Here is a 144,179-nt window from a genome sequence, read left to right on the forward strand (position 1 = left end):
ATTTGATGCTATAACACTCCTAGCATCAAATAACTACAGATAACTCTTAGGTGTTACCTGAAATATTATTGTTAGAAAATCTAAATCAAAACTGTATTAATGAATTTATTAGAAAACTTTATAAAAAACTTTATTAAAAATACGTTTAAAATCAATTGTGTTAAAATATTCCAAATTAATGTTTGTTATTTTGCATATTGTTTGATTTAACACTAAAAAAATGTATATTTGGTCAAAACTAACAGCATGTGATAAAAATTTCTGTGTTTCGGGCTCTATGACATCAGAAAAATCTTTTAGTATTTTTTAAGCAGCGCTTTCGATAAAATTTGTGAAATTAACAATAAAATATAATTTTATAATATGTGATAATTTTTTTTTTAAAATTAGTAACTTATTTTGATACCTTTGAGCATTGTATAAAAAAAATTTTAGTTATATATACTTTTGAGTTTAGAATTTTTAGCTAAATGTTTAGCAACAAGATCTGTAATTTTTAAGACCACTGCTTCCGATAAAACGTTACAGACTAATCACGAAAATTACAAAATTAATAATTTAAATATCTTGTATGTTTATATTTAGGCTTCGTTAGTAATTTTTTTACTCCAAAATTTTCATTAACATGCGGTACAGTAATTTAACAAGACTTTTGTCTCCGTCCAGTTGTTGGTAATTATACGATAGGAATTATTTTATATATTTAACGCTCCTCATATCTGAGTTTAAAATTGATTTCATAGCCTGAAGTATTTTAGTTCTATTTAATTGGTCTATACACTATTGTACATATACACAAATATTTTTAGAGTAGTAATTGACATTCTCTAAAGTAATAACTTACATTTGTTTATCTATGTAAATAAATATCAGTAATTACGGTTTCCTGAATTGACGAATGCTTTCTGCTTAAATTTAGCTTTATTAACCTCAAAATAATTTTACATTAAAACCTTGTTTTAAAAATAACATTTTCTACAGCTAAGCAACAACCAGTTATTTTATAAGATTTAATTAAAAACTAAAGTTTATAATACATTAAAATTTTTACTCTAATTGCTTTTTAAAATACGCTGTTTAGATATCTGAATTGTCTTTATTATCAACTAACATCAAATTTAGTTATAAATTTCTAATTAGAGAAAATTGTATCAAATAGCTGAAAAATTAATAAGACATTTTTCAAGCTAAAATTTTTGATTTTAATTTTTTGTTTCACTGCTGTTAGTTTAGCAGAAATGAAATTAAAGTAAATAATTATAAATGTGTTTTTTTTCCTGCTTTGCATATCTGTACTTTTATTTATAACTCAAACAGAATGAACTTTTTGAGTGATTTCAAGAAAAAATCACTCTTAGTAATAAAGCAAGAAATGAGTTTTGCAAGAAAACTTTCAATTTTAAGTTTTATATTAAGCGATAAAGAAACAAAATGAAGACCTAGAAAATTAAGGATTCTTTTTCCAATCCAATAAAACTGAAATAACTATGAGAAAAAGTTAAATTTGAACCCTGAAAGCGAGAAAAGCATGTCAAACGTCGTTAGACCCCCTCAAAAAAATTTAAAATCAACTGTATATAATAGCTTTAGGGTTTTGTACTTTTTTCAACATTTCAAATATATTGTAGTTGTAAAAGTGAAAAATATTTTCCTCCAGAGGAAAAATTGAAATGAAATCAGACGCTCGTCAACTTCATAACATGTTTTCAAATCTCAGTAAAAACTCTCGAATTCAGAGCTTTACTTTTTTATATACAAATGTAATTTTTTGCAGATATTGCTGTTGTTCGCTGTAAACTATCGACAAGTTGGAAATGAAATGAAGAATGATATTAGAATAGAAAATTTGCCTGCTTCTCGGAAACTGTCATCCGTAAAAAGGAAAGCAATAAAACTCTAGAAAAATATTCTATAGCTTTTTAAACTGCGTAAACAAATATGTAGAAATTTTAAAAGAAATTTGAAGAAAAGAAGAATTGTTTCAGTCTTAAAAAATGTCTCACGTTTTGAAATGTTTCTATTTTTCTGGGATTCAAGAGACTTAGGAAAATTTTATATAGATTTTTATGTATAGAATTTTTTAATAATCACCTCGATTTCTTATTATAAATATTGAATTTAATTTCTCAAATGATTTCCTGGAAAGTCCGTTAAATTTTAATACAGTTAAATTTATTCGATCTGAAACCTTCAAGCGAAATTTATGTTTTGCAAATTAAAGTAGTTGCCATTCCGTAAATGAATATGGTTAAAAATGAGATATTTTTTTCGTATTTTCTTAAATTTTCATTACAAGTCTTTTTCATTTTCAAACAAAGAACAAAAAATGGAAAGAATGAAGAAAACCAATTTTTGGTTACAAGAATTGTTATAACAGTTAATTGTAGAGTAAGCATACAATAGCAGATTTATATGTGTATTATTTTTCATTTTCATTTGGTGTAATTCTATTTTTTAACTGGCGCTGAACAGCTGACCCAATTCAGAGCATACGACTACCAATGTTAAAATCCGTAGTCTTGTTATGTAATTTTGAGCTATACCCGGAAGACAATTTAGCTCCTGGATAAAACATTCGGACAAACTAGCCAATATTTAAGTATTTTTAAGTGAACGAAGAGGCATATGGATTTCATGAAGCTGAAAACCTCTGAAACCTCCCATGTTTAGGCGACAGCAAAGGGATTTCAATCCTTTGACATGATCCGTCTACCACAGAGGATGCTTTACGTTAACCTTGCGATCAGTGCAAGACGGATGCAGAATTTGATTCACGCAGTCATCGCTTGGACTTGAACCTCAGTCTCCTCATTGGGAGGGGAAGGATCTATTGCCTAAGCCACATCGGCTCAGTAAAAGACATTTTTATTTACCTATAGCATTTATAAACATGTTATTTAAATAAAAATTTTAATCAATAATTGTTAAATTTATGAAAATGAATAATAGCTAATTAAAAAATTCATATTTTAAAAATAAGTCATTTGTTAATAAGATGGCAGCTTTATAAAGTAGGTGGGGATCCAAACATAGCTTTAGTTTCTTATTGTTTTGAAATATTACTATATATATATATATATTTCCAATGAACACCTGGATAATGAATTTGGTCATACAGTCACCTGAAGGGCGGATTTGATGGCCACTCTTTCGGGGGCACCATATTAGGTGGGCCATCGTTGCTACCACAGTAAGGACAAATAGTACAGAGAAGAAAAGAACATCCATGCCTTGCCCGGGATTCGAACCCAGAACCTTTCTAATTCAAGGGCAGTTCCCTAACCCCTGCTCAGACCGGTCGGTCATATATATATATATATATATATATATATATATATATATATATATATATATATATATATATATATATATATATATATATATATATATATATATATATATATATATATATATATATATATATATATATATATATATATATATATATATATATATATATATATATATATATATATATATATATATATATATATATATATATATATATATAATAAATAAATAAATACAAGAAAACACTAAGAAAGTTAAGAAAAACAATAAGTAACATTTATTGCGCTTAAGCTGCAAGTAAACAGCACTCATTAGATAAGTTCAAAATGAAGAATAAAACAAAGAAAAATTATAGACATATGAAAAAAAGGGGGGTGGGAAATAATAAGTAAAAAAAACCACAAACAACATTTTATTAAAAAAAAATAAAATAAAATAAAAATTAAATGTTAATTAAAAAACCGGAAAAAAAGCCGAAAAAAAAAAAAAAAAGATATAATCTTTTCTTCAGCCCACACGATTATATCCGCAAAACAGAGTGCTTTCTGATATTGTATCAATAAAGCCAAAGCAAAATATATTAATACAATAGTGTGAGGAGCACTCAAAAAATTTTTTTTATAAAATAACACAAAAAATAGATCATAAAAAGTAAATATAACATGTAAAAACAGATAATAAAATAGAATAAAAAGAAAAAAGAAAATAAAAAGAAAAAACCTTAAAAAGGGGGGTCTAAATGTGTTAAAATGTGTATACTAAAGACCCCCCTTTTTAATGTTTTTTCTTTTTATTTTATTTTTTCTTTTTATTCTATTTTATTATCTGTTTTTACATGTTATATTTACTTTTTATGATCTATTTTTTGTGTTATTTTATAAAAAAAAATTTTTGAGTGCTCCTCACACTATTGTATTAATATATTTTGCTTTGGCTTTATTGATACAATATCAGAAAGCACTCTGTTTTGCGGATATAATCGTGTGGGCTGAAGAAAAGATTATATCTTTTTTTTTTTCGGCTTTTTTTCCGGTTTTTTAATTAACATTTAATTTTTATTTTATTTTATTTTTTTTTAATAAAATGTTGTTTGTGGTTTTTTTTACTTATTATTTCCCACCCCCCTTTTTTTCATATGTCTATAATTTTTCTTTGTTTTATTCTTCATTTTGAACTTATATATATATATATATATATATATATAGTGCAAAAGTGTTATCGTCCAGCCACCACTGGGATTGGAACCTCGGCCACATCATTGTGCTCTATTATCTGAGCCATCGCGACTCTTCATCTGGTTTTTATAAACATCGTTGAACATCCGACGCATAAAATTAAAAGACTAATTTTAATAAGAATGGCCTTGTAATATGTAGATTTATATTTCTTATGAAATGACATGCAATAATAATGCATAACTGAAATTTCATTAAATAAATTTCTTTTCTTCTAAAACAAAAAAAAATGATTGAAAGAGAAAAGTAACTACGATTGCAAAAAGTTGAACACGTCAAACGTCGTTATATTCTAAAGGGAAAAAATAAATTTCAACTCTGCATAATAGCCTTAGGGTTGCATATTTTTTTTTATCCTTTAGTAAAAATCAAAAATATTATTCACCTGGGAGAAAAATTTAAATTTAACTAAGCGTTCATCCACTTCTTAAAATGTTTTCATCAAAGTAAAAATGCTTGAATTCAGTGTTTAATTTTTCACATATATGTAATTTATTGCAAGAGTTGTCATTTGCTGTAATTTATTGACATGCTTAAAATTACATGAAAAATGATACTAAAAGGGAAATTTTTTCTCAAAGCTACCTTTTCAAAAAGAAAGACATTGAAATTACTGAAAATAAATTATTTTAAAAAATATTATAGCGAAGATTTTATCGCTTTTTTCATTTTTCTTTTTACCTTTATATTCTGTTTGTTTTTCGTTACTTTTTTGTAAATTCTATGCTCTCTTAAAATGAAAGAGTGATTTCCCCTACTCAAAAAAGAGTTAATTTTTTTTTACTCTATTTGAGTGAAATACACTCTTATTTGAGCGAAATTCTTGCTTTGCGCTTACTCAAACTTGAGTAGTATTTATTTAAGCAATATTTGAGTGCTTTTAGCTCAAACTTGAGTGATTTATTTATTATTTAATTGTGTGCGAGCTATAAGCTGGAATTTCTATCGTTTTATTTTAAAAAGCAAAAGATAATAAATCTAAATAAAATTGTTATGTTCTGTGATCAGGTCTTTTTCTTGTTTCTCCTTGAATTTATATCCTTTTGCAGTTATCGAAATATATTTTTAAAAGGAAGTCTCTGTTGTTTCAATCATATGTATGATATGATTTAACCGTAATGGTAATCCTTCGGTCATGAAATATTTTCTTTTTATGTATAGTCAAAATAACTATTTAGATCACAGAACATAACAATTTTATTTAGATTTATTATCCACTTCGGGCTCCACTTCGAGAAGACATTTTATAAAGTGGTAAAGAATTAAAAATTAAGACCTGCATGATAATTTGCTGACATGAAAATTACATATTTTCAATAATTATCATTGATGACTTAATGTGATTTTTAGAGTTGTGTTACAAATTAAAATTATCAGTAACAGTAGTTAGTTATTGAGAATCGAGTTAAGCAATTCTAAATCTATTTACAATTATTTTTTGCAAACATTTTACATTTTAGTTTAAGTGAAATGTTCCCATCCTCATATTCATTATTTATTTTTTTATACAGAAAGTCTAATATTTGCCATTATAAATAAAATAATCAAATTTTTCTGATGAAAAATTAAATGATATCGATAAAATATGGTATTGATTTTAGTTGTAATTTACCTGGAAGAGTTGGGGAATTTTTTTCTGAAATTGAGTGGGTACCCTGTTAAAAAGACGTTATACTTTTACCAATATGTAAAAATATTTTTCTAAGTACATTTTAGCAAACTTTTTATAAATAAAGTAATAAGTAGAAAAATTCCTATCCAAATAAAATGGAATGTAGAAGAATTATCAAAATTATGTTCTCAAGAACTAGGAAGGAAATGGTCAAGTACGATTTTACATACTAATGAAGTCACTTTAACTACTATTTGAATACCTAAATAAAATGAAAAATTATGTAAACTCTTAATAAAAAATTTGTTTCATTGCAGAAAGTTTAAAATCCTTAAAATTTTGTACTGAAGTCTGCCACAAAGATTTCGATCTCTAAAGAGTATTATCTTGCAATTATATTCTGCATATTGTTAAATATAGATGGATTAATAAGCTTTCACTTTTTTTATCAACTATCACTGTTTAGTTTTAAAATATAAAAGAAACTTATTAATTACCGAACAAACCATGAATGAAATTTAAAAGAAATGAACGCTGATAAATTATTTCTATCACACATACTAAAAATATTTTTCTTTTCAACTTATTTATGATAAACATTAAAAGATTCAACGAATAGTCGAAAAAAGAACAATTTAATTCAAATGTGATGTAAATGAAATTCAAGTCAAAAGAATAAATAATGATAGTATTGTGGCGTATCTACCACTACGAAAAATAAACATCAATTCACTGGTATATAAGTTATGCTAACTTGATTCAATCACGATTCAATCTATAACCAAGCTCTGCGCTATCATGGCAAACCATCGTTCCGGCCGCGGAGGGAAGACCTTCCGTACTCAACGTGAACCAGAACTGGATTTCGCTGAGATTAGAAGGAAACAGAGGAGTTGTGCCTTTTTATTGAATTATGGGACTTCTTTCGATGAAGACTTCGAGCACGCACAAAGACAAGCGACCAACATTGATGCCGAGATTGCTAAAGGTTACGAACAAGAGTACTCGACCATTCACATCGAACGCCTTTACGAGAAGAAGTTCTTAGCCGAAGAGATGCTAATATTGAAAAGTATTAGAGACTCCCCAGCTATTCAGACGATGGTGGAAGCCGCAGCTGCAAAGACTGATACAGCCATTGAGACACCTGAACCTGAAATGACTACAGTTCAAACTGAAACAGTACCAGAGCAGCCCAAGCAGACACCTGAAATCAGTGCTGAAATTTCCACGGAACAACCGGAATCCGAGCCCCCAAAGAAAAAGAAGAGAAAGAAAACGAGAAAGAATTTGGACATCCCAACTACTAACAACATCTCGAAACCTGTAGCCACATCCCCAGATGAGACAACAGATCAGATTCAGATTGAAATTCCTCAAAAGAATTGCAGAAAACTCAAATTCCTAGTTAAAGGACTCCCAATAGACTCTAAGATTCCCATCTTGGAAGAACTCACATCTAGCGGTCATCGGCCAATCAGAATAGAGCAGTTCAAGAAGAGGCGTGGCGAAGAATATAAGCTCCTCCCCCTTTTCCTGATCCTACTTCCAGACAGCCCTGAGAATAGAGAATGCATCAACATCAAGCAGCTTCTTTCTACTACCGTGCAGATAGAGCGATTTAGAGGAGGTCGCTTTGAAGTCCAATGTTATCGGTGCCAAAAGTTTGGCCATACCCAAAAGAACTGTCCAAATGAAGCTGCATGTATGAAGTGTGCGGTAGCCCATTTTACATTTCAATGCACCAAGCCCAAAAGCCTTCCTGCTACCTGCATCAACTGCGATGGAGATCACCCTGTCTGTTTTTCAGGCTGCGGTGCCAGGCCAAGGAGAAAACCACAGCAGAAGCAGAGACAGCCCAAGAGTGCCAGCGAAACTGCAAACAGATTCCTGCTGATCTTCCGGGAGCTGCAAGAACTACTACAGAACGAGGAGTTAGTCCAATTACTCCGATCTCTACTTCCCGAAAACAAGACATAGTGATCCTCACTACTCCATGACGCCGACAACTCAGCCAAGCCACCATCTTATTTCTACTTAGAATCATCATCCCACTATCCACCTTAAGGAACTACCTCATTGAACCGAACACAAGATGAAGGGGTAAAGGGCCGTTCCGGCCTCAGGCACCCCGAACAACCTAAAAGAACGAACGAACGATCAATCACGAGGTGCCTCTGGATAGATAAAAGTTGGCATTGTCTAATTGGTCTCCCCCCATATTGGTGATTACGTACGTGAACGCCCACTTCGATCTAGTTACGCCTACTTTGATAGATAGATCACATTGAACAGTTGACTTATGAATGCGACATTCAGCACTCAAACAACTACGACCGTATACTTAATACACCTCTCACTTTCAGCATTCAAACAAAAGAAGAAAAAAACCCGATGACTCACTCTCCCGGTATTTCACAAGTGATATCCGTTCATCGAATTCTATTCCTGATAAAATTCTGGTAGGGGAGTATTGTGGCGTAACTACCACTACGAAAAAACATCCATTCACTGGTATATAAGACATGCTAACTTGATTCAATCACGATTTACCTTTTGATAGAAGAAGGTTGGCATTGCCTAAATGGTCTCCCCCCCCCCTCCAGTATGATTAAAATATATCCACTTAAATTATGCTAATTATGAATAAAAAATTATTGAAATTCACACAAATTCAAGTTAAAAGGACCCAATCAAGTGATACATATAATCACTCAAACTCGAGTGAAAATCACTAAAGTTTGAGCGAAATTTTTTTCTCTCAAACTTGAGCTATTTTCAATAACTCTTTCATTTGAGTGATTTTAACTCAAGATGAGAAGGTCGCTTTTTTCTAGATGAAAGGGTTAAATAGCACTCAAGTTGAGTTATTTTCACTCGTTTATTTTAAGTGAGTGGTTTTGTTTAACATTTTTAGAATATGTTAATAACTTTTTTAAAATCTTTCTTTGATATATTTCTTTTTTTCAGATATTGTTTTTCCAACAGATATTGAGTATTTAACTTATTTAAAAAATAAAACACAAAACCCAGATTAATTTAAACATATGCATTTTGAAAAGTATTTTTTTGCAAGCTACACCCACGCAAATTAAACAAAACAGCACATTTTGTAGTGTTTTGTAGTGTGAATTTTCTTAGACTATGTTTTATTCTTTTCCGTGAATTGTAAAAAATTTTCAATCTATAATTAACGACAGTGATACTTAATTCTGGTCATGGGAACTTCTGACGTCATAAGTACAAAATACAAATTGCTGGGGATAGGTATAAAATGCTGTTGTAATAGTTTCTTTTCGAAAAGTCGAAAAGTGTGTTCAATAACACAACCAATGTCTATAAGATTTTTTTAATTTGAGATAGTGCGCACATTACTAATGTCGTATTCAATGCCATAAATTTTATAATAATTTATAATAAAATTTATATAATCTTGAATTAATCGAAATCTGGAGCATTATTAGTCGGATTATGTCGGATTATTTTGTATAATGGTTGACAAGTTTTTGAAACAAATTTAAAGAAAATACATATAAGAAATATAGACAAAGTTAATAGTAATAATGCTCTTATTTTTTTAACACATTGGATAAAAATTGGAACAGCTTACAGTGCGAAATTAGAAAGAAAAATAAGACTCAGTTTGAAATGGAGACAACATTTAATTCCTTTTTCGAAACTTTTTTTATCAATTTGAAAAGTGTAATTTCTTAAAGTAAAAAGCTAATGAATCAAATAAGTTCATATTGCGAACATTTCTATAATGTTGTCCATTTGCAAAAACCACTTCGTACAATTTATTTAATTTGTCTTTCTTTGGAAGAGCTTTTAAAGGAAGCAATTGCTTTTACCAGTTTGATGGGAGTCCTACAAATTTAAACTTATTTTAGTGATAGTAAATATACGTTTTAAAATTTAGAGTTTTTATCTCTCTTTATCATTTTGAATACATAGACATCGTTTGAAACGTCATACCTGTAATACATCTTGCAATCCCTATCAAGAAGTTCTGTTTTTAAAAGTTAATTTAAAAATAATCAATGACTTAAAAATGCTTTTATTATATTTTTTTGAGTATTTTAAACAAAATATTTTAGACGATAATGCAACTAGCAGAAAGTTTTCAGAAATATCTGAAAAAATATCTGTATAAAATACATAAGAATTAAAAAAAAGTATCTTAAAATATAAGCTAGTTCAAAAAAATATGAAACATTTTGAATACTTATAGAACCAGCCTTATTGTAATTGTCTGTGCTGATATTTAAATACGCAAAAAGAGAGATGATAAATAAAAATTCACTAAAATTCTCAATTATGTTTCGTTTTATTTTATTCTTAAATTAAAAACTGCATGATTGCAAAAAACAGTTATTTTTAAAATGGTCTGGTTACGAGAAACAGTCTGGTTACGAGAAAACTTAAAGACTGGATGAAATAGAGATCTTCTAAAATGAAAATGATAGTTTAAAAGCACTTTATTTCTAAAATGAAACTGATCTTTTCCTGTATAAAACATCTTAACTTTTAACTCCAGCAAAAAAAGTCTGATCAACTTTTACTGAATATAAATTTTGATGCTTCAAGAAATTTACTAATAATATTTAATTTAGTTAATATTTATTTGAATAAGTAATTTTATCAATATTAAAGTTTACACTTAGAATTACTTAGAATAACTGGTAGATCATTCGAATCGCATCTGGAAAGTTTTGCTTTATAAACCTTTTCTTTATTACATTTTGAATTATTTTTAATAAGCTAATAAATAATGGACTATTTATTTCACGAAACTAAAAGAAAAACAAATGAAGGGAATAAATTTCAATTTATGAAAGTTTTGAATTTTTCACCTGCCAATAATCTAATTTTATTCGCGCTAACGTAATTTTCTTTGTTTTAATCTATTTCTGTATTGTAAAAACTTTGAATTTTAACGGATTCAGACCTGCATATTTAGAGATCTACGTATTATGCCATCGATGCCGTTGTTTGAAAAAATTAACGAATGAAATCCCGAATGGTTTTAAGCCTTTTTTATGATGATTCCATATTCAAAAGTCACCAAAAAATGAGAAAAAAAGAATAAGATATCAAATATCTATTCATGCGATTTAAGCCTTGCTAAATCTTACTGCAAGAATTGAAATAAGTATGAGCGCACAGACATATATTCCAGTTTTATTTTTATTTCGGTGGTTGTGTCTTCTTTGTACACTTTATCTGGTTGGTCCTGAGGGAAAACATGCAAATATAGTTATCAGAAAGCTAAGCAATAGTTGCAAACCAGAAGGCTTAAGCTAAAATCTTAACGAAATTTGAAAAGGTAATTTATAATAAAACACCATATATATTAACAAATTTCTTACATATTTCTTACTTTTTTACACTCGAGCTTTTTTTTTCCTTATATTTGCCTTCACTTGCCATAAGAGTTTTGGTTGCGGAGAAATATATTTTAAAATTTCGAAAATACATTTTAACAATTTCCATTAACTCTTGAATTGGAACATGAAAATTATTTTTATATTAAATTGCTTTGTATTTAATATAGTTAGAAAGAGAAAAACGTTAACAGTGATTAAAATAATTAGCAGTTATTATACATTTATAAAAATTATAAGTCCTGGAGAATTGTTTCAAAATAAAAACCTTATTCAAAAGCAATAGCTTTCTTTTTACTAATTTCCTAATTTTAAGAAATTTGTGTTTTTCATTAGTGAACACCTGTTTATGGTAATTTAGTGGTTGACGATAATTACGAAATCCTGACATTTTGTACTTCAACTTCCTTCTGTTTTCCAATTTCTAACATATGTATATTGTATGATATGTGTACTCATTTCAAATTACACAACAGCAGAAATCAGCTAAATTACACCAAGATAAGCGACTACCCAATTTAGGTGGGTAGATAAAAAGTTACACTCATAAAAATATGAGGAAATAAAAAGGTAATTAAAGCACGGAATTGTCATAGGAATCGAAAAAAAATCATACTCCTAAAAACAAAATTCTGATTATATAGTGCAAAGATGGTTTCACTTTTTAAATGAAGTTTCAGATATAGTGGTAATTATGGAACGTATTGGAGAAAACCCATTGTGAACAAAGAATATTATTTTTCTGAGATAAAGTTAAGAATAGTTAAGAACATTTGAGAACTGTCACACAAACAAAGCTAGAAATTTGCTAAAAAAAACATAAGGTGTTTAAACTGCAATCAATAGAATAAGTTGGTCTATTATAGTAGATCATGTATTAACCGTCACGAATTTTGAAATTTCCTGATACAGGATTATTTCAATTTGATTTCAGCACAGTGTAAGAAGTAATTTACTCACTAACTGAATACGGCTTAACTCTGTCAACCCTAGATAAACTTACATTAATGTTAACAAATATTAGATAAGACATATTTCTATGAGTGTCGTGCGATTAATTTTTTGAGTTAGCAAACATACGAATTAAAATCATAAATACTGCTGAGGTCAAAATTAACAGTACATTCCTTATTTTGACAGTGCATTCTATGTCAGAGCACGATTGCTGAGTTTTATATTTATCAAGCACTAGATTGCTCACTGCATTAGAAAACAGAAATACCCACTTAAATTTAAGATCATACCAATTTTCATAAATCCAAATTTGTTATAAGGATACTTATCTCCTACAAAACACAATATTGAAGAGATTAAATTTAAAAACTGGTATCATTACCTCCTTTTTGAATCAAAAATTACTTCAATTTAGTTTTAAATAACTATTCAAATCCCAAAACACTTGTTAACCAACACGATGAATCTTTCTGAAAATATTACACAAGTTAAATTAAAAAAAATGCCGACCGGCCTGTGTAGGGGGTAGGGAACTGTCCTTGCATCAATGCCTTGCCCGGGCAAGGCATGGATGTTTCTTTCTCTTTCTGTGTGTTCTATGTCCTTTCTCCTTTGTGTGTGAATGTGACCCGCCCTGTAAACAGGTTGTGGTTGCGTGAAATGCGTGGCAGAAGTCGAATTCCTGACCATAGATGGCGCCACTGAAAAACAGGAACAATCGCAAGCCCATTGCCTAAACAGGCACACGACAAAAAAAATTAAAAACAATAAAAAAATAGTAAGTTTCGGAATCATATCATTTCCCAGAAATTATTTTAACAAATTCCACCATAAAATCTCAGAATTTAAAAATCAGAAAATAAAATAATCCTCTATTAAATTTATGAACCCGGGAGGACGCGCGCCTCCAGAACGAACGTTTGGACATATGGGATGGAATGGCTGCAAAGGAATGACTTCATGGTATGTACCCAAATGACCCCATGGTATGAAATTCATTGATGCATCATTTTTGAGTTTTAGACGTTGAATATTTATATCTTAACTACTTGATGTTTTTTATTATTGTTTTTGTTACAAAATGTAATAAAGCAGGATAATATTTACTTTCTTTGATAATTCGAATATAAATTATATGCTATACTCGGTTTGATTGTTTCAATGCAGAAGTGGAAGTATATAGTAATATTTATTTAGATTTCGTTTTCTCAGACGCAATAGTTACGCACAGGAATTATATGTTGTTATATAAAAATTGGGCGCACATCGGTAGTTCCAGTAGTTCTCAATTTCTCGGGCTAAAGTTCCATTTCCGGATATATTTAAGTTTCAATTAGGTGATTCCTGGCAAAAACACTTATAAACAATAGTTGAACTTCTAGTTCATGATTTAAATGCGAATTACCTGTACGTTTTCTGACGTTTACTTCTAGGCTTATTTTATGTGATATTCGCATGTTTAAACTAGATGTTGAATATATTAATCATCATTTTCAAAATAATTACAAATAAAACCATGTAAAAAGACTAATAGCCAATTCAATTCATGCAGTAAACGATTCCCTTGCATACGTGATCTTAGGTTGTATCTGCAGCCGAGTTATTCTGTAGCCGAGAAGTTCCCCTTTTCCCCAAATCTCTGAAGTACGGAAATCATGATTTTTTCATCGGGGAACTTCAGGACACTTCCAGCTCTATTCTCACGCTGAGATAGTGGAGTTGTTTATTCATTGTAACACCTACTTATATGAGACTATTTTGCTGATTTTTCAAAATAAGCTTCCTTGTCAAAGTGAGGAACAAAACAGGTCATCACAAATACATCCAGAGTTACGGTGTAATTTAAACCCATTATACTCAGTACTCCTAAGTTACAAAACGTTTTATGCAAGCTGTGAGAGCCCTCAACCATAGTGGATTTAAATTACGCCATTACCCAGTATCTATCTTTGTTTCGCCCTTCTGTCACTTGTTCTAACCGTTCTGATAATCGTTTTGACTGAGCAGCCTCACCACTCACTAAGTATTCTGTATCACAAATTTAGCAGGTTTTATTTCCTCTGTAAACCTGGCTTTATCTTCGTGAATATTATTTTCGAAATCGGGCCATCTGTTCGTCTACTTCAGAAGGACTTATAAGCCGTACTTAACATTACTCACACATGCTTGCGCATGCATGTGCCTTAATAAATGAGAAAATTTAATACTCACAATTGGTAAGATTTTATTTGCCATTATTTGTACTGAACTCACTTGAAGCATACCCATCTTCAGACAGATGTGTACCAGCCTCCCTGGTAAGTAAAGACATCTAGTGCGCAACGTTGACCACATTGTAACATTGTTTCATGGTTGGCCATGAAATTATAAAGCCTTTAACTCCATGAGCCCCTGGAAAACAACGAGCTGTTGCATGGTAGCTGTTGTAGGAATTTCTGTGATCTAGAATTTTCAATCCGCACCAAAGATCTACTTGGCTTTTAAAGGTATCAAGTTATATTTTTAACGTACTCATTGGATACTATTCTCTGCTATATGTTGCAATTAAAATTGATTACAAAATACAGAATATATATAGATAACAAAATATGATTACAGAAACGCAAATAGAGTTAGAAGCATAGAGGGCTATTTTATGCCGTGTTCATACTGCAGTACTGAAGTTGCATTTAATTTGTTAGTTACCTTGGATTGACCAAAAAAGGGAAGTGCGCAAGGTAATAATATTATACTGGATAATTTAAAATTTATAATAAATAAAGTTGACGTTTAGTTTTACAATTTTAATGATTTTAAAAAATTAGCATTTATTTAACAGAAGAGACAGTGAGAAACAAGATTTGCCCGTTTTGCACAGATTTTTAGCCACGCATTTGCCCAAAATGGATTGACACATGGGGGAATTATAAATTAACAAAGAATTAGATTTGAATTTATTAATAATAACATGAAATCTAACTCAATTATTTTACATAGAACTTAATTACATTAGTTGAGTATCCCTTGTTTTTTATCAAATTTGGAAAGATTTAGTATATTTGTTTTTTTGGATACATAAACATTACTTCATATTCTTTTAATTCTATTCTTAAATACCATTATTTAAAAAATGATATTTAAGAAATAGTTTTTAGAAACATTAGAATTCTAAGTAATTAGTTTATTTATGTCAAAATTGAAAAAATTTATTTTATTTATTTTATATATATAAATATATATATATATATATATATATATATATATATATATATATATATATATATATATATATATATATATATATATATATATATATATATATATATATATATATATATATATATATATATATATATTATTTCCGCCATAGTTCGTTTAATTCTAGAATGGTTGTACTTTTTAGATTGTCTAAACCATATCTCATGTCTTTGATTTGCTTTTCTCTTAGTTTTGTTATGGATCATGACGTAAGTAGATTGCACAAGCCTTTTAGGGAATTTTTAAGGGAAATATAGTTAAGAAGCATTCCAATTTTCTTTTTCTTTATTTCTTTCTCTTTTTTATGTTCACATTAGTCTACATTGAACTCATTGGAAGTATTGATTATGTCTGGGAGACAATCTTAATGGAACCATCCTTAAAATTACAACAATACATTTCAGTGGAAAAATAAGTACATGAAAATACAAAAAATGTTAAATTGATTTCAGATATTATATTTATCAAAATCAATTTAATATAACTATATTGTTTTCTATCAGTAAAATAAAGCATTTTTAATCTTGGAACAATATCCATCACCTGTACAGTTGTCAGTCTCAGAAGAGTAAATCATCGAATTTTCATTTGAATGGAAAAGCATTCATTAATTTTATTCAAATAAAATTTTACGGATATTGAACAGAATATTTTTTCATTAAAGGGGACAGGCTATGACGTTTTAAAAATGCTTTCAAACTCAAAACTTTTTATTTACTAAACCATGAACAATTGTTTCTATTTTTTGAAATTTGTGAATATGTGGTTGCCTACACGCAGCTTTACAGGACAAAGTTGATTGCTATAATTCGATAGTTCTATAGTAAGGTAATTTCATATTCGGGACTTTTCCCTTGTGGACAGTCTGGTACCTTATATATATATATATATATATATATATATATATATATATATATATATATATATATATATATATATATATATATATATATATATATATATATATATATATATATATATATATATATATATATATATGTATATATATATATATATATATATATATATATATATATAAATATATATATATATATATATATATATATATATATATATATATATATATATATATATATATATATATATATATATATATATATATATATATATATATATATATATATATATATATATATATATATATATATATATATATATATATATATATATATATATATATATATATATATATATATATACACTGGTGTGCAAAACTTAAGCAACAAGTGGTTTTTCCCCCCAACAAAGTATAAGATAGCCATGAAATTGCAGTATAATATGCACGTAATTCAGTAGAAAGATTATTTGTATGCAAATTTTAGAAATAAAGTCGTAGGTGATGTAAGTCGTAGGTGATGTAGTCGTAGGTGATGTAAGTGTGCTTGAACCTTGTGGGTCGGCGCGCGCAGGTCAAAGCTGTGATAAAAGGATGAAGATCACCGTAGTTAAAGACATTCGCTGCAAGTGCAAGTGATTTCTTTTGTAAAACAAGTCTTTAAGAAATCATTTAGACGACTTTACTCGAGGAAGAATGATTGGGAAGCTTGAGGAGGGGCGTAGTGTGACCAGTGTCGCCGAAGAGTTTGGGATCAACAAAAGTGTTGTTTCTCGTGCTTGGAATTTAAAACTACTGGTACAGCTGTTCGGAAGGTTAGTGGTGAACAACACCAAGAGATGACCGTTACATTGTCCTCCAGGCAAAAAGAAACCGCTTTCAGTCAGCGAGCGCCATATCTCAGCAACTGCGCACAGCCACAGGACGACAAGTAAAAATTTACAGTGGCCAGATGCCTCCACAAAGGTGGCTTATTTGCTAGATGTCCTGAACGCTCCATACCTTTAAAAGTTAGCCATCGGTGGCACCGTTTAGAGTGGTGCAGAGAACACGAAACCTGGACACCTCATCAATGGAGTCGCGTCCTTTTCACAGATGAGAGTCGCTTTAGTGCTACAAGCGATTCTCAACGTCAGTTGATCTGGAGAGAGGTTGGAGCTCGATTTCATCCCAATAACATTGCGGAAAGAGATCGTTACGGTGGTCCTGGAGTTGTCTACTGGGGTGGCATTATGTTGAACGGGAGGACTGAGCTTCAGATTCTCGACCGAGGTTCTGTAACTGGAGACCGCTACTGCAATGAGGTAATCCTACCCCATGTGCGTCTGTTACGAGGGGCCATTGGACCAGACTTCATTTTTATGGATGACAATGCCCGGCCACACCGTACTGCTGATGTTCAAGAGCTACTGGAAACTGAAGATATCACACGAATGGATTGGCCAGCTTACTCTCCAGATCTAAATCCCATAGAGCATGTGTGGGATGCATTAGGGAGACATCTTGCGACACGACAGTATCCTCCTGGTAACACCCATCAGCTGAAAGATGCGTTAAAGGAGAATAGGAGACGTTTACCCCAAGATCTCCTGGATAATCTGGTGCTTAGCATGGAGAGACGATGCCAAGCAACAGTTACAGTAAGGGGAGGGCATATCCTATACTAGGGAACCTCTGCGAGTTGTACTTACGCTTCTTCAGGCAATCATGTGTAATGCCACTATATGTCAAATAAAGCTTTTTTTGGTTCCATACCCTACTTTAAGCTTTATATTCACTTCTGCGCCATTATTCTTTTACCATCGTTTAAGTACAAAATAATGTACATCATATTCAAATTTCATGTCAATCGGATGATTTCTTGTAGAGTTATGACAAAAAACGCACTTGTTGCTTAAGTTTTGCACACATACATATATATATATACAGTCGAACCCCGCTATAGTGAACTGTCTGCGGACTCAGTAATGTGTCCACTATAACCGATGGTTCACTATATCCAAATTTTTTGAAGAATATTTTTTGCATAAGACAGTTGAATGATTGAAAATTGGCTTTGCAATTTTGCATAAGTTATTTAAAAAATTATTAACTAATTAACAGATAATAAAGCAAAAATTGATGGAAAAAGTAATTACGTCGCTAAATATTAGTTTTATTTTCACTTTTTATGAAAAAAATTTGTGATTTTTGATTGAACACAATTTGATTTTAAATTGAGTTCATAAATTTTCTTATCTACAATGTGCAAAGAATGCAAGATTTTTACATATTGAACAAGATTTCGAACCATCTTAACAAAGCATCTCCTACGTTTTCTCTTTGAGCTCCACGCAGTTTTTTCGATGAAACCATGTTTTTGTCGTATGCCGCAAGAATTGCACTTCGATTTTTCCAAATGTTTGAAACTGTAGATTTTGACAAGCAAAATTCCTTACACAGTGTCGATTGATTGGTTCCATGATCAATACGCTTTACAATTTTAACTTAAACCTCTATCGAAAACGCTGTTCTCTTTAGAGAATTTGCCATTTTCACTGCTTTTGAAATAAAAATCTTGTCTCAAATAGATAATGTAAGAATATGAAGAGAGCATCTGTAGAATGAGTTAAATTGTTCCCCTTCTTGATTGTCAAGGGGTGATTTGTAAAGAATATGGTTTGAACAGATAAGAAAATTCCAAAAATTCAGCAGGTGGCCAAGTTAACTAGTTGTAGAGCAAGCTTGGGGAAAAGAGATATAGCGAGGCTTGTCAGGGAGGGGGGAGTATAAGATAAATGATCTGTTTGACATTTATTACAGTATAGTTAGAAGTGATAAGCATAAAGGAGAGTAATATGACACATTTTATAGGAATGTATTCATTTTCAGTACCAACACCTACAAGTTTAAAGATGGAGGACTGAAAAAGATACTTAAAGAAATGAAATTTGAGTCCACTATAACCGAGTTTCCAAGTTCTAAGCTGTTCACTATAAGCGTAAAAAATAACATTATTTAAATAGGAATACGGACGGGACCGCTAAAAAAGTTCACTACATCCGAGTGTTCACTGTATCCCAGGTTCACTATAGCGGGGTTCGACTGTATATATATATATATATATATATATATATATATATATATATATATATATATATATATATATATATATATATATATATATATATATATATATATATATATATATATATATATATATATATATATATATATATATATATATATATATATATATATATATATATATATATATATATATATATATATATATATATATATATATATATATATATATATATATATATATATATATATATATATATATATATATATAAAATAAACTCATGAGACCAATTTGTCATATTTTTTGCTTATTACTGTGGAAAAAGTGTACGAATGCTTCAAATCATTTACAAGCTAAATCTCCATCATTCGTAGCAATGATTAAAGAGGAACTTAAGGTACAGTACTGTATTTTAAAGGGAATGGGGTTCGATCATTCTTAATTTATTGCAGCCAAACCAGATTTTGATCGATGTGTAACTATTTGCTTCAGAAATAATTAACACTATAATAACCGACATTTTTACCTACCTATAACAAATTTTTACCTACCTATAAAATGAGCAAAAATAGTTGACAATTTTTTATCACACTTCAGGAAAGGTCAGAAAAGTTTATTTTTAATAACTCTCTCTCTAACACTATGCAGTAAATTTAATATTGTTATTTCAAATATATCAAAAATTACCTATTTTCAGAAAATATATTATCATAAAACAGTCGCATAACATTGAACATAATAACACATACGTTGAAATAAAAGTTATTAACGAATATTTCTTAGAATTTTTAACTAATAAGTTTTAGGATCATAAGTTGAAGAACATTTTTGTTTTGTGCCTTCAAAAACAACACTGACGGCGTTTATTACTTGTCGTTTCCGAAAAGTCAAGAGTAGGTAAACGCGTAGTTTCTTTGTAGCAGTCTTACATCGTTGACAAAGCTCAAAATAAAGGACCAACGAGAAGCTTGTAAAGGGTTACAGACTTTAAAAAAAACAAGACAATTAGCAAATTTGGAAAAATTAAAGTTTGATGAAATACGATAAAAACTTCACAAATAGAGAAATTTTTCTTTTTCAGGGAGATTATTAGGATTATGAACTTTGTTAAAACTTCCCAAATTACGTATTTATACGCAGACATTTTTTTCAGTTTATATTGATATGTTATAATAGCTTTTTAATCATAAAATATTTTACACAAAAAATTCAAGGTAGTTAAAGGTTTGATAATTGACGGGATTTCTCTATAATTTAGTCCTATTGCAACAACAATTGAAATTTCTTTTGCCCATAAATTGTAAACAAGCTTTTCGGATGCAAAGAAAATTCCTTTGGGACATTTTTTTCCTACAAAGGAATGTAACGGCATGTTCAGCTAACTATTTATGTCGTTGTTTCCTCCGAGACATTCAAATTTCTTAGTATTTTTCCCGCTTGTACTGAATAAATATTGAAAGTACATAATTTTTCAAGGCCTAGAGGATTTTATTGAATTTTATTAGCATTTCCTGATATAAAATACAATTTAGAATTTTTCACAAAAATTTACCCTTTTTCGGTTGATTGGATAAATTATTCATTTCTAAGCCATTTGCAAGCTTATATCTCTTAGTTGTCTGAATCAAAACAACTGACAATTGTGTAAAGAATTATGATGGAATGGAGAGCAGCAGCGAACAGGAAGGGAATTATTTGTGAAAAATATCCGTACAGTGTCGATCTAGTCAGGTTCGTTCTCGAATAAAATAAAGATAAGCAATTTGAGAAGAAACAGTGTACTATATCTAAGTAATGCACTCAAATCTCTATAGCGGTCATTTTGATCACAAGTGATCGTTTTAGGTAAATCTTCATTTTATGTGCTTATTATGTATTCTAATAAACTTCTACATTAATGTTTTTGAAAATCTTAAAGAGTAAGGAAAAGGCACGTAAGTCAAGTAAATTGGTATAATAATTCGAGGACTTAAAGTCTCGATCTAAAGGTTGCAACATGATTTTTTTTCATTTTATTTATTTATTTTTCTCTACAGAATACTTTTATTTTTAAGCAAGATTAATTTAATACCTTGATTAAGGTGTAGTAAACAATGCATCTTATTACAATAAAAGGTATAAAAATTATGGTTCATTATTCTGAGAACATAATATTACAGTACTTTTAATAAAACGAGGAAATAGTTTAAAAAATTTCTTATAACTTTAATTTCTTAAAATTTTCTTATATTTGATTTGAAATATATCTTAGACAAATTAGCTAAAACACAGAATATCTTTTCTAAAAAAAATCGAAAGGAAATGCATCCATGTATAATAGAGATTATTCAATCGATTTCAGATACGATATAGTATTTAATACAATTTACTCGCTACCAATAGCAAGCAAAACTTTCACGCCTGTGTATCAGAACAGGGCAACATCAGGTTTGTACATGAGCAACTAGATTATTAAGCAAATCGATGAATAAGAAATTCATTATATGCAGAAAATAATCGATTTCAACTCCAATGAATACATTGGATTTCAAACCCTCTTCTTCTCAACGACTTTGCGAACGCATCGAAATCTTCCGGTCATTACTTCGCGTCTGGTTTGAGTAAATTCTCAGAAAAGCAAATTACGCGTTAAAACCAATAGAAAGAAAAATGGAAGATAATGATGCTAGATTAAAAGAAAAAAAAATTGATAAAATTTTCACATTAATCAATAACAGTCTAGGCTTCCTATTATGGGAAAGAAGGCCGCAAATGCTGCTTTGCCTTTGGCTAAAAAGAAAGTTTAGCGGGGGTTGAGGGGTGATAATGAATAGACATAGGAGAAAGTTTCTCCAAAAGGTGGCATTAATTAGAGGAATGGTAAACTATGAGAAAGACTCGAGAATAGAATATCAGTGTGAAGTCTGAATGCTTTTAATTTAAAAAAGAAAGAGTTTTTCTTTTTAGTTTCTTTCAAGTTGTGAAAATTTTAATTGAATTTAGCTGCTTTTTTTGCACACAGAAACTCTATTTGTTAAGAAAAGGAGTAAGTTAGATTTAGGCTCACTCTCCTTAAAAATAATGCGTTAAGATGGAAAATTAAATTAATTTTTCATATAAAGAAACTATTAAAGTAATTTAAATTTTTAAATCAAAAACAATATTTATTAAATAAAAACAAATAGTGTTATTAGATATTAGGGAATTGCAAGTTCTATCAGAACTATTTAAGATTTTTTAGAAGTTGGTAATTTTGTTGGAAAGTATCTAATGTCAGTTAATTGTTGACTGTTACGAGATTTAAGTATTTTTTTTCTAAGGTTCAGTGTTGATGCAGTTCATTGATACAAAAATGTTTCTGCTGAAGTTAATAACTATCCAATATAAAAAATTTGTAGTTTCCAAACTCCAAAAAATAAATAAACATATAAAGAAATAATATATAAATTAATAAATCTTTACATGGTTCTTTTGTAAACGCTCATTTAAATGTCGAAACATTCAGAAATTTTCACCGACAATGCACAAAATATCTCATTTATTTTTTGGAAACGTTTTTAATTTTATTGATAGACAGTTAAAATAACTTCCAATCTTTTCATAGAATTTTGTTTTCTTTTCTTTTTCACACATTAATTTTAGCTCCAATAAACATATAATTGTGGAATTTTATCGATATTAATGAATAGTTTGGAGAAAAATTTTTAACAGAACCAAGTTAAGAAATTCGTATCGTATTTCCTGTCTGGTTCAGAGTTAAGTTTTTAGAATATAAATGGAAAGTTTCTACGTTTTCAGAAAAGTGAAAAAAACAATATATATATTGAAAAGTAATTTAATTCCGCGAAAAGTGATTTAGTAATGTAATTAGTCTTATATGATCATCAGACACATTTCACTTTTTTAAATTAACATTCACTTTCATTTATATGGGTTACTAATAAATATTACTAATAGTAATAGTTTTTATTTTCCTTTTTAATATCAATTTACAACTTCTAGTGTTTCTTAATTTCTTTTTATTGAAAAGTGTTAAAAATATGCATGCATTAAGAGAAACTGAGATATAAATTCTATTAAGGGAAAGTAGATTCCATAGCTTTGTTGCAATGAGACAGTAAAATAAAATCCCCTAGTATTGTTAACTAATTTGTATATTTCATTTCCCTAAATCGGAATTTCCTTATATCCGAAATCCGAAGCTTCCAACTGTAACTGAAGCTCCAATAGCAATCTTCGCATGTTGTCACGTTTACAGATTAATTTCAAGCAGTTGCTACAAATTAACTCAAATATTTACTGTTCCCAATTGAATGAGTTTCTGTTCCTATTCTTATCACTTCAGCAAATTTCGTGTTGATCTGTATCAGATATTCAGACAAAAAAATCTTTTTTTTTCCTTTTCCTTCATTGTCAAAGTTAAATAGAATAGATTTATTTCAACTAGTGCTTTTCTTTTGGCAAATCTATTTTTTTTCTCTTCTACCCATTATTTGCTCGTGTGTCCTCAATTTATTTTCTAGATTTCGCAGCAAAAGAATTTTAATCACTTTTCCTTTAAAAATTTTAATGCCATGCTTCTTGTGATAATCGTTGTAGAAAGTTTATATTAAAAATATTTACTTGACTTTTTCTGGAGTGATTTTCTTTTAACAAAAGAAATTTTAAGTTCAATTATAAAGCAATTTTTTTAATGAAAATTGTTATGCATGAATATGATTTAGAGAAAGCATTATTTTTGTGATAGTAACGAAATCTAAAATTTAAATACTGATTTGCTTTTAACTTTGAGCTGAATTTATTTGCATTGATAAATTGTTAGATAGCAAAAACCTTTTCATTTAAAATTTTAGGAAAATAATAACAAATGCTATCATTATTTTGGTATAAATAATCAAAACATTTCTTAGGAGGTGTTTGTTATTCGAAGAATGGTTATTTCAGAGTTGTAATCAAAATAATTTTCAGAGGGTACCTGTTTTTCGATGGGTATTTTTTTGGGTTGTAATCAAAATATTTCTCAGAATAAATAATCAAAATATTTATTTGAAGCATGACTTTTCAATTTGATGATGAACTAGAAAACAATTAGGATGGAAAATAACTTTCTCGTCCAATGCTCAGTCATTATAATTTTCAAAGCCACATTATACTCAGTAAGTTTTGTTTGTTTCCATTTAGATTGTATATATTTTCTTCTGGAAATTTCCTTTTTGATATATTTTAAAATTTAATGATTATTTTGTGTTTAATAAAAGCAAATAAATATTAAAGTTGGTAGATCACAGAATTTCAGTTCATGTTTAAAAATAGCCTCATCAAAGTTTTCAAAAGCTGCGCAAGCAGTTTTTTAAAATTAAATTTTGAAATAAAAACTTGAGAGTAAATTTTGTATGTTGAAAAATTACTTATTATAACTTTTAGTACATATGCGTACTGAAACTATAATGTATTTTTAAATTTGTATTGTTATGAAAAATGTAAACTTTTAAATTAAGTTAATTTGAAAACTTAATTGAGCTTTATTTTCACAGTAATATTTTGAAATATCAATTTTTATCAATACTCAATTTTCGTATTTCAGAACAATTTGTGTTTAAGTAATATGATTAAAGTTTTGTAACAATGTCCATATTAGATAATAAAAAATTAATTGCGTTTCGTTAAAAGTTTCCGTCATGCTTCATCAAAAGTTTAAAATTTAATTAAAATTTAGGTAAATTTAGTTTAAAAGCTAGGTTTTAAATTTAGGTTAAATAAGTCATTTTAGGTTAATAATGTTTTTTTGTTTTCTTGACTCTTTTTATATTTTATATCAAAAAGTAGGGGGGAAAAAGTATTAATAGCTTAATTGTCCCTAAATGCACACAGTTTATCATTTCAATACATTAACTAGAAACAAATAAAAGTAGAATTTATCGTGAGTGTTAGCGTAATTGATTTCTGAATAAATTTGCCATATCTTCTCTTTTATCACATCTTTTGACAAAGCCTTTACAGTTAATATATACCTCAAACGAAAAAAAAAAATAAATAAAATGTCAATGCATTCTTTTATGATTTCAAAAATAAATAAATAAATAAGATAAACTATATTAACTACTATGCAAGCTATATAATTTTTTTGCTGTAAAGCAACAAAATATTTTTAAAAAATAAAAAAATGGATATATATAAAACAATTGAAATAACCTTCTTGAAAAACGTAGTTATTAATGCTTATCAATACAAATTTCAAGGATCTCATATAATTTTCTCATTTTACTTCCAGATAAAGCATTAAAAAACACTCTTAATATGCATTTTTTAGAATGAAAATTAAAAACAGAAATATATACACTGGGAAGTACAAAAAAAAATTAAGTTGGCAAAAAGCAAAAACCTTATCGAAAACCTTGTCTGTATTTCACACTTCAACTGATGTCTACTGACATCAGTGAGGTACTTGTATCAATAGACGTTGATCAGTTAGGTATTCCATCAATATATCTATCAATATTTATTCAATATATTAATATTCTTTATATTAATCAATATTCTATAAATTCACTGATATCTATATATCATGACCAGTCCATTGTAGTGATCTACTCTACTGATATCAGTGTTCCATTTCATTTCCCCATACAGATCAATATAGTTTTTTATTGATTTCTATTGATCATTTTTTTCAGAGTAGTACAAGATGACAGGAGTTATAAGGAACAAGACAGGTTTTATTGTGGGAGGTGAGAGAAATGAGTTGAAAGACGATTATTCAAAACAATATTTAGTCCATAATTAAACTGTTTCGATGTTAATTACATTCGTTTTCCACTGAGATAATTTTTCTACATTTAAAAGTGTGTTTTTAAACATTTTATTTTTCTATCATTAATTCTTTTTCTCAAAAAGGATACTAAAAATACAGATAAAGATTTTCTATACAGAAAACCCTGTGTACAATTCATAACACTCGAAAATTGAACTGCCTTTCGTGCAAAAAACCTTACAACTATTATTCGCTATAAAAAAAAAATCAAATGCTATTGCACAGTTGCTGCGATTATTTTATTAATAAAAAATATACAACGCATTTAATGATTTTACTTTATAATTAAATAAATTTCAACTTTTACGTTCTCGTAAGGCGAAGCTGCTGAAATTTACAAAATTTCATCTTCTGGTTTTTAATATCCCTATTTTCCATATAAACAGATAGCTTGAACGCCTCTACTCCCATTCTATCCAACATTATTTACTACTTAAATGGTTAAAATAGTTCAAATGATTCAAATAATTCACACTATCTCAAAATGTTTATCTGGCATTAATGGAATGAACGCTTCAGATTAACTTGTTTCAGTACATATATTAACGATGGCCATCCATTACGTGTTAGCTACTCTAAATGCACTTCCCATGCCATCACATGCGAGTCAAAGTGATTTTAGGTGTAAATATCAGCTAGTAACAACTATCTAATTAAAATCAGAGCGTATTTCTGACCTACGGCAATTTGCATCAAATTGTCTAAATATAATTTCTAGCAGCATTAAATAATGCAACATCTCAACGACTAAACCTAAAGATTTTTTAAATCAATTTATAAAGATAAAACATTAAAATAAATAAAATTATTAAAAATTTAATTTTATTAGCAGAATGTAAGAAATAGCTATATACTTCAATACTACTATAAATCATTTATAATTAAATGTGAAATAAAGTGCACTGTAAAACAAAATGCCATTTTAAATAAAGTAACTACTTATGCTTGCTTTAAATTGCACTGAGTGTTCTGCAAGGAACTCCCTTAATATAATGTTTCAAAATCCAATAAAGGAGGGAAAAAAGCACATGTAGAAAGATAACAGTACGGCAATGAAAAAAAAGAAAACATAAAAAAATACCATTAGATTCCAACGAATTTAAATAGGGTTAAACAAGACTGAAATGTCAAATTTTGAAGGAATTTAAAGATGAAAATTAGAAACTTTTCATCCGGCAGTCAAACTGTACTTGACTCTTTTCTTTACCATTCACTCAATTCCAACACCTCTAGTAATTTTGCCAATTTCTGAATTGTTTTTGAATTTTTCTTGCTTAATTTAATTTTCCACCTTCAATAAGTGCACTTTTTTCTTAATTTTTGACAACGATTCAACGATTTTGACTGTGTTTCAACGGTGATCATTAGGATATAAATTTTAGGATATTGGAAAATGTTGTTTTTGAGTTTTTGTAATTTTAAACTGAATTGGTAATAGACATTTTCACAACACTTCAAGCAAAAAGAAACTCAAATGCATGACTGAAACTAAAAAAATAATTGTTTGTTAGAAAAATGAATATTTATGTTGTTAAACGAATGAAAAGTTGTGTAAAATAAAGGAAAAAATTGTTTCTAAATTTTTGAAAACTTCAACCATCACATGTCAAAACTAATTTTATTGGAGGTCTGATTTAAAAACTCTATTCTTTGGGATATTTTCTTTCATTTATTTTTCATTCTTAAAACCTTTTAAACTTTATAAATGAATTGGGTTTGAGTAAGAGTTCTTACTGCCTCTGATTCAATCAAGCCCCACTAAGTTGTGTCGAAATTTCTCATAAATATCTGCATAATATTTCTTTACATCACTTGTTAGAGAAGTGGGGGGAAATGATGAACATTCTTATCTTTCAGAAGCTTTCAACAAAGCAACGTAAGTAACGCAAATTGTAAGTGACAGAGGCACGCAGTTCTATCCTAATGAATATAAATAGCTTTTGAATGGGTTCGCAGCGCGTCAAAAGGCTTTTGGCATCTGCTTTGTTGACGCCGCCTTTGAAGCTGCGAAGATTCAATGGGATATAATGGTTATTTAATGGGATATTTTGAGTCCACTTTTGTCCACTGAATTGTTGTGAGTTTTGGCGTTTAATTGTTTCACGACTTCGGAAGAACGTTATTGAAATCACATTGACATTTTCGAAATTAATGAAAGGGTGACGGCTATATTTATTACATTAACTCCTGCTTCAGTTTAGAATACCAAGTTTAATATTTTCAGTATTTTAAAAGTGTATTGAAAGCTATAAGCACATATTTTGATACATATTAAAACTTCGAATATTAAGTGACAATTTAGTTTAAATAAATGAGCATATGTGACGTCTTAAATGAAATTTATTCGATCAATAAAAGTTTTTGACGTGCTATAAATTTATCATGATTAAATACCACTCTAAATATTTCAGTTATTCTTAAGGCATTAAAATGTAATATTTTAAATGTTGTTAAAGTCTGAAATAAATAATTTTGATACATCATAAAACTTGAAAAACAACTTAAAAATTAGAATACAAAAAGAGAAATAAATTTGTAAAATAGAGGAATTTTGCACTTTCATATTTTAATCCGTACGGTCCCGTACATGAGGTTTGAAGTAATTCAGAATGTGCACTCAAAGTGCGCATGCGTCAATTCTGGTGAATTACGCATGCACCTTTGAAAAATTATCAAATTAATGTGGAGGGAAATAAGAGATTTTCCAAAAACTTGTAAGTTAACAGCACTAACGTAGTAGACTTCTTCACACTGAATTGTATAAATAAAGTAAATATATACCGAAACTTTAAAAAACAAGAAGAAAATATTTTGTTTCTCGTGAACCTATTGAAATTAGACAATCTAATTTTAGTTCATAGCAAATGAAGTTTATAAATTGTTTTAACAATAATTGTTGGTTAAATTGCAATAATTGTTTTTTTATTTTGTATGAATAATCCATCTTCATTTTGTATTGGCGTTCTTGCTGATCTATCATTAATATGCCCAAGCTGTTAAATCAAAGGTTGGCTTAAATAGAAAACAACATTAAACAGCTATGGACAACATGCTTGTAGCTTTGTAAAACCACGCCGACAAAACGAAAAAAATGAGTAGGGGATCTTATAAAAATTAAATTAAAAAAAAGAAATGGAAATTTTAAAAAAAAAATTACATAAAAAACGCTAGCATGCAAGTTAAATATCATTTCATTTCTTACCATATTTTAAGAGTGTTCTTTGAAGCTCTTTCAGCAAAGAGTGTTTAAAAAAACCACGTTTTGAGTGCCCTCAACTCGGACAATAAATAAAAATAGTGAAGCCCCTTTGAATTTTTTTTTGAAAAACTGGTATTTTTAATTCAATAGTGCACTTACGAAAAAACTAAAATTAAGCATTTTCTGAATGCAAAATAAAGGGAAAAAATTATAAATCTTCGGAAAACCTTAGAATATTTTGTTTGAAGGAAGCAGAGTACCTTTAGGAAAGAATAGGTCACTCTTGAACTAATGAATAAACATTTATTTCAAGCTAGCCTTATTTAAATTTACACAGCAAAATTTTTATAGCATATTTAAAAATATTAACTGTAAAAAACAATCAAATTTATAGCTATTTATAATAATTTAAACTAAATTTGAGGCACTCAAATCGATGTGCTTCCCTTCTTGTACTTGAGTTAGATAATTTTCTCAAATCTCCTTATTTTTTCAAGCAATCGAGTTCTAGTACAATAACAATTAAAATAAAATTATTTATATTATTTATACATTTCTCTAACAATACTTATCTTTCTTCATCTTGTTTTTCTCTAATTACGGGTTTAACAGGCACAGAAAATAAATAATCGCCATCTCTTTTTGAAATTCTTTAATTTTTGATTCATTATAAATTTCTGTGCTCACTTTCATGTAGAATTAAACTATTGTTCCGCTACTGTAAAACTTAATCTATATATTCATACACATTTGTGGCCTCATATCAGTTCTTTTGAGCAAAACATTAATTTCCAGGTGCAGTGTTCTTATGACAATTGACTGATTAATGAATACGTCATTCTATAATTAATTTATGCAAGTTTTACACTAAACACATTTTAGAAAGCCATGGAATGCCAAAGTATGTTTTTAAGCGAATTGAAACATGCTGTTCAAAATAAACAAATCACTTGTCTATAACACCCTCCTTTTTTAATATGCAATTCATATTGCACCAAAACTATCTACCGTTGCACGGAGTACTCATTGCAGTAGCTAAGAAAATAGTGAATTTAAGAAGCTGGAAATTTACATCATATAGAATCTAATTCAATATATGGCATCTAGTTCAAGATGGAATACACCCATTGAAAGTACTTCCTCTCTGTAAGGTGGGTTGTGTTTGAATGTTTTGTCTCTAGACTAGCATCTATGTTGATAAGATTACATGTCACGTTAATAATTATGGATATATCTGACTGCTGCAGAAGCATGCAGCTGCAAGTACCGTGATTACCGTAACTGAAACACCTGGAAATTTGGTGAGAACATTCACTATCTTCATCACTATCTGAACCTAGGTTTTCGGAGATTTCAGGATGCCGTTGAGGCAGGTGTTGACTCCTTACATTGTCTTGATATATGACCTGAAGGACGCGTTGAAACACAGCTGTCCGTACTCATCGATGCACTTTTTCACCACCTTTGGATATTCACCAAACTTATAGTTTCCAAGTAAATTTTCTGCAGTTCATTTAAAAGCCTTTAATGCATTTTTTAGTAAGTCTTGCCAGTAATACCTAAATTGCGTGTGATTTTATGAAAATGCTCTTTTTTTCATTTTCGCTCAATTCAATTCTGGAAACTTGTTGCACAGAATTGAACCACTACCGAGAAACCACTGAGTCTTTGCTTGTCTTCACAAAATTCATGAAAACATATATAAGACCTTACTTGATATGACATGAAGCATTGCAATTTTGTCACGGTCATTTAATGACACATAAAGGGCATTTTTATTTCCTGGATGTATTATGGCTCTGATTGTCCAATTTATGGTCATAAATTCTATCTCTACTGCCCCACTCTTAAATAAAATGGCTCTCTGCACTCCCATAAGAATGATAATAGCTACCGCAAAACTAAATTTATTATTGTCATGGAGCATTTAAGAAATAGCTAGAAAATTTTAAATTTCTCTTCCATGTGATTAGAATATCCAACCGGTAATGATGTTTATTTGTTGCGAATGTCTAATGATTTCAAGCCATGTTCATGTTTAATGAATGCTCATGTCTCATTTCATGTTTAATGGTTAAACTGAGTCGATGATCAATAGCTATACTTCAAGGTTATATTCCACCTTGAGACATGTCATTAGGCCTTTGACGTACAATAGCAAAATTATGTCACTCATTGTATTGGATATAAATTTCTTTTGTTTGTGACAAAAAAGTGTAGTTATTGCACCCAGTGCCAAAAAAAATATTTTCTTAAGGTAGGAATAGACCATAGCTAGACCTTCTGTTTTGCACGCTTGATTTCTCTACATTAAATGAATATATTCTACAGATTTGTAATCGGGGCTGATATGTTGCGGGAAAATGAATGGGACTTTATTTCTCCTGTGCTTCTTCAACATCATTTAGTTTTGTAAGTGCTACTTTTATTGGACAAGTGACGAGATCTTTTGGAATTGGTTTAAAACTGTTGGGAAGCCTAAATACATTAAAAGATGCATACGTTTTGTAAGAGTTGTAAGTAATTGTCACCAGCATTTTGCCTAGACTGTTTCAAGAGAGGACGAAAATATTAAATAAAAAATAATTGTTATAAAAAATGATAAAGGAAGTGGTAGTAAAAATTATTGATGAACGGTGCTCCATGTAAATTAGCCTTTGTTAATATCTAAAACTTGACATGTTAAATCAAAATGTTTTTGATATTTGATATTAACGTCACAAACTGCATTATAAATGGTGAATATTATGTAATCAGTGTTGTTCAATCAAGACTTTTCAAATTTTGGAGAAGATTTGTTAGAAGTTGTACCCTGAAAAATGAGTAATTTTACTACCCATAACCAGTGTGCTTACTTTAAGCCCTTTTTAACCCGGTAAATTAATAATGTAAAATTTGCTCTATATGCAATATGCGCGTCAGTTGTTTACTAAACATGAATGTTATATGTCATACAGGTACTTTACATTCCATAACAACTTTAAGTCTACCCTTCTCACATCTTCTTCTATTTCTTCGAGTGTCTTTTCTTTTTACATGAATTCGAGCTATCTTTTTTTACCTACAATAACAAAAATATAATTTTTGAAAAAATAGCTGAAAATTATTCTTAAACTTAAATTTACGTTAATTTATTAGTCTATCTTTAGTTAATTTGAAAACAACTAATTTGCTTAAAAATTTGTTATTTAAAGAAATAACATTTTCTTGCTCATTGTCTACGTGTAATTTCATTTAAAAATCATATTTTTTTTATATTTCGGCAAAATCCGATGTATTTGCTTCGTATTTATAGAGGTTCAATGCACCCAGTTTCTTTTCAAAATTGCCCGATCACATTCATTTTATTTTAACCAAGATAAACACTGTTTCTGATATTTAATAAAGTGAGCACAAAAATTAAAAATTGATTTTATTTAAATATTCATCAAGCGAAACTAATTACCTTAAACAAAACTAATTACATAATCAATTAGCGTCAATGGGTATTAATGAAAATAATATCTAAAAATCGTAACAATTATACGTCTTTCCGTTTGCAGTTAAGGAAACTAATGGAAGAATAATACATACTGTTTCTTGCAGACGATTTCCTTCTACAGCGAAACGAAAGTAAAATTTCTTTACGTGACATTTGATTTCTTAAGGGTCTGTCAGTATAATACGAACCATTTTTGCAATAAAATCCAATGATCTTGCAACGTCATATAGTTGTTCCTTTTTCAAGGACGAATGTTCTCCTTATATATAGAAATAAGTCGCCAAGTCAAGAATTTCAGTAAGATTACGAAACTGTAACCTTTTTTTTAATTATTCAATGCTATATGTCGTCAGAGATAGTATAAGTTAAATTGCCCAATGACGTGTTTAATTTTTAAAAGTGTATATATTGCTTTGAAAGCATATTTGTATAATTTCATAACAAAATAAAACGGAACTAGTATATGCAATCGTGAATGATTACTGAAATCCTATACCGCAATGGTGTTTTCTTAAGTTGCAATAGTGTATATAAATAGGATAAAAAAGTTAGCTTAGAATATTACTAAAGTAGTTTACAAATAAGTTGTAAGTTTATAACTTCATTTTCATAATTTTAGATTTAAGGGTCGAAAACAATAACCTGCTCGCATTTCATCATTCAAAGAAGTGGCTAAACCTTACTAAAATTATTTATTTCAATGAGCAATTATCTGCCCTCAACTGCATCAAAACAATATTCAAGTAATATTTAAGATGTTCAAAAGTGTACTTAAATAATGTCTCGTTAAAAATAATCCATTAGGCTTTGAAAAAGCATTTAAATCTTTAAAAAGTCACCAATTTGACGATATTTTTCTCCCTTGATGAAAATTATAGGAATTAGAGAGCAATTATTAATTATTCTTAATATTTCAATATTTTAAACCCAAACAACACAGCTGTGGGAGCGGAGTTATCGACAATACCAACCTTCATCTATCAAAAGGTACCTCGTGATTGAATCAAGTTAGCATGTCTTATATACCAGTGAATTGATGCTTAATTTTCGTAGTGGTAGTTGCACCACAATACTCTCCCTCCTGAATTTTCTCGGTGATAGAATTTGATGAACGGATACCACTAGTTGCCGTACCGAAAGACCGGGAGAGCTGGAACTAAGGTCACCGGGATTTTTAGTGATGAATGTGAGGGGTGTATTAATTTCACAGTCGTAGTCATTCATGTGTTGTGTTACAGTCGAGTGTATTCAGGCAGACGTTGTGTTTAATCGAGACGAGACTGAGTAGCAACAGCGTGTGGAGGTGAATAATGTTGCAGTCACAAGTAGCAAGTCAAATTTTCAATGTGGACCATCCATTTAAGTAGGCGTTACCAGATCGAGGTGGGCGTTACTGTCAAGATTTACGTGTTCAAATCACGTCCGGGTCACTAATGTGGGGGTGGAGTAATCGACAATGCCAGTCTTCATCTAACAAAAGGTATCTCTTGATTAAATCAAGTTAGCATGCCTTATATACCAGTGAATTGATGTTTAATTTTCGTAGTGGTAGTTACGCCACACAACCTTAGAGCAACATAGCAAATATTGAAAATTTATTTAAAAACTTATTTTTAATTTAACAAAAATGTTTTTTTTTGCACTATTTCGATTATTAGCAGGAAAAGCGATTTCCTTAAAAACTCATCTTAACATTGAAAATAAACTGTTATAAATTTATAACAATTAAAAAAATAATGATTGGAAAAAAAATATTTTATTCTTGTGAAGAAAGAGCATTCGAAGAGCAGATATAAAATAGGAATTTCAATTAATGCTATCCCTTAAATAATCTATACATACTCAAATTACAGTACTATATTTAATTGATTACAGAATTAATTAGATGTAAACATTATAAGAATTTTTTTAATATTTTATTATTATTTTAGAGATACTTAAACACGTATAGATTTTAAACGGTAAATATGTTATCTTGTTATATTTGTTATATAATTGAATTTTTTTTGAAAAATAATCTACTAAGAATAAATACACAGATAAAAGTCATTTCAATACTACGCAAATAGTTTGCAAGAAAACGTTATAAGAGCAATTTCAATTTTTTAATTAAAAAATAAACTTGTGTATTGAAAAATAAAAATGAGTAATAACATTTTTAAAAGTGTATCCTATGTGCATTTTTATCCTGTGAATATCTTGTATATATGATATGAAACTTTATTATGCTCATCTTTTTCAAGAAAAATGTTCTTGTATTTTCGTTTAGGACTTAAAAATGTCAAAATAAGATTTCAAAAATAATAAAAGGCATACTCTTAATTATTACCATTTAAAACAAAATATATTAATATAAGAAAATTATAAAACTTTTATTGCTATTTAAAAGCAGAACTTTCTATTTGAAAAATCACGAGCATTTGAGAAAAAATTATCAGCTTAGTCTTTCCGGAAAAGCACTATTTAATGTATCTACACTAGAGTTTAGTAAAATTCTAACTAACTAAGATAGCAGTTTAAGAGAAGAAGAAGAAAGAAGTTAAAATGCATAACACAAAATATTCAATACCTTGTTTTGTAGGAGTAAAAAAGAAACATAGGAACTTAATCCACATTTTCTGATAAATTTAAAAACTTTCTTCTCATCCGCAAATGTTAAAAAAGTTTCTAGTTTTAACCCTGTAAACTATTTTGTAAAGTTTTATTACAAATAAAAATAAGTGTATTAAAGAAAAAGGAATATTTAAGCACAAACTTGCTTCTTGTGAAGTTCAGCAATGTGATTCGTTTAATTTCTAAAAATTTGAAATTCTCAGTTCCTTTGTTTAGTTAATCTCATAACCCAATAATTAAGTACTCTATTACTTCAAAAGATAATCTTGAATAATCAATCATTACAAGCATTGGTTGTTAAAAAGGGTAAATATATAATTTTGGAACAATAGAAAAGTTCACATTTGAGATTTTAATAACTAGGCTCAGATAAAAACATTTCAAGTACGAAACGACTTTAACTCTCTTTTTTTCAGTTTTCTTAAAATGTAGTAGTGTATTGTATATTGTGTATAGTGTATTGTATAATGTGTCTAGTGTACTGTATATAATAGATTGTATTGTATAGTGTATTGTATATTCAATATAAAAGTTATGATTGAAATCAGGTAACTGAATATTTCTCTCTCTCACTCTCTCTCTCTATCTCTTTCTCTCTCTCTATCTCTCTCCCTATCTCTCTCTCTCTTTCTATCTCTCTATCTCTCTACATAGTTACTACTTGAAACAAAGAATTAAAAAAAGATTAAAAGCATGAAGGAAGCATTTTAAAATTGCTCTAATTTACGAAAAAAAATTTAATTTCCTAAAGAACTTTTGATTAGTTAATAAATGAAAATTGTCCTTTCTTCACGTCTAATTGCAATTTCAAAGTTGTGTTTCATCGTACTACAGAGAGACACAACGGATGGTTTTACTATAAATTTAACACCTAATTACTCTATAACTAGTTATTGAATGTTTCTAATAATTTTATTCCGGTGTACACATTTCTCAATTTTTTTTCAAATTCCTGAGTAATTTTAACCTTCTATATCATATATCTTTTGCGTAGAAAAACAGACTGTAATATAAATTGAACACCACAAACCACCGTTAATGAATGTATACTTTAATTAATTGTTATAATAATTATCTACCATGACTATGGATTCTCAATTTTAATATTAATTCCAAATTTAAATACAGAATAAGAGAATTCAGAATTACACATTTCTTGACAAACCATATACTCTTTCAAACTACAAAAAAATTTGAAATTATGTTTCAGGATTTGCCATTTTTTATATTAAATAATGCCACATATCTGCTTCTTGCTTTGTTCCATTTCTTTGAAATATTTTAAAATAAACACTTAAGTCGAAAACTAGAAGAAATACTGAATATTAAAAATACAATAAAGCTTATTGCTGATATTCAAAAATAAAATTAACGTAAAAGGAATTAAATTAAGGAAAATTTTAACCATTATGAACTTTATTCAGATACTCATTATTCATTCCCTTGTTAAATTTACTTAAGATTTTTCTTTATTTCAAGCAAAATAAAACTTTTATTATCTTACGCTGTAGCTAATTATACAAGCTGTTCAACAATCAATAATGTTAACGATTTACATTTTCTAATTTATTAAATCACTTAGAAATACCTAAGGGGTGTGACTCATTGAATGTTATAAAATAATAAAAAAACTACTTATTAAAGTAATACCTGGTAATTTATTACTGTAATTATAGTTTTTATTTTCAAAATTTGTTGAAGCAAAGCTATTCTTACAATAAGGATAAAACTAAAAACTTCTCTCAAAATAGAGAGAGCTATTTATGGGCATAGTAATAAAATTGAAAATTAAATAAAAATTTAAGGTGCTAAACTAAATAATAATTAGAATAAAAATGTTATATAAAAATTAATTTTTGGTATTTGGTGTTATGAAAATATATTTATGAATAAGCAAATTCATTCAATAAAAGTTTTATTAATGATGTTTGGTAAATAAAAAAATAGTTTACTTATACTTCTTACATTCTCGTTTGACGTTGTGTAATTAATAACATTTTCTTAATAATTAATAAATAAGTCGAAACTCGCTTATAGACTTACTGCATTAAAAGTGAAAGAGAAAACATACATAATCTTCAATAATGAAAGTTAAAAAAAATTCATTAACACATGTTTATGACTTCGACCTACAATTACAACGCATACATTGTGTATGTGTAAACCACAAAGTTAGAACGCAAATTGTGTTGTAACATTCTTAAAACTTTTCGATAAAATTATACTAATTTGCTTATAACATGCCATAATTTCATAAAATTTCATCCATACCGATAGTTTGAAGCTGTTTTCACGGCATTAATCTTTTCGAGATATTAAGTTGTTTGAAGTTGAACCACAAGTGGATACCTTAATTTGCTCTAGTACATGTTTGAAATTTTAATAATTTCAGTGATTTTATGAACTTAAAATTTTTTTAAAGTTTATTTGAAATGTCTAAATTGTACCCACTGCGGGATCTGAAATTATAATATTAGTTTAATTCATTTAATCAATTTAGTTAGTTACACAAAATCTACACCATTTTCATGCGATTGCAAAGCATTGAAATCATACAACATTTTCAATTGCTCACATAATGAAATGAAAGTCTGCCTACCTGATGACGTGGCAAAAATGGTTTTAAAATATACATATAAGTACACATTTAAATTTGTACTTGTACGTGTGCGTCCCCCCCATAGAAAAAATCAAAATGTATACTCTATCTAGAATCACAAAATCAATACCTTATCCATTACTCATTTACAAAATTAATTATTTTGTCTTAATTACTTTTAATAAAATGATAACTTTAGTAACTTGAATCTGCTTTTTAAGTCAAGAAAGTCTATTAAGATCTCCAAAATCATCTCGACTTATTATAAGCAGTTACATACATAAAATTAGAAACAATATAAATTGCAATACAAAATTAGCATTGCAACATTAAAATGCAATTTATTCCTTGAATTCTCGCAGGACTCTTTCTTATTTAAAACCATTTATTTTAAAATTAAAAAAATGTCGTGCAATGCAGTTTTCGTCAATAGTTTTTTGAACTTTTTCTAAGCAAGGTACATGCAAAATATTCCAAAAATACTTAATGTCTTTAAATTAGTTTGCATTTAGACTTTATCCTGTAAAAAGTTTAAACATTTGTAATGATTGTTAAAATTATGTATTTATACTTAAAATTTAGAGAAAAAAAAAGAAGGAAATCGACATTTTTTTTAGGTTTTAAGCTTTAATAATGATACTACGGAGATTTGTAAGTATATTATTGTAAGTCTAAAGATTTGTCTATTTCGTCAAAAGTTAAAATGATCAGAACGAATAATATTTCTTTTTTAACAAATTGAGTATATTTAATTTTCTTTAATTCTTATTAAATGTAACAAAATAATTCTTCTGTTCCTACCAATCAATTCTGAATTTTGTATATCAAAAGTAATTAAAACGTAATAAAATTTTAAATTCACCTATATATTTTAATAAAACTTAAAAATTCTATATAAAAAGAAGTTTAACCTTGCGGAATGTTATAAATTTTCTTTCAGTTTAATGTAAAAATTTAAAATTGAGTTTCTGTTTCAAAATGTATTTCACTTAGATTCTTTAAATAAATCTACCATTTTCAAAAAAGAGCATCATAAAAACTATTTCAGGACGGGGGGAATAATCATATTGTGATTTAAACCAAAGCTTCCGCTATCAATTTTAATAAATCGGAAAACTTTTGATCCATCCAAAATACCGAAACAAATAATACATTTTATCCGGTACAAAACAAGTAAGCTTTTTTTTATGGAACTACTATGCCAATGCATTCATGAATAAATTCCACTGAATTTCAAAATACCATCTTCCATAAAAAGATTTATTTTATCTTTTTTAGTAAACATGAATCGAGAGAGCAGAATTTCACAGTTTAAAGATATTTGAAAATTCAAACAGTAGCATGAAATAGTTTCTATCTACCTTAGTGTAAAATGTTTTAATATTTTTGGAAGCATTTGGATATTTTTTATTTTAGTCTATCGGATTTAAAAAAGAGACTGAGTCTATGGTATTGAATTAACTGAAGATTGTATAAATATTAAACATGTTTTTCATACTCAATAAAAAACAAATTCCATTTAACCAATAAGTCGAAATGTTTGAAATTGAAAATTACTTTCTGACAATGTAGCAAAAAAAAAAAATTTTTTTTACACAAAAATTTTGATTCTAATTAGTGTTATTTCTAACAAACCTATGCGGAGTCTTAAAGATTTATTTCAATGATTACTCAATTTTTCGGGTGCAGCTTACAGCTGTGGAGATGACTTTCAATTATTGTGTCAAAGCGAGTGCCAATTCTGATGTGACTGATAGCCGATATTATGTTCAGCGATTGGATGGATGATGAAAACATGGTGACTGAAGGTCAGTTACTGTTGCTCAATCATTAGGGTGATTAGGTGAAAAGCAATTTTTTTAGGCTTTTTTTTATATTACTATGTCCTGTACCATCAATGGCAAAAAAATGGAACTAGGCTGAACGAAGATTGTAACATTAAGGACAGACTTAGAAAAATATTAATGCTCTCCTCATGCATTAATTAACTTTTGTAACTTGTTTCATCACTTTTGTCACCACCTTATTTTTTGCGAAAATTGCTTAAAAATCACGCATTTTTTTAAAATGCTTTATTTTTATAGAACTCTTTATCGATTCATTCCTCCACTATGGAAAATATGTAAGAAAACAAAAAGAGCAGAAATGCGAAATCCAAAAATGATACGTCCAAATAAACTTTTGAATAAACACTTAAAGAATGTCTGAAATTTGCGTCTAAAATTGAAAAAATCTGAAAAAATATCTGAAATTGAAAAAATTTATGTAATAAGCATTTATAAACTGAATGTTATCCACATTTTGATAAAAATATCGATTCAAGATTTCACTTCTTTATATATTTAAATTGGGGAAATATGAATCTCAATGTGTTTTTTTAAAATCACGCGAACATTAATCCCGACATTTAATTTTAAAATCGCATGAATACGACTATCTTGGATGATTAATTTTAAAATCGCTGTAATTTAAATTTTGATGCTAGTTTTAAAAATTGATTTTTGATTTTGAAATTACTTGAATACGAATCTCGATATGTAATTTCAATTTCGCGTGAATACGATTCTTACGTTTGATTTTAAAATCACGTGAATACGAATTCCGATAGATAATTTTTAAGTCACTTGAGCCCAAATCACAAGTGTGGCTCTGTGTGAATACAAAACGCAATATTTTATTAAAGAAACTCAGTAAAATATAAAACATGATTATCGATCTTAAATCGCGTAAATAGAAATCGTGATGTGTGATTTTAAATCACGTGAATGTAATTTTAAATTGCGTTTGCAGAAAAGTGCAGAAATGAATATTTTTTCTCGGGTATTCGAAAAAGATGCACTTTCTTCGAAGAAGTTGATCTTTTTTCTTTTTCAAGTATTAAATATAATATTAACAACAGCAAAATTTAATATAATTTACAAAAATTCGATACTCAATGGCGAGAAGAGCAAGTTGTAAATTTTTTCTTCTTTTTTTTTCTTACTGTGCACCAATTGAAGAGAATAATTAAAGTGTATTAAATTTATTTTAAATGAACTAATGTTTTCTGAGAGTCGATAAATTAAATTTTGACATGGTCAACAGAACAAATGAGCATTGATTTTTTAAGGAAAACATAATATTAGAGAAAGTTAATACAATTGCAAGTGTAAAACGGCATTAGGCTAACAAACTTTAAAGATTTTTTTTTCATACCGATAAAAATATTTGCAATACCAACACAACTGCAAATATCAGCACTAAAGGTGAAAACTGTATAATGTCTTTTTTTTCTTTTGCAGATAATCTAAGTAAATAAATTTAAAAACATAATACGTATATAACATCTTTGAATCAAAAATTCAGTTTGAAGGAAACTTTATAAACCAAATAAGATATCTTCAATACCGGCAAAGACACAGATTTCCATTTTACTTTTAAACTATAAAGAAAAAAGAAAAGAACATTTAATCAATTAAATACTTGTTAAAATAATGTTAAATAGACTTTGTTGAATTTATTTAAATAATTTTAGCTACATTAATGTTACTGAGGCTTGTTGTAAAAAAAACGATCTATTTAAAATCTTTTCAAGTAGATTACGATCAGCTAAGTAATTGTGATACTAAAATTCAGTCATAAATTATATCCTAGACTATGTACAGTAATTCGTTTCTTTGGCGTGTTGCATTGTTATCCGAGTTTTACTTACATGGATTTACAACACTAAAACAAGTTTGTAGGTTTGAGCTCACCGCGAAAGTCACAAAAAATCATTTTCAGCCGCGATGGCTCTGGGGGTAGAGCGTTCGCCTTCCAATGAGGTGAACCGGGGATCGATCCCGGCGATGGCTGGTCAATACGAATTGCACATCCGGCTTACACCGACCACAGTGCTGAAGTGAAATATCCTCAGTAGTAGATGGATCATGGGTTAAAGTTCCCTTACCTTCAAGCTAACCGTGGGAGGTACGCGTGGTCTTCCTCTCTATGTAACGCAACTGCGGGTTAGTTCCATCAAAAATTCCTCCACGATGGCAAATTTCTCCCAATACTTGATCCAGAAGCTCCCTTGTCTTCTGGATTGGGTTCAAAATTACTAGACTACGGAGTTGCACGTTCGTAGTCATAAACTTTTTACTTTAATAACGTTTATGTAACGTTTTTAATTTAACGAAACAAAACCCGCAAGCATTTTGGCCGACTGAAAAAGTTGCGTAGAATTTTGAGAAGTTGCGTCTATCGTAAATATATTTCATGAAGGATATCAAATAAAGAGTTAAAATAAATGAAAAAGGAACATAATTAAAGTGATCATAATACTTGTTAATTGGTGATTAAAAAATGTTATTTCTAAAAATGTACAGTCCATTAAAAATAGTTTAAGTCTTTATGGCATAATTATCTTCATAAGTATAATTTTCTCCTTTTCTTTTGTGAAATATATATATATTTTTTTTATAATTTCTTGTATGTCGATTAATATATCATAAAGCTGCAGGTAAGCATTTATTTTATAAATTTTTTTAACGACAAATGAAAATCGATTTCAGTGTTCAACCTATTTTAGATAGGTCATTAAGCATGCTAAATAGTGTTTATTTATTCCAATAATTTTGTTACAAGAATTATTGAAATGAATTTAGTATATTATAATACATTTAACAACTTATAGTACGGATTATATATATAGTTACATTAGTGGGTTCCAATTTTCTTAAGTTTTATTTCAACTCAGTAAAAATTGTTATTTTTAACTATTCAAAATTGTTGTTGTGATTATTCTATTCATTTTGATTTACATGCTTATAGACGTGAGTTAATTATATCTATAATAATTAAATATGTACGAATAAGTAAGTAAAATGCAATTTAAACACACTTTTAACACCGTTTTTTGCGTCAAACAAAGGTTGGCATACAATTTGACATCTTTTTCCACACTCAATAGCAGAATATAAGACAATGGCTAAAACTCTTGTACAAGAATAATTTCCTTATTTTAATGAGCATGAATTAAAATTAAATTAAACATCGATATTTTCAAAGAACAAGCAAATCAATGGAAAACTCAAAAAAACTAAAAATTAATATTTATGACTTAATATCTAAAGTAAAGAGTTAAAATTTTTTTCTTCCTGAAACGGAAAATAAATTTTAGTATTTTAATATCTCTTTACCCTTAAATGTCTTTTCATGCAATTTTATAACAAATATTTGATACTGATTTCATTAAAATAATTTGTTTTGGATTCTAATATAAACATATTCTTTCCATAAGATAATTCAAACAATGTCGTAGTCCATTTAACAAGAAAGTTAGCTTATTTTACTTCATATAATGTAACCACATTTATTTGAAAGTCATAAATAAAATAATTAATATGGTAGAACCAATCTTAAAATAACAGCTGTCACCATTTAATTGTGGAAGTAAATAAATTGCAGCAAAGGTAATGAGCAACATTTTAAACAATGAATATTTTAAAAGAAAAAAATTAAAATTTAATATCACAACTAATATAAAGAGATTACAGATTATTTTTTTAAACTTGTAATAGAAAATAAATTGACAAATTTTAAAATTCTCTTACATTTAAATATCTGTTCATCTTTATACCGATAACGCCAATTTGATGCTAATTTAATTTAAAATACTTCTTTCTTGTCAAAAATGATAAAATTCATCCGTTAAGCTCATTTTACTCTTAAAACAATGTATTAGTCACTTAAGTAAAACTTACTTATAAAAATATTCTATTCTCTGTGGGAACTAATAATCTATACTACGTAGTGGAGTTTAAAATTCTTCACGTCTCACAGCTGTTTAATAATTCATCTTAAATTTTGCATAAGCGGATAGAGGGTTTGGCATGATGCAAGCGATCAATTACGATATCTTTCGTTGCTGACATTAATTAAGTAGATTTGTGATTTACGATTAAAGTTATTAGGTTATACATTGACTATCTTAACTACTTACTAAAATTGGACAAAGAAATAAACCTCCCGTAATGTAAGAATAGTGTTTTGAACAGACTAGTAGTTGCATATTTTTAGTAGTATTATTTTTTTTAGATTTAGAGTAGAACGTTTTTTTTAAAAATAGGTCAATCAGTGAAACTCAATAAAAATATGATCATAAGTGTAAATCAGGAAAAATATCTATCAATTCATATACGGGACATATTTTAGTTGCTCTTATTAAGGCTTAAAACGTATTAATATAATATATATATATATATATATATATATATATATATATATATATATATATATATATATATATATATATATATATATATATATATATATATATATATATATATATATATATATATATATATATATATATATATATATATATATATATATATATATATATATATATATATATATATATATATATATATATATATATATATAATTAAGCAAATTAGAGAAAATCTATCAAGCAATTTCCTGTAACTAGTCCAAATAATAATGATATTGATATGCATGAAAACAAATATACGAAAACTAATGTATCTTTGTATAAACTAACTTAATTTTGCAGTTTTTCAGATATCTTGATATACATACGGCCCACTGATTAAATGTTACCTAGTTTATATGTTTTGAACCTTGGCTAAGGGAAGAATGTCTTGGCATAGGCTTGTTGAGAAGGCCAAGGCCCATCCTGGGCTGTCGTGCCAATGAGAAGAAGAAGTTTATATGTTTTACTATGTACTAAACTCAAGAAATACCATTATATTAGATATTAAATATCTATAAGATGAGAAATTTTAAATTTATGTGCTCAAATAGTTTGCCAAAATGTTTGCTGCTAAATTATCACCTGAGAACACAGCTTGAATTTTTTGTAATTACAATTAAATGTAACGTAAGCGATAAAGCTAATTCATTATTGGAAAATAAATGCTAGCATTGAAATCATTATTATAAAAATGATAGCTATTTCTAATGATTGAATTCAATTAAATAATGATACACATTTTCGAATCGAAATCTCGCTTAACATTTGAGAGACACTTAAAAACTCTGTCATTCTCAACTTGATTTTTTCAAGTTCCTATTCAATACATCTGTGGTTATTTTCTCAAGATCTTATTCACTTCTCAAATTCTCTAAAATGGTTCTATTTATTAATGATACAAATTTCGGAATCGAAATTGCATTTAACAGAGACACTTAGAACCTCAATCATTCACTACTTGATTTTACGTTCATCGTCAATGCCAAATCTATGGTAATTTTCTCAAGATTTTATTCACTTTATAAATAATCTAAAATGGTTAAATTTATTAAATTTCGAACCTTTTTACCTTTAAAAAACCTTACAAAAAATTAGTCATTTTCTTATTGACTCTGCATACTTATTCAATACCACATTTATTACTATTTGCTCGAAATTTTATTCATTGTCATAAATACTCTAAAATGTCACACACTATTCTCTCAGATTTCAAATGCGCCAAATCTCCTGCACTAGGCCAAGCATAAGAGCACAGCGACTTTTGTAGCCTGAAGGAAAGTCATTTTCAGAGAGATGATTATCCCAGGTAGTGTAAGTCACTTCTCTGGTGCGCGCATTAATTACATTAATGCGACGAGTAGAGCACACCTCTCGCCACCTGCACTTGTGATATCTGCGAATGGGAAAATGGGATATGGGATAGAGAGAGATACTTTATCAAGTTGCGCTTTCGGTTCAGGAAATTTGATTCATTTATGAAGTTTAAATGATGGCAAACCATTGCAGGATGATTACAAGGGAGTTCGCGCTTAATCATCGTATCATGTTCCCTATGCTAAATGCGTGTTTAACACTTCAGAATTTTATGAGAGGGAAACTAATTTAAGGGCGCTAAAATCCATTTCTAGAAAATGAATATGTTTTGAAATGAGGGCTCTGTTTAAATATTCAAATCAAGGTAAGATGTGTAGATATTTTTAAAGGTAACTCTGGTTTAATTGCGTTATACAAAACGTTGGTAGATTTCGATTTGTGATCTTGACCGAATTGAATTCAAATTATGAAATATTTACTACTTTATGAGATGAAATTATAAGTGTTATCGGCTCATTCATAACTTTACTATTATGCTTAAATTTGTTAAAAAGGTAAATAAATTACACGTAAGTTTAAGAGGCAGTATACAATATACTACTACATTTTAACATCAGCTCTGCATGTCTACATTGCATCTCGCGTAAGTATACTTTACAGTTTACTATTACATTCTGATATGATTAGGAAAGCTAGTTTAAAAATCTGTCTCAAGCTCAGGTTCCTGTCGTGGAGGGTTAAATGATATCCTGTTTTTTTTCCTTCCCTCTAACTATAGCTTCTCTCTTCTTTTCTAGCCATAGTGTTGACAGTAAGCACCTCCAGTAGTTGAGATGTTGTAGCAATACAGCTTTTCTAAAATGAATGGTATCTCTTATTAATATTTCTCACATATGGCACTCTGTACAGTGAAGTATTATCAATTAATATTTAGAATCCCTTTAGACACTGTAGCAGACTGTAACATTAACATCATTCTCCGTTATTGTTATTAAATACATACATCTTTTTGTTGAAACTTATGCAACTCACTCATCTTATGTAGAATAACGAAATACGGATTTACGAGTCATTGAATGAATAACTGCACACACCGAGATTATAGTATTTAAAATTGCCACCTATGGCTTTTGAATTAATGAAACTCAAGTAAAAATTTTGTTTTCTTTCAGTATCTTCATCTAATGAAGATAAGACATTTCTCAACATACATTGGCGTACATATTCATATCATACCAAGGTTACCTGCGAACGTGTAGTACCGACTTGTTGGTTCAGATAAAGCATCACTCAGTCTCAAAAAACTAAATTGCGCTATGGAAATATGGCGCTACAAAATCATAAGTTAATCCCGTTACATACTTGCTAACTGTATGAGTTTTTCGTATTTTCTTCTCCACATGCAACGCTTACAAAAAACATCTTATTATTTTGTAAGAGATAACCCTTATAAAATAATAAGATGTTTTTTGTGCTTGTTTTGAGATTGACGGGTGTAAAAAAAGGTAGAAAATGATGTTATGTTTTGAACCAAAAGTAATCTTTTTAATAAACTTCATTCTCAAACTTATTAACACTGTATGAAATCAACCTCATATATAGCTGATCAATACTTTTAGTTGAAATCGATTAAATTAATCACAACTCAAATATATTTATTTGCTTGAAGTGTAGAGAAAATGACTAAAAAAAACCTCTTTAAGGTGATTTCTCTAAGGTAGATTTCTATTAACCTCAAAATAGGTGTGAATAAAACAACTTCATACAACTTAATTTTAATCTTGATGAGGTTTTATTTTTAAGGTTGTTTTAGAAGTAAACTCCAAACGAACCTTAAATCAGCCTTAACACCTCAATAAACCTCAAAACACTTTACATTTTTGTAAGGGATTACTAATGAATGGGCGGCATTAATGTTATGTAATCTTAGGATATAATGTATTTTAGGATAATTCTCTAAAATGTATGGATTTGACCTTACGTGCATGTGAATAGATAGCCCCTTACAAAAAAAATAATGTGTGTTTGAGATGATTTCAAGGTTTACAGTAGTAAAAAGCACGCCTGAGGTAGAAAATGAGGTTATGTTTTGCCCCAAAAGTAACCTTATTAGTGTGACATTAGGTCACAGCCTAATTTATAAATATCCTTTTTTTTAATCAATAATACTAATTCTTTTAATTTTGTAATACATTCGTTTTATTTCATCATCTTTCTTTAGCCCCTTAAGCGGTAGCGCATTTTGGACATTCTCCCCCTAAAATTCCTTACAGCTCCTTAAAAGAGCCCCTTTCCTTCGAAAAGTTTCCACCCTTTTTTTTCTGAGAATTCCACTGGTCGTCGGCACCTTTTCATCTCCGCGTGTTTGTTGTGTTTCTCAACCGTAACTTTTAACGCATAATCATTTTTTCATCTCAACTCGTGATTTTTAGGTAATTTAACTTTAACTTGCACAACATGCACTACAACTTCAATTTTAAGTTTTTGTATCTTATAAAAAGGAAGAGCGCGAAAGACGAAACAGCTTTCGATAATTTGATGTCATATAAGTTGCTGCACTCCGCTTAACGGAGTTTTTTTACATTTTTTGCTCCCACCTCCCTAAGGTGGAGAAGCTTTTTTTCGAAGGATGGCCTCTCTGCGCCATCTTCTTTTGATGCTGGGATTCGTTCGCTGGAAATAACTCACCGATAGCCATGCTGTCCTTTTTTTCATTACCTCTGATGAATTGCTTACTAAAGAATTTTCCTTTTCCTGACAAATTGGATTAATGTTTCACAAAGAATTTTCCTGACAAAATTGGATTAATGTTTCATAAAGAATTTTCCTGACAAATTGGATTAATGTTTCATAAAGAATTTTCCTGACAAATTGGATTAATGTTTCATAAAGAATTTTCCTGACAAATTGGATTAATGTTTCATAAAGAATTTTCCTGACAAATTGGATTAATGTTTCATAAAGAATTTTCCTGACAAATTGGATTAATGTTTCATAAAGAATTTTCCTGACAAATTGGATTAATGTTTCATAAAGAATTTTCCTGACAAATTGGATTAATGTTTCATAAAGAATTTTCCTGACAAATTGGATTAATGCTTCATAAAGAATTTTCCTGATAAATCGGTTTTAAATGCTTACTAAAGAACTCTCCAGATAAAATCTCCAGTTTTTTTTGAAGGATGATCCGCTGACCAACTACCGTCCGGGATGGAAATCCCCCACAGTCCGTTTGAACTCCTGTTTTTCCAGTCATCACTAATTCCACATCCTTGGCATGAGCCATTCCTAAAATGATGTAGTGCCTCAACCTAATGATTTGTCTAGTTTGTTTTTTTCCTCCAATAAAACAATAGTGCTTTTTTCAAAAAAGAACTGGACTGATTTTCTTTTTCCCTAGCCAAAAAGTTTTTGGTTGTTTCGTCCTAAACTCATCTCCGATCCAGGACTGGATATCTTTTTATGGATAAAAAAAGGTACGTGCTTTAAATATACTTGGTATCTTCTAGAACTGTTGTTGAAGAAGAAGAATTACTATTCTTCTGGGTTAGCCAAACTTCGTAAGATGTACAACTAACTATGTTTCACCCGGCCATTATTTTTTAGTTTTTTTTTCTCTTTTCTAAATTGTTATTTTTTTGCAACTTTTTCATTCTTTCTATACCCAACCTTAACAGGGCATCTGGTGCCGTTCCGCTTTTCGGTTGGTGTATATAGTTTTTAATTATATTTATTTTGACCAGGGAATGTGTATTATTTCAAATTAAATTTTTTTACTATGAGTAATGTAAGATATTATTATTCAATGTTTAATACATTTAATTTCAATAAATTTCTTTAAGTTTGGAGTAGGAAATGAATTGTTTATTTCAATAGTTTTTGATATTAGCCAAATAAACAATAATAAATTATGCAATGTAATCAAATTTTTTTAATACACTTCATGTTTTGATTAGTTCATTAATATCTTGTTTTGGTTACTTACTAATTTGTTTCATACAATAACCAAATAGATAATTTTTAAGTTGAGATAATAATAATTATTTGTCATAATTTCTGTAATTGAATATTACAATTGTTTTATAATAGTGATTAAAAATAACGATTTTGATTAGGATGATTAATATAAATATTTTTGATTAAATAATAAGTAGTAATTGGATAAGGTTTGGTAAATAATTTTTCATATAACAATTTAAAAATAAGAATCCTTTTAATTTATAAAATTGATGTTTACATAAATTATTTGAAAAATAAAATTTTTTCACAGCAATTGGTTAAAATAATAATCATTACTTAATATTGGTAAATTCTATGTGTACTAAAAGGTTTGCTTATTATGCTTTTGAATCAGGTCATGTTTAATAATTTAATTGATTATTTTGTTGAAAGGTTATTGAATTGATTTTTAATATGTATTGCCAATGTCTTACTCTCCTATATTGCTAAATTATTAGTGTTCTAATATATTATACTACAATTGATTGGTTTTTGAAAATGTTTGGGTATTTATTTGCACTTTGAAATAATTAATGACAATAATTTTTTTTCTAATGGTTGATATTTCTTGTTTATGCAAGTATATCGTTATATGATTAATTTGTAGGGTTACCTAATTTTTTTAATTGTGTTTTTCTTGATATTTAAATTTATTATATTTAAGTTTATATATTATTTTCATGAGGTTATCAAAAGGTTACAATTAGTAATAATACCTGTGTAATTGATACTTTTATTATTTAAATTTTTTTTTCTCATTAGATGACCCCAATTCAAACCCGTAATAGAACGTATTCTAATCCAATAATTATGCCTGACAACGTAAATAACATAGAGGCCAATAGGCAAACCCCTAAATTCAATTTCAATAGTCCAGAATTTTCTGGAAACTCTCAGAATGTAGAGTGGTTCCTGAACCAAATTAAAGATCTAGTAAAATTAAATCAATTTGATAATTCGGCTGCTTTATACTTATTAAAATCAAAATTGTCTGGGGCTGCTCTCACTTTTTTTCAGAATTCACCTGAATGTAGGGTGGTCACAAAGTTCGAGGATGCATGTCAGCTGCTTCACAATTTTTTCAAACAAGAAGATTCTTCCTCGGCTGACTTGGCAAAATTTCAGGCAATCAGCCTTTTGCCCTCTGAAACTATCAAAAATTTAGAATATAGGATAGATTCTCTTGCCCATAAGGCATATAACTTTATAAATGACCAAACTGCTTTGTCTCGGATAAAAGCCATGCAGTTCTTATCTGCAATCCCTTTGCACCTTAAGGAGACTATTCTCATTGAGGGAATACAAGATTACCGCGAGATGGTCAAAAGGGCCAATCATATTGTGACAATTCAACAATCATTAGCTGGATCGGCTACTCCTTTAGTCGCAGCTCATGCGGTGACTCAGTGTGCTTCTGCTGCACCTGATCAGCTCACCTTAATTTCAAAACAACTTGAAATGTTGGCAACAAAAATTGAGACTATGCAGTCTAATTGTAATATATGTTCGAAACCCCACAGCACTAAATTATGTCCCCTTTTAATTCACCCTGTACAGAACCAGGATCGGGTTGGACATGAACAACCTCGCCCAACTCCAAACCTTCACTGTGTTTTCTGTAATAGGTCTGGGCATATCATGAGTGTGTGTCGAACGTATCTCAGACATTTAAGACAAAATTCATTCGGGCCATTGGCGATGCATTCTTTTCCGCCACAGTTCCCCATGGTTTCTCCCAGGTTCACTGCACCGCAGTATCCACCACCACCGATTCCTAGTCAAAATGACCAATTTAGACCGAGGGTTAATAATAATACTAATCATAGAGGTAACAATCCTTTAAACTCTCGCAGGAGGCAGTAGGGGATGGCCCTGTCTTCTCATCCACCAAACCATCCAAAATCTTTGATATAAATGAGTTTATGTCAAAATCGATGCATAATTCAAATGTTACTATTAGGGAATTTTTGACTAACTGTAACTATAAAGAAAACATTGAACACATAAATATTGTTTCACATGACATTAATCTTCCTACAATTGCTTCTAACTTTAAAAATGTTAATGTAAATTTTCTACTCGATAGTGGGTCGTCAGTCTCATTATTGACATTAGATACTTTCAATGCAATTAGGGCTCATAATAAAGTAAAATTCTTATCAAGAAAAGTCCAAATAAGAACAGTTAATTCTCAGCTTCAATTTTCGGCGTGTGCTGAAATTTCTTTTAAAATCCATAATAATTTTTTTCGACATCAATTTTTTATTGCAGATATTAAGAGTGATACTTTTCAGGGAATTCTAGGTTTTGATTTTCTAAGAACACATAATGTTATTATTAAATTCCAAGACGAGTTGGTGCAATTTAGTAATTTTTGTATTCCTTTAAATAATTTTGATAAGTTAGCTTCTAATCATACCAATAATGAACAGATTGATGTAGTTTTAAAAAATAAACTCACAATTGAGCCAGGCGAGACTGCCATTGCCCATTTAAGAATTAATTCTTTTGCTAATCAAACAAATAAAGAAGTGTATTTCACACCTACTTATAATTCAAAAATTAATATTCATCCTTCTATTAATGTTGTTGACAATAATATGTTTAATACAATAATCCAAAATAATTCTGATAACACTGTTCATTTAAATAAAGGCTTGAATATAGGTTATATTATTTGTAATTTTGTTGTCCAAAATAGTAATGATGGTAATAATGTAGATTTAAATGATTGTACTAATCTAGAACAGTGTAATTTAATTACTGCTTCTCAGGATATTTTAAATTTAAGAAAAGATGAACTAAAATCTACTGATTTTGATTTAGCACATTTAGACACTGATCAAAAATTAATTCTTCAAAACATTTTATTGGAAAATTTTGCTGCATTTTCTAAAACCATAAAAACTTTAGGATGTACTGATCGTGTGGTTCCCTCTTTAACATTGAAAAATGACAATGCTATAAAAACCTTACCATTTGAAATTCCATATGCTTTAAGGGATGACATTAAACAAGAATTAGATGAATTAGTGGAAGCCGGGATTATTCATAGGCATGTTAGCCATTGGGCTGCTCCACTAGTCTTAGTCAAAAAGAAAAACTCAGAGAATAGTCAAGGAAAACCTAAGTATCGTTTAGCTTTGGACTTAAGATTACTTAATGCAGTGGTAGAAAGCTCCACTTACCCTTTGCCTAAAATAAGCACTATAATTAATGAAATTTCTTCATATAAATTTTTCACAAAGTGTGATATTCGAGAAGCCTATAGGCAGGTTATGCTTCCTGAACACCTACAGGACATACTAACATTCACTACTCCTTTTGGATCCTTCGCTAATAGACGACTCGTTTTTGGCCTCAAAACGGCAGCGAGTACTTTCCAGGCTTTAGTAGACCTAATTATTGAGGAATTAAATACTGAGGGTATTAAAGGTATACATGCTTATCAAGACGATTTCCTAATCGGAGCAAATTCCTTTGAGGAAATGACTAATAGAATATCAGCATTACTCAAAATTTTAACTAAATATAACTTAACTTTAGCTCCTAATAAATGTTCTTTCTTTAAAGATTCTGTTGAATATCTCGGTTTTGTAATTTCCCATAAGTGTATAACCCCTACTTCATCCAATATAGCCAAAATTACTTCATTTGCTACCCCTCGTAATGCCAAACAGGTTAAGAAGTTTATAGGTGTGTGTGGCTTTTATCGCCATTTAATTCCAAATTTCGCCCAATTAATTGCTGTGTTGACTAAAGTTGCTACAAAGCAATCTAAATTTAAATGGAGTGACGAACAACAGCGGGCATTTGATGCATTACAGAATGCATTTTTTTCGAAACCTTTTGTTCAATTACCAGATTTCAGTAAACCGTTTTTCCTAAATACTGATGCGAGCAAATTAGGCATTTCAGCAGTTTTGATGCAGGAGCATGAAGGATCTCTTCGCCCTGTCTCTTTTTTTAGTAAGGCTTTGTCCAAGTCTGAGAAAAACTATCCCGCCATCAAATTGGAGCTATATGCAATTTTTAAGGGTGTTACAGCATTTAAATCTTACCTCTATAATAGAAATTTTACAATTCTGAGTGATAGTAAACCCCTAAAACATTATCGCAAGGTTACATCACCTGCTGATATTATCACACGTTGGTTGCTTGCTTTAAGTGAATATACTTTTGAGTTTATACATATACCTGGTCATGAGAATGTGTTAGCCGACTGGTTTAGTCGTTCTCCTGATCCAAACTTTTGTCAACCTGCTTTAAATAGTAATGATTCTGAACTAATTTTACCTTTCACTGATATAAATGAAGGCCATGTAATTCATGCTTTAACTAATAATGACTCCCCTCTTGAAATTTCTTTGGACACATTTAAATCTGAACAATGTAAAGATCAAAATATTCAGGAAATTATTTCTCTTTTAAACAATCCCACGTTAATTAATCAATCTAAGACTGAACATTTCTTTTTAAATGATGGTATATTAATGTATGCCACTGAGGTTTTTCCTCATAAACACAGAATTGTAGTTCCAAATTCATTAAAATCTAAAGTGTTAAATATTTGTCATGTTTCCCATTCTGGTATTCAAAAGACGTATGAGCTTGTGTCTAAAAGATATTTTTGGAAAAATTGTTACAGTGATACCTGTAATTATGTTAAGTCTTGTGAATTATGTATTAAACATAAACAGTCTGCGAGCAAGCCTGCTCCTTTAAAATCAATGTGGCTACCTCAGAGGCCTGGACAATTTGTCTCAATGGACATTGTAGGACCCATTAAGAATTGTGGATATATTTTAACTTTCATAGATCATTTCTCTAGACATTTAATTTTAAACCAACTAGTCAATTTAACCACTGAGACTGTTTCTAAACATTTAATGAATTATATTACTCATTATGGTAGAATGCTATACCTATTAACAGATCTAGGCACTCAGTTTAAAGCTGAGGTTTTTGAATTAATCAATAAAAAGTTAGGCATAAAATTAGCCCATAGCAGTGCTGCTCATCCTCAAAGTAATGGAATGAGTGAACGCATTAATCAAGCTATTAAGTCTTCTGTTTTAACCTTACATGAGAAAGGTGTGTCATTTGCAACCAGCTTATTAATTCACCAAAATATATACAATGGTTCAATTCACTCTTCAACTAAATTCACCCCTAACTTACTTCATTTTGGTCGTAATTTGGCCTTAATTTTTGATTGTTTTGAAACTAGTGTTGAACCAATACATTTGGATAAATCTCACTATTTATTGGAGACCTTAAATGAGCTCAATATTGCATATGAAAATGCTTACCATAATTCTGAACGAGCTCAAGTCAAACAAAATTCGAGACAAGGTGCGAAAGCAAAATTGAGATCACTAAATATTGGTGATATTGTCTATTTAAAACATACTAATGTGTTTAAACCTAAATTTGATGGTCCGTTTACTATTTTGTCAAAATTTAATGATGTGGATTATGTAATCCAACTTTTGGACAATACGAAGGCACCTAAACTAACTGTTCATATAGACCGTTTACGTCTATGTCCTCATAGGAGGCAAAATTTGCTTTTTCATCCCTCTTTGGATACCTCCCCTAGTGTAATTGATAGTGATATGACTCTCCCTAAGGCTTGTCCTTACAATTTAAGAAGTAAATAATTTTTTTTCTAATAAATTTTGGTTAAATGTAACATTGTTATGTGTGTGATGGGTGTTATTTGGGTATCGGTGTATATGATGCTGGCCGTCATATCCGCGGAACATCGGGATCCTGTAGTACTTGTCAGGCAATACTAGTGATTTTTTTGGTAAAATTTTTTTGATATACAGTTCTTGTAACTAATTTTGTCAATAATTCTAACTTTTTTTAATTGAATGAGGTATTCAAATTGTGATATGGTTTGTATGGTGGATGATGAGCAGTGCCCTCCTTGTTGCGACTCTACAAACTTTATAAGTATGGGTTCGTGTTTGTGGTTGTTCATGTCTAACTGATTGCAATTTTGTTAACAAATATTTCATGTTAATATTTGTATTTTTTAAATTACGTAAACACATAATTGTAATTAATTAATGACGTCTGATTATCGAATGCCAATTTTTTTGTTTTTCGACCCTGTAGTTCTGTACAGTATTTTTTTTTTTCCTTTTCTAGTATGTCATAAGTCACTATTATTACATACAAAATTTTTTTTGGATTTTGCAGAGTGTGAGTTCTCTTTGCATTAGTAATGTATACAAGTACACCTCATTGTACATCTCAAGGTGTCACAACGGTTGTTATGATTTTTTTATTGTTTTGTGTTATGTTGTTTTATACAAAATTGTTGATGCTGAGTTTGTTCATTGTATATTGTTCAGCAATTTTTGTTAGGTAATGCTTTTTGTAAGCAATGTGTCAAGGCCTTGTTTTGTGTTTGTTTTGTTTTTAGCAGTTTTTTTGGTCAAAGTTCTGTGAGTCAATTTGTTGTTTTTTTAAGTGTTAAAATTCCTTGCAGTTTTTGTTAAGTTTAATGTTTTGCCTAGGCTTTTCCTGTTACAACTAGTAAATTTAATTGCAAATTTTTTTAAAATTTTTTTTCAAGTCTAAAATGAATAATTTTTAATGCACTTATTGCTCTCACTAATGACTTTGATTTGTTTCAGGTATACATTTTGATGTGTACTAATTTTTTTGTCGTTTTAACTCGGATTACTACTTATCAATCTTGTTTGATTGGTTTCAATTTTTTTGTCTCAAAATTCACTTAATGGATTGATGTACAAAATGTTGTACAGAGTTTTTTTTCGTTTAAGCTCGGAGTATTGTCAGTCTACAATGGTAGCCTGATTTTTTTTTCGTTTGTTTGCAATTTCTCAATTTTTTTTGTTCATACTAATTTCCAGCAAACAAATCAATTTCTTTTCAATTCCTTCTTACAAGGAATAATTTGAGTTAATGTCCTTTACCTCAAAACATTTGCTTTTCCACTATTACTAAGTGAGATTTTCTTTTTTGAATAATCAATTATCCATTTTACCTCCTTAATGTTATTTTATTTGAGGAAGATTTTCTCAGTCTACTTCATGTAGCCTGAATTTTTATACGGGTGTTATTGCACTTATAGGCATTCACATGCATCAAGGCATATGTTGTTTAAGTTTAATTGATAGTACATGTGTTGACGATTCTGTGTCAAAATGTTTGTTTTCATTTAGCAAACAATTAAGATTGTTTTGTGTTTTTTTCGTCCATTTATCAAACAATTAACATTGTTTGCCTTTTCACTAATCAAGATGCAGCCATGTAAAGCTGCTTATATGTATGTGTTGTTATGTGTTACTAATTCTTTGTATGTCTTATGTTTGAGGCACAGCTTTTCTCATTTCAGACTCTTACGATCCGAAGTTTTGATATAGATTGTTATGTAAACATCTGACTATTTGTAAGTGGAGTAGTGGTGAACTGGAGTTGCAGGCTGTTAGAACTTAATTTCATTTATAAATTTTTTTGGATTAATATTTTTTGGCAAAAACAAAAAAAAAAAAATTTTCTTCAAAAATTTTTTTCTGCAGTGGGGGGTATAATGTGACATTAGGTCACAGCCTAATTTATAAATATCCTTTTTTTTAATCAATAATACTAATTCTTTTAATTTTGTAATACATTCGTTTTATTTCATCATCTTTCTTTAGCCCCTTAAGCGGTAGCGCATTTTGGACATTCTCCCCCTAAAATTCCTTACAGCTCCTTAAAAGAGCCCCTTTCCTTCGAAAAGTTTCCACCCTTTTTTTTCTGAGAATTCCACTGGTCGTCGGCACCTTTTCATCTCCGCGTGTTTGTTGTGTTTCTCAACCGTAACTTTTAACGCATAATCATTTTTTCATCTCAACTCGTGATTTTTAGGTAATTTAACTTTAACTTGCACAACATGCACTACAACTTCAATTTTAAGTTTTTGTATCTTATAAAAAGGAAGAGCGCGAAAGACGAAACAGCTTTCGATAATTTGATGTCATATAAGTTGCTGCACTCCGCTTAACGGAGTTTTTTTACATTTTTTGCTCCCACCTCCCTAAGGTGGAGAAGCTTTTTTTCGAAGGATGGCCTCTCTGCGCCATCTTCTTTTGATGCTGGGATTCGTTCGCTGGAAATAACTCACCGATAGCCATGCTGTCCTTTTTTTCATTACCTCTGATGAATTGCTTACTAAAGAATTTTCCTTTTCCTGACAAATTGGATTAATGTTTCACAAAGAATTTTCCTGACAAAATTGGATTAATGTTTCATAAAGAATTTTCCTGACAAATTGGATTAATGTTTCATAAAGAATTTTCCTGACAAATTGGATTAATGTTTCATAAAGAATTTTCCTGACAAATTGGATTAATGTTTCATAAAGAATTTTCCTGACAAATTGGATTAATGTTTCATAAAGAATTTTCCTGACAAATTGGATTAATGTTTCATAAAGAATTTTCCTGACAAATTGGATTAATGTTTCATAAAGAATTTTCCTGACAAATTGGATTAATGCTTCATAAAGAATTTTCCTGATAAATCGGTTTTAAATGCTTACTAAAGAACTCTCCAGATAAAATCTCCAGTTTTTTTTGAAGGATGATCCGCTGACCAACTACCGTCCGGGATGGAAATCCCCCACAGTCCGTTTGAACTCCTGTTTTTCCAGTCATCACTAATTCCACATCCTTGGCATGAGCCATTCCTAAAATGATGTAGTGCCTCAACCTAATGATTTGTCTAGTTTGTTTTTTTCCTCCAATAAAACAATAGTGCTTTTTTCAAAAAAGAACTGGACTGATTTTCTTTTTCCCTAGCCAAAAAGTTTTTGGTTGTTTCGTCCTAAACTCATCTCCGATCCAGGACTGGATATCTTTTTATGGATAAAAAAAGGTACGTGCTTTAAATATACTTGGTATCTTCTAGAACTGTTGTTGAAGAAGAAGAATTACTATTCTTCTGGGTTAGCCAAACTTCGTAAGATGTACAACTAACTATGTTTCACCCGGCCATTATTTTTTAGTTTTTTTTTCTCTTTTCTAAATTGTTATTTTTTTGCAACTTTTTCATTCTTTCTATACCCAACCTTAACAGGGCAATTAGCAAACCTCAATTTCAATCTCATTTAAACCTCATAAAATAAACTTCATATATAGCTCATCGATACTTTTAATTGAGACAGTTAGAAATTATTCACACCTAAAATATACTTATTTGATTGAAGTGTTGAAGAAAATAACATGTGCTCCTAAAAAAACAACCTCTTTTAGCTAGTTGCTATAAAGTAGATTTCCAGCAACCTTAAAACTTCCTCAAATATGAATAAAACAGCTTTATACACCTTGGGTTATATTCCTTGAGAGATAAATTTTGTAAGGTTGTATTTGAAGTCAATTTCAAATAAGCCTTAAACCAACCTTACAACCTATAAACAACCATAAATAAACCTCAAAAACTCCTTAAATATTTGTATTTTTTATAAAGAAAACTAAGGTTAAAAACATTTGCCAAATGCACTTCCTAAAAGCTCATATTTAATAAAATTCTTGAAGCTTGAATGCTATCGTTGTTATTCAGCTGCTTTCCTTAAATAAACTTCTTAGCATCGATTATTTTGCCTAGCAGGCTGCAACAAGTTCATAATTATGAAATCCAATTAAAAGTACTTAAGAAATGAAAAGAAAACTAAATACCTCCTGTCACTCTTCTACATTTATTAAAACATCCGAGAAAATCATAACTCAAGAGCATAATAGATTGAAGTTTATTTGCATTAAATATGTTTAAAAGCCAAGAGAAAGAGCGTCATCCAACACTCAACAAACACAATCTTTCAGTTTTTAAAAGACAACTTTCTTTCTTACAGATATAATTAGAACTTTCAATCAAGAATAATGCTCCACTTATTAAATTAATAAATCTCGAGTGTATTTACCTTACGCAATTTTTCTCAACTGAAAATTAATACTTGAACTGTGACTAATCTCCATCGTTAATGAAAAATTGTTCTCCCTGACTTTCATTTTCACAATAACTCTGAAACAACTGGTGTTTAAAATGCATTGTGATTTCTAAGTTCGGAAAAATGAGAAAATATTGAAGATAACAGTCACAATTAACATTTTGATCGTAAACAAAACGCCTAATTAAACCTAAGACAAATTGGATCCGGTTTCTGAAAAGATTTGAAATAAGCGTATTATATTTACTGAAAACAAATATAGTTGCTGCTGACTTACAGTGTACAATAATCCTTTATTTATTCAAAGAAAGTAATTAAAACATTTAAATTACAGTCGATTCTTTAAACTTAAAATAACTGACTCCTATTAATTTATGAGAGAGATATTATGCCTGATATATATGCCTAGTTATGCTCTGTTATGAAGTGAACGTTAAGTTAAATAAATATTTATGCATGTATCTTATTGATTCAGGATGTTATGAAATCTGATATTAAACAAACAACTTATTTTAGTGAAACATTAAGAAATGTAGTTTATTTTACTTTGAATGCTCTTAACATGTAACTGATATTAGCTAATAACAAATTTCAGAAAAAATATAATATTAAATTCCTAGTTTAATATTATTAACTGACTTGAAATAAAAATAACAGTAAGTCAAATTCGAAGTCAAATATAATGTTTGTGACTATGTCTTATAGTTTGAATAAAAAATATTTTAAAAAAATCGATAGAAAAATTAAAACAAGTAATAAAACTTGAAGAAAATTATCATCCATGTTATAAAAGAGATTTTTTTGCCAAATGTAAGAATGAAATTTATTTTAAATTAAAAGTTCTTTCTTAAAATGTTGATATAATTTAATTTCTAAATAACTTTTACGGTTATTTTCTTTCCGATGATTTTTTGGAGTTTATAGATTATTTGTATCTTTCTATTGAAATGTGCAAAAAATGTAAAGTTGGCTAAAATAGATTATTAAATTCTGGAGCGGATGTCTTTAGGTGATTGCATCATTTTGTTAAACTTAATTTTAGCAATATAAAAAGTTTAACTGTGACATTTTTTTAACGTTTTGCATTGTAGAATAAACATCATAATTCATTAGATGCTAAATATATCTATACTACACAAAATACTAATGGACATGGATGTTGCTAAGTAACCAATTGTTTTAGGAAGGGGGCATAGAACTAAATACTGAATTTTCAAGTATGTAAACAGAGCGAAATATTTTTGTGAGAGTAAGGGATATTTTTTTTAACAATTACCGATTACAAAGCACTGAAGCATAATGAGCAGTGAGTATTTTGTGATTAGTTTTGAAAGATATAGTTAATTTTTTTAACAATATACAGTGTGCCTAAAAAAAACGGACCACCCAGAATAACTTTTGATCTAATGATCGGATTTTGCATCCTAGGACTCCAACTTAATGGTTACAGGTGTCCCCTCTAATATGGTAAATAATTAGTGAGTATTTTGTGATTAGTTTTGAAAGATTGAGTTACTTTTTTTAACAATATACAGTCTGCCAAAAAAATGGACTAACCTGAATAATTTTTGATCTAATGATCGGATTTTCACATTCTAGGACTCCATCTTAATGGTTTAAAGTGTCCCCTCAAATATGATAAATAATTAAAGCAGACGATATTTTGAGTTTCGAAAACAGACACAAACGCATTTTTTCTGAATAAACATAACCTTTTTTCGACGGATTTGGATTTCTGACCTCCAAAATATAGGGGATGGCCTTACTTTGGTCAGCAGAACATTCCAAAGTCTTGAACCCCTGATATTAATTTCATTTTTTACATATTTTGCCATATCTCGAGTTTTTTTTAAGCGAAATGAAAAGTTTTTGCCCGCAATCATAAAATTCATTTATTCCATGCAAAAAATAAATTTTAGTAAATATTTACAATCTATTTAAAAAAAATTCTGAGAAATAAGTAGAGTATTTTTTACTGCCTATTTCTTTTTCTTTTTTATATCTAATCAAAGGTGAAAAAAAAGTTAGTTAGATAAATACTTCATAGTTATATGAAAAAAGATCAGCTGTGTACATTTTTAAAAAAAAGAAATTCTCCACTAAGTAATTTTTGGAATACTACATTAATTGTTTTGTGTACGCAAATTGGCAACCCCTTTTCAGACTACCCCATAACGTAATTCAACTATTAAAATTTTAATCAAATTTATTAAATTAAAATGTTTTTTAATGATTTTTTCTTAAGTTTCTTCTTTTTTTTATTTATTGCCTTATTAAGAGAGGTACTATTTCATTTTAAGGAACCGTGAAAATATCGTCAAACTCCGGTATTGCCAATTTAATTGAAATACTTAAAAATAAATCTAAGTCGAAAATGATTAATAATTCCAATGTTATTAAAAATTTTATGTATGAACTTCATGAACTTTGTTTTGTTTTTCTTCATTTCAGCGTAAAATAGTACACAGGAAATAATACCACATTTGTCTAAATAGGAGATTTTCAGTAGCAAAAACAAGTATAATAGAAATATTATGTTTTTTTTCTTACTTCGCACATATTATATCCCTTATAACTTCTGAGTTATCCGTCCTATCTGTGTGATTTTCGTATAATTCGACTTAGCATAAGAAATTACACACGTGGAACAATAATTGTTTAGATAGCATAGTTTACGTTATTTTTTCTTACTTACTTTAAAAAAAAGATTTACCTTACAGTTTTCCCGTAATTATTTGAGTATACAATACTTTTATCCACCTTTTTTTGGCAAATACTTCTAATTTATTCAGAGAATAATCGCCAAATTAGGAAATTTAATTAGACAATTCTTTAGGTAAATTAAAAATTAAATTTAACGTTAAGATTTATTTTTTGGTCTTCAACAAACTAAAAATATTCCAATTTACGATCATTATTTTCGGTTCCAAAAAATACGATTATGAATATTGGAAAAATTATGAAGATTCTGTAAACATTTTACAAGTTTGAAACTCAAGTTTCAGGAATTTGTTTTTCAAAAAACTTGAAATACTCAAAAAATAGTATCTTATTTATGCTGAAACGAGTTGATTTATTGTTCTTGTTGAATCAGAAAAAAAAAATATATGTTCTAACCATGTCGCAATCTTTTACGGGAAACGTTACAGTCTATTAGTATATTTTAGTTAAATGTATTATTTTAATATTTTTTTATTTATTTCCATTTATGTATTGCGAATTTAGAATAAGTGATAACTTCCTCCATGAAATATGCAAGAAATATCCATGAAATAAGCATATTTTGTTTCAATAAGTATTATTTAATTTTTTCTATAACAGCATTGTCCGCAAATACGGCTACATACGAAGCGAACATTCGATTGCGTTGGTATAATTCCCTTACTATTCTCTCCCCACTTGTTTGAAAAAGACACTGTTATTTATATAACTGTCCCGCAAAATTAACTACTTTTTTTTTCGAGAAAAATTGATTTACAAATGAAAAATTCATTTAAACTTGGCCATATGTTTTATTCTCGTAGGATTTCACTTTGAAAATAGTCAAATCTTAAAATGAATAAATTAATTTTGCAAAGTTCAATCTATATCCGTATAATGTTAAATTCCCTGATTTACATAAATAAAATATATAGAAATCAAAATTGATTTTTTTTTTTAAATTTAAAACTCTTTAAAAGAATTTATCCGATTGTCTGCTCAATATTTCGTTTGAGTATCATCCATACGGTATTAAAACTTAATTGCAATTTATATATTGTAACAAGAAAATGAGGAGATTGGAATTTTACTTTATCATTTTGTTCTTATATTTTATGAGTTTTGAATTATGGAAAAAATTCAAATTTAGAAATTTCAATCTTTTCTGAGTTAATATAAGTGAATATAAGTGAATATAAATTGAATAATAACAAAGAATTTTCATTATTTCGTGGAATATTACTCTTTGAAGAAGAAAATAACTCTTTAATTTACTTCTTTCTCAAAGAAGATAATAGCTTTTCGTAAAGCTTTTTTATTTCTTTTTATTTTATATTTGACCATAATAAGTTATTACATTCTCTCTTATAAGCAGTTTAATTTCCAAGAACTCTTTTTCTTAAAATGTAATCCAGACATCAATAAATTGGACGATGGAGAATAATTATTAGATAAAAGATAAAACTTTAACATATTTTTATCTTATTGTTCTCCATTCTGAATATGATATTTTTCAGAAGAAAAAAATGAGAATTAAAGCCCTTAAAGTAATTCTTTTATTAATTTTTTGTTTCTTTTTTAAATTAAAATACTATTGTAAAATATTTTTTTTTCTTAAATGACTTTTAAATTAATCCATCTAGAAAATTACATAGAACTACAAAATAAAAACTTTTAATAATTATTAAAATCAATTTTACAAATGAACCCACTAATTTTATATTCACGTTAAATAAAAAATATTTTAATGAAAAATAAATGTTAAAAATCAATACTTAAAAATATAGGAACAAAATATTTAATATGAAATATTAAAATAGCATTAATCAATTAAATATGTCAGTTTAAGTTTACATGTAATTTTCGAAGATTAAGAGCATAAAATAGATCTCTGATGACAACTGAGTTTAAATTGAATGCGCAGTAAAAATTTCAAAGCAAATTTATAATTCACTTCAGTATAGTAACAAATAACAGCATATTCTTTAAGTTTTCTATAAAAACCCTAAACATTTTAAAATTCTTTTTGCCACACCAAAGGGACCAAGCTTGGTCAGTCAGGTTGTGAACCAACTTCTTCTTCTTTTTTTAATAATGATTACACATTAGCATATAAAAATAAAATTTCTCACTGCTTAATTTCTTTTATAATATTCTTAACAGATGGCAGCACTGAACGTTAAATTACTGAGTGAATGATTTCTAGAAAAAAAACAATGTTTTTCTGCGCATGTCCTACGTAATCACAATATTATTTTAAAAAATCAAATAAAGTAAGCACTTTAAACTTATTTAATATTTTTGAAGTGCATAGTTATTTATTTTTATTTATTTATTTACTTTGTATGAAATGTATGTATCTGTAACCATTTCTTATGCTTGAAATGCAAGATTATACAAAACGTGCAGCGACAGTAATGCCGAAAGTTTTCCCAAGAAATTTAAAATAATCTGATAATAATTTGTTTCATATCCCAAAAAAATTACTGAAAAGTTTTATTATGGTGTTAATTTTAATTAAATATAAAATTTTTGACTATTAGCATACGTAGTAAATATTTACTGCATATAACATAAATATCAATAGAATTAAAAATTAGCTGTTTTTAATGCAACTGTTTTCACATTTTGAGGCGTGCCTTTCAACAAAGCAAATCATCATAAAATTATTATTTTATAAAAAACTATATTTCAAAGTGTATTTTTAAACTTAAGCATTAAATTTTGTATTTAAAAATGTTCCAATTATTCATTTACACGATTAGCATAATATTAATTTTATTTTATAAGGAAAAAAAAAATGAGGGAAATAAAAATGAAAATATGACCACCGAACCCGACGTCTTCAGGGGGTACCGGCCCCGGTAGCCATAAAAACAAAACCATTTCTAATTGAGGGAGAAGCAAATGCTTAAATTAACTCCCTCAGTACCCCGATGGTTTTGTATAGAAGTCCAGGAAAAAAAACATGCAATATAAACCACAAATTAAGAAAAGAAACTCAAACAAAATCATCAGAAAAATAAAAACTCACATAGTCACAGGTCAAACATCAATTTCACAAGCAAACCGAATGAAAAGAAAAAACTAAAACCTAAAGAAAACAGAAACTAAAACCTTGAAAAGAGAATTGCTGCATTTAGTAAAAAATTAAAATTTAAGTTAAATAGGATTACATTTCCATATTTATTTCCAATTGTTAAATTTCATAAAAATCCGATTAAATTTAGGTTTATAGCGTGTGGTACTAATAGTTATAATTCTGATATTAGTAAAAGGTTTTTTAGCTTTCTAAAAATTATTTTGCTTAAAATTAAAAAAGAGAAAAATATTGTTAAAAACAGGAATGTTGAAGTTTTGGATTATATTAATAATAATGATATTTCCAGCATTAATATTTTTAATTTCGAAAATTTGTATACCAGTATACCACATGGAAAGATTATTGAGATTTGTGAGGGAATTTATGATAGGTATTTATTTAATGAGAAAATTAATAAGTTAATTGGTTGGATTTATGTAGGTTTAATCTTTTTAAGAATGTTCTTTTTAATGGTTTAGATTTTTATAAACAAATTATTGGAATTCCACAAGGTAATTCCTTTTCTGGGGGCTTTTGCCAATATTTTTTTGCATTTTTTTGAGGAATGAACACACAATTTTCACAATGAATTTAAAGCTTTTAGATATATTGATGATTTGATTTTGCTTAATTGTGATAATTATAATTTTATTTATAGTATTTATCCTGGTGATTTGGTCTTGAAGAAAACTAATGAGGATTGTTTTAATGTTGAATATTTAGATTTTAAAATTGATATTGTTAACAGTTTTATTAAAATTGGTGTCTTTAATAAAAGAAAAGCTTTTAAATTTAAAGTTATTTTTTTTCTGCAACTTTAATACTAAATTGTGTAATAAAATATTTAAAAATTTAGTTTTTTCACAATAGGGTAGAATCAAAAGTATTTGCAATAATGCTGAAAGTTTTCAGGAAGCTGTGAATAGTTTTTTAAATAATTTGAGTAATAATGATTTTCCATTTAATTTTTGTAATGTTAATTTTTAAATTAAAAAAATGATTGAGGATTCTAGGTTTTTATATTTTTTTCTTTTAACAGGGCGCAATTCAAGTCTTAACTGAGCAGCCCCAGTTAAGCATTCTATTAACTTGTTGCGTATTTCTTTGTCTTGACATTTTTGATTTTATTCTTCATTTGCGCATTGTAATAGAGGGCGTTGTTTTCTTTCGGTTTTAGTTTTTTCTTTTCATTCGGCTTGCTTGTGAAATTGATGTTTGACCTGTGACTATGTGAGTTTTTATTTTTCTGATGATTTTGTTTGAGTTTCTTTTCTTAATTTGTGGTTTATATTGCATGTTTTTTTTTCCTGAACTTCTATACAAAACAATCGGGGTACTGAGGGAGTTAATTTAAGCATTTGCTTCTCCCTCAATTAGAAATGGTTTTGTTTTTATGGCTACGGGGCCGGTACCTCCTGAAGACGTCGGCTTCGGTGGTCATATTTTTATTTCCTTCATTTTTTTTTCTTTATTGCTACTTTTTTCTGAAATTTCTGCTGCTTTTTAGCGCATTTTTTTCAAAGACGTTTTTTCAATTTAGAATTAAAAATATTTGTGTTTTCTTTTAGTATTTTATTTTATAAGCATATCGCACTTAGTCTACATCATAATTAAATTTTAATTTTTCTAATTTTAATTCGAAATGTTAATATCAATTAGAATGCTGTATTATGAGAAAAAACTTAATTCCAAATGAACATTTCTCCCAAAATAAATAAAAAAGAGAGAAACATACACAGAAAAGGAATGATAAACAGCGTTTTCTTGTCCAGTGGAAAAAATAGTATTTAATCTTGTAAAATGCTAACCTTTAATTGAAGAAGTTTTTTTTCGCATTAATAAGAGGATGGGTCTTATATGTCACTTTGAAAACAACATTGCTGTGCTGCAGCAATTTTTTTAAAAAAAATTACGCAACTTAAATTGTTAGTCAAGGCGACAAGTTTTCAAATGAATACACTGTATTTAACACAGCAACCAATGATGATAAAGGAAAGCCAAATGATGATGAATAACGGTAGTCAATTTAGTAAAGTTCACTTTAAAATTAAAAAGAATATGATTCAGTCGGAGTGATTTCACAGTTTTACTTCATGGAGAAGTTTACAGATCTCGTTGTTTAACAATTCTATCCCGAACCTCCGTTTGGTAAACTGTGGTTTACTTAAAAAAAATTTTAAGAGGAAATAATTGATTAAAAGACATTTGCTGACGTTTTGAGCAAAACTCTACTGTGTAAGCATGAGTGTTCAGTGAGAAAAAAAAATTTGTACTCAAAATACCAGATTATGGTAAAATTTATTGTACTTCTCGCTCTGTGGGAACACCAATATCTGGGTTATTTTTATAAAAGCATTTTTATAATGGTTTTGATAAATTGAACAATAAAATATAGTTTTATAATAAGTGATAGAATTTGATAAATGTTTATAAATTTAATCAGGGTCCCTTAGAACCATAATTTGAAAACCAAAATTCCTGGCAACCTTTACCATATGAACAGCAAAATTGAAGGGTTTTAATACCGAGTATTTTGGAATTATATATTAACCAAAATTATTCCTTTCTTTTTAAATGTCACTATTATTGAGTATCGTAATTTTATTCGAATTTTTTTTTCTCGTTGTGCCATATACCATGGGAACATGGTACTTAGAGTCCGGCATAAAATTTTTTTATTCGGTAAAACTTACTTTTCAGTTTAATATTATTGCCAAATGCATGATAATAAGAATTATAACTTTTAATAGCAGAATTTCCGTTAAACCATTACAGTTTGAACGGAAAGATTAAATGGTTTAAATATCGTGTGTTTCGGTTTTATTATCAAGAATTGTTTTTTTTTCAACCGAACCATCATTACCACCCATCACGGTTATTTTATTAGACTTTATTTTTTCGTGTTATAAGTTACTTTCAAAGGTGCCAAATAAATGCTAATGTTAAAACAGCAGTATTCTAAATGACTTTAATGATAGATCAGTTTATTCATGTTTCTTACTATGCTATTAGCAAATCACGGAGACCGACAGATTACGGACAAACAAAGCATGTTCCGACAAACCAAGCAAACCCCTTGGAGTATATTCATATGGGACCCCTATGGAGCCAATTTTGACCCCGACTGGGACATGGTATAAATGTTGCCAAGGTTATTGTAAATAATATCGACAATGATGATTTTTACGGGAGACTCCACGACAAGATGAATGTTTCGGGGGAAAGTAGAGATTAAATCAATTCAAAAGTGACGTGAAACAATAGAAAATTCTGTATAAAATTTTCCCAGGACAGTTTCGATAGTTATGCTCTTACATTTTTGGAAAAGCAGGTCTGATTTGAACAAGTATAAATAGGGCAAAGTTTAACTTGAGGTTATGTAGATATTGCATGTGGAGCGAAACCTCAGAATGTTTCGTTTAAAATGTAAATTCTTACCTAAATTTGTGAATGCTGGAAAAGGATTCGATCGGTTCTGCAGCAAAAAATAAGGCGTTCGTGTTTGACAGGTGTACAAAAAATACACCTCAGGTAGAAAGCGTGGTTATGCTTTTCACCAAAAATAACCTCATGAATAAAATCCAATTTCGACCTTAATTACCCCTCATGTTTAGATCAGCAATACTTTTAGTTGAAATTGGATGAAATTATTTTTACCTCTAATATACTTATTTGCTGAAGTGTAGAAAAAACTACCTGAACATTTCAATAACAACATCTCTAAGCTGGTTGCTCTAAGATTGATTCTATCAACCTCAAAACAGCTTCAAATATGAATAAAACGACTTCATAAATCCTATCTTGGAAGATTGATTTTTTAAAGTTATTTTTGAAGTCAACATAAAAAAAGAAGCAGAAAAATTAAATCAACCTTAACACCTCATAACAGCATTAAAAACACGTCAAACTTTTGTGAGGGGCAGCGTTACTAATTTTGCTTGTCCTTGTCTCTCTATTCTCTCAGTACCAGTCCAGGCACGGAATTCAATTTTCTTTTATGTTTAACAGGATCGAAGCAACTATTTAAGTTTGGCTAAGCTCAATAAAAAACAGCTTTGCTACGTGACAAGTAGAAGAAAAATTACGCTTTGTCTATTTGCAAGCTGAAAGATGTGACAGATTTTGCATTTACATAGTTTGTGTTGCACTTTTGCAATGCTAAATTATGTATTTAAAAAATTGTACCAAAAAGTTAAAAAAATATACACAAAAAAATTAATGAAATAGACAAAATTAATGAAAATCTAGCTGTAATAATTGTTTTAATATTTTCATTGCTTTAACCATACTTATTCAATACAATTCAGTATGCAAGAAGTTATTTATATATAATTGGTAGACATTTCATCTTTCAAATTCACAAATTCAAATGTGTGACAAATTCCACCGTCATACTCAATTCATAACTTAGTTTTTTCAAACTTCATACTTTCACACTTTCATACTGTATGCTTTCATGCTTCTTACTCCCATACTTCATACTTTCATATTTCATACTTTCATTCGTCATACTTTACTTCGTACTTTCATACTCCATACTTTCATACTTTATACTTCCATACTTCATGCTTCCATACTTTATGCTTTCATATTTTATAACTCAATACTTCATACTTCCATGCTTCATACTTCATAATTTCATACTCTCATACTTCAATTTTTGTGATTTCATTGTCTGCATAACACTGAAGTAAAAATCATTGGAGCATGAAATGTTTTTTTTTTGTACAAGGATAGAAAGAGTTGGTTTTTGTAAAAAAAGTTGTAAAACATTCTGTTTATCACTTTTTAAGAGTTTGTTATGCTTTAACATTTATTTTACTTTTTTATTCCTCTAACTGAAATTAAACTTTATGTTAATCTAAAATACTGTGGTAAATAATAAATTAATTGTAGCATTATTTGCAGTTAGATTGTAGTATTACTTCAGTGTAGCATTACATGCTGGTACTTTTCTTTATCATGCGGAAACAAGAAACAGTCTTTAAGTTTTGATTTATTGATAATGTTTAAAATATTTTTATTTATATACAATGCGCATTGTTAATTTACTTTTTAACAAATTTTTGTGATGTTTGCTTTTAACTCATAGAATTGTTTACATAATTGTTATTTAAATCAAATGGTCTTAAGATAAAACTTTTCGTCCGGAAAGTTTGGTATTCATAGTTATAAATGGCAAGAGATGAGATCTGCCATTTGCGTTTCGGAAACAAATATTAACTTCCACCTAATCAATAGTGCAGTGTATTTTAATATTTACTAGATAGATGTCTCATTAGAAATTCTTTTTTTATGTAACAGCACTTGACGAGTTTTTTTATTTGATAGTGCAATTCATGTAAACCAATTTCAAAGTAACTGGAGCAAATAATAAATCACGGTCGTACACACTGTTCCTTCAATCATAATGTCATAAAATTAACCACTACGCAACTGTATAAAGCAGAAATAAATAGCAAATCAATGTGACCTATCACAAAATGAATTATTTTGTATGTTGAGTAAATAAAATGTAAATGAATAATTGAGAAGTAATTATAAGGGAGGTTCTCGACTTTGTTTACGAAATAAACAAAATGAGAATTGCATTGCAATTATAGGGGCTGACAAGCGACAGCAAGCAAAAGTCTCTATCTCCTAATAATTGAAAAATCGATTTCTTTTTAAACGAATATGAGTCAGGATAGTGTTTCAAAGACGCAATATACAAAGATATTTTAAAGACAAAGACAAGGCATAATTTAAAAAATGTGTCTAAACAATCCATATCTATACTTAACGAAACTATTATATTCTTCTTGTACAGTCCGCAAAAAAAAAAGATATCACCCTGAATAACTTTCGTTCTAATGATCGGATTTTCATGAACTAATAGTCAATCTTAATGGTTCCTGGGGGTGACCTCAAATATGCTAATTAATTAGTGCTAACTATTAATTAGGTTACGAAATCAGACACAAAAACGTACTTTCTCTGAATAAACATAATTTTTTTTTTACATATTTGGATTTTTCATCTTCAAAATATAAGGGGTAGCCGCAATCTGGGAAATGTGGTCCCCATAGTTTGGTAAGGAGAGCGATTCAAAGTTCGGGCCCCTTAATGTTAATTTCGCTTTTTGCGTTTTCAGTCATATTTTAAAAACTAATGAAGCAATTTAAAAAAATTTTCACCCACTCATAAAACTCATTTACCCAAAGATAATTTCATGAAAAAAATAATTTTTAATAATTATTTATTATTTTTTATTATTTAATTAAAGTGAGGATGAAAAAAAGTTGAATTATAAGGTATAAATTTTTTTATACCATTTTAATCAACATATTTTTCAATTGAAAAATCCAAAGTTTCAACTGTTTTTATTTATTAGAAGATGAGAAAAATTAAAATTAATTATTTGAAAAAAAATAATTTGGCGACAATGAAGAAATGATTAAGTGGGGCGATAAATATTGAAATGTGATAAACTTACGAGGAACTTAACTTAGCGAGCGTAGCGAAAATTTCATTCATATTTTTTTCGCTAATAATCGTTTGCAAATCTTTTTATTTTTGTTTTTTAAAACAATAAAATACGATGTTTCTTTTTTAATAGTCTAAAATACTTTTTGCAATTTAGTTAAGAAATTTGAATAAAACATCTTATTGAATAAAAAACATTTTATTCAACGAATGTCGAGTTTTATAAAGGCATGCTTCTGATAGAATATGATTATACACCAGATTGTGCTTATTTAATGTGATTATTTTTCAGTTTTTTGTTTTTTCTTCTCAATAACTGATACAATTTCAATAGTATACATACGTATGAATAGATTCGGAATGAAATATTTATAAATTTCCTGAATACATTTTTTATAAATATTAGTAAAAATACGTAGTAAATATATCTAAGCATACCTCACATCATCGCAAATTTCTCAACATCTTATATATCGTCCTAATGTAATTTGAAGTAATTAATGTATTGATAATTTAATTCTTAATGTAATTTGAAGTCTTGAAGTAATTTTTTAAACACCTGTCCGGAAGTGTTCCGCAAAACTATTTTACCAACTATTTAATTAAATTTTAACATTTTTAAAAATCTTATTCTTTACCCAACTACGTTTATTATTTCTTCATTAATAGACTAATCAATTTTTTAGTACTTTAAATTAGGCTTTATTTAAAGTGAAGTTCCTTTTTAAATTATAGTCAAGTTTTTTTAAAAGAATTATTGTCTGCTAGCTAAGAATAAAACCTTGTTAAGAAATTAAAAAAATTCCACTGTTTACAATTATTTAATGCAAAACAGCTGATTATTTACTAAGCATACTATTTTTTTCGAAAAAGGAATATAAATCATTGATAGTCTTTTTTTTTGTTTTGTTTCTTGTGACTTCAACATAGATTATCGAAAATAGTGATGATGCTTTAGAAGTCACTACAAAGAGTCTAAAGATACTGAACATAAAAAGCTGTCGAATACGTAGCAAAAAATTTTAAGCGTCTTAAAATATCTCAGTATCTTAAATGTCGTCCTAACATCTTATTTGTGAAATTAAATTTTTAATTATCTGACCACGCGTGATTCAATAATTATTTCATTATATCTTTTACTCTTTCTTTATGATTACATGTAGATTTTTTTCCGGATAATATGCTAAACTATTTTGTTTAATTTTTTTCTGTAGCACGATTCCCAAGATATTATAGTAGTATAATTTGTTATCAGGAGAAATGCCTGTTGTTGTTGTTGTTTCTAATCCCCAAGAGGTCCATCCCAATTAGACCAATTCCATAAGTCCAAAAATGTCCAGGAAGTCTAAAAACAGATGAGGTTTTGAAAAAACCTCGTCGATCTTAAAATCGATACAGTTTAGAATATGCTCGGGCGAAGCCTGAGCAGTCCTACATTTAGTGCAAAGTCCAAAAGTCTTTTGCCCCTGAACATACGAGAGACACCTCAAGTGTCCACTTGCAAAGCGAGATAAACAAGTCTGCTGGCTTCTAGGTCCCTCAAAAAGCAAGGCACTTCCAGGTCGTTTTCTGAAATACCAACTATGCGGAGGAGGAACCCTCCAGAGGTCCATAAACATTTTTTTGCACTCTGAAAAGACCTCGTTGAAAGTGGAAGGTAGATCTGGCTGTAGAGGTTCCAAAGAAGCATCTTTAGCCAGTGAGTCCGCCATCTCGTTACCTTTGATTCCAACGTGTGATGGAATCCATTGCAAGTGTACTCCAAAGTCCGCAGAGAGCCTGAAGAGCATCCCCAAAATTGAAGCCGCAGCCCTGTCTCCAACAGGAGAAATGCCTTATTTTGTTAAGCAGGAAATAATAAAAATTGAAATTTGTAAGAAGATTCCGAAGCCGTGCCAATTTTGGAACCATCTGATTTTTTTAAAAAAAAAATTAATAAAAAATACGCAATTTCCGATCTTATTTTGATTAAAAAAAATAAAATAAAAAGAACGTGGCAAGAAGGCTAACGTACTTTTTTCAGAACTTGTGAAAACCAATTTTTACTATATTTCGTCAAAAGAGGTGATATTGCTCCAAGGGACCTACTCAATAATTTCGCTATTTCCAGAATGAAATCTGTTTGATCGAAACATATTTCCTTGAAAATCAAAACGAGAAAACAATTAATTTTATTATTTATCTAAGCTTATTCCATTTATTTAATGAAAGCGGTATCAAGGTTAAGGATATGCGATGGAAGCCCCGTTTACTATTATATTATAAATGCATTAAATCAGGTAGCTTGAATATTTTATTTTAAGCAAATTATTTAATAATTTTAAGCAAATAAGGGTGCAAAAATAAACTCGATCAAAATACTCCGAAAGTATACCCTAAAATATATGTAGAATAAACTTTGGAATCGATATATAAAAAATACCTTTTCAAACGACTTCGAGTAGGACGGAAACGCAAACTTTTTTGAAATAGTTGTCCTTGAAACTATTTAATTTCGATTCCTTTTGCTAGGGGACATTCCATTTTCACTTTCGACTTTTGAAATTTAAGGCTTGCAGAAAAAAAAATTCATTGATTTTTTTAGAAAGTAGTGAATTGTTATTTTTTTCAATCAAAGAACCTGTGCCTATGGCTTATGTTAAACTTATTTGAATATCGAGTCAGATAATCTAATATGTTGTGTAACTAAATAGATAATCCTAAGAAACTGAATCGAAAATATAAAAAATTCATTGATTTAAAAAATAATAGATGATAATAAAAATAGACATGTTTTGAGTGTTCAATAATAAAAGTCACAAGTTATTCAAGCTTGACAAGCTTTGAGAATGGGCGATTATATTTGAACGCTCGAAACGTGTCGACTTTTACTTCCCTTTTCATATTTTTTGAGGCAGGAGTTTTTATCATCAATTATACCGTTTTACATTTGAGTCTTGATCATTATTTTGATAAGAATTTTACACTCGTTAAAGTAAACATAAGCATTTCTATATTTTAACAGGATTTATGTGATCTTTAAAAACGTAGTAGCATCAATATTGTAAAAGTTATATTTAATTTAAAAATTAAAATTTTGAGACCAGATATTTTGAGTTAATGAAATTAAATATTTTATCTTTTAAGTTTTTGTGCCCCCATTTTAGTATCTTAAGGATCTTACGAGCTCTGCTTAAAAAGAGAGTATCAGATATATATAAGAAAACAAAAATAATCATCGTAGCAGTATTTGGGGGTAAATGTAGCTTATCGTAATTGAAGAATATGCTGTGCGACATTTTATGGTGAATTTGCGAACGTAAATTTCAGAATGCATCAAACACGAGGATGCTATTTGCTAATCATCTTTATCCAAAGAAAACCATGTAACCTAAATATCTAGCAGAATGAAGCGATTTTTTAAACAATGAATCATACAATATGCAACATATTATTTCAATATCTTATTCTTAAGTATAACATGTTTCAATGTTTTTAAAATGCCACTAAACATTCAGAAATTCCTTGAGTTATAGAAAAAAGAAATAACGTAAATTATAGAAAACCTTGTGAATGTGTATTAGAATTACTATACTATCTACATTTTATTTTTCAAGCACTTTTTGTTTCTTCAAACTTTCTTGCCTAGAAGACTCGATTAAATCTGTAAAAATGATTATCCCTAAAATTTTGTATATAGCTATAATAAGTTATGTCAATTTGATTTTAGTAAGAAATCCTCGAATAAATATAGCAAAAACAACATATCTAAATAATATCAGATAAACAGTTCATGTATTAAAATTCTAAAAACTTAAAAAAATCATAAATAATTTATAAATCAATTCAAATTTTCTTTTCAAAGGAGATTCAAAATTTTTTTTTTTTTGCGTTTTGGACAGAAATCAGCTTAAAAATTGTCTATTGCCTTGAAACTTCGAGATATTTTCTATTAACAATTAATTAAACCTCTCCCAGCAATCACAGAACATTATTTCATTTTTTTTTTTTTACATTCAGAGTTCTTTTACTAGGTTGCTAGGCAACCTAGTAGAATTAAGCATTAAGCTTTTGAATTAGTCAATGGGTTATCTTAAAATATTCATTTGCGCTGGCGACTTTTTTGGCGGTTTTTTGAACTTTCGCCAAATATACAAACCTTTATTGCTACCCAATTTACAACCCAATTTTTTCAAAATTTTGTCTACCCCCCCCTAATTCAAGTGTCTAGATTCCAAATATGTAAAAAAAAATATATGTTTTATCAGAGAAAGTACGTTTTTATGTCTGATTTTGTATCTTAATTAATAGTTAGCACTAATTAATTAGCATATTTGAGGTCACCCCCGGGAACCATTAAGATTGACTTTTAGTTCGTGAAAATCCGATCATTAGAACGAAAGTTATTCAGGGTGATATCTTTTTTTTTTTGCGGACTGTACAATTCATACTTAAATTAATATAAATATGCCCTAAAAAACATTTTATTTTAGTCAATAAACGTTATTGTGTTGGAATTGATATGTTTCTTTTTAAATTAATAACAATTTACTATAATTTTTGACAATTAGATGTTACTTTTAAAATTATGTTGTAGCTGAGAAAATTATACAACAACTAAGCAAAGGGCATTTTAATCGATATGAAAAATTAAATAAACTGATATAATTATTATGATTATTATTTAACAAAAAATTGCGTATTTCTGATGATTTATAAATTAAAAATCTTGTTCAAATTCAACTCTGGGGTTATTTAAGTTTCAATTGATTGTTTTTTTTCTTTATTAATTAGTGAGAAAATCTCATTTTTTACATATAACGCATATTTAAAATTGAAATTAATGAAATAAAGTTTCTCAAAAATATTTAAATAAAATTCATAAAATATCATCGAAATATTTTTCCTAATTTCTTAATAATATAGTTTATTAATTATTCAATGTACTTAATTTTTTTTTAAAAATATAAACTCTTTTAACAAAATTTTAAGATAAATTAGCAGCTAAATATCTAAAATTCAGCAAAATTTTCAGAATGAAGAAAATAATTAATTGCATTCATTATTAATCTAGCTTAATATTAATGAAGCTTTAGTAGGATAAGATAAGGATTAATATATTTGGAAGTGAACAGAAATATGAGTTTTTTTTTTATTGTTACATAAAGTCATTAAAAATATACATGTATATCCAGATTATGTTCATTATTCTCTAAGGCATTGTACTAGTCTATAGTTTAAAAATTTTAAATAATTTTACTTACTCAAACTAAAATGTTTAATCAAATTAATTTAACTCTATTTTTATCTTTTATTACTTATAAAAGCATAATTTTATTTTATATTTAAGTCCTCTAAATCTTCAATTCGTCATATTTGTTTCTTTAGCAATTTTATCCTCTTATATTCCAATCTTACGAAATAATCCATTTATGATTTTTGAACAATAACTTTCATTGAAATGTATTCAGAAGTCTTGTTATTCACACCTTCTTTAATTTAAGAACCTGATTTATGTTATAATGTACTTAAAACTGCTAACGAAGTAATTTCGCGATTAAAAATATTGGAGGAAAAATCAGAATTACTTGCAAGTTTGCTATATACATCGATATGCAGTTTATATAATAAATGTAATTTACTTGTTTATTTTCCTTTCAAACTGTTACATTCAAACACTGAAATATTATATGCTTGTGCGATTATGTTTTAGGAAAGATATTTTGTAAGGAGAAAAACCAGATTTTATTTAAAAAAAAGAGTTTTGATAACTTACTTTTAAAAAAAAGTTTTAAGATATACAGGTTTGTCTGATTAAAAAATACTTTTAATAACTTGTAAACTTTTTAGAACTGATATTCTTATAAGCGTTTTAATATTGTCTTAGTAACCAAGTAAGCTTTAAATACTATAACGCTAAGACACATTTATTCTTTCTTCATTTGCAAAAAATGCTACAACTACAATCATTTTTTTGTGAGCAAAATCTTACAAAAAAAAAACGTTTTTTAAAGGAAATATTTACCAAAGTTTGAAACTTCAAAGCTTTGTCTGAATAAAAAAATAATAATTTCATAAAGTAATTTTACATTAACAAAAACTAAATGTGTTATTAATGAATTTCCATTTAGAACTTAAACAATCGAACATTACGATTTTATTCGATGTGTTAAACAATTAAATCCCGGGATAAAAGTAACAAAAGCAGTCCATTTTCTTTTTATTTCAGCAATACAATAAAACTCAATCAAAAGACCCTTTTATCTTTTTCAACCACAAAATTAAACTGACTCATGACATATTCAGCAGCTCTACTTATCATAATTCAGATGTCAGTTCATATTGGAAAAAATTCTTTTTTTTTATCATCAAAGAAATTCCAGAGCGGTCTTGGCATACCAAAACTGTTTTATCTGGCTGCCAATAACGCCAAAGAGAAAAAAATAATTACAATGAAATTTTATTCCTTCTTTTTTATTGCTATTCATTTTTGAAAAATAATTTGATAACATTTTCCTTTTATTTCGACAATTTATTTTATTATGGTCCTTTTCGTATCACTTTAAGTACAAAAAAGGGAACCTTTGATTTGTTCTCGGCATTTAAAGGAAGTGAATTTAAAAAGATCATTTAAATGAGTAAGAAAGATTGTTTTAACATTTCTGTTTCGATTTAATAAACACATATTTCAAAGTATTGTATTTCTTAGTCATAAATTTTATGTATCTTGTAAATAATTTTGATTATTTTAATAATAAATTGTACCTAAAATTTTGAATGGTAGAGGACCCATTGCACTGGCATATGAAATATAACAGCTAATGGAAAATTGAAATGGAATTTTATTTAATTAACCTATTGCTCCACTCTTATCAGCACCAGCTCGATGTGCTATACTTAGTTATAACAGTTAGTACTATCTGTATATCATTGTCTTTTAAACTTGATTCAGAATACAAGAGACCGTTTAAACGACATTTATGTTCTATTTAAAGTAAAATCATAAAAACTGACCTTTTCTTTTTACTTAATATTTAAATTTCAGTTCCTTTTTACTTTAGAATTACAATATAACTAAATCAATCATCCACATTATCTTTTTAACCACAAAACTATTATGAGTAATCACATTTATAGTAGCACTACTTATTATATAATGTATCCCACTTCATCTAGTGGATATGGTGGCTCAGTCCTTCGTCTAACACGGCTTTAGCCATAGTTTGATTCCACGTGCTAAAAGTCAGGTGTTTGAACGGACGACACTTATTCCGATCATGATTTAGTGGTTCAGAATCAACCGTAATGTATTGTCACCGACGATTAACTAAAATCTAGACACTTTCTCCAGTCATGTTTCAGTGGTTTTGAATCCACTATAATGTAATCTCACCAACGGTTACGTAATGGCTAAGCACTTTATGTACTCATGTCTTTAGTGGTTCAGAATCCCCTCCAGTGTAATGTCACCGACGGTTAAGTGAGCTCAAAGCACTTTGGCCAATCGTTTCTTTAGTGGTTCTGAATCCACTCTAATGTAATATCACCGACGGTTTAATTAAGTCTACGCGCGGATGGATGGTTAAGAATCGTGTGCCGGGTGATTGTTATTACCATCCGATCACGACGTTAAAATCCAAAGCAAACTTAACTTATCATAATTTAGATGTCGGTTCATATCAAATTTCTTTTAATCATCCGATGAATTTTAGAGTGGTTTTAGCGTACCAGAACTTAGATTGCAAAAAAAAATTAATGAACCTAAACTTAGACTGCCGATAAAAAATAAAGGTTTTTTCTATTGTTTTTCTCTGCTATTAATTTGTAGAAATAATTTTATAACACTTCCTTTTATCTTGACAATTTATTACGATCATTTCCGTTTCACTTTAAATATGGGAGAAAGAACAATTCATTTGCGTGAAATATAATTTCGAAAGTTAAGGAATATAAGTTTAAAAATGCCTTTTAAAAGAATATTTCATTCTTATGAAGTTTTTTTTTCTTAAATTACAGTTTTGAAATATTTTTTATGAACCAAAAAAATACTTCTCTATTTTATAATCATTGGAATTTATAATTTGCTTTTATGGGACGTTTTGTTTATTTTTTATCTTTGATAATTATTGTTAGATGAACAATTTAAATACGCACACTATTTTCCAGCTCAAAATTGAAAATAATAGATTACCAGCCATTTAAGAAGAAATAGCAATTTTTCTCAAGAACAAACTCCTCTGTATTGCTCAGAACTTATATCATGCTTCCGACAACAGTCGTGTATTTAAAACACTTTTCAATTTAAACTTTATTACTTAAAACATTTTATGTAAAATCGTAAATGTATCAATCATATAACTCGCGAAATTTCTTATACCATTTATTGAAGCAGGAATGATGAAAATTAAAGCCGCGTTCTCCAGAAGTCATGTTTTCAATTAGTCAGCAATTTTTTTTGTTCTATTATGTTAAACGTTTTAAGTCTAAGTATATTGTTTGCTTATAGCTCACTTAAGCTAATAAAATTAGAAAAAATAAAGAAAAATACTTGAATTAAAGTATATACAAATCAAGATTGCATGTAATATACAAAGCTCATTGCTTTCAAATTTATAATGTGTATATATAATAAGATAATTCGTAAGAAACTATTCTGATCTGATTTTACAAATCTAACAAAAAAAGCTCACTTATACTATTACCATTGGAAACAGAAAATGTGGACTATCACCAATCAGGTGGCAAGACTCTATGGTGGAGGACTTAGATATAGTAAATACGCGAAACTCGAAGAGCCTTGCTACGGATGTGAACAGATGGCAAAGGCAACTTTGGCCTGTAACAGGCTGTAACGAATTGAAAAAAGGAGTTAAATGTATAATATAAAAACGCTTATACTTATGAGATGACCGAACCCATACAATTCCTCTCCTCTCATTGGCAAGGAAAATTGAGCAATTAGTTGTGCAAGAATTAAATTTTCAAAGCCAACATTTCATACAAACCAACTGTTAGGCATTTTTGTTTTAAATAGGTACTTGCTACTCGAGAAGAAAAAAACGTGATTAGGCCCAACCAATTTAAATAACATGATGGGACTAATTACGTAATTGTGATTCGCAGGTGGACGTTGCAGCAGTTAGGCTTGGTTTATTATAATCTAAATCAATCTTGTGATGATATTTAATTGGATACCTGCTAGTGACCTTGCATGTGCGCGTCGAATCTGATTGGTTTCTGAATCGTGGCATAAGCGAATACCACGATTTACCCACGATGACGTCGCTTCCACGTACACAATTATGATTATTCAATTACGCTGTTTATGTAATAATTTAAAGCTACATGTTATTATTAATGGTGCATTATGATCTACATAGGTGGAAAAGAAGTGTATTAATGAAACTGCAGAATAACATATTCTACGTAGATCTGCCAAAAATATTGCCGAAATCGAATCACAATATACATAGTTCTTTATAGGATAAAATCTTTCAAAGAATAGTAATGATACATTAAACTAAAATGAATTTATGTAACATTTTCTGAATTGCAAAGCTTTTAAGAAGGAAAAACTCATCATTTGTTGTAAAAGAAATCGAAATTTTAATTTATGTAATGAATGAAATTTTAAACATTCTGTAATGAATGTACTTTGAGAAGAGACTAAGTACAAGATGATTCACTACAAAAGTACAATCATCAAATAATCATCAATGTCGTATTTTAAATAAAAAAAATTAAAATGAATGAAAAATAAATATTTAAAAAAAATTAAGAAACAAACAAATTCTTTTCTATCATTTATGCCTGAGTAATTTCGTTACATACCATGCTTACTTAATTGTCTAATAATCTTAATGATTTAATTTCCTAGTCAGGATTTATATTTGTTACTTCAATTATACATTAAAAAAAAACATTTACGTTTAAAAATATTTACAATTTTTATGTTAATAAGAGAGGGGCATTAATAAATGGAGTGCAGCAATGAAAAATAGATGTTTTAATCATTTTCTCTTCACTTGTAGTGCTGCCATCTATGAATGAATCTGCAATACTAAAATCGAAAAAGAATAATTAAAACTTAGAAAGAATTGTTCTTTCGATAAAATACAATGTTAAGCGAACGAAAGGCTAATGAGAACTTGTAAGTAATTTACTAAAAAAATATTTTTTCTTTAAATTGTAGCGAAAATGCGAAATTTAGTAGTACTAATTTAGCGTAAGAAACTACATTAACATTTAAACGGTCGTTTAAAGTAAAAACTCCTGCAAATCTCAACTTTCTTTAGCACAAACACCTTTTGTTTTCTTAAATCCTAAATTTAAATATACTTTTGATATACATGTCCATTTACAATACATTGCATTGAAAATTCTTTTATTTAACAAAATAAACGTGCTGTTATATGATTTTTTTCAGAGCAACGAAGAAATGAGCAAGGGAGAAATTCATCCTCAATTTAGTCTGTGGGAGGTAACTTTTTTAACTAGCTATGAAAAGGAAACGTTTTGTAATAGTTTGTATATCACGTTTCTTGGTGGAAAAAGTAGCAGGGTTGTTATGTACATCGTTATTGTTGATATTTTGGCATAGTTATGCGTACTTAGGCATGTTTTATTTGTGATGTTTAACACATGCGAAAAAATTAAAATATCGCTTTCAATTAATTTTACTTAATAAAGTGATATTTTCTCTAATGTAAAACAAGCATTCATTTAAAAATGATTTAAAAATTTTACTAATTTAAATAAAACGTGCATTTTATTGTATTCGAAAGAGTGTTAATAAACTGTTACAAACGAAACTTTTTCGTTTTTTTCTAATAAATAAAGCATTATTTGAAGTTTTATTCTTATCTTAGAATCTTAAACACATTAATTATTATGAATAATTTTGAAAAACAAATTATTAAAACTTTTAACAATGAACGCTGTAACTCTTATACATTTTCGAAGGCTATTTCATCTGTTAAAAAATAGCAAATGTAGATTTTGTTTTGTTACACGTTTTTTATTCATTTAACTTGTTATTTTTTTTCCCTGAGAGTCGCGTCTAATACATTCAAACAAAATTGAAATGTAAAAGTTCTTTAATTAAAAATTTTCGAGAACCTTTTGTCTTCATTTCATTTTTTGAAAACATAAATGTTACACGCGTATATTCAATAGAAATTCGAGAAATAGAGAGTATATTCACGAGAATATTTTATGGAAACACTATTAGAATAAGAAAAAATAATTATAAAGATCCTGAAGATATTAAATTATATGTTTCAAACAAGTTCAGAGAAGAGAAAGCATTATTGTTTATCTTTTTTGCAATAAAAATATTACGCAATAAAAAATTTGCCACGTTTCTATTTAGCTTATATTTGAGCCCCATATTGCTGATGTCATCTATGTACCATATTGCTGCAATTTCATATTGAAAGAATAAAGTTCCCATTCCATTTCAAAATTTTGTTCTGAAATATTAGTTAATTTGATAAAATAATGAAGCAAAATAATAAAAAGAAATAATATAAGTTATCAGTGTAATTTTTAACTTTGGTTTTCTTAATACTTTCCATATTTTTTTTTCCTTTTTTCAAAAAGGAATATTCTTTTTAAATTCTTATTTATTTTAATTTTTGTTAGAAGCAGGAAAGCTTTTGTAAAAGTATCCCCTGAGTTAAAGTATTTCACGATTTCCTTGTGTATTTGAAATTTTCAAATCGTCAATGGTAATCAGACACATCTATACAAGTTCTATTGACATAATGATTGTAAAACATCCATTTCCTTTAGTCATAGTGTCGTCTTTCTTCAGGTGTTTGAAGTAACCATTGTTAAGATTTTTAATAATGGCAGAAACTAAAATAAATAAGAGCCCACCCAAAACGCATTCTGACCGATAACGCAACAAAAAGCAGGAAATAGCACTTCACCTGCGGAAGAGACAGCAATGATTTCGGTATCCTTTATCTTTTAATAAAGAATAACAATGTATTTTGTGTCTACTGAGTTAAATTATGGCATACTGTAAAACTCTTAATAAAAAATTTCGTCGGAACTTGAAAGAAAAATTTGTCTCTGAGAACTTGAGGCAAGAGGCGAGAAAGCCACACTTCTAATTTAGTTCTGTAGTTTATTACATATAAATATTTGAAAAATGGAGATTGTTTCATTGTGACTAAACGTCCTGTTTAAGGTCAGGCATTGGAAATCTTCCCATAGATGCTCCTCTTCTTTCCACAAGTATTTTTTATAATTTATAATTTTTTTTCTGTTTTTAACAGTATTTCTTTGGAATAAATTAGTAATATAAATGAGTTGTGCTTTTTTTCTTCTTTTTTTAAAAAAAACAAGAAGGAAGAATGAAAAATTTTCTTCGCGGTTTCAAAAGTTAGGTTCCATAAGCTTACCAATGAAAAAATTTACATATGCTTCCATCTTTTTGCGCACGTTGGATTCAGAGTTTAAAACGGTTGATTAGATTTTCCCTTTAACCCTATGAAACTGCATATTACTCACGTAAAAAAATACATATACAATATTCTGTTTTAATAACATAATAATAATTTTGTGCTCTTTTAATAGCAACATAATTTAAATGCTTAGAAGATAATTATTTTAGACAGGGGCCACACAAATCATTTTTGACCTCAAAATTTTTAAAAGAATAAAATTGAAATTGTGATATTTGTATGTTTTTAATAACGCTACTAAATTTTTAAAACAAACGTATAAAATATTAAAAAATATTGGGGAATATTAAAATATGGAATTTTTCAATACTATAAAGTACTTTTTAGCTTACAATACCAAATATTTCATCGATCACATACGTTATAAATAACGTGCTCACTTTAAATTATTTGACAAATATTCTAAATTGTTTATTGATATTCAAAACTGTATATGGAGCAATGTTTCATCAGTTAGTAATATTTTATTTGGTACTTTCATTCAGTTATTTATTTATTTTTTTTGTTATTACCAGACGCAGAATGGGTGAATTATGGGAATTTTCAGAATTTGACTGACAATTATCCTGAAATTCATCATCACTATCAATTTCATCCACTTCATTCAACTTCATTCTCTTCCTCCTCACACTCAGATTCTGAATCCGCGCACGTTTCATCATCGAAATCATTCATTATTGCATCGATTTTTTCGTGAGTGACGTACGTACTAATAAGTGTCACGTACTAATAAGAGAAAATTTTAATGTTCGGAATAAAATACTTTAAATATACTTAATAATTCAAACGGTTATTTAAGCTAAACCAATAACAATAAAATAAAACTGGTTTCTCTATTTTTTTTTTTTTTAAATATTCAAATCCTCGAACCTTAAAATACGGTATATAACCACAATTTGTGAGATACATCTTCGATAATTTGGTTAACTGACTTGAAATTGATTTTCCAAGCATAATCATTATGGCAAAAATGACTTTTTATGGAAATCTTTTTTCATTATTCTTACATATATCATTAATCGGCATTTCTGAAATTATAACGTGGAATAGCTTTTAAATGTATTTAACTTCTGAAACTCTTAAGTTTAAAATTTAAAATACATTATTTGAATGGTTGCAGAGAAATAATTGTTCGAAATTACGATACAATTTGAATTTCAACTTCTCAAGATCACTAATATCATTTAAATTTCGAATTTTATTATTAATAATTATGTAGTTTAACGACAAATTAAATCTACAAGTGCATTTTATATTAATATTTTTTTTCTCCAATTTTAAGGGGAAAAATTTTAGTCTTAAGGAAAATCTTAACAATGTCTAAGGTAAATAATATTTTATGCTGTACTCACATTATTTATACCACTTAATTAAAGGTATTATAACTGGGCATATTTTGTTATCTGCAACCCTCATAAACAACAAAATGAAAGCGACTAAATTTTATTGATAAACTGTTACCTATATATCCTTGCATTTTGTGTAAGTGAAATATCACAGCAACGAAGCACTTCAAATAAAATGTAATATAAAATTGCTCTCTAGCAATAAAGTTTAAATGGGACACAATATTTTAGAGTTAACAAACACCATTCTTTATAGTGAAAAGTCGTGCTTTCTAACTCTATTTCAGAATGATTTATGTTGCTGTCTGCTCCATAAAATCTTATCGCCTCTGTAAATTATTATTAAATATATCCATTGATATATATTTGTATCATAGCGCCAAAATAAAATGAAATATTTTTGATACAGAAACATAGATAAGTACATACATTTAAGATGAAGGTTGTGTTCATAGAAATTCCAATCACAAAACCTAATTTGTCTTTTATATAATCTATCCACAGTTTTGCGTTATATATTTTGGCATTGATTATTGGGAAATAATATATCACATATAGTTGTTTCATAAAGTATTAATAAAGGAATATGTATGAAAATGAACGAAGCTCAAAAAAGATTTACGGAAATGGACTAATGTGGAATGTGTGTTTACGAAAATTGGCACAGCTTAAATGTGTGTTAACGAAAATGATGACAGCTTGAATTGCACGTTTACGAAAATGGGCCAGCTGGAATGACGTGTTTACGGAAATGGGGACAGTTTGAATTGTATGTTTATGAAAATGGGTTCAACAAAAAATTTGTCTTTTCAGTTTTTAACTCAATTGAGCATCTAAATGGGGAATTACGTGCCTGAATTTCCTTACATATTTAAACACTAATAAGTATAATCATTAGAGGGCAAAGTCCCAGACTTTATGGTTTGGTGTGTCCAGTTATATAAATGTAACTTTTCAGGAGATGTCTTCGAGTTCAGAATTCTGAACAATAAAATGAGTTTTACTACTTTAAAGCCCTGCAATGCATATTTACTATCACTTATAAAAATGTGCAGCATTCATAGCAAGCTAGAAAAAACAGCTGCTGACTTTAGTTTCTGTTCATTAAAAGCTAATTTAATAAAATATACCGAGTAACTTTTGCAAATGGATGATATCACATTACAAATTTAGTTGAATTCATTAGTTTATGCTTAAAAAAAGACTCAATAAAAGAGTTTGAAAAAGAGAATAAAATACTACTTCTTAAACGCAAATTTTGTGTTCAACTCAAATTTAAAAACTCCCCAATGATTTTTAGAGCAGAAAGATGTAGGGGTGCATACGTTTAAGATGAAGGTTAAGATGTCATCTATAAGACTTAATTTCTGTTTTAAATATAATCCACCTATAATCATGAGCAATCATACGGCTTTGATTATAGCGAAATGATGTACCTCTAAAATTTTGCAACTGCAAAAATTACTGCATATATAGGTTTGCGAGAAATTTTACAGGAAAATTACATTTTGGAAAACGAATAACAAAGTCATATTTCGTATATAAAGCACATATTGTAAATAGTACAGAATTTATTACAGTGGAATCTCGTAAAACTAAAATATCGAAAAAAAGATAAAACTTCGACAGAAATTAACAGTGATGTATGTAATTTTACAAAAACCGTATATATTTGTTTTAATTCAAAACAGGAATTAACAATAAATAAAACGTTGTATTTAGTGCATAAAGCACATAAAACAAGCCATAAATCTATGACTGCGCACAACTATACTGCGTAATGTATTTTATATCATGGATTTATTATGCAAAATGCTACTTAAAAAATACAATAGAGTAATTTTTAGTAATTAAAATCATATATAATAATTGATTAAAAATTTTCTAATTAAACACTGTATTCAATTAATGGTTCTTGATGTGATATAATTTCATAGTATCAGTTTGACAGTATAAAAAGACGTTAGACCCGCAATAATCATCAACAACATTGCACAAAGCGATTGTATTGATAGAATGTTGAAAATAAAAATAAAAAATGACTGAAGCAATAGTAGCTTAATTCACATAATGAAAAAAAATAATAAAAAAAAATAAATAAAAGATTTCTTACGAGAGATAAAAAGAAAAATATATAGCATGCCTGTTGATATTTTCTTTTAACTCACAGAATTGAAGTTTAAAATAATGTAATGGAAAATGTAATAAAACTCTTTAAATAGAGATTTTAAAGTGTATATCTGCTGATAGGTTTTTACAGCAAATAGATTTTTCGAAATAATCAAGGTTGACAATCAAAATTGTTCAAAAACCTTCAAAATGTAACTATGTCAAAGAAAATTAGATACAAATCTTTTCTATAAAAAAAGCAATAAGCAACAAAAATTTATTTTAGCAATTTTCATTTTCTAATTCAGATTTTAATTAAAAAAAATAAAAATAAAAAATTTAAAAAAAACTATCTCTTATATTAGTTATTAAATTTTGATAAGATGGACGAAACTCCATAAATTTCTTCAAAATCAAATTATGAAATAGTGAAAACTATTTATCCAAAAATATGAAACCGCAACAGTGTTCTTAATATTCCCATCAATTGACGTTTCATTTAAATTCAGACAATTTATAATCAAAGCATATTTTAAATACACTTTGCTTAATTATTTGTTTTCATATGGATTATTTTTATTTATTTATTTGCACAACATACATTTTTAGTAGAGTGTTCTCAATTAAGGCTTATTAACCTTTGTCAAGTCGAAGAACAGATAGCACAATTCCCAGCAGAACATCACGAAGTATGCACCCAATGTTATGGAGGGATTCGAATCCGCCACATCCATGCTTCACAGAGCGTTTGGCGAATAATGCTGCTCGGCGAGGGAGTCTAACCCTAATTTGGTTTATTTTACCAAAACTTCGTTCGGTTACTTATTTTCATCTTGTTTAATTTACCGGGAAACACAATCCGGGATAAAACCTATTACGTATACTTTTTAAACACTTTTATATTAAATATCGCATTTAATAAGCTCTTCAAATAACATATGTCTCAAATAAAATACCTCAGAATTCACATATTTATTCCAAATTATTAAAATTTGCGCTAGTGTTACCTGATGCTATCCAAGCAGCCTCCCAAAGTAAATTAATCAAAAATCAGAGCCAATAATTTCCCAGATATTAAGATGGGTCCAAATGGAGTATCTCTCTCATTACAATAATTACCAAAAGCATTTACTTTACTCTCCTGAAATTAATTACAAAAAATTTAAAAACATTAACACCGAATTAAACTGGCCGAACGATAGCAGGAACTTAAATCTGAGGGAAAAAAGCTGCGTCAGATTTACAAAACTGACTGGTTCAGGTATAGTGTCCGCAAAGTCATGGGATATTCGATTTTTTAACTGTCTTTTGAATAAAAATATTATAAAAAGCAAAAATCGGATTTGATAATTTGTTTAAAATTGTACTCGTTTAGTTTCATGTTGAATGTTCTATTTTTACCGATTACAGTATACCGGCAATTGGAGAAAACCATGTGAAACCTACAATACTTAAGACTTAATCTCGAATTGATGTTTAACAGGTAAGTAATAAATTTTTTCCAACTATTGGTGGAAAACATTTACCAAAAATCATTTTTTTAATTTCTATTAACTTTTTTCTAGGCTTCCTATTGGAGGGTTAAACATAATTCATCTCAATTGCATTTAAGAACATGCTGGAGCGATAGTCATGACAAACTTCTTATACACAGCAAGATGTTAATTTTATATTCTTCATGCTGCGAAAATCCTACAAAATAAGAATTTCGAATTTTAGTTAAGCTTTAAAGTATGGTTTAAAATGTTTCCTTTTCATGGTAACCTTTATTTTACTGTATTGTAAAATTGTTATATATATTCTTACGCATTGGTAGCAGCAGAGCATTGTCTTCATCATTAATTGATTAGTTATCTGAACTGTGCTAAATATTAATCACTCATTGTTAATTATGTTATATCGTAAATGTCATTCTTTTACTGTAAGCCATGGCTCATTATATGCTATGATATGATGTAAGAGAATGCCAACAGGCGAAGTTCGATTTTCTGGTGTTCTCTTCAAACTTAAGAATATTACATCCATAATAAAACTAAAACTATCCAAATCGAAAGTGGTTATAAACTAGCTATTTTTATTAGTGTAACAGCTTAGAAAGTATTTTGAGTTTTAAGATCGGGAATACGAATTTTGAAAAGTAAAATTGAAGTAAATTAAACTATTAAGAAATTTTTAAATCGAAAATTCTAATTTGTTCAATTTAATATGTCTTTAATGTAACTAGTTCCTTTAAAATCTGAGGGGAAAACGTTAACTGTGGATGTTCACGTGCTAGTAGCAGGAAACGCTCAGTTTAGTTCAAGAACTAAGGGAATAGAAATAGCTTAAGATTTGAGTAGTCTAAGAATGCTCTCGTGCTAGTAGCAGGAAACGTTCAGTATAGTTCAAGAACTAAGGGAATGGAAACAGCTTAAGATTTGAGTAGTCTAAGAATGCTCTCGTGCTAGTAGCAGGAAACGTTCAGTATAGTTCAAGAACTAAGGGAATGGAAACAGCTTAAGATTTGAGTAGTCTAAGAATGCTCTCGTGCTAGTAGCAGGAAACGCTCAGTTTAGTTCAAGAACTAATTGAATAGAAATAGCTTAAGATTTGAGTAGTCTAAGAATGAATCAATACATTTATACATGTCACATGCATGTTAATGAGATGGTTGACCCATAAATTAAATTAAAAAATTGTAAAGAATACTAGAGATCTGCTCGTGTAGTGCGTTTCGTTTACTGTCCAGTTCGTTTATTGTCCAGTTTCTAAGAACTTCAAGCAAAAGATATTTTCAAAATTTTGGGATGATTTAGAAAGCTTGCAAACTCTAAAGAATTTTCAGTATATTAAAAACGGGACAACTGCAGCATGGACTTTTTTTACACAAAATTAAGATAAATGAAAACGAAAGATATCAGTAAAATGTTCAGTTCGAGATAAAATTCCGCTTTTCTAGTAAATTTTAAGTTTTGGTTATTATCTCTAGTTTTTTGAGGTAAAAATGTTCCAAGATTATTAACTTAAAATTCCGGAGCTGTGAGTTTTCATTAATGTTATGTTAAATTTACTTCAATAATTAGCTTTAGTAAAAACTTCTTGCAATAAAAATTGCATAAGAATTATTTTAAATAAAATTTTCCTTCGTCAAATAATTAAACATGTATGTACTAGCATTTTATAAGAGGCTTATATTTTCACAGGCAGGCCAGTTTTATTAGTCTTATTTTACGACTGAGTCAATTACGCATAACGAAGTTCCTTATAGATGAAAATGAGTTTGCTTTGTTAAATTGCTTTATGATCCATATTCAGTGCTAATAAGCATGTTAGTCTAAAACTTTAAGCACTATAACTGAAATGTAATGGATGATTAGATTTTAATTAAGTTTCGTTTGAGTTTTGTATATAGTTTCGAAGCAGTAAATGAATTTTGTTAGAAATACAAAAAAGAGCCGTAGTTGCAAAAGCTACCAAATTTGAGACTTAAGAATAAGCGATATATTCCTAGTTCCTCTTAATATGCCAAAATATCAGAACAGGCAAATTTAGGAATGACTAAGGAATTTCGTTACGTCAAATTCTGCCTAATCATTAATTTAAAACTAACCATATAACCGCAATATATAACGTAATCTAACAATTTATTGGCTCAGAAGCCAATTGCTTAAATCAGATGAAACAGAAATAATGAATTTTCATTCTCACTCGTTAGAAAAAATGCTATGCAATTATATAGCAAAATGACTGAATAAGTTTTTTTTCTTAAATAAACCTTTTCTAATAAAATCTAAAATTTATTTAAATTTTAGAAAGTAACGATCTTTACTACCACTGGGTTACTTAAACTACTTTATAGGAAAATTTAAATCTGAAATAAGATATGAGAATCTATGTTCGAAATTCCTGTTGAAACTTATATCTAATCTGTTTAACGCAATCAGTAAAAGGTTTACAATCAATGAATCGTAACTCTCCAGCTTAATTTGGTAGACGAAAATACCATGGTGAGAAAAATAATTCTTAAAACTCTTTTTTTTTGTAGCGGTATACAATCTTTGAAAAACTGGTCCATAATAAACCTTAAAATCAGTGCCTTAAGTGACAACACGGTAAACATTTGTTGCGAATTAGGAGCAAAATTTAGTCAAGTTTTCGTTCAATTTGAACAAATGAATGGAGAAATTGAAATTAATGTCATATGATTTAGTACCATATTAAGTTTAAAGCACATTTAAACGATAGAGGAATTCCACAAAATTCCTATTGGAATAGTTCCATGTGGCATTGTACGTAAAAAAAATCAATACGCTTTATACCTAAATTTTACGTAATAGTGACTGAATAGATTTTATCAACTACCCTTCGGTAAGATTGCTTTTGTATATTTTACGAAAGAGTGACGAAAGCAAATTTGCAATTCAGTTTTAATAAAAATTCTTCTGTCTTTTAAGTAAAGACGAAGCAAATTTTCCATTAAAATTTCGGTAAGCATGTTTTCCTACATTTTACGTTATAATATTGATGTATATTTAACTATTTCGATTCTGTTAAAAAGCTTCCGTTTTTCGAACATAATATTGACGAAAATTACCATTTATTTTGGCAAGAATATTTTGCTGCATTTTACGCAATATTGATGAAGTGCATTTGCTATTTAGTAAAAATGCTTCTGAGTATTTTTCATAATGTTGTCGAAACAAATTTACTACTCGGTACAAAAGTTTTCGTTGATAAATTTCAATGAGTACGTGATATACTAATTTGTGGATTAATTAAGTATGTTTTCTAAAAAGAAAACATACATAATGTTACATAATGTTAATCATAACATAATGTTAATCTTAAAAAGATATTGACAATAATTTACTAGATCTAAAATCTTTTTCACAAATTACTGTGCAAGAGGACTAATTTTAAAGTAAAATTTTCATTCTGAAAGGTTAAATAAATTATTCTTAATTTAATGTGCTGTAATTTTTTAAGCTGTCTCTGCCTACAGAATGGCATCGTTAGTCAAGGAATGAATTCTGACATCTTTTACAGCGTTTTCTGTACCAATTTCGAATTTAATTAGGTTATTTAAAGAAAGCATCAGGGTGCCTTATTTCACATGTCCCTCCCTTGAAAATGTAGGAAACTTAAGCATTCAGTACATGTCTTATTACAATTTTGCAAAGTATAATTGCATTCTTTTACGAATGCGCATATTTAAATTATTTTACATGACATACGTTTATGCGACAACAAATTCTTGACTTTTCTTCATTTGAAAACACGTAATGAGGTCTTAATTAACTTTTAGCTAAAATGAAGACATCTACTTAACAGCCTTAAGAATTTAAGTGTTATGTGTCTGCTCTCTTAAAATTAGAGCATCATATTTAGACTACAATACTAATGATATCTGATTATTTTTCTCATGAAGTATTTCCCCTTATTACTATTTTTATTATTTACCTTCAATTTTAATATTTTTTCCTTAGCGTGAAAAAATTAGAACAATATTGTTAACTACAGCTTGGACTATTCTATTTAAAAAAAATCTTGTCGAAATTTTTTCTCTGAACTTAGAAACAGATAATCGTAGATTAGTAGATTATAAATGTAAGGGGAAAATGTTTCGAATTATTAGCTCTTATACTTGTAAGAAAATGGCATATTATTGCAAAAATTCCCAAGAAGGTCCAACAAAACATAATTTTTTGAAAGAAAATTTTAGGACTGGATAAATAACATGTTAAAACAACACAGGTGTTCTGATCATTAGATTCATGTAGATATTAAAACACAAGATTACTTAAATTTTTTCACAATGTAAAATAACATTTATCAAGCATTGCCATTCACTAAAGTTATTATCAAATAAATTTCTTTTTCAAAGCTTTGTTTTTGATTGTAAACATCTGGAAACTATGAAGAAAAATTTTGTTTGGCTCCATTAACTACATGGATGTCCATAATTGCCTTTTAGCTGTACATAAAAAAAGACAATAATTTAAGATATATTTTTTTTCCTAAAAAACTCAGATTAATTATTTTTGCATTTTATAATCTACACAATTATCAAATTGCTTTAAAAATTATACTGTGAAACACACAAAAATTAAAAAAAAGAAAAGAATATTGCGATTGTCAAATACTGAAATCTTACTAATTGGAAATATTTGGTGGATTTTTTTCGATTAATTTCGTAAATGCTTTTTTTCTTTTTTTTACTTGCATTGGATTGCAGTAAATATAAATTGTTTTACAATATTTCAGTTACAAACAGAAAATTTATCGAAATGTTTGTTTATTCTATTTCAATCAGAAAAAAGTATCTGCCTTTAAATATTATCTAAGGAATAACGTAACTCTCTTAATTAAGTTTTATAGCGTTTTTAAACAATGAAGTATATATTAGTAACACAGCCCTAATTGGAAATGAAATATATTGTTAACATGTTTTAATAACAAAAAGTATTCCTGAACAATATATTAAAAATTTTAGGAATTATTTCTTAAAAATTGAGCAGCTCCTTTTAAATTTGCATCAGTTGTAAGGCAATATAAAACTGTATAATGCGAGAGATAACATTGTTTTTTCGTGTAATAAAGTTAAAATAATCATATTAAAATGTTCCCGAACAAAACTATTAAGGAGTACTGATTTCAATGTATTTTAGGCAATTTTAAGTAATACTCATAGTAAATATTTAATGTTCATGCAAGAAACAATTACCCCTCTTAGACGCAACTAGATTACCGAAAAATAACGAGCACCAATAAAGGGTTTTTAATTTAGTCAATTCCAGAAAAATTATCACGACTATTATATTAATTTCCTTTTTCTATGATTCTTGATTTTTTAACTACATTAATATCAACTTAATTTAATTTTTTTCCTTTTTTTGCAATTAAAAAGAAGAAAAGCATTATCTCCAATAGTACAAGAAGTGAAATGATTTTTAGAGAGAATCTATTTTTTTTTTTTTTTGAAAAGAGGAATTTGGCGAAAACAAATGCACTTAGGAAATGTTGAATGCTTAGCCATCTTATCCTTTTCTTTTCTTCGTGCTGCCGAAACAAATGCACTTTTTATATTGACTGCTTTGTAGTGTGATTTTTCAAGTGTGATATTTTTTGCGCTTAATTTGTGTCCAACTCTTGGCAATAATGTCCATTAAGGAGTGATATATTGGGTTTTTTATTAGGATTTTAACCAGCAACAAAAATTTCAGAATGAACAATAGATATTTGAAATTAAACAATTTTCTCTTATCCTTAATCACTTTTTTCGAGAAGTTACTATATTTCTATTTCCTCCAATTATACTACAGCTTTCAGAAAATCTTAAATATTTGAAATAAAAAAATTTTCCCTTTATTCTTATTCACTTTTTTTAGAAGATACAATATTTTCATTTCCTCCAATTATGTTACAGCTTGCAGAAAATCTTATATTGTTGAGCTGTGAAAAAATGAAAAAAAGTCACTTAAAAGCAGAAGTTCTAAACGTAATGAATAAGCTCAATTCGTTCAAACAAATTCGTACATTAGTAAAAAAAAAAAAATTCTGTAAAACAAATATTTCTGCAGTACAAATAAACTAATAAAATAAATTGAGTAATGAAATAATATAAATAGGCTAAGTTTTAAACTGCAGAATAAATATTAAAAAAAAAAAAATTGATGCTTTTAAACTTAAAAAAAAAAATCAAAAATTTATAGAATTTGGGTTTTTATTGCTTCAAAATTTAAAAAAATTTTAATTAATTTAATGTAATCAATATTTATTAAATTAAGAACTTAATGTGACATTGAAAATAAAATACAATTTAATTAGATATCAGTCTTAAATATTTTTTGTCCAAGCCCTAAACTTGTAAGAAAAGAAAATAAGCGAAAAAAAAAACTTTGTTTATTATTTTACTTATGTTTCTATGAATAAATGTTTTAATACAAATCTGGAAAATAACGACAGTTTTCAAAGTAAAATAAATTAGCAAATGTCCTTTATTCAAACAAATTATACTTTACGAACTTTATGTTCTCGATTTAAGTATATTCCTGATATTTTCTTTTGATTTCTGGACATATTGGCACCGAGAAGATTCTGCAATTTTAAGCACATTTGAACATTGATGTATATATATATATATATATATATATATATATATATATATATATATATATATATATATATATATATATATATATATATATATATATATATATATATATATATATATATATATATATATATATATATATATATATATATGTGGGAGATAGTGTGCAGCATAGGAGTAAATGACACGTAGAATAAAAATAAGAAGATAGTAGAAGGATATAGCAGTTAGCATTATTGACATGTCTCGTGAGAGCTGCCTTCTCGCAGTGGTCTCCGGAATGCATGTGAGTAAGAATTAGATTGTTCTATGGTATAAAGTAAGAGTTGATTATAAATTCGGGAGTTTCCCTTCGGGACTTCCATTTCTGGTTTGGCTGGCGCCTCTCAATGTCAAGAGGATGATGCAACTTCCTTTAATATTACAAGATGGTAGATGACGCAATGTTCGCAGTTATTACACTATAATACTATAACAACAGCTCCAAACTCCACACACACACACACACACACACACACACATATATATATATATATATATATATATATATATATATATATATATATATATATATATATATATATATATATATATATATATATATATATATACACAGTCCAGTCACATTAATGTGACCACCTGTCAAGAGCCAGAATAACCACCTTTGGCTGAGCGGACCGCTACGAAACGTGCAGGAAGAAAGTCAATTAGGTTTCTGAAAGTGTTCACTGGGATGTTGAGCCATGCCGACTCCAGTGCCGTTTCCAGGTGCGCTAGATTACGCGGTTGAGGATCTATGGCCCGAACAACTCGATCGAGGTGGTCCCACAGATTCTCGATTGGGTTCAAATCCGGTGAGTTTGCTGGCCAGGGGAGTACGGTAAATTCATCTTGGTGCTCTTCGAACCACGCACATGCACTGCGAGCTGTATGACACCTCGCATTGTCCTGGTGGTAGATGCCATCATTCTGAGGAAAAATCATTTGCATGTAGGGGTGGACATGGTCCGCAGTGACAGATATGTACTTATACTGATCCATCGTGCCTTCTACAATGATGAGTGCACCCAGTGAATGCCAGGAAAACATTCCCCAAACCATAACGCTCCCTCTTCCAGCCTGCAGCCTTCCGGACATTGTTGCAGGGTGTTTGCTTTCAGACGTTTTACGCCGTATACGCCAACGCCCATCTGTCCGATGGAGCATAAAACGTGATTCATCTGATAAAGCCACCTGTTACCACCATTAGGACGTCTAGTTGCGGTTTTTTGAGTGCAAATTCCAGCCTTCGTTGCCGATGAACAGCAGTCAGCATAGGTGCATTAACCAGGCGTCTGCTGCGGAGGCCCATGCGCAGCAACGTTCGCTGAACAGTTGTTGAGGATACACTCTTGGTAGCCCCTTGGTTCATCTGGACGGTCAGTTGCTCAACAGTTGCACGTCTATTCGTCTGAACGCATTTCCGCAGCCTTCGTTTGCCTCTGCCATCTTTGGCCCGTGGTGCACCACATGTGCCACGCCGTTTGTTTTGTATAGTGCCATTTTGCCATGCACGGTATACTTTAATCACGGCGGCACGCGAACAGTTCACAAAATCAGTCGTTTCCGAAATGCTTCCACCCTTGGTCCGAAAGCCAATAATTATGCCCTTTTGGACGTCGGATAAATCGCTACATTTCTGCATTGCGCCAATGACTGAAATGCTTTTCGATGCCCTAGGACATCCAATATATAAACTACACTGTAATGTGCTGCCACCTGCACTCTGTGAGTGGTTATTTCACGTTGACGTCGAAAGTAGGTGGTGGTCACATTAATGTGACTGGACTGTATATATATATATATATATATATATATATATATATATATATATATATATATATATATATATATATATATATATATATATATATATATATATATATATATATATATATATATATATATATATCAAGAGAAGTTTTGAAATAGATTTATAAACGTATAGGTTTATAAACGTACAAACAGACGCATTGTACATGTATAACATTTTAAAATCTATGCAAAATTTAAAAAAATTGTAATTTTAACATATTTGTTTTTCAGGTTCGACAGATTTTCACACCTTCGACTGTCTAAAAATATCATATCAAACTGTTTAAATGCACTGAGTAAATCCACACTTTAAGTCCGTAAAATAAAAATCCGTAAAAGATATTATTGAAGTAGGCAGTTGCATAAAATTATACAGAGTAAAAAAAAAAAATTCTGTATATATTGAAATGATCTTGAATTACTTTTATGAAATAACTTTGCTAAAATACTTTTGTTGAAATACAACTTTAATCAAACTCCTAATTTTTAGCATTTTAAAATTTTGTATAAAAATAAAAATACGTTCGAAAAGATTTTTTTTTCTTTTTCAAAGTCTAACACATTTGAATTCATGAAAAATAAGCTAGAAAAGTCTCTTTATAAATATTTATTTTTCGCGATAAAATATTATTATTTTAGAAAAAAAAGAATGATTATTTTTTTTTGTTTTCAGGCATTTCTAAATCTCAAAACAATTAATATATAGTTTTAATGCAGGAAAATTTCAATTTAATGCAACAACAAACAAGGCCTGTGTTTGTAGAAAAGTTCAACATTTTAATACAAAGAATTAAGAATTAAAATAATAAACCTTTGTCTGAAGAGAAATAAACGTAATAAACGTTAACCAGCACTTTAATTATAAATAACAAAAAATTTGAAGTCAAATGTGTAATGTACATATATTTTTTAAAATGTTCGATATCATAAACATGATGATCAGAAACATGATGCTTGACACCATAAACATGATGTCAATCATTTTGATTTTTAAAGTTTAATTTACAAAATATTTTGGAAAAATTGAGCATGCCGTACATTTTAAAATTTATGTTACAGATAAGTAAATTTACAATTTTCAACGTATCACTTATGTATTATAGAGGCGTACGAAAGCTGGTAAATATTATCATTTTTTAACATTGTCTTATAAACTCGGCACATTTTTTTTTAAAGAAAAACGCTAAATAATTTGATTTTTTTTTTTTTTACTTGACCTAATTCGATATTTAAATACTGCAAATAAAATGCATCGTTGATCAAGAATAATTCATAACATTTCTCCATAAATGTTTTATTTCTTGGTGCTGCCATCTATCCACAAAGAGAGAAATTTCTCCACGCAATGTTACATTCTGTACTAATGCTTAGATTCAGATAATGTTTTCAATAAGGCTTTTATTTTGGTGCTGCTATCTACCGAGAAATAAAAAAATTTCATCAATCAAAGATATATTGCCAAGATTCTGATATACTGCGTAATTTACAAGTGAGTTTAAAGTAACAAAAATTATTTACAGAAAATCAATTACGGCTTAAAATTTTTTTTATAAATGAATTCAATGAAAGCCTTATATAGAAAATGGAATGTATATTTTTATATTAAAAAGAAATAAAATAAAAAAATCATTCAACTTTTTAAATCTAAGCTTAAATTTTGTTCATTTTTAAAGTAGATATTTGTTTCCAAAATAATACATTTTTTCTTCATATCGATACAATATGGAACATTTGAAATATATGTATACCTAGATAAGCATTTTTGTCCGATTAAAAATCTGATACTAGTGCTACCATCTATATTCTGTTGGTTTAATGAAAGTAAAATATTTTTCATGATAATAAATCTCCTGTAGATCATTCCTGATGTTTTTTTCAATTGTATACTCTAACATAAGAAAAACAGCCAGAAAAAGTTTAAGTTGAAGAGCTTTCCTTTATTTATAAAATATTTTATTATTTCTTTATGTTATTACCATAAACCCTACATTCGTAGTAACTTCATATCGTAAACCCTTCATTTATTTATCATTTTTTTAAAGTCATTGTTTTTCTTTTCCATCTACAGATATTTGAGTAAAAATAATAATAACAACATGTGTCAGTCGACTTGATTAACTCATGACGTGGAAAATTATTAAAGTTTTTGAATGATGTAAAGTTGATGATGAAAGAATGATGATTATGAAAGAATGATGGAAGTTGGATGTAAATTTTTTTAATTTTTTTCTCCTACTTTTTTTAATTTTTCCTTTTAATACAACCTTTGAACTGTTTTCATTTTATTTTAATTTTTTTTTTGTTTTCAGTTCAAATAATAATCTTTTGTCTATATTTTGTATGGTAAAAGTAACGGAAACACTAATATCAGCATAAATAGGGAAATGGTTGCGCAAAACAACTAAATTATGTTATATGTTTAAGGGGAGTTGGTAGGGCCTGACCTTTTTCGATGTACCTTTTCTAAAAACTACTTATGATAGGTTATTATGATAATTTTTTACGGATACTTGAGATTATATCAGTTGTATGCTGTGATTATGTTTTAGCGTTAACAGGAATACTTTTTGAGATATGAAAGAATTTTACTCAAAAATTATGAAACTTTTTAAAACATTGAAAGGTCTCAGTTCCTAATTCTTTAAAAAAAGATAAATATAAAAGATAAAAGAAATGTATTAAGCGTTATTACAGTGTAAACATGCTTATGTAAATATTCTATGAAAAAAAATGAAGCACCAATATAGTGCTTAGATGCTGAGAAAAGGTATATCGAAAAAGGTTAGTTCTAGAATTATGGTTCACGCCCAGCCCGACTTCATTTAAAATTTTAAAATTAATCCAAATTTGATTTTTAATGTCATATAATGAACAAATTAAAACTTGAGAAAAGAAAAGAAAATGAAGAAACCCATACTTTTTAAAAATTTTTGGTTTACTTTGACTTTTTTTTTTCTTGTTTAAAATGCAAATATTTATTTTCTTCCACACACTTTAAATCATTACTTCCATTGTTTAATGAAATCATCATGCAAGAAAAGTTCAAGTTTATGACATTATGTAACAAGATTATTATGACATTATGTATCAAGATTATGAAACAGCTGTGTATTTTCTAATGAAAGATGGTAATTATTAGTAATTGACTGAAACTGAAATTTTAAAATGATTATATTATGATAAAGTTATGATAAATTATAATAATATGATTTAATACTAAACATTTCAGCATAGATTTAAAAATGTTTTGAAAGTAACTGAGTGAATGCATAACCCTAATATAAAATCCTTCAAAATGAAATCAATATTCAACTTCATCCCAGTAATTTACGTTTAAGTTTTGTTATTCAGTTTACATTTAAACTTACGTTTAAGTTACCTTAATTTGTTTCCATGAAGTTTGTAGATTTCTTTAGAAATTGTTTTGTTATTATTTTAAATAGTAAATAATAATTTTAACTTCAGAAATTTTGAAGATGATGATGGAATTTTTTTTTTTAAAAAAAATACTCATGAAAATTTCTGATGAAAAAAATAAGTTTCAATATTTAAAGTAGTGATATTTTTATATTTAATGTTATAATAGTCAAATTTTGGATTTTCCTAAAACCACCATTCAGAGTCGATTTGACCCCCATAAGAAATTTATACCATTCCAAACTTGTTAAAAATGTTGAAAAGTATGAATAAAGAATATTGTTAAAAATACTTCGTTCAAAAGTATAATATAACTCTAAAGTGTAATGTTGTATTATTGATATTTTTTTTGAAAGAATGCAAGACATAAAGAAATAGACATAAGATACAACTGCAAATAATGCACATAAGCCCACAACATGGTTTAAAATGTGAAGAGCTGTACATCGAGGGTAGGAGTTAAATAAATCTGTGTAACACGAAAGTGAAACAACAACCCCCTCCCCCGCAAATTGGTTTCTAGCATCTCTCATACCTATTAGAAGTTTAATTATACACTTTCAGACGTTAAAATGTCTTTCTTTTATTTTAAAGACAAAATTCTAATAATTAAGAGCAGACTGATACCCAAAGCTCTCATTTGTAGTAATTAATTTCTTCGACAGACAAAAGCAACGGGTATTTGGGCTAGCAGATGATTCTTTAAAAAAATAAATATTAAAATATTAAAAACAAAAATATCATAAATGTTCCAAAAAAAAATAATAATAAATAAAAAAACATGGCAGCCACCAGCAAATTTCACATCTTGTAGAATATTTCCTTAGAATCTTCTTTGCTTAGTCTACGTCACATTTTGTACTATTGTAATAAGTGACAATGCTTGGTTTTTAATTTGTACTGTTATATGGCTTTCGATTTTCACTTTGGATTTACTTGGCTCTTACTATGTATTGTATATACTCATATGGATAGTATTCGGAATTATCACATCTTTTCTATATTCTGCACCCATATATAGAGTGGTCTGTTTCCAATTTTCAGGTTAAAAGATAAATTCCACGACGAAGAACTGATAATGGAAATTTGAAGAAATGTTCTTTTGTTTACCTGTTCCATCCCAATAATGACGTTGTTTTCACAAAACAATTTATCTAAAAGTTTCACTGAGGTAAATAAATATCAGTAGTCCCCCTACCCTGGTCTTCAGAATTGGTATTATTAATTAGAACAATATTCTTTCACCCAGTTGTAATTCATTTTGAAGTTTTTAACTTGCACAAATAAAGATAATTTTTAAGAACTTTTATTTTTATTTATTTTATATCTGTTTAAAACCAGAATCTGATGTCAAAGTTATGTGCTTTGTCCGTTATGCTCTGTATTTGTATTTTGATTTACACGACGATAACTGTTCACCTACAATTATTTCTGAACCAAAATTATAACAGAAATAAATGTTTATCATCAACATGTACAAGGCTTCAGATGGAAAAACGAATTCAATAAAAAACTCAGTCAAGCTAGTTCAGACAACTAATCATACTATGTAATAGATACCATGTAATTTAACAGAAACTATTGTGTGGCATTTTTTATTTTAATGGTGGTCCCCCATTTCTGTTCTGCAACTCATTTTACAAAGTTTGTACTAGCGCAAAATCAACAACAGACATTTATTTGAAAAAAGAACGTTTCTCTTATGAGTATGTGTTAGTCAAAATTACCAATTTTTCCTGTTTTAGGTTCTTATATAATTATTTATTTTACAAATCAACATAAAGCCATGAAACTTTTATATCTATACCTAAGAACAATTTGGAAAAAACAAATACTCTTCAAAGCTCAGGTGTATGTTGAAAAAAAATATCATTAGATATAGGTAAAAACATTCCATATGACCCTAGTGCTTCTAGTATTAAGAAAAAAATTTTCAATTTTATCTTAAAACAAAACGACTAGTTAAAAAATGCAATTAAAACACAACAGGCATTTTTAAAAATGTTTTGAAAATGTGTTTAGAATGTCTTTAATTATTTTTAAACTATTTACAATAATTATACTGATTTCTAGTTTACTGATTAATTCATTTCTAAGTTATATCTGGGTTTAGTATTATATTAATAGACACCTTTCTTTAATTTACTTGCTCATATGAGCTTACCAATATATAATCATTTTCAATATGTTTAATTACTTTCAAAAACAAAATAATTTTTGAAAGCTACGACTAACTGGACTTATAAGTTATAATCTGATCAATAATACGATTTATAAATCATAACTCGACCACGTAGTACGATTTAATAATTATTATCTGATCAATAGAACTATTTGTGATATTAACTGTTCTTACTTTTGCAAACCTTCGGTCGACGCAAACTTTTTTATTCACTACGACTATATTCTGTATGTTCTGATAAGAATAAAAATTTTGTTTTTTTTTTATTAAAAGAAATATTATTTATAAAATTATAGCAACCATCTTAAAACAGGTTAAATTTGAATTCTATCACAGGAATCACCATTTCTATTTATTTTTTCGTCAGCAAGAATTTCACTAAAAATATTACGGACAGCAGTTAAGCAACAGCATAGATTACCCATAAACACCACTCTGTATTACCAGCAAATTAAGAAATTTGCTATTAATTACGATCCTAAAAAGTGACTTAATATTTCACACGATGCCTATCCGTTATAAACAATGCCGAATAACAAAATGCAAAGTATGGAGTAAGATTTTTTCCATACTTTAAGTAGTGTGATTTGGGTTTATCAGTATTAATTGAAAATATTTTGTTGAACAAGAAAGTAGATTAATTTTTTTCTTTCTTTAATAATGAATTTTTAATAATAACCGGGTAATAATATATATATATATATATATATATATATATATATATATATATATATATATATATATATATATATATATATATATATATATATATATATATATATATATATATATATATATATATATATATATATATATATATATATATATATATATATATATATATATATATATATATATATATTTATATATATATATATATATATATATATATATATATATATATATATATATATATATATATATATATATATATATATATATATATATATATATATATATATATATATGGGTCATTCTCACAAAAACAGTCATTTTCATGTCCCCAGTATATTTTATGTTTGTTTTACAACTTACGAAAAAAAATTTCAGCGAAAGTGTCCTTCAGAATGCAGGCTAACACAAGAATAAAAATAAAATTATCAATTTTTATTTTTTATTTATTTTACGTAATTAAAATATACCAATATGTCATTCCCTCACTTGTCCCCACTGCTGATTAAAAAAAGGAAAAAATTGTTTCTGAAATAATTTTTTTTCTTTTTTTACAAATTCGTGTTTTTTATTTCAGAATATTGAAATATAGAATTCAGAAAATCAATTTTAAATTTAATTTCTGATAAAAATATTAACACAGCACTATTTTAAACTTTGTCCCCAGTGTTTCGCGTCATTCCCTCACAACAATGTTCTTATCACCTGCAATCTTCTCAGAATAAAAATATTTTAATAAAAACTTCAGAAGTTATCAACTGGCATCATAGAACAAAATTGCAGTATGTTTCCATCTTCAACTTAAAGAAGCTTTACTGTGGAATAAATTTGAATGAATCAAACCAGGTAAAATTTTTTACATTTGTCATTCCCTCATGTCATTTTTTAGAGTAAAATAAAATACAACTTCTTTGAGAAAGTGGATAATTATATGTTGCTTTCTTGTATGAATATAATTGTATGTGATTGACTTCAGAAATTAATTAGGCCTAACTGTTATTTTTAAATTTTATTAAATTTGTCATTTCCTCACTAGTGTATAAAGTGAGGGAATGATGCTGAAGTGAGGGAATGGTTCAAGATGGGAATATTATTAAATTTTTTTTTGATCAATCGTGCCAGCCAATTTTTTTTCCCAAACCTGTAAAAACTATTAAATATATAAAACTAAATTATTATAAATATTAGATATACTTAGTATGTTTTCATTTTCAAACTTTAGGTAGATGTAACTTAGATAAAAACATGTATTAAAATAAAATATCATTCCCTCACTATTAGTGTCATTCCCTCACTTTTTAAATAGTGAAATTAATTAATTTATTTATTAATAAATTTAAGGAAATTAATTAATAAACGAATTTATTAAATTAATAAATTAATTTATTAAATTAATTAATTTATTTATTAAATTAATTAATTAATTATTAATTATTATAAATTAATTAATTATAAACTAATTATTTAAAAAATTTATTAATTTAAATAATAAGTATAATTTGTAGGAAAAATACTTTCTTTATAATGCCATTACATATTTCTATTAATATAAAAAGTTTCAGAGCTTTTTATTCACTTTACTTTTTTGGGATTTTATGAACTGAAAAATGACAGTTTTCGTGAGAATGACCCATATATATATATATATATATATATATATATATATATATATATATATATATATATATATATATATATATATATATATATATATATATATATATATATATATATATATATATATATATATATATATATATATATATATATATATATATATATATATATATATATATATATATATATATATATATATATATATATATATATATATATATATATATATATATATATATATATATGTGTGTGTGTGTGTGTGTGTGTGTGTGTGTGTACATTTTGAACTTATCTTATGAGTTCTACGCATGAATTTACTTACAGCTTATGTGCAATAAATAAAACTTATTGTTTCTCTTAATTTTCTTCGTGTTTTTTTGTTTTTATTTATTATGCTCTTGCTCTCTCTCTCTCTCTCTCTCTCTCTATATATATATATATATATATATATATATATATATATATAATTATATAAATATATATATATATATGCTACCGTTAAAGTATGAAATCCGTTATTTTATAGAATACCTAGTTATTTCATAGAATAACGATCTGCAGCCCGTTAAAGTGTAAAATAATCAGTATGCTACAGCTCAAAGTTTAGGTACTGGTCAGGGATTTTAAAAATGTTCGTGTAAAACCAAGTGTGTCAACAAAAAATGTTTTTGTTTTAGAAATAATGTTCTTTCTAATTCCAAGTGTCATTTTAGTAATCCTTGTAGTAACAAATGATTTTATGGTACGTTTCAATAAATACCATTTATACGCAGCATAAATTAGATAAATCGCTTCTTTTTCATTTTAATTGTTTATCAATAGTTTATTTATAGAATATCTAGTTATTTCATAGAATAACTAGTTAAAGTGTCAAATTAATAACATATTACACACTTTAACGCACACGATCAGTTATTTCATGGAATAACTAGGTATTCTATGAAATAACTGCATTATATACTTTAACGATATCATATATATATGTCTGTATGTTTGCTGTTTTTTGCTTAATTCATTATAATATGTTGTTGAACACTTTTTAACATAAGCGTTTTTAAAATGTAGTTTTAGAACGTGTCCATTAAAGTATTTATCATAAGCAAAACTGAAAATCCTAAGCAGTTCTATAAAACCTAGAAAAACAAATATTTCTCTTCAGGAAAAATGTTTTTTCTTTTCGTTTTCCTTTCTTTTCTTTATCCTTCGCAACTTTTCTTTTTCTTTTCAGAGTAAAAGAGCTTTTTTGTCCCTAATGATATATTTTTTATTCAATAACTAAACTTCTCGAGTATTTGCTGCTGTTTAATGCCCGGAATATATTCAAAGTGATTCTAGAAAATGCTTATTCTATCTAATGTCATAAATAGAAGTATTTGTAATGAGGAAAGATGTTTTTACTAATATCCTTCATTCGAAAAAAAAAAGACCATTTATGGTAAATGGTAAGCATAAAATGCATTTAAAGCACCATATTTTCTCTCTAAAACATTAGTATTGGATTTTACAGAATTTTAAATCTTCTTACATCCGATAAAGTATAATGGTAGATTTAAAATATTTTAGTAAAATAATTGAATGGTCAAATTTTATTGCATGTTAAAGAAAATCTTATGCAATTACGAATTAATTTGAATTGGAATTAACTGCATTAAATTTAATAGCTTTTTTGTATCTGTAAAGTGCGTTTTCGCAGAAAAAGTTTCATTTGAAATAATTATTAGTCTATTCTGATAACAGCAGCTCAACTAAGCTAATCATTACACACTACTGCAATATTTTAAAATGTTTATTACATTTCTTAGAAAGAATCAATTTAAATAAAATGACGGTTTGGAAAGTTTCATTAAATTCGTAATGAATGAATAATTTGTATTCATGAGTTTGTATCTTTATTCTTGCATTGCTATTTTCTTTATTTTAAGCCTGATTTTTTCATTCGAAAACGATTAAGTTTATTGCTCTAAAAAACATTTATTTGTTGCTAACTTAAAATTAATTTACTCTGTAGCTAATCATTTGAATCTTTAACTATGCATTAAAAATGCACTTACTCGTATATTTCATTTATTTATGGCAAAAACAGAGCATAGTCTAAGGCTTACCCTTAAATTTTGATTAAAATGTAGTAAAATTTTAAGTTAAGCTCTCGCAATCCTTGAATATTTTACAATGTTACGGTAACATCCCATTTTCACTTCGTGAAAAGTTAAATTTGGTAGTATTTGATGAGAGCTATCCAGGATAATATTGTCATAATTCTTAACAAAAGTTAAAGTTTCATAATAAATTTAAGGTGCTAATTTTATGTCTTATTACTTAAACATAATATATTGGTCTATTTAAATATATTAAATATATTACGAATTTTAACTCAGAATAGAAAACAAGGGAACTTTAAGCAAATAAGTGTTTAAGAAACCTGTTGCATAATTAATTTGTGGCAATGATTAAATGTCTTTAATATTTAATTGATAAACTATTAACACTAGTATATAACGATGGGGCCTATTGAGCCTCTATCGTTTTTTGTTGCTGTGTAATGCAAATAACAACTTAAGAGAAAAAATTGAGTTTTTTTAATTTTCATAATTTTGATCTGATATAAGTGCTAATTGAATTATTTACTTGGCTACCTTATATAGATACGAACATTTAGTACCTTAAACCTAGAATGACAGGAGGGACTAGAGTAAACACTGATGTATTTTGGTAGTTACCTCATAACCCAAGGTAGGATTTCCTAAAAAAAAGTGCATTTTAGCAGATCTATAAATATTATTCATAGAGAAAAGAAAACTCAATAATCTAAAAGATAACTGTATAAATATTATTGAAAAGTCAATGTTCCATTTAATCAAATGCTTTCTTTAAGCAAATCGTATGAAGAAATCGTATAGAATTTTGATAATCGAGTCTCTAAAATACTTTTGTTGAAAGTCCTAGGGTAGCTCGAGCGAAATTGGCTTATAAATCGTAAAAAGTCTATGTTAATGCAGTTATGATATTAATATCATAAACAGGAACTGTGGTGGCTGAAAGGATAGAGCACTCGCCACGACCCGGATTCGATCCCCTGGTATTCGAATTCCGCTTCCGGCTTGAACCGATCTGAGTGCTGACGTAAAATATCCTCAGTGGTAGACGGATTACGGGCTAGATTCCCAATGCCGTCAGGCTGACCGCGGGAGGTTTCTTTTGTTTTCCTCTCTATTTTCGTAAATGTGGGTTAGTTCCCTCAGAATGTTCTCCACAAAGACAAATTTCTCCCAATACTTGATCCAGGAGTTTCTCTGATTTCTGAATTGGTCTCAAAACTGCCAGGCTACGGAGTTGAACATTTGTAACCGTAATCTCAAAATTGGGTCGTCTGTTCAACGACGGTTATTGAATAAAATATTCTGAGCAATGTATGCATGCCTACAGAAGCATGCAACCAACCCTCACGGCTGAGATCCATTCTGCCAAAAATGGAAACTGTATTTATTAAGGTTATCTGCCATATTATCTGAAAAATTAATTCAGTGTTCTAGATAAGTCTGATGCATACTCAAAATTTTTTATAAATTGAGCGATATTTTCGTTCAATTTTAACCATAACATCGTATAATCAAGTTTAATAATGAAGATTTTTTAATGTCACTTAGCACGATATTAATGTTGCAATAAATTTTAAAGTTATGCTCAAATTTTCTAACATAGCAATAATGGGGAGTATGGAATGTATAGAAACTAAATGTAGTATGCAATTAAAGAATTTTTTTTTCATAATTTATTACCATATTTTATTCAATTGCTTAATTTATTTTACAGGCAAATTGTATTGGTGATACGTTAATGAAGGTTTGATTATAAATTCATGAAATTAGCAGAGTATTATTATCTTAAAAACAATAATCTTTGAAGATTAATAAAATATTTAATCATCTCTCGGCAATAAAATTCAGATCATAATTTTAAATAAATTATTTCAATGAATACTTCATTTACATTTTTACTCATTTAAAAATTAGAACAATAAATGCACTTTGCATTTTAAAGATCAAGGATCAAGGAACTTTTATACCTTCTTACTGTGTTTTTTGTAACATTCATATCAGTTATAATTTGCCTTTTAGATATCACCGGTTGCATGAGAAAAATAATGCAGAAGTCAAGTGTTTTAAATGATGAACATCATTTATAACAATATTTTTTTTGTTTAAATATTCTGAGTTCAGTTATTTTATTTATTTTAGAATGATGTCTAAAAATATGTTTTTGTTTTAAATAAGATTCAAATGATTTATGATGGATTAGAATATAAGTGAGGAATTTTATTTATAACTAGAGGTATGAGATAGACAATGTTTTTGATGGTTTTGGTATTTGAATCATGACATTTTGGTACGAGTTACTATTATTCTTTTAAGATTTTTTAATTTAGCTTTTTCTAATAAAAAAATTTAACATTGAAAATATTTTTTCAGCTTTGTAGTAAAAACATATTTTTATTTCATAATCAAAAATTTATTTGAAATACTTATGCATCCAATAATTTTAGAAATTTATAAAAGTTAATAAAATCAGACTATAACGATGTAGTAATATTATTTTTAAGCCGACAGAACACACGGGGTTCATATAATGACCACACGCACTTCATTAGTTCTGAATCCTAGAAATCACGTGTCCATCTTTTCATTTAGCCACATGTCCATCTTTTTCTAATTAGTAGATAATTTTTACATCTTAGTAGCCAATTTTTATATCTGTATTTTCTGAATAATTAAAATATCTTTCCGCCATTTTTCTTCAGCTAATAGCCGTTTTTACTGTAGTAACGGAAAGATTCCGTGTGTTTTTCCTTTTCTACACAGCATTGTATTTCTCGTGTCTTTTAAGTTCTGTGCCTTATTTTAGTTGAGGAAAAACTGTAATCACACTTTTCTGAAGCAGTTTTCTTCTACGTCCGCATGTTATAGTTATCAGACTGTTCTGATTGGCCGTTAACTTTTGAGCCCAAGAATGCTATAAATACCAGTAACTTTGTTTATCAGATGTTCTTTTCCATTTCTACTTTCCCAATGTATGTTCCAACTGTGTAACTCTCTGTGTTCTAATAAACATGTCTTTCTCCGATCCACTGATCTCGGAATTTTATTACATCAACAATTTTCCATTTCTAATTAAAGTATTTTCTACTCATCAACAGTTTTTCTGAATGCTTCGCTGCAATAAGTTGAAGAACTGCTTTGCTTTTTAACAAAACATCACTGAATGTACATAAAAACTGACAACATAACCTTTTATAAATACTGATGACGCGACCTTAATGTATATATATATATATATATATATATATATATATATATATATATATATATATATATATATATATATATATATATATATATATATATATATATATATATATATATATATATATATATATATATATATATATATATACACTATCTAGCCATTAATGACCGGACACCCCTTGAACGGTAGGTGGACTCGTCCTGGCGGAATAAATATGGAACCTGTGGTGGGGGAAAGACCATTCGCAAGCAGGTGACGGCCATACGAGCGTTGACAGTGAAAATGAGTGGACGGCGAAAGCTGAATGAGGCGGAAAGGGGCATGATCATAGGCGCCCACCGATTTGCTCATTCCATACGTGCCATCTCCGACAAGTTTCAGATACCACGATCAACAGTTGGTGACGTCGTGTTGAAATGGGAACGAGAGGGAGTGATAAAACAGCAGTCCCGACCCGGCAAGCCCAAAATAATGTCCGACAGAGATCGACGATCTCTTCGACGTGAACGAAGGCAAACCGAAAGATGTCGTTGGACACTGTCGCTACCAACTTCCGGGCTGCGTCTGGCAGTGTTGCCAGTACACGTACCATTCGTCGGGAGCTGATTGCACAAGGATTCCATGGACGAGCAGCAGCACATAAGCCAAACATCTCTCCTTCAAACGCCCACCACCGATTTCAGGGGAGCAGAGCACGTCGCCAGTGGACAGTAGAGCAATGGAAAAGCGTTATGTGGAGTGATGAGTCACGCTACACGTTGTGGCACTCTGATAGACGGGTGTGGACCTGGCGAATGCCCGGAGAACGGCAGGGCTAAAGAGAATAGAAGGGCTAGTTCACTCCGCTCTTAGAGCTGAAGCTACGATTTCCCTCCTCATGACGTCACTGTGTCCACAGATCTCGGAGATCGCAAGCAAAGATATTATGATAACTTCGCATCTTTCTCTTTGTAAAAATAAGTTAGACTTTTTCTGGTTATTAGCCTTCAAACTTTACGTAATTAACACATTATTTCCGTTCATAAACATAGTTCAAAAAAAACTTTCTTGGTAATTATATTAAAAAAAATACCACTTTAAACTTATAAAAATGTTTTACTAGTTGGTGAAAATGACACGATAAATACTTTATTTTAAAAAGTTCAGTTTTAACTTTAACTATTAAGAAAAATGAAGGCATATATCGACACTTTTTTTATCTACATATTCTTTTATAACGATAAGTTAAGTTAAATTTAGAATCCCTGATTTTAAAATATGTCGTTAATAGCAATTTGTTCATATTTAATCATTAGGAAACATCAACCTTAAACGCTAATTTCTGAAACAAAATAATAATTTAGATTCATAATGAAATCAGAAATTTTACAATTGTTTATAGACATTTAAATTTATGATGATATAATTTATAGATATTTAAAATGAAGAGAATATAATTTTTAAAAAAATCATAAATATTTAGAATAACTACATTAAAAAATATGTTATGAAATTAGGAGAATTTCAACTATATACTATATATTTTATTTATACTTTTTATTTACATTTTAATTTTCTTTGTTATCCATTTTTTAATTCTTTTCACCTGCCTTTCTTTATGAAGTAACGAGGCGGTTTCTATTTAGATAATGAATTTTTATAAAAGTTCTTTACGACAGAATAAACGTATTGCTGTTTTAAATTAACTGTGTCATTTCGGAATCCATTCTTTACATAGTTGTTCATTTACTTTAGGAAACGCGCGAAAAATTATACATTTTCCTTTTGTTTTTGTATCAGAATTTTTGCAAGTTGCAATCGCGCAAACTGGCATTTCGATAATAGTTTTAAATTCTTGTAAATTCACTGCAAAAACTGAGGAAAGTCATTATAGAAAATAACAAATGTCTTAGAATATCTCGCAAAAAGAAATGATCCAATATTAGTTAGAGCTAGTAAGGCCAAACGCTCCGTTCTTGAAGTAAAAGTGCGAGCTTTGCGCCTAAGTGACGTCGGAGGATCGGCGCGGCGAGAGATACTGCAAAGGAGTGAACCAGCCCTTCTATTCTCTTTAGCCCTGGGAGAACGGTACCCACCGGAGTGCATTGTCCCCACTGTGAAGCTCGGCGGTGGAGGAATTATGGTGTGGTCATGTTTCTCATGGTTTGGCCTTGGACCCTTGGTGTTAGTGCGTGGAACCCTGAACGCAGAAGGGTATAGAGACATCCTGGACAATTCGGCGCTTCCCACCCTGTGGCAACAGTTCGGTAATGGCCCGTTTGTGTTTCAACACGATAACGCTACCATTCATAAAGCACATGCCATCACGGACTGGTTTGATGACATGGGGGTGCAAGAGTTTGACTGGCCATCCCAAAGTCCCGACATCAATCCAATTGAGCATCTCTGGGATGAGTTGGATCGCCTGTTGAGGGCCAGACCACAAAGCCCCAAAACCACTACTCAACTCTTCGTCATGTTACAGGAGGAATGGCGGGCAATACCTGCCGTCGTGTACCAGCACCTAGTGGATAGCCTTCCTAGAAGGGTTAAAGGTGTGATTCGGGCGCATAGCGGCTCTACGCCCTACTGACTTGATACTAGCACCTCATATATCCGAAATGAGGGGTGTCCGGTCATTAATGGCCAGATAGTGTATATATACTTCAAAGACGCTTAATGATGATCAACGCCAGCAACCATGAGATTAATCAGAGTTTGAATCACAAACAAGTTGAAACAGGAAACAGTCGACAGGAACTAACTACCAAACAGATTTTTAAAAGTTGTTAAAGTTTAGCATGAGAAATCGGAAGCAGCTATAACCTGTAATTTGTACACAAATTTTGTTTGTAAGGACTTGTAATTTTTGTGCGTAATAATTATCATCGAAAAAAATATTTAAAAAAATTAGTATATGCCTTCATGTTAGCATTAAAGCAATTATATCTAGAATAATAAATAAAAAAAACTCTTATTAAGGAAGTAAATATTATTATGTTTTATTAGAGCTTATCGTAAAAGTTGGGAAAAAAATATTTAAGCAATAAATATTGAATTTTTAAAACTCAAAAATATTATATTACTTAGAAAAGATGGATTCATTCTATTGGGAATGAGCGTCTTAACGTTCACTCTTGTTAAAAAGTTGTATTAGTATTTAGTTTTAAATACATTAATGGATAGAGAAGTACTAAAATGTTTTAGTAGTTTAGTTAAAATTTGATAATTTTGCTTATAATAGATTTCTTTGTGGTGTATAGCTTCAATTACATTGGTAAAGTCGGGCACACGGTGGCATTAATTTTTTGCCATTGATATAGGGTTTTCGATTGACGCAGTAATGTCACTTCCGTTTCTTATTTCACCAAACGGTACACCAAAGCAACTAACCCTGTATTGATTTTTCGACTATCTCTTAACTTGTGCTTCATATGCAACATTATTTTCATAGTATAAAAATATCATCTTTTCATTTTGAGTAATTTTACTATGGGATATTTGCTTTATCACAGTACTTTGTTATCAATTAAAAAGAAACTTGGGAAACTTATTATGGGTAGGGAATTTAAACTTAGAATATCGTAAGTCCTTTTATTTTTTAGTATTTTGTCAGCCTCTAGTTAAATCTAATAAAACTAAAAACAAGCTTAGAAACCTCGTGATTTTACAATATATATATATATATATATATATATATATATATATATATATATATATATATATATATATATATATATATATATATATATATATATATATATATATATATATATATATATATATATATATATATATATATATATATATATATATATATATATTTAAAGGGCAGCTTCTTTCCAGTATTCCCATGAAACTGAAAAGTATAGGAATAATAATAATAATAAAAAGTTTTGAATACTTTTTAAGTTTAATACAGTAACAATAAAGTAATTTATATTAAAAAAAATGGTTACATAAATGCGAAAAAAATAAATAAATGGTATGTGTTGTTTTCAATGCCAATTAAATTGTATTGTGCTTAAAGTGAAGATATCATCTAGTTGAGATTATTTTTATATTTCATTTTAAAAACGTATGAGAAATACAATATTAATGATTCCACACCCAAATACGTTTCACAAAGATGAATATTTCATTAATTTGATCTAGTCTAGACAATCATAAAAATAAACATTTAATTGTTTTAGTATTTTTAATATCATTCAAAACTAAATTTGTTTTATTGCTTGAATTGAAAAAAAAAAGTAAACACACATTTTAAATTGTATAAAATTTTTTAAATAGTCACTATAAAATAGCTAGCTAGATCAAAATGTACATTTCAGGAAAAAAAAATATTCCAATTTAAAATATTCTTTTTAGTATTTTAAATTGATAAATAGGGATTTTTTAAGGCTTTATTACAAATTAATTAACAAAATATATTTTTGAGTATTCTCTTTTTCAAAATTTTGAAAATAAATTCTTAATCTCAAGATTCACGACAAAGCACAATTGCTTCATCCCACATTTCTGATTTCTCTAGTGCTTGTGATACGCGTCTAGAAAGTTAGGTTAAAGAGTTCTTCCAGAACTTCAACTCTAGTAAAACAATTCTTAAAAGGCTTATTTGTATGTAGAGAATTTCAGTGTAATAACTGAGGAAATTGTCGCATCCTTAGTGTCGCCACCATTATTAAGATTACTTCACAGTGACATGGGAATTAAACTAATGTCTGTGTTAAAGACTTTTCTGGAGGAGTGTGAACGATTAACAGCATGTCGGATGTGTACAAGTGTCATAGAAATAAAGAACTGTTTTCTTGAACCTTAAGAGCAGTTGGGTCAGCGGAAAGTAGATATTTGTCATGCTGCACAGGTCATTTGGGATTTGCAGGTTGAATTGGATATTTTCCATTTCCTTACACTTGGTACTTGTGAGTAATTATGCCACGTTATTCAATAGGGTTTATTCTGTAGGTATTCTTGTTTTAAAATGAATGAGATGCAATGGAGAATTATATAACCATATTAATCATAGTATTTCCATAATCATATGAATTTTTAAGACGGGAAATAACTAAATAAAAAAAATTTGAAATGAATCACATCCAAAGAAAGCGGAATAACAACACTAAAACGCATTTAATTGCTAGAGGAAACATTAATGTATTCATAGTAATTGTATTTCGAGTCCTGTGTGTTTTTCGGACAGTCAAGCAGGTTTTAATATTTTTAAACCCGTCTTCCTCAACGAGGATTCATCCTCCTCAGGAAAGCAATTTTTTTCTTTGCTCAAATATTAATTTGTAGCACTTCGATGTGTATTTAATTAGGGTTTCTAATTTCAGAAGAATTCTAAAAATGTATTAAGAGTGGTTATTTTGAATCACGCTCTATATACTACGACTCAAAAACAGCACTATACGCATTGATACAGAAATGCATTTTATAGGAAATAATAGCAATCAATCATAGTCAATAGAGAAATAATACATATATTTCTCTATTACCTATTATTACTTTTTAACATTTTATTATAATATTTGTCATAAATTAATCCACAGTAATAAAGTATCACAAAAAGAAAAAAAGTTCCTTTTCCTATGTCCATATTACTGGCTGTCGTAAATTATGCGTATAAATTTTAACAAGTGAAATAAAAACTAATGAATAAAAAATATTTTTTTTTAATTTGTGGAAGCCTTGTATATAGTGCTTAGTAGGAATAAATTATTGCATATCTGAAATTTGATAACATGATACTAAGGTTCAACCTGAGCGCAATTGCATGGTGCAATGCAATTAATCACCCTAGTTAAAGTTGTAACATTTTAACCGCCTTGTGCTTCACGGTATAGATAATATGGTCCAATGCTGTATACCTTAGAATGAATTAAGCATGCATAAACTATTATGTATGCTTAAAAATGCAATTAGATTATTTCTTTCAAACCTACTTTCTAATTCAAACATTTGTTTATTCCTAATAACGTAAAAATGCAAAGCTTTTCAAGAATTTATAATAGAAAATTTATAATAGCAGAATAGAACATTGAGAAACCTATCCATTATTTTTTTCATAGGCTTGTACTTTATTTTGAATGTAGTTTAATTAATAAATATTATAATTATTTTCACAACATTTTTATGGTTGTAACTTATACGTTAAAAAACCCTATTTGCTAAATTATATTTATTAAGCTTATAGGAATACTAATTTAAAGCATTTAAACGAAAAGTCAATAAATATCATAGGAAATCGTGTTTGTCTTTCAGAAGTAAGTATATAGTATATATAAAGTAAAGTATGTATATATATATATAAGAAGTAAGTATATAGTATATATAAAGTAAAGTATGTATATATATATAAGAAGTAAGTATATAGTATATATAAAGTAAAGTATATATATAAGAAGTAAGTATATATATATAAAGTAACCGATAATGTAAATCAGGTACTTTCGCATAATTTCATATTTGCTTGCGTAATATTTTTTTATTTATTTGAATATAGGGCAAAATTTCTCAAAGTCAAAATCACTGAACATAAAATCTCGAGTGACCAATTGCAATGCAGATCTTGCGAGAGCTAGCTAGCTCTCGCAAGATCATATTTAATCGCTAGATAATATTCAACTTGAAACTAAATGCTCATGTAAACAAAATTTAATATTTTAATAACATTGATTTCGTTAAATTATTTTCAAATTATTTACAAGAGTTATCTATCTACATAGATTTTATTTTTGCGATAGATTTAGTTCTAGAATTATTTTTGAAATATTCTAAATGTTTTTTTTTTAATAGATATTTGTGAGAATTCTAAAATTTTATACAATATAAATAACAAAAGCTTTCGACCTTTAAAGGAAAGAAATCTCTTAGATCTACAAGTTGTTCTGTAAACAAAAATCCATTTATCTACCGATCTTCAGCTTCATTTATATCTCCCAATGTAAATGGTTCAAAAAATACTAGAAACAAAACAATAAGCATAGCGTAAAACTTGATTTATTTTGCGAACTTATGCTTTAGAAACAGAAAGCATGCAATTCTACTTATGAAGAAAAAAAGTTATTTATTTGAGAAATGAATAAGCTCTTGAAGATTGTTTAATCCATTAAGTGAAGATTAATCTACTAAGTGAAATTGCGGAACATAAATTTTTACTGAATTCTATTGTAAATATATATTATAGAACATGTTTTTTTACAAGTAAGCAGTTTGGAACATTCATATTTATTCATATATAAAAGTATACATATTACAACATGCTTATTTATTTGCATAAACAAGTATACATATCAGAACATACGTATACATTTTAATTAGGAAATTTTGATTTTTTCTGCAAGAGAAGTCATATTATTTATTTTTAGAAAATGAAAAAATTCGAAAAGCTAAATATTTAATTTTATTTAGTTTTGTTAATTTCTGTTATTCTGTCCACTGTAAAAGCAAGTTCCATTTTTCACAGATTTATAAAATCGCAAGTGAGTTGAAAAAATGTAATCAACTACATTGTTTCAACTTTAGTCTAATTTATATTATTTTGCAGTTGAAGAATGGCCTGATATAAACGCTCCACAAGAGAAATTTATACATTCTCTGTTTTTTGCCTTTTGTAAAAAAATATTGAGAGAAGTAACATAAAAAATATTGTAACTTGAACCAGGCACAGTTATATCCTGTGAAGGAATATCATGCCTCAGTGGGCTGTTTTTAATTCAAAAAGTAATATTTTGTACTTCTATGAAATTTTTCAAACTCAACTAATTTACTACTTAGTTGTTACTGTAACGTATCAAGCTATATTAAGAAGCAGTTCTTTGTTTTATTAAAAAAACGTTTATTTCACACCACAACAAATACAATAACGACATTAAATTACCCGTAACGGGTTAATAATTATCTTTCAATAAAATATAGAAAATCCCGTAACGGGTTAGAATAAACTTACATAATCCAAAAACTGCTCCAAAATATCAACAACTCTCTGTTGTGTATTGAGTATAGTAAGGTGCGGCGTGCGCTCTGCTTTCGCTTATAGCACAGCGTTTCAATAGGTAAGACTTAATTTAGCCTAACAAGATTTCTCTCTGTTGTTCGAATTTTATCGTCTGCTTTTAATGAGTATTGAGTATAGTAAAGTGCGGCGTGCTCTCTGCTATCGCTTATTCTCTGCTTTTATTTTATTGTTTATCTCTTTATGTGTTTATTTTATTTTATTCATGCATTTGCAAGCCCATTATTTTTTAATATATTTACTTTTATTCATGCTTTCGCAAGCCAATTATTTTTTAATATTTTTTGACTTTATAACACTCATAACATTTGGACAAGCCAAGTTCGCCAGCTTTAGCCATAGAATGTGAGCCTTTCGTTTGCAACAGGAGCATTACAGGGGAAAAGTAATTCTTGACCGAGAGCACAGTTGATAGATGAAAGGCCCCTTCTTCAATTCAGACATAGATGATGAGGAGGAAAAAAATGCTTTCGAAATTCTTTTATCCATTGTACTGCTCAACGACAAACCACAGGACCTTTGACTCCACAAATTTTTGAGTATGTATATCGCATATACTCGGTGGCTCTTAGTGGAGTCAAGAACGGAACCCCAACCTTTCCGAATAGGAGTCCATTCCTCTAACCACTGGGCTACCATGGTCTCAGAAAATGTGTTTCTTCAGGACAAGAGCATAAACTTCTATTATTTTTCAAAGCTGTTAATTAAGTTTATATTATAAGGAGAGTAATTATTGTAATCTTTTGTGAAACACAGTACAATTATCAAATCAGGCAGACCTTCAAAATAATTCAAAATTATCGATAATATTTTTCGAGTTACTTTAAATTTGTACAATTAATGAATGTTTACAATTATATACACATTTTTAGAAGAAGAGCAGTCCTTAAAAGATTTTTTTAATAAACTCTTGCAAGCCTGCAATGAAGAATAAGAATATTAAAATCTAACAAATATTTCATAAAAATGACCTAAAAAGTACTTTATATTCATCTTGTCCATGATTATAGATTTAATTAATTTCATTTAAAAAAATTACTAATGATGCATTTCGATTTTTATTCAAAATATATAATTAAAAAAATTCTAACTAAGCATGAAAATTTTTTTTAAACTTAGCTTGAAAAAAAATCATAAATAGATTATCGCAAGTAATTAATTTTGTAAAAAATCAAAGTATTTGCTTAATGTTACAATAGCCTCGAATTGAAAACAATCAGCATTTTGTTGAAAGACAAGAAATAGGTTTTCGAAAACAATTTAAAAGAATCAGTTTACACCAGTATCAACAGAAGGATAACAAAATTAAAAACTGAAATTTTTTTTTAATAGAAATTACTTAAAAAGTACTTTTAATTCAACTTATCTACAACGATATAATGTAAAAGCAATATATACTCAATATTTTTACTCATGATTTATGTTTAATACTTAATGTCTGTTAGTCAATTTCGTTATGTTTCTGCATTGGTTGTAAATTAAAATGTATACTGGGTGTACTCAAAAATATATTTAATAATCTTTAACATATTATCACAACGTTTTGTAATTATAATCAAAGTTTTCTAAATTAAAAATAAAGACTCGACAATTTTATGACTAAACAGAATTTCCTATATTTGATAATAAAAATAAAATCTCGAAAGTATTTTTTAAATAAAAACTTCGCTGGTGCCAAGTAATACAGTAAATACTAATTTAAATATCTATCAACTTTTCTCAATCAAATTTTTGTACCACAACATTTTGAACGATTGGTTTTTATCCGATATCCATGTTTTGCAGGATGTTTTTTAATCATCTTTCTTTATGTAAGTTTTATATTCCTGATCCGATATGAAATGAAAAAAAAAATACACAATATGGAATTCAAATTAACAGTTAATCAAGAAAAAATAAGAAAAATGATACCGAAATCTAATTAATCAATATTGAAAAAAAATGCAGAATTAAAGACATAAAAACCTGTTTGATTGCCGCAAAAAAGTTGCCCCCTTTCTCTCCAGAGGACACCATTTTTTTAAATCTTTTTTCCAGATTCCATGATTAACCAGATTCCAAGAATGATATTCTCCAAGAATGAATGATGAATGTGTTTTCATCATTGTTCTCATCTGTTCATCGTTGATAAAGTTTCTAAAAATAAGCACTATGATAGGGGATACAGAATACCGCGTAAGACATGGGAACAGTTGGAATATTAATTTTTCCAAAATATTTTACGCAATATTTATTCTGCAAACATATCGAATAACAGTAGTTCATATTTTTAGGAATGAATTTATTTATATTTGATCTTGATATTATTTATTATACTTAGTCTAGATTTTATAGAAAAAAATTTTTATTTTAGGAAGCAGTAAGAACCATGATATACATTGTCCGAAAAGAAAACTTAAGACGCTAAATAACTTTTGAACAAGTGATAGGATTTACTTGAACTAGGACTCAATATTATTGGTTCGGGGAACTTTTCTTAAACAGGATAATTAATTTGTGCAAACTGTTTTTTTTTTTGTCTCGAAATCAGTCACAAAACGAACTTCCTCCGCATAAATACTCGTATACATTTTCTTCGGCTAATTTGAATTCCTCACCCTTAAAATATCGGTAGTAATTTAGTAAAAGTAGTAAAGTAGACGTAAAAGTAGACGTAATTTTGGAAATATGAGTTCATTTGTTATGTCTGGAGAGCGGTTGAAACTTTGGACCATTTGATGGTAATTTTATTAAGTATTTAGACATATTTCAGGACATTTTTAAGTGATTAGAAAATTGTTTGCTCTCATCCAAAAATAATCCCACCTTAAAAAATATTCGTTATTTCTTATTTTATTTAATAGCAGTCGAAGTAATTTGATTTGTTAAGTGTACAGATTTTTAAATGATTTTAAATAATGTAATTTCATATGGCAAAATTCAAAATTTAAACGATATCTGCTAAATATTTCCTGAATTTCAAATATCGGATTTTTAAAATTTTTATTGCTTAATATTAAATGTGTTAAAATCAAATAAAGATATATCATTTTAACTTTAAAATAAAAATAATTAAAAAAAATTTATTTTTAATTCCATACTATTAAAATTTTTACTCATTTATGCGACAATATCAGGTGCTACAATATTTTTTATAACATCATCAGAACAAATAATCACATTTTATTTCCTAAGTACTTTCAAAGTTTCTTAAGAGAGGGCGACACTATGTATATTTTAATTTGGCAAGAGAGAAAAAAAGGGATTCTAGGAGAAACATTTCGTTTTGTTGTCTTCACTGTAAATCATTTCTAAAGGATATTAATACATATCTTAATTTCTTGAATCGATATCATTAAAAGTCGCTTATTCTAAATGCTTCTAATGCTAGCTTATTCTTAATGCTAGCTTATTCTTAATGGTTCTAGGGGGCGGCTATAAAATATTCTAATTAATTGGTGCAGACGATATTTTAAGTTACAATATCAGACATAAAAATAAAAAAATAAAAAATAAAAAAAAAATAAGAAAAAAACGTATTTTCGCTTAATAAGCATATTTTTTCCCCCGACGGAATCAGGTTTCTGACCCATTAAAATATAGGGGCTAGCTGGGATCCGGGAAATATGGTCCCAATAGTTTGGTCAAGACAGCGCTGTAAAGTTTGGACAACTTAATATTAATTTTACTTTTTCCTTATTTCGTTATATCTCAGGAACTTTTCAAGGGAAGTGAAACCATTACGCACTCAACTACAAGATTCGTTTATCTGAATATTATCTTTGAAAAAGATTATCGAATTTTAGGTATCTAACTTTTTTCTTACATTCAATTACTAAATAACTATTTGACCGATTTTTCTAAAATTTTGCATTCTGCAATGTAAAATAACATTTTTAAAAATGATGTATAAGATTGCACACCTTACAATTAAAATTTTTTTCGTCTTTTATTGAATAAAGTAATAAAAAATAATAAATGCTACTAAAATTTATTTTTAGCAATGAATTATCTTTGGAAAAAGGGATTTTATAATTGTGTAAAAAATTTTTTCAATTTGTTTAAAACGCTCTTGACATATAGCGAAATACGCAGAAAATAAAATAAGCATTAAAGGGGTTCAAACAATGGAGAGCTCTTCTGACCAAACCTTTAGAAACCACATTTCCCAGATTGCCGCCACACCCCATATCTTAGTCACAAATTCGAATGCTTCGGAAAAAAAGGTTTGTTTTTTCAGAGAAAGTAAATTTTTGTGTCTGATTTCGTAACTTAAAATATCGTCTCACCACTTATTAATTCGCATGTTTGAGGTCATTACTTCAAGCCATTAATTAGATCGTTAAAATTCTAGCATTAGAGCAAATGTTATTCAGCGTAGTTCATTTTTTCTACTCATTGTACATTTTTGTGCCAATAATTGTACGTTGTACTCGCTGTTTGGATTTACCTATGCGCAACATATCACAAAGCATTTCAGATATGTCTACGAAATCAAAGAAATTTAAGTACAATTTTAGTTAAATTGCTCTGCTAAGTTTAACGATTTTATTAAAATATTTCTTTCCAATAAAACCTTTTAAAATATGTGAGAAATTAAATAAATCACAAAAAGTATCCAAGTTACTCATTCTTTAAAACAACTAAGGATATTTGAAGGTTGAAATTTGGTCATAGTGTCTAATTATATTTATAAGCATATTTAGCATGCAGTTATAAAATTTGTAAAATGAACTAAATGTAGGTTAGTTCTAAAAATATCACACAAATAATTAATTCAGCTTTATATACATAAAATGAAAATAATAACAAAATTTCGAAGAAGCCATCATTAAATTTCCAATAAATAGTTTCATGTTTCAATAAATAAAACTATATCCTATAGTTTAATTGTTATAATACATAGTATTAAGTTATTAAATTATAACAGTTTTTTATAACAAAAAATTAGAGAACCTTTCATTAATTATATTGGTATTTCTTATTAGAACAACCAACAATCTAAGAATAATTAAATATCATTAATAATTAAACTTTCCGACACTGATGAAAATGTAAGAAAGAAATCTTTACTCAGCTACTCATTTAATTTATTTCTTGAGTATAATTAATCCAATTATTTTCCTGAACTAAGAAATTCCAACGTATATTTGTTAATAATTCCCAATTCAGAACTTTAGGTTTTGCTAAATGAGCTTTTGGAAACTACCTCAATCCAAAAACTACAGTAATTGCAATTAAAAGCGATTAATTTCCTCGTGAAATTCGGATTTAATCCCAGGAAAGCCGCTCACCTACGCTCCAGGAATCAAACACCTTCAAGTCTTTCTCAACACTTTCTTCAAAACTATTAATTTCTTTTTAAATATGAAAATTCTCGAATAGTTGAAACTTGTGTAGCCGAAAGGGATTGATCTTATACGTAAATTTCTTTCATTAAATATTAAAGGAAAAAAAAATTGAAGTTTGAAAAATGTTCTTGTTCATTTTTTCCCCAAAGGACTATTAGAATTACAAAGAGTATTTCTAATAAATAATTCTGGCACGAGTCACATTCTCATATCTGCAGTTTAAAAAAATAACGAAAAAAAAATATTTGTTTTTAGGTCATCAATTTTGAACACTTCCAGTAATTTGTTTTGGTTTTGTAATTTGATAGTTGAACATAATATCAATTGCCCCTCTTTGCGATCAACGTGTGTGCTTTTACATTCGTTTTCACTGTATGATAAGTGCCTTCATGATAGATATAACATATTTTCGTAGATAAAAATAATTTTGATTTTGAAATAGGCAATGTATTTTCACACTAATTAATAATAATTCATAATTAATGAATAATAATGACACTAATTTTCATGAGCGAAAAAAAACTATACAAATCTTATCAAAATTGATTGCAAAATCAAACTACAGAGAAGGCTTTATTATTAAGGGGCACAACACAGTAAAATTTTCAAAAAGTGAAAGAAAAATCTATTTTGCCTTTTAACAAAATTGTATCGAAATATTGAATTGATTTTCAAAACAAAATGCAAAAGTTGCAGCATAATGTATCAAGCACTGCGCACGACGCAGGATACGCCTGTATAATCGTGAACTTAGCGTCAGTTGATTAATATATTTGTTCATTCCTATGAAATTATTTTTAGTAAAATAACTTTATTTTAATGAAATAATTTTCCTAATTTTGCATATTTCTTTTCTGATTTAGTTGTATTATTTTTTAATAAAAGATTGCAAATGGTTATTAACCACTATGGAACAATTAGAAATAAAGGCAGGCACTGCTCCCAAAGAATATCCCCAAATGAGCACAGAATTTCGGTCGCTACTCTAAACTCATATGAGGTTAGATCAAGAAAGGCTAGACTAGCACTTGAGACTACTGAAAATGACGGAGAATAAGCATCTAAGGGGACCTGGAATTGTAGCATTATAGTTAGTTGCCAAAGATTATATGCTTATGTAGATCACTGTTACGAAAACTTTAAGCGTACTTTACTCTCAACTATGTTTATCTCACTTTCTGTATATCTAGCTAATACAATAATGCAAATATATTGTGACAAAGTTCACAATAAATATAGTTTCTGTAGCACTTAGTGATTTTTTTTAATTTGGTTGACTCGTTTCAAGTATTTCTGGAAAATATAATTTATTTTTTGTCATCTTTCAATTTTTTTTCTAAGACATAGCAATTTTGTTAAAAAAAAAAAGGAAAAAAAAAATTCTGCGTGCAATGTAAACTGCATATAGTGATATTGTTAGTTTTAAAAGGTTATATATTTATATGTATTATTAATGACAAAACTTAAAAAGCAAGTTATTCGAAACTATGTTTCTCTAACTCTCTATCGGTATCTCTAATACAGTTTTCAGCCGATTCAATTCAAATTTTGTCACACCGTTCACAATAAATATAGTTTTCGTAGCACTTGGGTATTTTTTTTTTGACTGGGTTTTGCTTGTTTTCAGTAATCTACTAAAATGTAATTTATTTACGTCATTCTTTAATTTGTATTAAAACAATCACCATTTGGTAAATATATATATATATATATATATATATATATATATATATATATATATATATATATATATATATATATATATATATATTTGTAACTTGATAACAGGAAGATTAAAATCTGTACATTACGATAAAAAAATTGTAAGTTAATTGAAACCTGATCTTTTCAAAATTCATATTTAGTAAAAACTCTCCTTTTAACAAGCCTCTATTATATTGATCTTCCTTAAATTTATACTATTTCTATTTGACAACAACATAATAATCATTGTTAAAGGAGATCTATTTGTTATCTTGAAGCTGGAATCAATTTAGTATTTCTTAAACCAGTATAAATTCATGTTCCTTAATTCAAAATCGCTGTTTTATGACAATTTTTACATAGTCTTGTGAGGATACTATATTTTTTATTTTACTTACATAGTTTGGTGTAGATACTACTATATTTTTTATTCTACTTACTGGACTTCAAAAATATCTCATGTCAAAAATATTCATAAGATTTTTATAAAAAATTCGGAAAAAATTCATTTATATAATTTTTATGAAAAATTCATTCATAACATTTTCATAAAAAATTCATTCGTAACAGTTTCATAAAAAATTCATTCATAACATTTTCATAAAAAATTCATTCGTAACAGTTTCATAAAAAATTCATTCATAACATTTTCATAAAAAATTCATGAAAGATCATAACATTCAAAATATTTTAACTAAGGATCATAATGTAGGAAAATATCAGTGCCATATTATTATAAAATCAAGTTCACTTTATTAGGGACGCATTTTACATACTGTAATATAATTTTTTTTAAATAACACTTTGGAAGACAATAATAATAAGAATTAGGACGACTGCGATATCAATAATAATAATGATTATAATTAATAATAATATTTAAACATTTCAACTTTGCCTTTTATTAAACTTCTTTCATAAATTTAGTTATTCAAATTAGTTTTCTAAAGGAAGAAAGCCAAACGAATGATTACTTATAACTTCAACTTAAAGCAGCACAAAATGATCTTTTGGAATCTCGCTCTGTTCAGAAATGACTGTAATTGCAATTAAAAGTGCTTTAATTCCCTCCAGAAACTTGGATTTAATCTCATGAGGGGCGCTCACCTGCGTTCCTCCAAACATACACCTTGAAGACTTTCTCCGAACGTTTCTTCAAAATTCTTCACTTCAGTACAGCGCATTGAAACTGCGATATAATTTCCATTTCAGTGAGGATCGTTTGCATGTATTCCTTCTAGGGAGGGATGAAAGCACTGATAATGAAATGCTGACTCCGTCTTAATGTTATTTTCCCACGAGTCATTATGGACCCTGTGTGGATTATTAGAGGGACAGTTAATTGTAATGTACCACTTCGGTGCAATCATCTGTAAGGGACGAGCCATTAAGTGAAGAGAGTACGTTTGAAACTGTGCAGTGAAGAACAGTGATGCAGTTCATTAGTTTCTTAGTTGCCTATGCATGGTAAGTAGTCTGCTTGGAAAATATTTTTCTCGTGTGCATTATTTTGCCTTTTTGCCATTCTTCCAAAGTTCCATTTTGCTATTGTAATGCTTAAGAGGGTAATGGTAAATATTTACTTTTTGGAAAGAGAAGAAATTGTTTCTAAATAATATGTAGAAAATGTGTAGATGAATAAAGAGTTGAAAGTTTATTGTAAATGGAAAATAATATATAATCTCCACGTAATGAGATAAATGATCTTGTTAACTGAGAAGCTTTTAGATAGTTTTAATAAAGGAAGAAAAAGATTAACTATTAGATTATCAGGGAAAAGGAACTGGCAATTATTATGCTTAATTTATGTACCAGTTATATTTCTGGCAAAATATAAGAAATATTTTAAGTATTTAGAAATATTCAAACTAAAAGTCAATGGCCATTTTGAGTGAACTGGTAACCTTTATGATGAAATCACATGATGATTATGATGATTATTATGATGAAATGCCATTAACGGGGTAGTGTTTTATCAAGTCACATCTAATTATGAAATGGGTCTTTATTGATCTAGCCTTGCTGTCTTGGGAAAGAGATGAATGGAACTACACTTTGTTCTCTAGTGATTATCATGGTGATGAGATTACCTATAGTGCTGTCATCTATGTCTGATTGAGAGAGTTACTGGTTCCTCTTAGCCGGGTTAACCTATTGAAGAGTGTATGGATTTGAAACTTTCGTCTCATATGAGAAATGGATGAAACTGAATATATCTCTGCTGGGAGTAGAACTCAAATCAACCGGTTGTGAGAATAGAATATTAGCCCCTTCGGCTAATATATACACCCAGCTTCGAGAAGTGGTTTCACAGCAGAATCTGGAAAAGTAATTTACAAACTGAATTATTTTGTTATTCATGGTTTAATTGATAATGCTTGAAAATGCAAAATAAAAGTCAAGTGCATAAGACATAGGGAGATGCTGAAAAATTATCACTGTTTTTCACCAGCAATTTGAATCTGATGCAAACTCGTGAAACACTCGAACCTAGTTAGGACTATTAATTGCAGTGTAGTACAATGTGAAATATGAATTTTTTTTATATCCCAGTGTTTTTAGAACGGTAGAAATAAAGGAAACAAAATTTCGAATTATAGAAAAAGTGAAAAAAAAAACAAGATGTGAACAGGAATATATTAAAGATTGAAATAAAAATAAGAAGCTTTAGTTCCTAAAGCAGAAGTTAAAAAAATAGCTGTCAGTTTTTAACATTTTATGAGGTCTGCATTTACAGATAAAAGACTAACCTTAATATAACTAAGGACACATGAATATCTATCTAAAAAAGCGGAATTTAGCTAAAAATTGTTTTTTGTTTGGCAGATTTTGGAAGTCAAATAACAAAAGACTTCAAAACTAACAAAATTTTACGTTATGAGTTCTATTTAATAAGTAGTATTAGTAAAAGATTTTTCTTAATTATTGATTCTCAATCTTTTTTTAAAAGTGTACCTAAAAAGGTAAACATTGAAAGATTGAATCTTGCTCTGAATAGAGACAATTGAGTTTTCATACATGTTTTTCACCTTATTGAAATACATACATTTGTTATACATACACAGGCAAACATTAATTTGATACTGATTTGATGCGTTTTTAATATTAATTCGATTCTTTCAACGCTTTTCTCATATGGTATGCTAATAATCTCTATTTTCAGTTTAATTGAAAAATGCATTTTAGGTTTACTGAGTGTAGAATTTATTGCAAAATATGAATACTTCGTTAAGGAGAGTACGAAATTTAACAATCAAGCAAATATCATTAACGCAAAAGAAACTTGCTATAATGTTTGCTTTTATTATTTTTTTAAAAGAATATTGCTTGTAGTGAAAAATAACGCATTGTAACAAATAAAAATTATTTATTTATTAACACTAACAGCTTTATTTATTTATTTATTAACACTAACAGCTTTATTTACTTATTTATTAACACTAGAAGCGTAGTTGTGGTCATTTTGATCGTTTTTTTTTACAGTTCTTACGCTATTTTTGAAGATACGCGTGAGTTTCGAAGCTCCTTTTTTTTACATTTTCTAAACTGTTTCTAAGTATACCATAGCAAAACTTCATGCTTTTCTGTTGATTAGTAACATAAATAGTTATGGAATTACCTAAAATAGCCAAAAGAGGTCATTTTGAAGAAAAATGCTCATTTTTGAAGTTTTATATTTGATTTGGATTTTGCGGAGCTGAAAACTTTAAGAAGATGAATTGCGTAGCATAAATTATAGTTCATTGTGTTAAAAGAATGTTAGCCGCAACAGTTTGCATGAAATTATACTGTATCTTAGATTCGATTACCGATTCTAAGTAGCTTTTGAATTCCAATTGAAATATAATTTCATTATTGCGTCTGAAAAAAACTATGTACATAGTGATTATAAACAGTTATATTTGTTATAATCCTGGGCAAGAAAGTGTTGTTGGGGAGCAGTTTTTGTCACATAAATGATAATGAGTTTTTATAATATGAAGGTCAAGTCACGTATCTTTGATTTTAACTAATATAATATAGAAAAAGAAATTTTTTGAAAGACCTTTCTTCATTTGTGCAATTTGAAAAAAGTACAAGTCATTTGCAACCTGGAAAAAGTATAGTACTTTAATTATGAAACCATTCCTAAACTCCACGCGCAACGGGATTACTGTCTTTTGCAGCAATAACACTTGCAAATAATTATTTTGCATAAAAAAAAAAACTTAATTACTACTACGTTAGAGCAAACAAAATTTCCTCCTAATTTCAATGCCTCGTCTTTGTTATGCAACACCAATTACTCATTACAAAACCATTCTTGTGTTTGTTGAAGAACTACAAATTAGTACTTTGCCCACTAGATTGTCCTGTTTGATAAAATCCAATTTAAAAAATATAAGAAACGTGCATTCTTAACTTCGAAAGGCACATAAAAGAAACGAATACCAGCTGTAAGAAATTCCAGAAAAGAATTTTTCTATGATTTATTTGCATTTTTACGTCACGAGAATGTACTGCATACGCTTACGCTAATGCCTAACGAATGATGTAACTTAAAGCATGTTGTGTTTTAATGTGTATTATTTGGATTCATTTCATTTGCTTATTTTCGTATTACTTGTGTTCTTGCAAAAGTTTTATATGTAATACGATATACATTATATTGCAATATTATCATTGCGTTAATAAAAAAAATCCCTAAAAACTCCTACATATGAGTGTTGATCTAACCTACATTTGAGGCTTAGAAGCATATATGGCAACGTTACTTTTAAAAAGTAACGAGTAAAAGTACAAGTATTTTTAAAAAAAGTAATGAATAAAAAGTAAAAAGTTCTTAGTTTAAAAAGTAACGAGTAAAAAGTACAAGTAAAAGTACAAGTACTAAACAAAAAAAGTAACGATTTAAAAGTACATTTCCAGGAAATCGAAAATTCAAAGTAACCTAAAATTTTATTGAATAATATTCTTATGTTCTTTAATGCTTTTGCAAAATTGCTGTTATTTATTTAATTAATTTTAATTTTGAAAGTTATGGATATTAATTTATTTTTAAATTCGGAGGAATATTATAATATAATTTTATAATATAATAGTATAATATAATTTTAAAATCAAATATAATTTTATTATCAAACTTTTTATTTATTTGCATGAAAAAGAAATTTTATCTATTGATTTTAATTTTTAGCTAATTATTTTTATTATTTTAAATTACCATTGATTTAAAATTGTTTTACTCTTTAGAAACGCGTTTTAAAAGCACAAACATAAACAAAGCAAACACGGGGTTACAGATAGCTTTGTGATCTTTGAGCTAGTAAAAAATAATTGAATGTGCAGTATAAGTTGAAACAGAAGGTATTTAAACACGAAGTTAGCTGTAAATGCATATATATTGAACATTACTTTTATAAATTAAAAAACATAAGCATTTTTTAAAAATTTAATTTTTCTTCTTCTTTTTTTCTTAGATAGCTTACCGAGTTTTAGAAAAAAGTAACGATTTCATTCGATATTTCCGTTACAAATACTTGTACTTTTTCCCTAAAAAAGTAAGGAAAGTACAAGTGAAAGTACTAAAGTTAAAAAGTAACGAAGTACAAGTAAAAGTACGTACTTTTTACTTGTACCGGCGGTACAAGTAACGAAGGTAAAAGTACTGCCATATATGCTTAGAAGGGACTAGCTATTGTTCTCTTAGCTTACAAAAAAACGATTATCAGATTCTCATAAAATATTTGAAAGTTCTTTTTTGTGTTTAATACTTAATCGTTTGCTTCTTCTTGATGTTGTAAATTTGCAGTAAAGTATGGCATTTTTTTTTCGAATGACAGGCACTGAACTTTATTCATTTCGCCTTAGAAGATGCCAGAGTTGTTACTCATTTCGCGCTACCGAAAATAAAAAACTAAATTCTATATTTTCCAAAGGAAGATAATATTATGCATATATTTATGGAATAAAGACTTCAGCTTAATAGTAGAAAATCTTAAAATTTAATTGGCTTTAAAATAAGCTACATGAAATAATTATTGCATTAATTTTCTTTCTTAAAAATGTTCTTTAATGTTTTTCATATTTACTTTTCAAATTCTAATGATTATAAGTTTTTTTAAGAAATTTAATCTCTGATCGCTTGTTCTTGCAATACATTGGTAAAAAAATAGATGTTTAAAGATAACTTCGAGTCTTTAAAATTTATCTTGACTTGAAAAGTTATGCAACCCTACATTTTGTGTTTTACACTGACAGATAAGCAAGCCAATTATGTATCGAATTGTGTAAATTTAGACTTAGCAAATAATAAAGGTTCACATGGAATCGATATTTTATAGCCTTATGAAAAATAACCAACCTAATTAAATATTTATCCAAATCATTTAATGTATTCCATAAATCTTATAAAATTATATAACCACGAAGCAATTTAACACTATACCACTGGGTAATATGCTGAATCATGGTAAAATATCTTAATCTGTAATCTAATGACATTAAATCAAAGTATTTGATAATATCATTTGATAAAAATGACTTAATTCACTACTCTGCTCGAATCTCAGAAATCCGATGATGCTTTTAGGGCAAATGAAAACCCTGAAAGGCTTTAATCTCACTTGACCTTAGCATTCTTCACCGTTAATGGCCGCAGATAATATCAAAGAACTTCTGCGCTGAGGATAATTCAAACTATCAATACATTTGATTCGGGGATGGTTTACTCCAATTTACTTCATTAAGTTATCAAAAGCAGATTATATAGGATTTAGAAATTTTAATTACTCCTTATTATTCTTAATTATTTTAATTAAATTCCTGTACTTTTGGGGAAATGATTAAAGTATGTTTGTTTGCTACAAGAATTAAAAATGATATATATATATATATATATATATATAAGTTCAAAATGAAGATAAATAAAAGGTAAATTACAGACATATGAGAAAAAGGGGGGGGGGAAGAAAAATAATTAAAAAAAATAACAAACAACTAGGGGGGGGGAGGATAAAGTTTTTTTATGAAATCCGGAAAATAAAAGATGGGCAATTCCATATGTGACGGAATGACATTTTGACTTGCATGATGACAATTAATTGAAGTTTCTATGCATCTAATTTCAAATAAACATGATTTTTTCTCATGCATATCATTATTATTGGTATAATGTGATTCATAAACTAAAAAAAAAAGAATTTTGTATTTTCTTTATTTTTAATTTTATGAACTTTTTACTTGTGTGACGGAATGACATTTTGGCAACCAAGCTTTCGGCATGCCGCTTAGAACTGGTAGTTTCTGTGAATTTTGCAACTATTATTTTCCTGGACTATTTTTTACTTTTAGTATAATGTGTAAGCAATGTAAATTGTGAATTTGGAAAATTAACCTCAGGTTGGCTAGCAGTTATTTACATCTATTTGCTGTGACGGAATGACCGTGACGGAATGACAAAAAGTTTAGTGGAAGAAAGTCTTCATTTAAAAAATGTTTTATTATTATGTAGATGATAAACAGAATGTAACAGATAAGCAGAATTAATATTTACGTAAGAATCAGTTAAAATTTCAACAATTTGAAAATTAGGTTGCCTCAGAAGAGGTTTTATATCTAACTTGCCAATGTCACATCTTATCTTCGTTCTCAGGAAATTTATGCATAAATCAATTTTTGTCCCATGTTCTTTAAATACTTTAACATCTAAATCGTCTTTGTTTATCAAAGTAATTTGCGCTGCATATAAATGTGCCTTCTTTTTTTTCGCAGTATGGGACAATGATTAAAGAGCCAACCGCATACTCCTCAATCATATTTTCCATTTCCTCTTCAAAACAGTGGCTTTTCAAATTATACACTTGGTTTTGGTTAAAATTAGAAAGCATTCCAATTTTGATGATTCGCTTCTCAACTACATGAGCATCTAGTGCAGGTCTCTTGTTCCTGGCAATGCTAATGTAGCAAGTGTCGAGCTGAAGTCATTCTCTTTTGCCCTCTCTTAAATAGAATAGCTGGACAAAAACAAAACTTCAACGATTTGTTGCTTCGACTTTATGCAATCATAAAATTATTTTACATATTATGTGCCGTTTTACAGCAGCCAACATCTTGTTTGGCCTTTTAGAACAACATCACAATTACATGGTATTTATAGGTGCATGTGCTGTGAGGTATTAATGAAATACACTTAACAAAAATGAGAATAAGAACAAAAATGAGATAAGACACACTTTACATCAATATATGATTTTTTATGAAAAGCCCCTTTTAAGGCCATAAGTATATATTGCATCTGCACTCTTCGTTACTCTGTCAGAGTTTGTATTATGACTGAATCCTTCATACTTGGGGGCTTGTAACTAACATCATCTTGACAGTAAATTTTTTTTAACCAAATTAAACAGCTCATCAACATTACTTTTCTCACTTAGTTTCTTTTGAGTTCGATGTTAAATACTTCTCACATAAAGACTGAATTAATTTTTTTACCTCTATTGGTGATTTTGGAAGTGAGTGTACAATTTTTTTTATGGTGAGTGTACAATTTTTTTTTATGGCTTTACCAAGACTCTGCAGGAATTTGTATGGGGAATTTAAATTATTTGTATGTGAAGAGATTGGTAGAATTTGATTTTTTTCTTTGTTTACACAATCTCTGCACAACAGCGTTTGCTCTTCTGAGTTTTTTAAGTCCAACTTTTGTCGCGGAAGCTTTCTTCTCTGCCTTTCTTTCTCTGTTTTTTTTCTTCATCATATCATGGGGATCTTGGTCTTTTTCAACATTTTATCTGTCTTTCAACAGCTGTTTTAGCCATTAGGTTAATTGAAAAAAAAATAATTCCCTAGCTTATGACTAAGCTTCTCAAGGACTCGTTTTGTCATTCCATCGCCGAAGATGTGTCATTCCGTCACGCTAATTACTGGAAGTTAATAATCAAACGCATAGAATTTTACAATTCCTCATTGATTCTTATGCCACACCTGCTTTATATTCCAAAATATACACATTTTCATTCAAAAACGCAGTTGCTATTTAAAAAAATATACTAAAACATGTGACGGAATGACACAAAAAAAAGTTACTTTTATTTAATATATTAAACTTAAAATGACTTAAATGCTATGTTTTAAATGTTTAAATTTTGAACTATATGCATATTTTTATCAAAATATTGCAAAAGAAAGATACATTTCTTTTATTTTATAAGTATTTTTCAAGAAAACAATTTGAGCACAAATGTGAAGAATTCACTTGTCAGCCATGTGATTACTTTAGAATGCTGCCAGATTCAAAAAACTTAAAATTATCAAAAATTAAACAGTAATATGTAGACTTTGGCTATTTTTGAACATATTTTTAAAATTAAAATATGCAATTCATAGAAAAAAAAGTTCACTTAAAAGTTGACACTTTCGTGGAATTGCCCAGATATAATCTTTTTATCAGCCCACACGATTATATTCGCAATAAAGAATGTTTTCTGATATTGTATCAATATAGCCAAAGCAAAATACATTAATACAATAGTGTGAGGAGCACTCAAAATTTTTTTTGCAAAAATTACAGCAAATATATATATATATATATAAAAATTCGAATCCAATATTAATCAATTGTAATAAAATTCTGATCTATAAATAATGTTTCACGCAACTAAAAAAATGGTCTTTTTAGTAATATTGTAAGAAAACACAAATAATTAAATTCGGAAAAGGATAAAACTTCTTTGAAAAAAACGCGCTAAGAAGCAGCAGAAATTTCAGAAAAAAGTATCAATACAAGAAACTAATGAAATAAAAATAAAAATATGATCACCGAAGCCGACGTCTTCAGGGGGTACCGGCCTCGGTAGCCATTAAAAACAAAACCATTTCTATTTGAGGGAGAAGCAAATGCTTAAAATATCTCCCTCAGTACCCCGATGGTTTTGTATAAAGGTCCAGGAAAAACAAGATACATTCAAAATAATTAACAATTTAAGAAAAGAAACTCAATCAAAATCATCAGAAAAATAAAAACTCACTAAGTCACAGGTCAAGCATCAACTTCAAAAGAAAGTAGAAGAAAAGAAAACACTAAAAACTGAAAAACCAACGCCCCCTATTATAATGCGCAGAAGAAGTTTAAAATGAAATGGAAAAGGTCAGGAGAAAGAAATACGTATACAAATTAATAGAATGCTTAACTGGGGCTGCTCAGTTAAGACTAGAATTGCGCCCTGTTAAAAGAAAAAATTAAATAAAAACTTAGAAACCATCAATCATTTTTTTTAATTAAAAAATTAACATTACAAAAATTAAAAGGAAAATCATTTTTACTCAAATTATTTAAAAAAATTATCCACAGCTTCCCGAAAACTTTCAACATTATTGCAAATTTTCTTGATCCTAACTAATTGTGAAAAAACAAGATTTTTGAATATTTTACTACACAAATAAGTTTTAAAATTGCAGAAAAAAATAACATTAAATTTAAAAGCTTTTCTTTTATCAAACACACCAATTTTAATAAAACTGTTAACAATATTAATTTTAAAATCTAAATATTCAATATTAAAACAATTTTCATTAGTTTTTTTCAAGACCAAATCACCAGGATAAATACTATAAATAAAATTATAATCATCACAATTAAACAAAATCAAATCATCAATGTATCGGAAAGCATTAAGTTCTTTACGTTCAAGTAATTTAGCCTCAAAAAAATGCAAAAAAAATCTGTCTTTTTAGTAAATCAGTCTACTAATATCTCCATCTCTATATATAGTTAATAAACTGGAAGAGATAACAATAGAAATCCATTAACATATAGTATAATATGATGCATGTATTAATATTATTTCTTATATTTAAACTAGACTGTATAGAATTTCAGAAAGATATTTTATTTTATGATTAACTACATAATACCTCAATAGAAGCTAAAGCTCACGTATAGTTTGTAAAAAAATATTAATCCAGTCACAATATTTTTTTCTCACACTTTAGATGACACATTCAAAAATGTTTATCATTAACAAGTCATGAAGAAAAAAAACTAATTTAGTTTCTTAAAAATGGTTCTGAATTTTTCTACTTCAATAGTGATAAAGCTTAAAAGAATCAAAGTTTCTTTTTTTTATTATTTATCAGTTATCAGTGTAAATTGAGGGGATTAGAATTTTTTTCCTTGTCTTTAATTAACGAGGTGGAAACGTTATGAAAACAAGTAGCGTAAACATATGTTGCAACGACAAAAACTGTAGAATATTTTTATCTCTTAGTAAGCAGGTAGTTTTATTATTATTTCCTAGACTTTTCAATTAAAATTTATCTAAATGAATGCCAGATGTTTCTTTTAAAATTTAAGAACTGAAAATTTTTTTACATGCGATGCTTCTTTTTACATAACTGGTTCTTTCTAAGTGATTAAAAGATACAAGAAACGTTTTCTTTGCAATAAAAAAAATCTTTTATCGCGTGTTTTAAAATACATTTAAGGCATTTTTATCTTTATTTTTACGAGCCTATCTTTATTTCTTTTTATAAATAATTTCGGTGCATAATAATCTTTTATACAGAAAATATTTAGGTTTTAAAAATTAATAAATTAATTATTTTTACGTACAATTACAATTTTTTAAAATGCAAAATCTCTGCGATAAAGAAAATGTGAGACAGAGCCGTAAAGTATGAAAAACAAGAAGAATCGAAACTTAAGAATTAAATTTTTGATGTTAGAATTCTTTAATTTTGTGTTCTGGTTAGTATTTTTAAAATATTGTAAAAATATGATTGTTTCTACTTTCTATTATTTATGATTTGGCTTATTTTTTTTTCGTTTATCTCTATGCATTTTGAGGTTGAAAAATTATGGAACCACTATCATAAAAATAAGTTCAATTGAATAAAAAAACAATTCTGTTGAATACTTTTATCTCTTACGAAGAATATAGTTTAATTGTTAATTCCAGACATTTAAACTAAAATTCTTTAAATGGTATCTAGATGTTTTTTTAAAAATCTTATAAGCAAGAAAAGGTAATATGCGATTAATCTTTTTACATAACTTGTACCTTCATAATGATTTAAATATCTATCTCTATAAGATAAAAATAATCTTTTAACCCGTATTTTAAAATGTACTCAAAACATTTTTTCTCTTCTTAAAATTCTCTATTTGAAAAAAAAAAATTCAAAGAAATATTTATTAATGAAGTTATTTAGAGGTTAAAAAAATTACTGAACTATTTCTTAAAATTTAGAATAAGATTAAAGTATACTCTTGTTTTTGTGCTCAAATGTTATTGTACTACCTATATGACAAGAGAAAAAGCCAGGCAGAGACGTAAATTTCAAAAAAAAAGGTAAAAATTAACAAAATATTATTTGAAAACAAAAATTTAGGAATTTTTAATATTTCTTTCAGATTAAAAATCTTAATGTATTTTTAAATTTTAATTTGTTTCAATTTTTCACGTTTTGTGACTTTGCCTGCCATTTCTCCAGTTGGTTAGGCTGTACATTTGTTTAAAAGTGTCCAAAAATTTAAACAATTAATATTTAATTGGTTTTTAAGTGTTAATGTGTAAATATTTAGTAGTTTTAAAAATGTTAACATTTTCATTATTTTAACTTTTACTTATTTAACTTTTAGAGTTCTTCACAGATTAAGACTAATATATTTTTTGAAGATGTAAAAATATTTTTTTATAGCAATTAAGGCAATAGTCTCGTCCAGGGCAAAACTGGAATTATGTAAATGTATCTTTGAAAATAAGTCCTTGAATTCAGCAAATTGAAAAGAAAATAATTTTGGCATTTATTTCAATACAAAGCAACTTTTTGCAAATGATTTGTGAGATTGCTATATTATTATTTTGTAATCTCTGTAATATTGCTTTTTTTTTCATTAGTTCGCCACTTGAATATGTAAATATTAAGCTAAGGAAAACCGAGCAATGTTCTGCGCGTGACAGTTCATTATGAAACAAATTAAAACTTAACTTTTACCCATTAAGATTTATAACGTATAAAAATATTTTAATTTTAAGCTTATTTTTGCTGTGATTTATTTAAAGGAGGAAGCAAAATTAACTTTCGATTTTATATATTAATCAAATTTGAAAAAAACAGAGAAAAAACAAAATCTTTACTTCAAGAGTTACAATAAATTTTTCCTTAAATCTGAATTTATATTATTGACAACTATGAGAGCGAGAAATATTTTTCCAAAGTGCTGTGTTTTATATGTAATTCATTTGTTAGCAATTCGACATATATAAATTCCAGATGTACCTTTTACTTCATTGATATTTGATACGTTTAACAATGCGCGTTTTATTCGCATTTCCCTACTGTAGGGTAATGACATTTTTGGAAGAACATTTACCAAATTTTATCACATATTATAAAACCATATTTTATTGTTAATTTTACCAAAATCTTTAAAAAAGCACTTTGGTAAAAATTACCGTACTTTTCTGGAAAATACTACCATAGAGCCAAAACCACATTAAATGTTTTCATATTCTGGTAGTTTTGACCATGCTTTTTTTCAGTGCGACATAGATACTCTATGCATATTTACATTGTATTACAAAATGTATTCCTCAAAGTTTTTTATTTTTCAAAACTTTGTTTTATTTCAGTGAATTCATGCAATAAGAATGATAAATCAATGTTTAAAATTCAAATTTGGAAACAAAATGAAACTATTGAAAAAAATTCATCTTTTCAGACAGCTGTTCTATGTAATTTAAATTTTTTTGTTCGCAGACAAATAATAATTTTAATTTAAGATAAGGAAACTAAGAATAGTTAATAATTTGGTTCAAGTGAGGTTTCCCAAAAGGCAAAAATGAAGTTTAATGGCTTAGCATTGATCTTAAACAAACAGTTTCAATATACATTACGTGTCTCTCAGAACTTCAATTTTTGATTTACTGTAGCCAATCAAGAGAAACACGTTTAGTAAAAGATACTTGAGGTTCAATTTAATTGAACCTTTAACTGTTAAATATTGTTGGTCTTTCACTGTTAGAATTTTAATTATAAAACTACGGTAGCAATATGAGAGCCTAGTTGGTGCGATAAAATTCTGGTTGTTGAACTAGGTTGTATTAGGTGAAAACAATTAAATTAAACTTTTTTTTCTCACCGTTAACAGTTTGATACCATTTTATTTACAGTTAATCATCTGTTTAGTTTGAAGATGGTAAAATAACAATTAAATAATTTGTTTTTAATCTTTTTTCCTAGAAATTTCCAACAGTGTAGTATCAGTAAAAATATATATATTTATCTTATTTTATTTTTTATACTCACATTTAGAGAATAACCTATTCCTAATTTACAAGTTTAATTTATAGATACAGTTATTATAAATTCGCTTGACGCTTTTGAGGGCCAGATAAATTATCATCATTAAAAATTATCTTTTACAGCATATAAACTTTAATGGTATACAAGCCAAATGCATAACTGTATTCAAATAATCTAATTCTTCAACATCACCTCCAATTCTAGCACCTTAATTAGTTTTAAACATCTTCATGTATTGAATTTTAGTAATAATTTAAAACTTGTAAAGAAGCCATTAAAACACACAAACCATAGTAAGTAGGAGTTAGGCACATTTTCAGCATAATAGGCAGAAGAAGTATTAGAAATCTGTCGTCAGATAATGTAGAAAACTCACAATTTACTTGCTGCAATGTAATTCAATGCTCTATTACGTGCTCACGCACCTGTCGAGCCAAGACTTGAGGGTCTCATATTTATATATATATAGATAGATAGATAGATAGATAAATTTACACAGGTAAACACATATTTAATGTCTTGATACTTCAATGAATTCTCAATATGAATTATAATGCATTTATAGTTTCATAAATTGTATAAAAACTAAATGAAAAAACATAATACAAAATTAATACATTTAAAATTTAAAAAAGTCATTTTTAAAACAAAACTCGATAAGTACACTAATAAATAAATATTTTTAATAGTTAATTTAACACATTCTTCATGAAATTATTTTTATTTCTTTAAAGAAAATATTTTTCTAACTGGTGTTTTTACATCTTTTGATGAAACTTTTCTCTCATATTTGGTTGCGGAAAACCAATGATTTTGAAATATAGTGCTTACATAAATGTTGAATTTGAAATGGGAATGAAATATATTGAATAATTCAAGGAATATTTTCTGCTTTTAAGTCAAAATGATATATGCTATGAATAAAATTGTTTCTAAGCCATTATTAAGAAATAACTTCTAAACAATAACCCAAGATACGATTTTTATTTATTATTCAGTTGACCACATTTTACAACCTGCATATATTTTGTAAGAGAAAATATGTTTTAGAAATGGTTTACTGCAGTATGTATTTTTCAAAATGCTCAATTGACATATTTTATGTAAAATAAATTAGTAATGAAGTTGATATATTGAAATCTTATTATTCCGGTTAAGTAATTGATGTGACGGGTAATTTTTAAAAAAATTAATAGACTACTCTAAAGTACTTTAAAAAATATATTCATTTTTCCGTAACGTTTTTCTTACTATTTTTTTTAAAATTTCTTCATTTTTTCGATTGATGGCTATAAATGTTTTTTCATCTTCCTATTAAAAAGCGACTAATATATTTTCTCATTATTTTATTACAGTTAATATAAGAAACAAATCGTGCAAAATAGTTTGGATAGGTATGCGTCAAATAGTAACCATTAAAGAAAAATTCTACGTCTCTGTCTCTGATGTTAGTAAAATAACAATAACAATAATGGCATAAAAATAATTCACTTGAAGACCAATTTTTCTCTTGTAAACTACTTTCCCTTTCTGTATGTTCTTTTTGTATTAGTATTCGGTCTGATTGCCTCGATACTGATTATATTTCATGCTTATAAAGCATAAATGACTATAATTTCTTTTTTATTATTAATTTGAAATTTATTCAGTGATTTTTTTTCACTTATGATTCTAAGTAGTTTAATTCACCGATAACGTCTAATATTGTATTGTGATTTAAAATATTTTAGATTCCTTATTCTCGTTAAATAACTGTTTTGACCGTTAGCGTTAAATAAATTATTTATTCAGTTATTGCTGAGATGAATTTAGCTGATCTATACATCAGCTGAAAAAGCTTTGATAGTTATATCTCATTTCAATCAATATTTAAAACTTAAACTACGAATATAGTTTTAATAATATAATATTATTGTAAGGATAATTTTAAACATATATGCGTATTTTTTTATGTTGCATGCGGTTAAACTTTTTATTTTACTTTTACTCATAGTTTATTATTGAGTTAAATTGCATTAGTTTGACAAATTTAAAGAATGTTTAGAAATTATAATCATAAAATTATAATAATACCATTATGGTTTTGGTAACTGCCTTGAATAAATAATATATTAAATTTTTTTTAAATTTATTAGTATTAATTTCATCAAATTCAAAAGAAAAATATCATAGCGTTAAAAACTTTGTAACTAATAAAAACATGATGGTGTTATTAATGTAACATTTAGTGTTATTTGTCACTAATTTAAACATAATGCTTAATGTCGAGTAGAAATTAAGTGGTTTAAAGTTGTACAATAAATTATGTAGCTTTTCAAACTAATAGTGGTGGTTATAGTAAGGTAAGTACAATATTTTACAAGATCTACATTAAACGACTTTCATAATCATTCTGAAGCAATTATCTTGCGCACATATCAGAAACATTCAGCACGACAGCCATTTAATTTTACTCTTCAAAATCATTTCAAAATGTACTTAGGCCCCATCACGTGCATCAGTGATCTACTTGAAAGATGATTTCAGGTTAAAAATAGCTTAATTAAGGGGAGAACAGAGTTAGGCAGAAGTCAAAGATATGTCTAACTCACGAGGTCCCTTAAACGTTTTCCGATACTTGCAGCGGTTTCAGAAAAGATCGATTTGGTAACATTTTCCTATCCCTCCCCCATACGAGGAAACAACTGCCACTCACCCAAGCAAATGGACCAACGGTTAAAGATTATGTTACTTCATCAAATTCAGCGGCATCCCATTTAAAGATATATATGTATGTCTTTAGAAATATACATTTGGAAACAAGTGAAAAAGAATGGAAGTGATATGAATTTCTTTTTTGCTTGTTAGTAAATATCTTATGATCAATTCAAATAGCGTCTTAGGATGAAACATTGCGATTCTTATAGATAATTTCAGAAGTAAATAAATTTTTAGAGCCTCATTAATTAGCTGTACCAAATAAATTCTTCCATTAATTAGGCCTTCCAATTTCATTCAACCATTAATTAGCTCTATTATTCTGAAATTGCCATAAAACTGTGAGTAATTATTCTTCATATGGGGATAAATTTTTGAACTATTAAAATTAGTCACACGATTCGTCTATCAAAGTCAACAAAAATAATGAAAAATTTTCATCAAAATGGGTTCATTTAAGAGAGATATCAGTTTATTTTCAAATATTTTGACAATATTTGTTAATAATACCAAACCATCCATTTATCTTTTTATATGTTATTCTGCAAAATATATAAGTCTTATATATTTACAAAAGACATCTGCAAATACAAAACAGCCGGTATGTTATTCTAATTTGTTAAAAAACTGTTATATTCTGATTAAAGATTGACAAACTATATCATAATATACAGCTATATTATGATTAAAAATTCATATTGAATGCACCAATGCACAGATATTTCTAGATCTAAAGAAATATCATTTAAGTAGAAAAAAGATACATAAATATTTGAATGCATGTTTCATGTATGAAAATTTTTATTATAGTACTTTTAGACTTGGCAATTACAAAACTGAAAAGACAGCTCAAGCTACAAAAGTAAAAATAATATTTAAAACTTATTTATATTTTATGTAGAATAACTAAATTTGATTATGAATTCTATCCGTATTTTAATATACTTTCTAAAGCATACAGATTTATACTTCTAAAATGTATAAGCATAAATTGGAGTTATTTACAAGAGAGAGGAATGATATATATGTCGAAAAAACCTCGAT

Source organism: Parasteatoda tepidariorum, chromosome 6, assembly GCF_982258835.1.
Source record: "Parasteatoda tepidariorum strain Cologne lab strain chromosome 6, Ptep-v5.0, whole genome shotgun sequence".
Classification (NCBI taxonomy): domain Eukaryota; kingdom Metazoa; phylum Arthropoda; class Arachnida; order Araneae; family Theridiidae; genus Parasteatoda; species Parasteatoda tepidariorum.